The sequence below is a fragment of the Manihot esculenta genome, chromosome 12 (assembly GCF_001659605.2).
Source record: "Manihot esculenta cultivar AM560-2 chromosome 12, M.esculenta_v8, whole genome shotgun sequence".
Classification (NCBI taxonomy): Eukaryota; Viridiplantae; Streptophyta; class Magnoliopsida; order Malpighiales; family Euphorbiaceae; genus Manihot; species Manihot esculenta.
Window position 1 is genome coordinate 2,974,528 of NC_035172.2, and position 102,564 is coordinate 3,077,091.

The window sequence follows — 102,564 nt, forward strand, 5'->3', positions numbered from 1 at the left end:
GGTTTTGAATTTAATTTTTCTATTTACCTTCTTTTATATATAAAAAAACAAATTTAAAAATATTGAATATATAATTTATTTTTAAAAGGTGAGAAATCTAAATTATTTAGATGTTATGTAAAAAAATTTTAAAAATAACTTAATTTAACTATTTTTCATTTAATTACAAACTATTTTTCATTAGTCCATATTATTAAATGTCTGAAATACTATAAAATGCATTTTTTTTTAAGCAAAAGGAGGCCTAAATTTAACAAATAAGAAAAATTTCATATAAAAACAAACTGAAATTTGATTTATTCAATTTAAATTTATTTTTTTTTAATTTACGTTGGACTTTTTTTACTTTAATTTCAATTATATTTCATCTTATAATTAATTAAAGATAAATTATTCAATCTGATTTAATTGATTTTTCACTTAAAATATTAACTCAAACTGATTTTTTTTATTTAATCAAATTATATACATTGAATTGAACGACGAAAGCAGCCGCCCAACGAATCTTATCGGATCATTCTTTTAGGCGCGAGATCCAGTGCAGCCAACACATCACTTAAATCTTAATTTTAAAAAATTATTTTTTGAATGAATTTTAAAATAATATAAAAAAAAGGAAAAAAATCACAAGAACATGGGAAAACTATATATAAAATGGAAGGTCCTGCTCCATTTCTTCCCCATTTCAGAGAATCGCGCGGACATCAACAGAAATTCTCTTTTTTATTATTCTCAACAAATTTTCTCTGCATCAATTCATTCCATTTTTCTTATTCCTTTCATCCATAGCATCACATTCATAAATAGCCATACCGCTCTTTGATCATTCACTCAACACAATTTCCGCGTTGATTCCGATTTATCTGTTTCTCTTCGTCTTCTTCCTTAGGGATTTCATTTCATTTTTTCGCTTTTCTTTCATTTCCTGCTAACTCTACAAGGTTATAGTATAGCCATTTATTGGATTTCTGCCGGATTATGATTTTGTTCGCCTTCTTTTTTTTCGATTGTGATAGGATTTTGTGCATTGTTTGTGCAGGAGTTTGTGGTAAAAGATAGGAACGGAGGTGATGATAGATGATAGTGGCTGAGGAGGGTTAGTTTTTGAGGTTTCACATGGATTCAGCGAGGAGTTGGCTTCAGAAGCTTCAGCCGCGGGACAAGCTGAGGGCTTCTTCTAGGAAGAAGAATACGTTTGATGAAAGTAAGGATGAGGAGATGTCGCCAGAAGATGAGGAAGCTCTTTCCAACATCACCAAGCAGAAAGTTGCTGCCGCCAAGCAGTATATTGAGAACCATTACAAGGAGCAAATGAAGAATCTGCAGGAGAGGAAGGAGCGGTATGCCTCCATTTATTCTTAAAAGATAACATTCTTTAGTTTTCTGGTAAGGATAATGGTGAACTTTTGATGTGAAATCGTCCAAATGTAGGTTACATAGTTGGCTTTTGAATGGTCCTGGAATGTAGAATTTTATAGGATTGATGGTAGGGTTGAATCTATGATAGCTATTATAACCAAAAAAGCTTTTTTTTGTGTGTGTATTTTTAATTGTGATTTTGTTATGATAGACGAACTACACTGGAAAAGAAGTTGGCTGATGCTGATGTGTCGGAGGAAGATCAGAACAACCTACTTAAGTTTTTGGAGAAGAAAGAAACTGAATACATGCGCCTGCAGAGGCATAAAATGGGTGTCGATGACTTTGAATTACTAACAATGATTGGCAAGGGTGCATTTGGGGAGGTATGCATCTTTCTCCCTTCTTTAGTGATACAGTGTAGTTTTACAATCTTGTTGTAGATTTTGTTTATTTCTTTGAGGGTGTCTAATCATTCTCTTTATTAAGTATGTATTTGCCCTTCTATCCCCTTTATGTTATATGACTGGCTATTACATCAATCCTGCTGAATTATTATAGATTTTAATTTCTTCCTGATAGTCAATATCTGTCTTTTTTTTCATATTTATATCATTATATGCTATTAATTCCTTACATGGGTTTGACGATATGTTTTGAGAGTGGATTATTTTCTGACTAAGATCCAGGTTCAAAAATCTTGCCAAGAATTTTAATCACTGCTGCTTTTTGGCAATAAGTTTATAATTAATTTAAATTATGGTTCCTACGCAGGTTAGAGTTTGTAGGGAAAAGACAACAGATCATGTGTATGCCATGAAGAAACTAAAGAAATCAGAGATGCTTCGTAGAGGCCAAGTGTGCATTTATCTTCCCGACATGATGATAACGTTCAAGTTTTCATAGTATATTTATTATTAGTTGACTTTGATCTTTTCTAGGTTGAGCATGTGAGAGCTGAGAGGAATTTGCTTGCAGAGGTTGACAGCAATTGCATTGTAAAACTTTATTGCTCTTTTCAAGATGAAGAGTTTCTGTACCTTATCATGGAATACCTGCCTGGTGGGGATATGATGACTTTACTTATGAGAAAAGATACCTTGACAGAAGATGAAGCTAGATTTTATGTTGGAGAAACAGTTTTAGCTATCGAATCTATCCATAAGCACAATTACATCCACAGGTTTGTGGTTAAAGATAACAATTTGACAATGCTCTTTTACGTGTGCTTAAGAAAAATGATTTTATTGGACTCTAAATTACTGTTCTTTAACATAACTTGTCGTTATCATGTTTTATAGGGATATCAAGCCTGATAACTTGCTACTTGATAGATATGGACACTTGAGGCTGTCTGATTTTGGACTATGTAAACCATTAGACTGCAGTACCATCCAAGAAGGGGATTTTTCAGTAGTGAACAACAGTGCTAATGGGACTGGACCGAATGAAGAAAGGCCAGAAGCTCCAAAGCGCACGCAACAGGAGCAACTACAACATTGGCAGAAGAACAGAAGGATGCTTGTAAGTTATAGGCTGCTATTCGTCTAAATTCTGTGTTTGTTCGAATGTGCACTTACGCATTGTCCCAAGTTCGCCAGAGTTTTTTTTAGTTTATATATTGGCATGATCAAGTTTATGTGGATGGTTTATCTTTTCAGTTGTGATATCTGTTTCTTGGTTATTTGAGAGACATGTAATCTTCAAATGACAATGTGTATTATGCTATTACTCAACAAAAAAATATGCTACAATAAAGTTGATGATGGAAAATTTTAAATGAAAATCGCTGTTTTTCCCATTGTTTAAAATGAGATTGGATTTATTCAGATTGATTCCTCTCTCCTCTTATCTTTCTCTGATAATTATTGATATGTGGCCATTGCAGGCTTATTCCACTGTTGGTACACCTGACTATATCGCTCCAGAAGTTCTCCTGAAGAAAGGTTATGGAATGGAGTGTGATTGGTGAGCACTCATGCAAGTTCTGTTCATGGGACATTTAGATGTGATGCATTTGCTTTCTGTTCCATTTATAAAATTAGGTTCAATTGGATCTGCTGGCATTTGGCAACTTAGCAAATTTACATACAGGACCAATAATGCCTTTTACTGTTATTGGCAACGGAGAGATTCATTTAGTTGCCAATGTCTATCAGATTTGCACAGTCAGACACCCCCCCCCCCCAATTTTGTTTAAAATTTATGCTTGTGGCACTAATTGTTATTTAATATGAAATGACAGGTGGTCACTTGGTGCTATTATGTACGAAATGCTTGTGGGCTACCCACCTTTTTATTCAGATGATCCTATGTCAACCTGTAGGAAGGTAGAGCAAGGCATTGCTAAATTTCCTCTTGCTAATCTTGTGCCATTTTATATAATTTGTGCAAGTTTGCAGCTCAATTTGAATGATAGTGAGGCTTCATGCAGCATCTTGCTGTTGATTCATACACATGAAATCACACATACTTCCATATTGAAATAGCTTTCTTTTATTTCCTTTCTTTAGTGATTGATTGCTATGATCAGGTAGAATCTGAAAACAAATGCCCCACAATAGACGACCACTTTGGAGTCAACTTTGCTCTTATTTTGGCTCCTAATTTGTTGTAGATTCCTCATCTGTATAACATTTAAGATCATGCTTTACTATTTCTTGTCTGCATCATTGCTTAAAAGTAATTAGAATTTACTGCTGCAGTTGCAGGAGGCTAATTTGTCTATTTAATTATGTGGTTTGTGAAGCTTCTGCATCATTTATAACTTTTATAATGTAAGGATCCATATCTTTGCAAAATGCATCTTACTGGATGATCTCCAGACCACCAGTTAATTAATGCATGTTCATCCGCATTTATCCTGAAAGGCACGCCCCTGCTTATTGGTTCTGTTCTCAACAATGTTGATTTGATTTGTTTCTAAATTATTTCATGCTAGATCCCTCCCCTTTCAACACTATGTACTTGACTATATTTCATACATTATTATTGCCCTTCTGTCTTTTTCTAAATTCAACTTCTGATGTGGATAGATGCATTTATCTTTCCTAGTGCTGCTGGTTATTTGTGAACTCTGAGACCACCACTGCCCTTTCCCTTTTTCTTCATAAATTAAGGTTAAAAGAACCTTTAAAGAAGGGGATAATAGAAGAAAATTAATTTTATAATTTTATTGGTTTTTATGCAGATAGTAAATTGGAGAACTCATTTGAAATTTCCAGAAGAAGCAAAGTTATCTCCAGAGGCAAAGGATCTTATTAGCAAACTCTTGTGTAATGTCAGCGAGAGGTTGGGAACAAAAGGCGCAGCTGAAATAAAGGTGTTGTATGGTGTGTCCTTTTCTGGATACTTGTATTTGTCAGATAAACTATAGCAAACACAAGGAATTCATTCTGCTTGTACTTTTGCAGGCTCATCCTTTTTTTAATGGTATCGAATGGGATAAGCTTTATCTGATGGAAGCTGCATTTATCCCGGAGGTCAAGGATGAGCTAGATACTCAAAATTTTGAGAAGTTTGAAGAAGTATTGATATGTTTCTTTTTCTTATTGAGTTTATGAATAATGTTTCAGGGCCCATGTGCTCATTATAACTGTCTTCTTTCTGCTTTCTGTTGTTGGCAGTCTGAGAACCAGACTCAAGCTACTACAAAAAGCGGTCCATGGAGAAAGGTCAGTTAAATGTGCCTATGCTACTTGCTATTTTTCTTCACCTTGCACATGGTATTGTTGTCTGTATTATATGAGATTCTATTGTTTTCTTCAGCTATGAAGTTTTGTTGATTTCCTTCAAAATATTATTTAGCTTTGAAGCGTAATCAAGATTTATTATTTTGATGCTAAAGCAATAAAATTTAAGCTACTATAGTAGTTTCTCTTCCAAATTTATGTGAGTTCTGTTCATGGGCTAGCTGGTGTGATGAGGATTTTAGTTAATGCCTTACAATCTTTGCAAATGATCCTAGGGTTTTAAAGATTCCTTGTTCATTTGTGTTCGAATGTGTGGGTAGGATTATAACGTAAGAAGGATGACCAAGGATTTTAGCTGTACTGTGAAATAATTGTTCCTCATTAAAGCAGGGTTGCTACTCTTTTTTCCATCCTATTCCATGTTTTTTCATGAACCAAATGAATCCTCTATGTATGTTTCTTCTCTACTAAATGATACATCCTCTATCCTAAAAGTTTGTTAGTTTCATTGTCTCTCACAGTTTAAGAAAACATAATTACTACTTTGCAATCTCACATTTTTCATTTTATTCTTCCTTTTATACCCCTCATTATTTTCTGAAAAAAAAATTCCATTTTTCTCTTCCATATAATTGTTTGCTTTGTAGCATATAGTTACAACTTACAATTAATGTCACAATTTACTGTGGAGTTAATGAGGAGTAGATTAGGAAAACCACTACTTTTTTTTGCTATATGAAACTGGCTTACATTTTGGGACATCCTATAAAGGAATAGTGGATAACCCTTGTAGGAGAATATATAATAGAAACTGCATCGAAATTGGTATATGTATTGTTTGTAAGCACCATGAAATGCTAGTTTTTTTTTCTCAAAGATAAAAGGGATTTCATTGGAAGAGAAGAAACACTACAACCCATTGAAAAGTATATCAAAGCCATGGGCTTACAATAGAAAACATGATCAAAATAAACATACAAGCCCATGCTAAGAGAATTAATACAAGGGATACTAAGGCTCATAAAAACAAAGCACAAAAAGACAAAACCCTAGCACCCTAGATCTATCATGACCCAAACAGACTTGGTTGAAGGAAGAAAAACCACCTCCTAATAACTCTAGAGGAAAACCAATCACCTCTACTGAACGAGATTTCGGTTAGCATGATGACAGAAACCTTTAAAGTTGCCGTGAAGGCCATACGAATCTCACTGAGGCATAGGGGAGGAAAGAACTCAACCCACCAGCTCTAACTTTCAGATTGAGCAGAGGGTGGAGGCAGAGGTCCAAATGCATGCATGCAGCCAAATCGCGAATACAGAGAGAGGCCGGTTCTAAATAGAGGATCTCATCCTCAGTCACACCACCTCCTCTCCGTCTGGGTCACGGAAAAAGAACCCTTGAAGAAAACGAGCAGACGAAAAGTCAGGTGTACTCATCTGTGATGTTGACGAGCAACCACCGTCTCGCCTGCAAGAAGGGCAACTCAAAAGCCAATGGGAAAATACTCCCGATTTGAACAGCCAAAGCATACAACCCAAATAACAACAACAAAGAACAAGATGCCAACCAAAAGAAAAAACGATATCTACATCGCCGCCCGGTGGGGAGAGGCGAACCCACAAATAGGCGGGAGGAGGTTCCCTCAGCCTGAAGGGGCAGACAACCTCCAACTGAGGCACAAACATTAGCTAGACCAGAAGAAAAGAGGCTGAAACCTCCCGAGAAGAAAACTCTCTCCTCGGACGAGAGAGTTAACTCAATGTACAGTAGAGTTATAAAGAAGGAATAAGGAGGTCCATGAAATGCCAGTTGAGGTGTGAGGATTGCATAAGGACGAGAGAGAGTTAACTCAATGTACAGTAGAGTTCAAAAGAAGGAATAAGGAGGTCCATGAAATGCTAGTTGAGGTGTGAGGATTGCATAAAGTGTATTACCAAGCTTAACACCTGTTTATCTGAATACTTTGAATTGAGGAGCTTATTTTTATTGATTTATCCTGATTTTTCTTTTTTCTTTTTTTTGGCTGAGAAACTGATTTATCCTGAATTAAGTATTCATGAATCCATTTTGAAGAATTGTTTATAGCCTGCCTGGTTCCTGGTTATGTGAGCATCTCATGAGCTAATGCATAAGAAGCATCCACAGTTGTTCCTTAGCTTTTTTAGTGCTCATGATTATCTTGTTACTTCTTGGTTCCTTAGGAGTCAGATTGGTGCTTTAAAGTTTAAACCCTTCTTTCTCTTGTTATTTTATTTTTTTCTCACATTCTGGACTTATCTATTCTGCAGATGCTGTCATCTAAAGATCTCAATTTTGTGGGCTACACATATAAGAACTTTGAAATTGTGAATGATTATCAAGTGCCTGGAATGGGTAATCTTGCTCTTTCATATTCATATAAGCAGTGCGAAACCAGCAAATTTTTATTTAGGGGCCAGCTATAATATTCATAAAATTGATATTTATCTTTTCTATTCATAATTAAAATTTTATTTTATATATTAAATTTTTTTTAAAAAAATATTTGGAGGGGCCAATAAAAATTTGAAGAGGATAAATTAACAAAAACTAAGATTTCATTACACTTACTAAAAATTTCATAAATTTTGGCCTCCTCTTGCATCCCCTGGTTGTGCCCATTCATATGAGAAGTAAGAACATCTTTACTTGAATCATGTGGGTTTTGTTATGTATTCAGTTTCAATAAGTATGTGTGTTCAGTATTTTTTAATAATTAAAATTCTTTGTGTGGTCTTCTCATGAAACCAATATATAAGAGCATATGGGGAATTCCCATATGTGCTTAGAGCCTGAGCATATTAATTGGAAAAAGAAAATTGGGGGTGAAGAAAAGGGGATTTACTGATCTTTTCATGAATAGAAGCTTAGCCATGTATACCTATATTTAATTGATTCTTTGTTTCAATACGTTACATGCATAATGTATAACAAATATTACTCAGCTTATTTCGACATTGGCCCTGTATTTTACTGGAACTTGAACTTAACAGATTTTATTTGATGGATATGGCAAAAATCTTATTTCAATTCATTGAATTAATTTGGTTGTACTGTAGCCTAACTTTTTTCATTTCAAATTCCTGACAAATTTTTCGTTACTCATAGGGTGTGGGTTCTCACCACTCGGTGAAAACCTTTAAACAAGAAAGAGAGCATGAGTCATAAAAAAAGAACACTTCATAAAAGGATTTCAAACTGGAATGATTTTCTGAACTGTCCTTCCTCTTGCTTCTCTTCATAGAACTGCCAAAATATTTCAATAGATTATTGTTCATGCATTGTGTTCCAAGTGATACAAGATTTATATAAGATACTTGAAAAATGTGAAGGGCTATAAATAGGCTTGTATTCTTTTGCCTCCTGCATTTTTTTTTTTGCTATATTATGCGTAGGTACTTCAGTTTAGGATTATATTTTATTGTGATCAATATGTTTATTTCCTTTTTTTTCCTCGTAGCTGACTTGAAGAAGAAAAACAACAAACCAAAGAGGCCATCAGTCAAGACGCTCTTTGGTAGGCTGAGTTCCCCATTGATATTTCTTGAGATCTTTTGTCGTGGTCTTTATTCACATCATATCTTGTTTCTCAAATCTTTTTGTGGCTTACTTGAACAGATGCAGAATCAGAGACATCGGAATCATCAGATACTACTAGTGAACAATCTGTTCAAGGGAGTTTTCTGAACCTCTTGCCTCCCAAACTAGAAGCATCTGAAAAGAAGAAGGATTCCTTGTAACCTTGCCAATCTCTTTATTACTGTCTGATGAGGAGTCGCATCATGTTACCCAAACTCCAATTTGACCTCCAATGATTAGGTTTGAATTCTAATGTTTCCATATTTGGATACGTTTCTCTACTAACAGTTGCAAGTTTGAGAGGCTCAATCTCTTAAGGCTATATGCAAGTGCTGGATCTTGAAGCAAACTATTTAGCTTTCACCCAGCTTGAGGAATGGTTCCGCAAGTCTTCTAGTTCATGAAGATGAAAACAAAACGGGACAAAACGAATATACAATATACTTAATTCATTTACTGTCGAAATGTAATTTATTTATTTATTTATTATTTACCGCAGGGTACAAAATGTTGTACAAAATAAACTACTTTTACCATGTATACGTGTACGTGTGCTCTTTTAAATGGAGATTCAATAGACCTCTGATTGAAATTGTATTGTCTAAGGAATTAATATGATGCTTATGATCGATGAGGATTTTGTAAATCAATGCTTTTCGTAAATGAGGTAACGACGCTAATTTTAATTTCAAATAAAAATCGAAGACAGCCAAATCATTCCAAATGATTATTCCACAGATCAAGGAACAATAGTTCCTAAAATAAATAATTATAATGGCTATATTAATTAAACTAAGGAGGCATGATTAGGTTTCTTTTGTAATGGATACTGATACATGTATTTGGAATCTTGTTGATAGCCAAATTATGATGGGGGATCATTCCCAGATATTCTGATTAGGGTTGCCCAGGTCACGATTGCTGGGTCTATGGCTGGCCATGAACCTCCATCTGTCGACAGATTATGGGCATGTGGAGTCAACGTCATTGCAGGAATTAAAAATCAATTGTTGAACCAACATTGACGTTTTGACTGGTCTGCTCATCTGGAGAATCCTTCAAAATGCAAATGAGCAAAGTTGAAGCATATACAGTTGACACCGACTCTCATACATCTCTCCACTATTCCTTTTTTATAATGCAGCTTCTGAAGACTGCATTTCTTGTGAATCTTCAATCAATAATGGTTGCTGAATTTCCACGCTTCCGATCCATTTCAATTACTAAAATACACTCAATTTTATATCTTAAATATTAATGAATTATATATAGAGAGAGAGGGTATATTGAATGAAAATTTTGAAATTAACATTTATTGTTTTAATGCAGTATTTAATGATTGAGAGAGTATATTACAAAAAAATTTTATTTTTTATAATATTTGATTAATTATTAATTAAATAATTATTCACAATTAAAACAATAATTAATTATTACAATAATTAGTATCGTCGAATAGATATAATCAACGAATTTTGAGATAAGTGACAAATGAGATTGGAAGTTCTATCATGAGCATTTTATTTTTTATTTTTTAGGTTGTGATAGAAAGTTTTAGTTGATAAATATTTATTTCGTTTTAATTAAATTAATAGAAGTATATATAAAATTATTATTATTATTATTTTAATGAATCAAAAGCAAGGTTTTGGCAAGTATAGAAGAATAACAGAGGAATCAAATCCAGCAGGCCAAGTCTTGTTGACCAGTCATTGGACTTCTTCATCAAGTTTGTAAGGTTTGACCCTCTTGGGAAAGATTCTATCTTAGCTAGGCATTTTTTGTTTTACAATTTTGATGCCGATGGAAGTCGAGATTCAATTTTATTACATATATAAGTTATTTTTGCTTTTTTTTTCATTAATAAGCTGATTTAATAACTTTTAAATTTATTTTCAATTAATTCTAAATTGTTAACTTATTTAATAATTCTGAATTATTTATTTATAAATAAAAAAATGTCTGTAAAAATTTTAATTTATGTATTTTTTTATAATTGTACTCTTAATTTTTTCTTATAAATTCACTAATTCCTCATAATTTTTTTAATTCAGAATAAACTCTATAATTATTATAACAATTTAATTAAATTTAAATTAAATAATTTTTTAAACTAATTTTTATTTAATCCAAAATAATCAAAGTAATTTGGAGCTAGCAATGTGTAAAATCAATTAACTTTCCTTTGTGGGCTGATGTGAGATTCTCACAACTTCATTTATTAAATAATATTAATCATTACTACAAATATTACTATATTTTAATTCTATTTTTCCATTTAATATTACAATTTTATCATAATATTGCTCAATCTATATAATGATAATTTATGATGCAAAATTAATACTAAGTAATCATATTTAATAAATTTTATTAATTATAATATTACACTTATTAAAAATTATATAGTTTTAATTTAGGGTTTGCAACTGGGATTTACGTATTCCGCTTTTGGCATATTTTGCTAAAGCAATCTTCTAAGCAAGAAAGTACCAAAATCTGATATTTATAATCAATTATGATTAATTATTGATAATTCTTTAATTAGATTTATTTAAATTTATGAGTATATTAATCAAGTCATGACCCATTTAATTACCAGAACCATTGGAGCTTTCTCATAATTAATTAATTAAACTTAGGAAAATTAAGCAAGCATCATGCTCTGCGTCACCCACTCACATTTGCAACATTAAAATTTTCATACAATAATACAAATTAGAATGTTCAAAATTGAAATCTTTGATTTCAAAAAATAAAAATGATATATCATCGTCAGACCTTTTTATCCGAGTGAGATCGGATCCTGAAAAGGAATATAAGTCCAAAACTCATTAGGCCGTTCTCAAGGACCAATTTAATATTGCGCGCTCCAGTTTGGTGACATAAAAAGGACTGGACTGACCACACGTGCGGATCCACTAGAAAATAGTCTAGTCTGATCAAGTGATAAGAGGTAGTCCAGTCATCCTGCAGTCTTATAACATACACACTGAATAATTAAATGTCTGTCCGACATGTACGCCGAATAATTAAATGGCTGTCCGACAGAGAAAGTTACGCTAGTACATACGTGTATACGGACTTAATAACAGGTGGTACAATAACCCGAACAGTTATGCATTGTTAGAGAACAAAAAGAAAAGAAATAAAGGAGGAAAACGTAATCTCTCATTCTAAATCTAGGCGTAGTGTTCCAAATATTAATATTATTCTATTAAATATTTTTTAAATTTAATTCATTTGAATTCAAGGCGAATATATTTATTAAAAAAATAAAATATTTGCTCCATATTTAAAATTTTAAACTAGAATTACCACTATCATTTTATCTATTTTTTGGGTTGTTTTGATTTTTTTTTTTTTTAAAATTGAAGAGCATTTAATATTATAAGTGTCGTTATTAGATTAACAAAGTGGCTTAATGGTGTTCCAACTTGAATAGCACCAATGCAAAAATGTGTCAGTTTCACATAGACAAGCCTGTCCAACGACTGAATTTTTTAAATAATTAATTTTATATGCAAAAATTATCTTTATAGAGATCAGAGATCATCTGGTGAAGAACCTTTCTAAATCAATCTACAAATTAAATTATGCAGGCTAGCTAGATTTTTTCTTTTTTAAAAAAAGACTAATTAGTACTTAATAATGTAATTGATGAAGATATGAACACTTGCAGATCAGTGTATTATATTATAGGGTTTTAGTTTTGCAGTTAGATGCTATTAATAATTATTATTAAAGTATAAAAATATTATATTTTTAATTATTTTACTGCATAATAAATTAATGCTTTTAGATCAATTTCATTAATATAATACATATATTTTTATTAATTATTTTTCATATCTATAATAATGATTAGATATAAATTATTAAATACTTAAAATATAACCGTTATTACTCATAAAAAAATAAATATAACTATAACTTTTTATTAATAAATAATCAATAATTTTATTATCGATATTTTAAATGATCAATAAACTATCGATAATTTATTTTAATAATCACTTTTTTATAATTTAGTTAATAAATTTTATCAATTTTTTTTTATTTTTTATATTAACAATAATTATTTTTATCTAACAATTAAATTAAATAGATGCAGTATATTTTCAAATTACATTAAATGATAATTAATAATTTTTAAATAAATAATATTATATCATATTACAGATAATTATGTGTATTTTTAATATATTGAAATAAGTGATTCAACATTTCCGTAATTTAAGTTTAATAGAAATAATACATGAGATCAATTATTACTTTATAATGAGTCATTATGTTACAAATTAAATTTAGATTTAGTTTGTTTGCAAAAAAATATATTTTTTAAAAAATATTTTTATTTTTTATAGAAATAATTTATTTTTTATTATTTAATTTTAATTTTAAAATAAAATTTATTAATAAATTTATATATAAATATCTTAATAAGAATTTTTCTTAAATTAATTTGTTTTTTTATTGATTAAATTTTTAAATATTATATATACTAAAAACATGAAAAATATTTTTATAAAAAATATTTTTAGAAAAATAAATGGAGTGATATTCAATATGTGGGTAGTTGTTATTTCTCTATCTTTCTAATTCTAATCTTTTTTTTGAAATAGTTTTCTAATTCTAATCTTATCACAAAGTAATGATCAAATCCCCGGCTGCATGTATTACTTATTATTTCACTTTTCTAGAAAAAATAAAGTATTGAAATCTAAGGGTTTCTATTAGATACTTTTTTTTAATTAATAACATAATTAATTAACACTCCTTAATGTTTAAAAAAAAAAAAAAGAGAAAATCACTACCAAACTGACGTGTGTTTGGCTCTTTGCCACTTATCTTTATCCATATGTCTGGCTATGCCGGCCATGCTCTTCCATTAAATTACTCCTAAAATAGACCATTCCTTTGGTCTTCTAGCTGAGAATTTGCCCTTTAAAAATCATTATGGACTACCTTTAACACCCTCCCACCTCCTCCATTCTCTCTCTCTCTTTCTCTATCAAGATTTCATATACATTTGATCTGATGAAGGGAGGATATGAAGTGGTTCATGGGTCTCTTGATATGATGCCACCACATGAACCATGGGATTATTCCTCTGTTGGGTTTCCTTCAGCTCCATTAATTTCCAGTTCCTTTCCTAATAAGCCAGTAATGAACTTGGAGAGGAATGAGCTCTCTGAGTGGGTTGAAAATGTCACCAAACAGCTTATTGATGACATGCCTGATACGGCAAGCTGTGAGAATCTGCATACAGACGCAACAATGGTCTATTCGGATGATAATAATAACATCTTTCCTTCATCACTCTTAATGGGTGGTGGTGATTTTAGACCAAGAAAATCTATGAGGAGAAGTTACTTTGATGGTGTATATAATGGAGAAGATTGCCATTGGAGCAATGAGCAAAATTTGGCAGCGAGCAGTAGCAACAGCAGTAGTAGCAGTGCTGCTGCTGCTAGAGGCTTGAGTAGAATAGATGAGCAAGGCTTGAGCTTGATAACTCTTCTGTTGGAGTGTGCGGTTGCTATATCAGTTGATAATCTCGGTGAAGCTCATAGAATGTTGCTTGAGCTTACCCAAATGGCTTCTCCTTATGGTCCTTCTTGTGCTGAAAGAGTTGTGGCTTATTTTGCTAAGGCCATGGCTAGTAGGGTTATAAACTCATGGCTAGGTATTTGCTCTCCTTTGATTAACCACAAGAGTGTTCACACAGCTTTTCAAGTCTTCAACAATGTCTCTCCTTTTATCAAATTTGCACACTTCACCTCTAACCAAGCAATCCTCGAAGCCTTCCACCGCAGAGACAGAGTTCACATAATCGATCTAGACATCATGCAAGGCTTGCAATGGCCTGCTTTGTTTCACATCCTCGCAACGAGAATTGAAGGTCCTCCACACGTTAGAATGACAGGCATGGGAACTTCCATGGAGCTGCTCGTAGAGACAGGGAAACAACTCTCAAATTTCGCTAAGCGGCTTGGAATGTCATTTGAATTCCACCCAGTTGCGAAGAAATTCGGAGAAATTGATGCGTCGATGGTTCCACTGAGGAGAGGCGAAACACTGGCCGTACATTGGCTGCAACACTCACTGTATGATGCCACAGGACCTGACTGGAAAACGATGAGACTACTCGAAGAACTGGCTCCAAGAGTTATCACATTGGTCGAGCAAGACATCTCCCATGGAGGATCATTCTTGGACCGTTTCGTAGGTTCTCTTCACTACTACTCAACCTTGTTCGATTCCCTCGGTGCATTTCTGCCATGTGAAGACTCAAGCAGGCACAGAGTAGAGCATTGTCTTCTACACAGAGAAATCAACAACATCTTAGCCATTGGAGGACCAGCAAGAAGTGGAGAAGACAAGTTCCGGCATTGGAGAAGTGAGCTAGCAACAAGAAGTTCATTTATGCAAGTACCCATGAGCGCAAACTCCATGGCTCAAGCACAGCTGATACTGAACATGTTTCCTCCTGCTCATGGATATAGCCTTGTGCAAGGAGATGGAACTTTGAAGCTTGGGTGGAAGGAGACAAGCTTGTTCACTGCTTCCGCTTGGACTTCACATTCTTCTAGATAGCTGTAATTATAGTTCATCTGAATGCTTTATTTTTAATTTGTCCGTCTCTGTTTCAGTGAATTGCATTTGATACTGTAAAGGTTATGTTAATCGATATGTATATTGACCTTATAGCTAGGCTTGTATTGTAGTCAATATATAGAGGATATTAATTAGGGTTAATTTGTAATCCAATTAAGTCCCAATTTGTCTATACCCTCTTGTGTCTCAGCTCATTCCGAGTTTGATCATCTCTCATATTCCTAATAATATTTAGAATATCCAAAACAATTGTTAGCGAAACTAATTCACTGTGAATTAAAAAATATTAAAATAATTTAAAATTTTAAATTTAAACACTTAAATATCTATATAATCAATTTATTTAAATTAAAAATCTTTTTATTCATTTTTACTTCTAACGTATAAATATTTTTATTATTATTTTTAAATGAATAAATCATATTTAAGTCTTCAAATTTAAACATAATTAATAAATTGATATATATATTTTTAAAATCGTACACTTAAATTTTTTTATATTCATTCCATTCTCATTTATTACAATTTAAATATTTTAATTTTTTATTTTTTATTTAAAAAAATACTTAAATTCACATTAATTTTTATTTATAATATCTCATTTAATTAATTTTTAAAATTTTTTGTTTTTCAATTTCTATTCATTAAAATATTTCAATATTTATAACTTTAAAATTTTTAAAAAATATTGACAATTTTAGTTATTTTTAAGTGGTACGAAATAACTTTTAAATAAACCGTAAACTTTTATAAATAATATTTTAGGAAGAAATTATATTTTCAGAATTTAGCTATCTATTAGGTTTAAACAATTATTTACGATGGATGGAAAAACCACAATTTTAAATAAATTAAATATCGAGAGATTTAATGATTTATTTTAAAAATATAAAAATTGATTCGTTAATTATGCTAAAATATAGGGATCAAAATATAATTTACACAATATAAAATATTTACCTATATTAAAAAAAGATTTAAATGTTCATGAGAGTAATTTAGATATTTAAAATGTTTATTCTCCGTTTGATTAATTGATTAATGAAATTATAAATGAAAATAGACGAATTGATTATATAAAGATTTAATTTTTTATTTTTAAAAATATAGAAATTGATTCGTAAATTACATTAAAATTAATCAATAATTAAAATATAATTTACCTTTTATTTTTTATAAAAATATTTATTTGTATTTTGAAGATATATAATCCTTAATGAAAAGGATCCAAACAAATATTTTTATTTATATCAAATATATATGATTTAAGGTAATTTTTATTTAAAATAAATTTATTAAAATCGATAATATAAATAAATAAAATTTTATCTGAACTTATTATTATTTTATATTATAAGCCATATATGTCTGATATAATGAAAAAAAATTTATATTAAATAAATTTATGTAATTTAAAAAAATCAAGAGCTTCCGCGTGGAAAAAAAAAACATTATGTCATTATTAACACTAGGATTTGAATATATATGATTTTAAAAAGTATTTTTGGGTAAATTTTATTCATTATCTATTAACTTAAACTCTTATAATAGGATTACCTTCAAACTTTAATTAATAATTTTTCCAACTCAATTTATCTGTTTGACTTTGATATAGCGTCATTTGAATTCACATGCGAATAATTTTTGATGAATCTGATTTTCCTCTTACTCTATAATAGATATAGTTTTCTTTTGGGTTCATTATATGGGTCTCTCAATATTCGATTTGATTAAAGAACCTACAAAATAATAAAAGATGGTCAGGGGTCTACTGGGGATACTCCCGATAGAGACCCTCCGACGTTCAAGTCAGGTTCATGACTAGTGTAATATGGATAGGCCAGAGTTGCAGATAAAAATAAAGTAAAAGAATATGGAGCCAAGGAAGAAGCCGGAAGAAGAAGGAATACCCCTCTCCTTTTTTTACCTGCCCCTGACACCTCCCGCCTTCCTGCTATTGTGCTACCTGTCTATATCACTCAGGCCCGTACGTATGGACGTGTCAGACCCCTCTCCATGTCAGACGGCCATTTAATTCCCCCGGCACGCGTGCGGGCTGGGTTGTGAAGTGACTGGACCAGCTCCTCTCCCTCACATCACATCACCAGACTGGGCTTCTTCCTGCTGGGTATGGGTTCACGGGTAATCCATCCGGCCTGGCGTGTCTGGGTCGAGGCCTGAGATGCTGAGTTGGTCAGCCTAAGGAGGGCTTGATGGGCTTTGGGCCATTGTTCTCCTCTTGGGCCCGGCCTCGCCCAGGGTAGAGGAAGCTCGACGGTCATCAATTGCCCCTTTACCTCCTCGGCAGTTATTACATGAGTGGCGAGGGGGTAAATCCCTAGACTCCATTTATGACCGCGCGGCCCGAGAACTGGTCTTGTCAAGAATGTCCTTTCCTTGCCTTTTTATTTCTTTGTCTCTTTACTTGGATGTTTGAATGTATGGCAATCTGGAGATGTGTATTTGATGATGAATGATATTTCACCTCGGCCTGTACCTCATTATTATTTTTTACTCAGACTGTCTTCTGGCTTTGTCAATTTTACTTAATTGATGGACTAGGCTATCTCTACTGGGACTTTACTAGTCGAACTGACCCGGGCTAAGAGCTCGACGTCTGGCTAAGCTTCTGACTTGCGAGTTTTTCTTATTTTCATAAGGGCATTTCTGTTTTTGGCTCATGACCTCGTCAATACTGCGAGCTCGGATATATAATACCTAGAGGAATGTCTTATTTGCATGAGTGCCCCACATTAGACGATTTTAAATCTTGTTCTTGTTACAAGCTCGGATATCTTGTCCCTCTGGATGTAACCTTCTGGCGATCAGTGCGGTCTGAGCTGTGTGCTCCACTGGGATAGAGAGCTTGGCCTTTTATCGTTTTCCTCTTCCTGGGTCATCTTTGCTAAGTGTTTGTTTACTGTGAGTTAATCCGAGCTGTGAGCACGACCCCTCGCTTTCGTTTATCCTTTTGTGCGTTCCTGCATATGCAGGCCTTTTCATATAGGGAGCTCGGCTCTCTGGTATACCTTCTATACTTAGCTTTATTCAGTTTGATTGTTACTTGTTGTGAGTCCGTCCGTACTGCGAGTTCGGGAGCTTGGATTTGTGTTCTTTGCTTAGGCTTTTACGCCTATAGCCCGTGATGCTGCTTGTGCTCTGAGCTCAAGAGTTCGTTTTCTTTACTTTGGTGCCTCGAGCTCTTTTGTGAAGTCGAACTTAATTTCTTACTTTCTTGTCTAGCCTTACACAGGCTTTGTTTCAGCCTGACTGCTTGTTTGTTCAGCTTTTAACCTTTCTTTTATAGGTTTATAGCCTCGCCAGCACAGACATAAGGCTCGGCAGGGAGGTATGTCTGGCCCCTCTGAGCTTTTGGGAAGATCGACCCCGGGTCGAAGAGGTTGGACTATCTGTTTTAGGTTTGACCATACTGGGGTTCGATTCTTTTGTATCTAATGAGTCAATACTTTCCACTGCCCCGTCCAATCATTCAGAATAGTTCATTTGGCCTTTTACATTGCTCTTGTCCCCTTGATTCTTTATCTAAGTATTTGGTCCTAGAGTATGTCTCGGTGGTTTGGGTTTTTTGCTCCCGAGTGCTTTCCGAGCTATCTTCCCTCAAGCGTTTTGCGAGCTCTTTGCTGCTTAGACCTTTCTCTAGGCTAGCCGAGCTGGTTTAGTGCTAGCGGTCAATTCTCAAGGTCAGTTCCTCCTATGATTGCCCCTGGTCCTTTGTTTGGTTCTCTATCTTGGTATGCATTTTGCTTAGGATTCGTCTTGCCTTAATTTGGTCTGCCTATTGGATTTACCAGTACCGAGCTCATTTTCTTGAGATCGGCATGGTGCTTTGGCGCTTTGGCGCCGTGAGCCTTGTATTGGCCTTTAGTAGGTCGCTGTAACGACCCGAAAATCAGACCGCTACCGGCGTTAGGATCCAGGTCGGCATAAGGCCGCCGGGACCCGTAGCAAGCCTAACATACATCCTGTGAACCTGTTTAATCCCATACATAATCAACAACATACATAAAAATTTAAAACTTTTCTTTCATTCATACACCAAACTCAACCTGTGCATGCACTGAGCATAGTCATAATCATAAACTTGACCCCTCTGTGGGATCTCATCAATGCCCCCAATGGGTGGCCTAACATGTTTTGAGTTGGTTTACATCTACATCATAAAATATCTAAGATCATGTAATAAAAGGGATAACAACATCCATAGGGTCAAGCACAACTTCTAATCCTCAATATCATCATACATAACATGACTATTCAAACTTTACATCATCTTACAATTTATCATGTCCACTATCTATCTATTACAAACGTATGACTTTACTCTTCTTGACTTCTCTGTCTAGCCCGTACCTGCAATCCTGGGGGATTAGGAAAAAGGGGTGAGCTACTAGAGCCCAGTGAGCAGAATAATAGAAAACAACATTTAAAATCTCATGCCATCATGTAATGCAACACATCACAACAAATCACATCTCGGATGGTATTGTCACCAATAGTCCTCTACATTCCAAAGTGCCGGGACATAGAATGGGTACAACCGGTCTTTCTCTTAACATAACATATCATAACATACCAATGTGCCAGGGACGTAGAATGGGTACAACCTGGACTTCCATACCATATCATGCCGTAACATTATCATACCATATGAGGACTAGAGGATCATCCAATAACCAATCCACATCAACATCATAAATGCAATGCAACATATTCGTGAATTCTAATGCAAGCAACCTAATTCATCACATGGCATTCATGATGCATGAACATGCTAAAAAACTTTATAATTTATTTGCTTTAAATCGTAAAGGTTTATTCTACTCACCTCTTGGCTAGCTCTGACAAATACTGATGCAGCTAACTCACTGCTGGGGTCCTCGGTTCCTCGGGTCCGAACCTACACAGGTGGACTCAAATGAGGGACCAAACAATTAGAATGTAATACCCGGCTAGACTCCGGTATCGGAATTCCTACCGTCTGGTGGAATCTCGGATGTCGGAAGCCTCTAGTAGGGTAGAAACATGTTTTCATAAAATATTTTAATGTATTCCATGGTTTTAAGTAAAAAGGAAATGAGTTTTTGCATGAAATAGCATTGGAGGAAAACTCAGGTTCGGCCGCCGAACCCCAAGTTCGGCCGCCGAACATGCAGGCATTTCGGGTGTGCCTTAGGCCCCCGAAGGCATAAGTGAGGGAAGCCCAGGTTCGGCCGCCGAACCTCAAGTTCAGCCGCCGAACATGGCATGCATGCGGAGGCACATTCGCCCCCGAACGTGGCCTGGCCAGCCACTATAAAAGGGTCCCTTAGCCGAAAACGGGTGAGCTTTTTCCCCATTTTCGGCCAAGGTGAGCTCTCCGCCGTCCCTCACCAATCTTTGATGTTCTTCCTCTAGATCTTTCAAGATTTTCATTTGTTTTAACTTTATTTTGAAGATTTGAGCTTTTGAGCAAAGTTTTGGAGCTTGGAGGTTCAAGAACCCAATCTCTCCCACCTCCGAGTTTTTGGTCGTCTCTCTCTCGATCTTCAAGAGGTAAGAGCCGATCTTAAGCTCATTGCATGTTTTAAGTAGGTTTTAAGTAGATCTATGGGTTAGAAATGCATGATAGGTTATGGATATATTTTTGGAGTTTATGGGTTTAATGTGTGTTCATGAACAATGTGAGTTGCTTGATGTGTTGTAGATGGGGTTTATGATGGTTTGAGGCCCCTAGGAACATGTATGCTTGTGTATGTGTGTTGTAGAATAGGTTTGATGCATGTTTGGAAGGTTTGGAGGCGAAATGTGCAAAGGGAGCCAAGTTTCTGCCCTTTGGCAGAAACCAGGTTCGGAAGCCGAAGGACTTTCGGCCGCCGAACATGGCTGGGGAGGCAGCCTTTCGGCTGCCGAAGCATGCCCCCGAAAGGAGACTTTCGTCTCTGTCTGGTAGTTTCGGCCGCCGAAAGTACCGCCGAACATGCATGAGTTTCGTCTCTGTCTGGGAGTTTCAGCCGCCGAAGGTGCCGCCGAACCTGCCTGACTTTCGGCTCTGGAGGGACTTTCGGCCGCCGAACCTGCCGCCGAAAGTGCCCTGTCCAGGCCTCCTTTGCATGTTTTTCTATGGTTGTTTCATGATGTTTTAGGGGGTTTTTGGGGAGTAGTTTATAGTTATATTCAGGTATGTTTGGTCTCTCATTTGAGTCCACCTGTGTAGGTTCGGACCCGAGGAACCGAGGACCCCAGCAGTGAGTTCAGCTGCTTCGGTGTTGTCAGAGTCAGCCAGAGGTGAGTGGAACTAAACTAAATCTTTTAAATTGAGAAATTAAATGTTTTATCATGTTTCATGCATCATGATTATGCAATAGGATGATTGCATTAGTTCTCACGAATATGCCGCATTGCATCGATTGTTGTTGATGTGGGTGAATATTGGATGACCCAATTAGTCCATGACAGGAAGACCAGGACCCCATTCTACGGCCTGGCACAGAGTAAGGAAAGACCAGGACCCCATTCTACGGCCTGGCACGGTTATGGGACTCGAAGACCAGGAGCCCAGAGGAGGCCCTGGGACAATGGTAAGTAATATATGTTATGACAGGAAGACCAGGACCCCATGCTACGGCCTGGCACAGAGTTAGCTTGGACTAATTGGTGACAAGTTCACCCAACGCTTATGTGAATTGTCTGTGTTATGATGCATTTCATAGAGCATAGTGTTAATATGTTTTATAGTTCTGCTCACTGGGCTTTTAGCTCACCCCTCTCCCTTTACCCCCAGGCTTACAGGTACAGTATAGAGCAGGAGTCCGGATAGAGTAAAGAAGTCATGTTTATGTAATAGCTAGCAATGGACATGATCAAATTGTAATGTAATGTCTTAATCAGTATAGATATGTAATAAGATGATGTTTATGGATGTTAGAGGTGTGCTTGACCATAGATTGTTGCTATCCCTTTTAATACATGATCTTAGAGATTTTTATGATGTTTATGTAAACCAACTCAACATATGTTATGTCACCCATTGGGGGCACTGATGAGATCCCATAGAGGGATCAATGTTTATGATTTATGTTATATGCAGTGCATGCACATGTTGAGTTTGGTGTATGAATGGAAAGAAAAGTTTTAATTTTTATGTATGATTGTTGATCATGTATGGGATTATACAGGTTTACAGGCTATATGTCAGGCTTGCTACGGGTCCCGGCGGCCTTAAGCCGATCTGGATCCTAGCGCCGGTAGCGGTCCGATTTTCGGGTCGTTACATAGAACATAACTCTAAAAACATCCCCCAAAAACCCTCTAAAACTCCTCAAAACATTCATGCAAAAACATGCAAAGGAAGGCTGGACAGGGCACTTTCGGCGGCAGGTTCGGCGGCCGAAAGTCCCTCCAGAGCCGAAAGTCAGGCAGGTTCGGCGGCACCTTCGGCGGCCGAAACTCCCAGACAGAGGCGAAACTCATGCATGTTCGGCGGCACTTTCGGCGGCCGAAACTCCCAGACAGAGACGAAAGTCTCCTTTCGGGGGCAAGCTTCGGCAGCCGAAGGCTGCTTCCACAAGAGGGTTCGGCGGCCGAAAGTACTTTCGGCTGCCGAACCTGGTTTCTCCCAAAGGGCAGAAACTTGGTTCAAACATGCACAAATGCCTCCAACTCATACCATCATGCATTTAGCTCAACCAAAACATGCATACAAGCTCCTAGGGGGTCTCAAACTACCTTAAACCCCAACTACAACACATCAAACAACGCAAATCCAACATACATTGTCCATAAACCAACATAAACCCAAAAACTCATAAAACCCTACACATGCATTTCTACTTCAAGAATCAACTTAAAACTTGTTAAAAACATGTAGTGAGCTCAAGATCGGCCCTTACCTCTTGTAGATCGAGAGGAAGACGACCCTAGCTCGAAGATGGGAGAGATTTGAGTTCTTGAACCTCAAAGCTCCAAAACTCACTTTAAACTCGAAAATCTTCAAAACAAGATGAAAACTTGTGAAAATCGTGAAAGACTTGAAGGAAAGAACTCAAGATCGGTGAGGGGCGGCGGAGAGCTCACCTTGGCCGAAAATGGGGAAAAAGCTCGCCCGTTTTTGGCTAAGGGACCCTTTTATAGTGGCTGGCCAGGCCACGTTCGGGGGCCGAACGTGCCTCCGCATGCATGCCATGTTCGGCGGCCGAACTTGAGGTTCGGCGGCCGAACCTGGTCTTCCCTCACTTATGCCTTCGGGGGCCTAAGGCACACCCGAAATGCCTGCATGTTCGGCGGCCGAACTTGAGTTTCAGCGGCCGAACCTGAGTTTCCTCCAAGGGTGTTTTTATTCAAAAACTCATTTCCTCTTTACTTAAAATCATCAAAATATTAAAACATTTCATGAAAACAAGGTTTTACCCTTCTAGAGGTCTCCGACACTCGAGATTCCACCGGACGGTAGGAATTCCGATACCGGAGTCTAGCCGGGTATTACATTCTCCCCCCTTAAGAACATTCGTCCCCGAATGTTCCTCAACTAGCACATGCAAGGTACACAACATAACTGTAACGACCCGGAAATCCGACCCGTTACCGGCGCTAGGATCCAGATCGGCTTAAGGCCGCCGGGACCCGTAGTAAGCCTACATACATCCTGTAAACCTGTGGAATCCCATATCTCATACAACATATACATGATCTGTAAAAAATTTTCTTTTCTCTTATCCAAGCAAAACCTGTGCATGCACAAAATCATACATAAACCCCACACTGGAGTCCTCATCAAATACTCCAATGGGGTATCATCATCATACATAACAGCTTGGATAATCATGGTCATTAACATCATTACTCATTAAACACTCTGTACATAATGGGGATTCACACACCTCTAGGTCAAGCACTACTATAATCCTCAATACATCATCAAATCATTCATTACATTACATGGTCATACATATTCATTACATCATGTTCATGTCCACTACTATCTATTACAACATACATGACTTGACTTCACTCTAGCCGACTTCTTGTTCTGTCCTGTACCTGCAACTCTGGGGATAAAGGGAGTGGGGTGAGCTACTAGAGCCCAGTGAGCAGAAACTAAAAACATTTGTTTTAATTCCTCCATTTTTAGGTATATTATTATTCATTTTATTATTATTATTATCATTTAACTTTTTCTTTCTTTTTTTTTTTTTCATGCTTTCATGAATGCGCCATAACACAAACATTTCATATCAAGGATGAACTTGTCACCATTTAGCCCCTATCTTTCTTACTTATACATGCCGGGGGCGTAGAGCCGTAGCAGGCACACCCGGACTTTCATAATCAGTCATAGTGCCAGGGGCGTAGAGCCGTAGCAGGCACACCTGGACTCACGTAGGCTATCATGGCATACAAGGGCTAATGGATCATTCAACATTCATCCACATCAACAACAAAGTATGCAATGCAACATATTCGTGAATTCTAATGCAAACAACCTAATATTGCATGGCATAATGATGCATGGGCAATGCTTTATGATTCATTCATTTATTCATTTACTTTAAAACTTAAGGGGTTGTTCCACTCATATGGTAACTGAAGCTTTAACAACGAACTCTGAACGACTATCTCACAACCGGGGGTCTCGGTTCCTCGGGTCCGAACCTACACAGGTGGACTCAAATGAGGCACCAAACATATATGAACATGACTCTAAAATACTCCTCAAAAACCCCCCTAAAACATCCTGAAAACATCACATGAAACATGCAAGAAATGGCTGAACAGGGCACTTTCGGCGGCACCTTCGGCGGCCGAAAGTCCTGGACAGAGACGAAACTCAGGTAGGTTCGGCGGCACCTTCGGCGGCCGAAAGTGCCAGTCAGAGACGAAAGTCTCTTTTCGGGGGCAACTTCGGCAGCCGAAAGGCCTGCCTCCCCAGCCATGTTCGGCGGCCGAACCTGGTTTCTGCCAAAGGGCAGAAACTTGGCTCCCTTAGCACATTTCGCCTCCAAACCTTCCAAACATGCATATTGTTCAACCAAGGCATGCATACAAGTTCCTAGGGGCCTCAAACATGCATATACCCCATCTACAACACTTCAATCACACACAATCAAGCTACATTGTTCAAAAAGTCATCAAAAACCCATAGGTTTAACATATACCCTAACATGCATTCTACCCTTTAAAACTTCATAAAACTTGTTTAAATCATACATTGAGCTTAAGATCGGCTCTTACCTCTTGAAGATCGAGGGTTGAGGAGATCTAAACTTGGAGATGGGAGAAGTTCCAACTTTTGGTCTCCAAGCTCCAAAACTAGTTCTAAGCTCAAAGATCTTCAAAACCAAAGTTATAAACTTGTAAAGATCATGGAAAAAGGAAGGAAAAACTCAAGATTGGGGAAGGATGGCGGAATGCTCACCTTGGCCGAAATAGGGAGAAAAAGCTCGCCCATTTTCGGCTAAGGGACCCTTTTATAGTGGCTGGCCAGACCACGTTCGGGGGCCGAATGTGCCTCCGCATCCATGCAAATGTTCGGCGGCCGAACATGAGGTTCGGCGGCCGAACCTTGACTTCCCTCACTCATGCTTTCGGGGGCCTAACGTGCCTCCAAAACGCATGCATGTTCGGCGGCCGAACTTGACTTTCGGCGGCCGAACCTGGGTTTTCCTCCAAAGATTTTTTTATGCAAAAACTCATTTAATTTCTTACTTAAAAACATGAAATACATGAAAACATTTCATAAAATCATAGTTTTACCCTTCTAGAGGTTTCCGACATCCGAGGTCCCACCGGACGGTAGGGATTCCGATACCGGAGTCTAGCCGGGTATTACATTCTCCCCCCCTTAAGAACATTCGTCCCCGAATGTTCCTCAACTAACATACAAAGCATGGCATCAATCATAACATACAACATATCATACATGCAACACATAAAACAACTAACACTCACCTCAAAACAGATGGGGGTACTGCTGGAGCATGGACTCCCGTGTCTCCCAGGTGCATTCTTCAATATTGTGGTGGTTCCAAAGGACTTTCACCATCGGGATTTCCTTGTTCCTCAGCTTTCTGATCTGAGTGTCTAGGATCCGCACTGGCTGTTCTACATAGGTGAGATCCTCATGGATCTCCATATCAGGCTCACTAAGAACCTTTCCAGGATCCGACACATACTTCCGTAACAGAGAAACATGGAAAACCGGATGGATTCTCTCCATCGAAGCAGGCAAGTCTAGCTTGTACGACACATTACCGACCCTCTGAAGCACCTCGAAAGGACCGATGTACCGTGGAGCTAACTTACCCTTCTTCCCGAACCGAACCACTCCTTTCATAGGAGACACCTTGAGCAAAACCAAATCCCCCTCCTGAAACTCTAGCTGTCTTCTGCGAATATCTGCATAACTCTTCTGCCGACTAGCAGCAGTCTTGATCCTCTCCCTGATTATGGGTACCACCCTGCTGGTAAGCTCTACTAACTCCGGACCCGCAAGAGTCCTCTCTCCTACTTCCTCCCAGCAGATAGGTGATCTGCACTTCCTCCCATACAAAGCTTCATATGGAGCCATCCCTATGCTAGCATGATAGCTGTTATTGTAGGCAAACTCCACCAAAGGTAGATGCTGCCTCCAAGAACCGCCAAAATCTAGCACACACATTCTGAGCATATCCTCTATTGTCTGGATGGTCCTCTCTGACTGTCCGTCCGTCTGTGGGTGGAAGGCAGTACTGAAGTCTAATCTGGTACCCATAGCGTTCTGCAGACTCCGCCAAAACCTGGAGGTGAACTGGGGCCCTCTATCTGACACTATAGATACCGGGACCCCATGCAGTCTGACAATCTCATCTACGTACACCTGCGCCAACTTGTCCACAGAGTAACCACTCCTGACAGGGATGAAGTGAGCAGATTTGGTGAGTCTGTCCACAATCACCCATATGGAGTCCAATCTGTTGGACGTCACCGGTAATCCCACTACGAAGTCCATAGCTATATTCTCCCATTTCCACTCTGGAATCGGTAGTGGATTCAACATTCCAGCCGGCTTCTGATGCTCTAGTTTCACCCTCTGACACACATCGCAGGCTGACACGAACAGTGCCACGTCCTTCTTCATAGCTGGCCACCAATACACTCTCTTCAGATCCTGATACATCTTGGTGGCTCCAGGGTGAACACTATACCTGGTATTATGGGCTTCCCCCATAATATCTCCCTTCAGACCAATGTCATCTGGCACACATAATCTGTTCCCGTAGCGGAGGATCCCCTTATCATCAAACCTGAACTCTTCATTCTTGCCTGACTGAACAGTCCTGGCAATCTTCACTAACTCTGGGTCCTCATGCTGTTTCTGAGCTACCTGCTCCAGAAACACGGGTGTCACTCTCATCTGAGCCACTAAGGCACCTGTGCCAGACAACTCCAACTGTAATCCCTCACTCATAAGTCTGTGGAACTCCTTCACCACCGGCCTCCTCTCTGCTGAAATGTGGGATAGACTGCCGAGTGATTTCCGGCTTAGGGCGTCTGCCACAACATTCGCCTTACCCGGATGGTACTGAATCTTGCAATCATAGTCACTCAACAGCTCTACCCATCTTCTCTGCCTCATGTTCAGTTCTCTCTGACTCAAGATGTACTGCAGGCTCTTATGATCTGTGAAGATCTCACACTTTACCCCATAAAGGTAATGCCTCCACATCTTGAGTGCAAAGATCACTGCTGCCATCTCTAGGTCATGTGTGGGGTAATTCAGCTCATGCTTCTTCAGCTGCCTAGAAGCATAAGCGATCACCCTCTCATTTTGCATTAGCACACAACCCAGTCCCACACGGGACGCATCACAATATACTGAGAAGTCATCATCACTTTTTGGCAGAGCTAACACCGGTGCTGAAGTCAACCTCCTCTTAAGCTCCTCAAAGCTTTCCTCACACTGATCGGTCCATATGAACTTCTGATTCTTCTTTGTCAATTTGGTCATAGGAGCAGCAATCTTTGAGAAGTCCTGAACGAACCTCCTGTAGTAACCTGCTAAACCCAGAAAACTTTTGATCTCGGTCACTGTGGTGGGTCTAGGTCAGTTAGCTACAGCCTCTACCTTCTTGGGGTCTACTTCAATACCCTGTTCTGACACGATGTGCCCCAAGAATGAAATGCTCCTAAGCCAAAACTCACACTTGGAGAACTTGGCATACAAGCCATGCTCTCTCAAGGTCTGCAAAACTGTCCTCAGGTGATGGGCATGCTCCTCTGCATTTCTGGAATACACTAAGATATCATCTATGAAGACAATAACGAAGTGATCCAGATACTGACTGAATACTCTGTTCATGAGGTCCATGAATGCTGCAGGGGCGTTGGTCAACCCAAACGGCATCACAAGGAACTCATAGTGCCCATACCTGGTCCTGAAAGCTGTCTTCGGTACATCATCATTCCTTATCCTCAACTGATGGTACCCTGATCTCAGATCTATTTTGGAGAAACAACCTGCTCCTGCTAGCTGGTCGAATAGATCGTCGATCCTCGGTAAAGCGTACTTGTTCTTGGTAGTGACCTTGTTCAACTGTCTGTAGTCGATACAAAGTCTGAGGGATCCATCCTTCTTCCTCACAAACAAAACCGGAGCACCCCAAGGTGAAGTACTCGGTCGGATGAAACCCTTATCTACCAGCTCTTGCAACTGTTCCTTCAGTTCCTTCAATTCAGCTGGTGCCATCCTGTAGGGAGGGATAGAGATCGGTCTGGTACCGGGCATTAACTCAATCTCGAACTCTATCTCCCTAGTAGGTGGTAACCCTGGCAGCTCGTCTGGGAAAACATCTAAGAACTCACTCACCACAGGCACTGAGGCGGGCTCTCTGACATGACTATCTAACTCCCTCACATGAGCTAGAAACCCTTGACATCCCCTCCTAAGCAACCTACGAGCCTGAAGAGCTGAGATCAGACCTCTAGGTGTACCCCTCTTGTCTCCTCTGAAGACGACCTCTGACCCATCCTGATCTCTGAATCTGACTACCTTGTCTCTACAGTCCAAGGTAGCACCATGGGTCGATAACCAATCCATCCCTAGAATGACGTCAAAATCTGTCAAATCTAGAACCACGAGGTCGGCGGAAAGGCATCTTCCCTCTATGAAAACTGGACTACATTGGCAGACTGCCTCTGCCACTGACGGGTCACACTTGGGTCCACTGACCCATAGGGGACACTCTAACCCAGAGACCATCAATCCTACCCTCTCCACGACTCTTGGAGCAATAAAAGAATGAGATGCACCCGGGTCCATTAAGGCATACACATCAGAACAACCAATGATGAGATTACCTGCCACCACGGTGTTGGATGTGCTGGCCTCCTGCTGAGTCATAGTGAAGATCCGTGCCGGAGCTGATGGACCTTCACCTCTGTATCCTGCTGATGAAGAGGCTGACCCTCTCCCTCTGCCTCTGCCACTGGCCTGTGTTGCGGCTGGAGCTACTGGCTGCACCACACTGCCGGAGGTTGTCTGCTGAGACGGTGCTGCAAAGGCTGCTCTAGGACAATCTCGAGCCAAATGACCCGCTTGTCCGCACCTGAAACATGTGTTTGTCCCTGCCAGACATACTCCCTTGTGTGGTCTCCCACATCTCATGCATGCTGTAACCTCTGCGCCAGAGCTTGAGCCACTGCCTAAACCCAGACCTGACTTGATCTTGTTCCAGAACTTATTCTTCTTAGATTTTCTGTGGCCTCTGTCCCACTTCTTACTGCCTGCAACTGCTGCACTTAGAGAAGAAGAGTCTACCCTTTCCCCACCTGGGGTCTTGGAACCAGAAGACTGTGCCACTGTCTGTTTTACCTTCCCCTCAACGATAGCACTAGCCTCCATTCTCCTAGCCATATCCACTATGGCATGGAAACTCTCTCTCTCTGCTGACTGTACCAAAGAGGAATACCTGGAGTGCAGCCTCATAATATATCTCCTTGACTTCTTTTGATCTGTGTCCAAATTCAGCCCAGCATATGGCAACAACTCCAGGAACCTGTCTGTGTACTCGTCTACACTCATGTCATCAGTTTGCCTCAACTGCTCGAATTCTATCATCTTCAATTCCCTTGAACTATCAGGAAAAGCCCATCCTGCAAACTCGTTTGAAAACTCTTCCCAATTCATGCTGTCCACTCTCGGGTTCACGTAATTCTTGAACCACTCCCGTGCCTTCTTGCACTTAAGCGTGAACCCGGCCATCTGAATGGCTCTACTGTCATCAGCCCCTATCTCATCTGTAATTGCCTTGACCCGCTCCAAATACACGAACGGATCATCACCGGTTTCAAACTGGGGAGCACCCAGCTTCATATAATCGGTCATCTTGACCTTGCTCCCTCCAGATGAGGTAGGTTTGGGTACTTGTGTTTCCGGGACAGTAGGTACTGGTGGTGGTGGAGGTACAACATCCCCTGGGGTAGGGTTTGCTGTACTGGTATAGGGAGGTGGAGGTGGGTACATGGGGTACTGAGAGTATGGTGGGTAGTAAGGTGGGTATGGCATATGTGGAGGATAAGGGCTAAAACTGGGGTAATCCGATGTACCTCCCATCGAATACCCTGGATGGTGTGAATAGGGTGGGTAGTGATGTGGCTGGACATAGCTCGAGGCCTGAGTGCCTCCTTCTGATTCTCCCATGCCCTCTTCCGGCATGCTCACACCGAGACTGCCATCCCTCCTCTGATCTACTTCCATATCCTCAGACATTCCTCCCTGCACGGTTCCCCGTACTGATCTGCTTCTACCCAGATCCAAAGACCTTCTAGGGTCTCTAGCTACTCTGTCTCTGTTGGACCTACTGGACATTGCCCTAGGCAATGCTGAAGGACGGGCATCAGCGCCCTCGTCCTGAGGTGGCACTCCAGTCAATCGTGCAGATCGACGAGTTCCTCTCATTCTATTTTCTGAAAAACAGCACATAGTATAAGCAATCATTAGCATCATATGGTTCATGTGGAAACACATGAACCCTCATCACATACATAGCATCACACCATAGCATTTATGCACACGCATATCATCATGGCATATCATATCATCATATAGACAGGACTCTACATCCTATCCTAGTGGACATGATTTTCCTAGTGTGCTTGACCTTCTAGAACATCTATGAGCCCGACACTCTAGGTCCGATCATATGAACCTAGGGCTCTGATACCACTCTGTAACGACCCGGAAATCCGACCCGTTACCGGCGCTAGGATCCAGATCGGCTTAAGGCCGCCGGGACCCGTAGCAAGCCTACATACATCCTGTAAACCTGTGGAATCCCATATCTCATACAACATATACATGATCTGTAAAAAATTTTCTTTTCTCTTATCCAAGCAAAACCTGTGCATGCACAAAATCATACATAAACCCCACACTGGAGTCCTCATCAAATACTCCAATGGGGTATCATCATCATACATAACAGCTTGGATAATCATGGTCATTAACATCATTACTCATTAAACACTCTGTACATAATGGGGATTCACACACCTCTAGGTCAAGCACTACTATAATCCTCAATACATCATCAAATCATTCATTACATTACATGGTCATACATATTCATTACATCATGTTCATGTCCACTACTATCTATTACAACATACATGACTTGACTTCACTCTAGCCGACTTCTTGTTCTGTCCTGTACCTGCAACTCTGGGGATAAAGGGAGTGGGGTGAGCTACTAGAGCCCAGTGAGCAGAAACTAAAAACATTTGTTTTAATTCCTCCATTTTTAGGTATATTATTATTCATTTTATTATTATTATTATCATTTAACTTTTTCTTTCTTTTTTTTTTTCATGCTTTCATGAATGCGCCATAACACAAACATTTCATATCAAGGATGAACTTGTCACCATTTAGCCCCTATCTTTCTTACTTATACATGCCGGGGGCGTAGAGCCGTAGCAGGCACACCCGGACTTTCATAATCAGTCATAGTGCCAGGGGCGTAGAGCCGTAGCAGGCACACCTGGACTCACGTAGGCTATCATGGCATACAAGGGCTAATGGATCATTCAACATTCATCCACATCAACAACAAAGTATGCAATGCAACATATTCGTGAATTCTAATGCAAACAACCTAATATTGCATGGCATAATAATGCATGGGCAATGCTTTATGATTCATTCATTTATTCATTTACTTTAAAACTTAAGGGGTTGTTCCACTCACATGGTAACTGAAGCTTTAACAACGAACTCTGAACGACTATCTCACAACCGGGGGTCTCGGTTTCTCGGGTCCGAACCTACACAGGTGGACTCAAATGAGGCACCAAACATATATGAACATGACTCTAAAATACTCCCCAAAAACCCCCCTAAAACATCCTGAAAACATCACATGAAACATGCAAGAAATGGCTGAACAGGGCACTTTCAGCGGCACCTTCGGCGGCCGAAAGTCCTGGACAGAGACGAAACTCAGGTAGGTTCGGCGGCACCTTCGGCGGCCGAAAGTGCCAGTCAGAGACGAAAGTCTCTTTTCGGGGGCAACTTCGGCAGCCGAAAGGCCTGCCTCCCCAGCCATGTTCGGCGGCCGAAAGTACCTTCGGCTGCCGAACCTGGTTTCTGCCAAAGGGCAGAAACTTGGCTCCCTTAGCACATTTCGCCTCTAAACCTTCCAAACATGCATATTGTTCAACCAAGGCATGCATACAAGTTCCTAGGGGCCTCAAACATGCATATACCCCATCTACAACACTTCAATCACACACAATCAAGCTACATTGTTCAAAAAGTCATCAAAAACCCATAGGTTTAACATATACCCTAACATGCATTCTACCCTTTAAAACTTCATAAAACTTGTTTAAATCATACATTGAGCTTAAGATCGGCTCTTACCTCTTGAAGATCGAGGGTTGAGGAGATCTAAACTTGGAGATGGGAGAAGTTCCAACTTTTGGTCTCCAAGCTCCAAAACTCGTTCTAAGCTCAAAGATCTTCAAAACCAAAGTTATAAACTTGTAAAGATCATGGAAAAAGGAAGGAAAAACTCAAGATTGGGGAAGGATGGCGGAATGCTCACCTTGGCCGAAATAGGGAGAAAAAGCTCGCCCATTTTCGGCTAAGGGACCCTTTTATAGTGGCTGGCCAGACCACGTTCGGGGGCCGAATGTGCCTCCGCATCCATGCAAATGTTCGGCGGCCGAACCTTGACTTCCCTCACTCATGCTTTCGGGGGCCTAACGTGCCTCCAAAACGCATGCATGTTCGGCGGCCGAACCTGGGTTTTCCTCCAAAGATTTTTTTATGCAAAAACTCATTTAATTTCTTACTTAAAAACATGAAATACATGAAAACATTTCATAAAATCATAGTTTTACCCTTCTAGAGGTTTCCGACATCCGAGGTCCCACCGGACGGTAGGGATTCCGATACCGGAGTCTAGCCGGGTATTACAATAACATACACATAAAACACATGAAACATATAAGAAACTAACCTTAGAAAAGATAAGGGTATTGCTGGAGCATGGACTCCCGTGTCTCCCAAGTGCACTCTTCTATAATGTGGTGGTTCCACAGGACTTTCACCATCGGGATTTCCTTGTTTCTCAGCTTCCTGATCTGGGTGTCTAGGATCCGTACTGGCTGCTCAATATAGGTGAGATCCTCTTGGATCTCCACATCAGGCTCACTAAGAACCTTATCCGGATCTGACACAAACTTTCTCAACATTGAAACATGGAAAACCGGATGGATTCTTTCCATTGAAGCAGGCAAATCTAGCTTGTACGACACATTCCCAATCTTCTGCAAGACTTCAAAGGGTCCGATGTATCGTGGGTCTAGTTTACCTTTCTTCCCAAAGCGAACCACTCCTTTCATTGGAGACACTTTGAGCAATACCAGATCCCCTTCTTGAAACTCTACCTGTCTTCTGCGGATGTCTGCATAACTCTTCTGTCTGCTTGCAGCAGTCTTGATTCTTTCTCTGATTATGGGTACCACTCTGCTGGTAATCTCTACTAGCTCAGGCCCTGCCAAGGCCTTCTCTCCAACTTCTTCCCAGCAAACAGGTGATCTGCACTTCCTCTCATACAAAGCTTCATATGGAGCCATCCCGATGCTAGCATGATGGCTGTTATTGTAGGCAAACTCCACCAAGGGTAGATGCTGCCTCCAAGAACCGCCAAAGTCCAGCACACACATTCTAAGCATATCCTTGATAGTTTGGATGGTCCTTTCTGACTGTCCATCAGTCTGGGGTGGAAGGCAGTACTGAAATCCAACCTAGTACCCATGGCATTCTGCAGACTCCACCAAAACCTGGAGGTGAACTGGGGCCCTCTATCCGACACTATTGAAACAGAAACCCCATGCAGCCTGACGATCTCATCAACATACACCTGCGCCAACTTGTCCACAAAATAGCCACTCCTGACAGGGATGAAGTGAGCAGATTTGGTGAGTATGTCCACAATCACCCATATGGAGTCCAATCTGTTGGATGTCGCCGGTAACCCCACTACGAAGTCCATAGCTATATTCTCTCATTTCCACTCTGGAATAGGTAGCGGGTTAAGCATTCCAGCCGGCTTCTGATGTTCCAGCTTCACCCTCTGACACACTTCGCAGGCTGACACAAACTGTGCCACTTCTTTCTTCATAGCTGGCCACCAATAAACTTTCTTTAGATCTTGGTACATCTTGGTGGCCCCGGGGTGAACGCTGTATCTTGCATTATGAGCCTCTCTCATAATGTCTCCTTTTAGCCCTATGTCATCTGGTACACATAGTCTACTCCCATAGCGGAGGATCCCCTTGCTGTCGAATTTGAACTCACTATCTTTGCCTGACTGAACAGTCCTAGCAATCTTTACTAACTCTGGGTCCTCATGTTGTTTCTGAGCCACTTGCTCCAGAAACACGGGTGCCACTCTCATCTGGGCCACTAAAGCACCTGTACCAGATAACTCCAACTGTAGACCTTCATCAATAAGCTTGTAAAACTCCTTCACCACTGGTCTCCTCTCTGCCGCGATGTGGGATAGACTGCCTAGTGACTTCCGGCTTAGGGCGTCTGCCACAACATTCGCCTTACCCGGATGATACTGAATCTTGCAATCATAGTCACTCAGCAGTTCTACCCATCTCCTCTGTCTCAAATTCAAATCTCTTTGACTCAGGATGTACTGCAGGCTCTTATGATCTGTAAAGATCTCACATTTTACCCCATAGAGGTAGTGCCTCCACATCTTGAGTGCAAAGATTACTGCTGCCATCTCAAGGTCATGTGTGGGGTAATTCAACTCATGCTTCTTTAGCTGTCTAGAAGCATAAGCAATCACCCTCTCATTCTGCATTAGTACACAACCCAGTCCCACACGGGACGCATCACAAAAGACTGTAAAATCCTCATCACTAGATGGCAGAGCTAACACTGGTGCTGAAGTCAACATCTTCTTAAGCTCTTCAAAACTCTCTTCGCACTGGTCGGTCCACACAAACTTTTGATTCTTCCTGGTCAACCTGGTTAGAGGAGCTGCAATCTTTGAGAAGTCCTGAACGAACCTCTTGTAGTAACCTACCAAACCCAAGAAACTTCTAATCTCTGTCACTGAAGTGGGTCTAGGCCAGTTAGCCACAGTTTCTGTCTTCTTGGGGTCCACCTCTATTCCATTTTCTGACACTACATGCCCCAAGAATGAAATGCTCCTCAGCCAGAACTCACACTTAGAGAACTTGGCATACAAGCCATGTTCCCTCAAGGTCTGCAGAACCAACCTCAGATGATGGGCATGCTCCTCTGCATTCCTGGAATACACTAAGATATCATCTATGAAGACAATAATAAAGTGATCCAGGTATTGACTAAACACTCTGTTCATGAGATCCATGAATGCTGCAGGGGCGTTGGTTAACCCGAACGGCATTACAAGGAACTCAAAATGCCCATATCTGGTTCTGAAAGCTGTCTTTGGCACATCCTCATCTCTGATCCTCAGCTGATGGTACCCAGATCTCAGATCTATTTTGGAGAAACAACCCGCTCCTGCTAGCTGGTCGAATAGATCGTCGATCCTTGGCAAAGGGTACTTATTCTTGGTAGTGACTTTGTTCAACTGCCTGTAGTCGATACAAAGTCTAAGGGATCCATCCTTCTTTCTGACAAACAAGACTGGTGCACCCCATGGTGAGGTGCTCGGTCGGATGAAGCCCTTTTCTACCAGCTCTTGCAACTGTTCCTTCAATTCCTTCAACTCAGCTGGAGCCATCCTGTAGGGAGGGATAGAGATCGGTCGGGTTCCATGCATTAATTCTATCTCGAACTCTATCTCCCTAGCAGGTGGTAAACCTGGCAGCTCGTCTGGGAAGACGTCTGGAAACTCTCTAACCACTGGCACCGAGGCGGGCTCTCTAACCTGACTGCTAAGCTCTCTCACATGAGCCAAATACCCCTGACATCCCTTCCTAAGCAACCTACGAGCCTGAAGAGCTGATATCAGACCTCTAGGTGTACCCCTCCTGTCTCCTCTGAAGACAACCTCTGACCCATCCTGACCTCTGAACCTGACTACCTTGTCCCTGCAGTCCAAGGTAGCACCATGGGTAGATAACCAGTCCATCCCTAGAATGACGTCAAAATCTGTCAAGTCTAGAACCACAAGGTCGGCGGAAAGGCATCTCCCCTCAACAAAGACTGAACTGCACTGGCAGACTGACTCTGCCACTGATGGATCACACTTGGGTCCACTGACCCAGAGAGGACACTCTAACTCAGAGATCATCAACCCTAACCTCTGGACGGCTCTCGGAGCAATAAAAGAATGAGATGCACCAGGGTCCATCAAGGCATACACATCTGAACAACCAATGACTAAGTTACCTGCCACCACGGTGTTAGATGCATCTGCCTCCTGTTGAGTCATCGTGAAGATCCGTGCTGGAGCTGATGGACCTTCACCTCTGAAACCCGCTGAAGAAGAGGCTGCCCCTCTCCCTCTGCCTCTGCCACTGGCCTGAGTCACGGCTGGAGCTGCTGGCTGAGCCACACTACCAGAAGCTGTCTACTGAGACTGTGCTCCAAAAGCTGCCCTAGGACACTCCCGAGCCATGTGTCCTTCTTGCCCGCATCTGAAATAGGCTACTGTCCCAGCTCGGCAAACTCCCCTGTGTGGCCTACTACACTTTGCACAAACTGCATTATCCGCACCAGAGCTTGAGCCACTCCCTAGTCCCAGACTAGACTTGACCTTGTTCCAAAACTTGTTCTTCTTGGGCTTCCTATTGGTATTACTCCACTTTTTGCTGCCTGAAGCTGCTGCACTAAAAGAAGAAGAGCCTGGGGTCTTAGAACCAGAAGGCTGTGCCACTGACTGCTTAACTGCTCCCTGAACGATGGCACTGGCCTCCATTTTCCGGGCCATATCCACTATGGCGTGGAAGCTCTCCCTATCTGCTGACTGGATCAAGGAGGAATATCTAGAGTGGAGTTTCATGATATACCTCCTTGACCTTTTCTGATCCGTGTCAAGGTTTTGCCCTGTAAATGGCAACAGCTCCAAGAATCTGTCTGTGAACTCCTCTACACCCATCTCATCGGTCTACCTCAACTGCTCAAACTCTATCATCTTTAGCTCTCTTGAACTATCTGGGAAAGCCCATCCTGCAAACTCGTTTGCAAACTCCTCCCAAGACATGCTGTCTATTTTGGGGTTCACATAATTCTTGAACCACTCCCGTGCCTTCTTGCACTTCAGCGTGAACCCAGCCATCTGAATGGCTCTACTGTCATCAGCCCCAATCTCATCTGTGATCACCTTAACCCTTTCAAGATACACAAATAGATCATCCCCTTTTTCGTACTGAGGAGCACCCAATTTCATGTAGTCGGTCATCTTGACCTTGCTTCCACTGGCTGAGCTAGGTCTAGGAGGTTGAGTAACTGGGGCTGCTGGTTCTGTAGGTGGTGGAGGTGGTGCAACATTTTCTGAGGTAGGGTTTGCTGGATTTGGATAGTAAGGTGGGGGTGGATACATTGGGTATTGTGAATATGGTGGGTAGTAGGGTGGGTATGGCATCTGTGTGGGATAAGGGGTGAAGCTAAGGTAATCCGATGTACCTCCCATCGAATACCCGAGATTTTGTGAGAAGTGTGGATAGTAGGGTGGCTGAACAAATCCTGAGGCCTGAGTGCCTCCTTGGGATTCTCCCATTCCTTCTTCTGACATACTAACTCCCAGACTGCCATCCCTCCTCTGCTCTACATCCATATCATCCCCCATGTCCTCTGACATTCCTCCCTGAACTGTTCCCCTCACTGATCTGCTCCTACCCAGATCTAGAGACCTTCTAGGGTCTCTTACTGCTCTTTCTCTGTTAGACCTACTAGACATTGCCCTAGGCAATGTAGGAGGACGGGCGCTCATGCCCTCATTCTCAGGTGGCACTCCAGTCAATCGTGCAGATCGACGAGTTCCTCTCATCCTGTTTTCTGAAAGGCAGCACATAACAAGCAAACATTAGCATCATATGGTTCATGTGGGCACACATAAACCCTCATCACATACATCACATATCATTAATGCACATGCATATAATCATGGCATTTCACATCATCATGCAAGACAGGACTCCACATCCTATCCTAGTGGACATGATCTTCCTATTGTGCTTGACCTTCTATAACATCTATGAGCCCAACACTCTAGGTCCGACCATATGAACCTAGGGCTCTGATACCATTCTGTAACGACCCGAAAATCGGACCGCTACCGGCGCTAGGATCCAGGTCGGCATAAGGCCGCCGGGACCCGTAGCAAGCCTAACATACATCCTGTGAACCTGTTTAATCCCATACATGATCAACAACATACATAAAAATTTAAAACTTTTCTTTCATTCATACACCAAACTCAACCTGTGCATGCACTGAGCATAGTCATAATCATAAACTTGACCCCTCTGTGGGATCTCATCAATGCCCCCAATGGGTGGCCTAACATGTTTTGAGTTGGTTTACATCTACATCATAAAACATCTAAGATCATGTAATAAAAGGGATAACAACATCCATAGGGTCAAGCACAACTTCTAATCCTCAATATCATCATACATAACATGGCTATTCAAACTTTACATCATCTTACAATTTATCATGTCCACTATCTATCTATTACAAACGTATGACTTTACTCTTCTTGACTTCTCTATCTAGCCCGTACCTGCAATCCTGGGGGATTAGGGAAAAGGGGTGAGCTACTAGAGCCCAGTGAGCAGAATAATAGAAAACAACATTTAAAATCTCATGCCATCATGTAATGCAACACATCACAACAAATCACATCTCGGATGGTATTGTCACCAATAGTCCTCTACATTCCAAAGTGCCGGGACATAGAATGGGTACAACCGGTCTTTCTCTTAACATAACATATCATAACATACCAATGTGCCAGGGACGTAGAATGGGTACAACCTGGACTTCCATACCATATCATGCCGTAACATTATCATACCATATGAGGACTAGAGGATCATCCAATAACCAATCCACATCAACATCATAAATGCAATGCAACATATTCGTGAATTCTAATGCAAGCAACCTAATTCATCACATGTCATTCATGATGCATGAACATGCTAAAAAACTTTATAATTTATTTGCTTTAAATCATAAAGGTTTATTCTACTCACCTCTTGGCTAGCTCTGACAAATACTGATGTAGCTAACTCACTGCTGGGGTCCTCGGTTCCTCGGGTCTGAACCTACACAGGTGGACTCAAATGAGGGACCAAACAACTAGAACATAACTCTAAAAACATCCCCCAAAAACCCTCTAAAACTCCTCAAAATATTCATGCAAAAACATGCAAAGGAAGGCTGGACAGGGCACTTTCGGCGGCAGGTTCGGCGGCCGAAAGTCCCTCCAGAGCCGAAAGTCAGGCAGGTTCGGCGGCACCTTCGGCGGCCGAAACTCCCAGACAGAGGCGAAACTCATGCATGTTCGGCGGCACTTTCGGCGACCGAAACTCCCAGATAGAGACGAAAGTCTCCTTTCGGGGGCAAGCTTCGGCAGCCGAAGGCTGCTTCCACAAGAGGGTTCGGCGGCCGAAAGTCCTTTCGGCTGCCGAACCTGGTTTCTCCCAAAGGGCAGAAACTTGGTTCAAACATGCACAAATGCCTCCAACTCATACCATCATGCATTTAGCTCAACCAAAACATGCATACAAGCTCCTAGGGGTCTCAAACTACCTTAAACCCCAACTACAACACATCAAACAACGCAAATCCAACATACATTGTCCATAAACCAACATAAACCCAAAAACTCATAAAACCCTACACATGCATTTCTACTTCAAGAATCAACTTAAAACTTGTTAAAAACATGTAGTGAGCTCAAGATCGGCCCTTACCTCTTGTAGATCGAGAGGAAGACGACCCTAGCTCGGAGATGGGAGAGATTTGAGTTCTTGAACCTCAAAGCTCCAAAACTCGCTTTAAACTCGAAAATCTTCAAAACAAGATGAAAACTTGTGAAAATCGTGAAAGACTTGAAGGAAAGAACTCAAGATCGGTGAGGGGCGGCGGAGAGCTCACCTTGGCTGAAAATGGGGAAAAAGCTCGCCCGTTTTTTGCTAAGGGACCCTTTTATAGTGGCTGGCCAGGCCACGTTCGGGGGCCGAACGTGCCTCCGCATGCATGCCATGTTCGGCGGCCGAACTTGAGGTTCGGCGGCCGAACCTGGTCTTCCCTCACTTATGCCTTCGGGGGCCTAAGGCGCACCCGAAATGCCTGCATGTTCGGCGGCCGAACTTGAGTTTCGGCGGCCGAACCTGAGTTTCCTCCAAGGGTGTTTTTATTCAAAAACTCATTTCCTCTTTACTTAAAATCATCAAAACATTAAAACATTTCATGAAAACAAGGTTTTACCCTTCTAGAGCTCTCCGACACTCGAGATTCCACCGGACGGTAGGAATTCTGATACCGGAGTCTAGCCGGGTATTACAGTCGCATTGCTACATGATACAGGCGTTGGGGCGCCTTAGTTTAATTTTGATATATGCTGGCTATTTTGCGAGATCGAGGTCTTATTAGCCTGTAATCCGAGCTCTTTCGAGAGGTCGGATTCAGACTTTTTATTTCTGTTTCAGCACCCTCTTGAGGTTAGCATGGCGCTTTGGTGCTTTTGGCTGTTGTGTGAGATCAAAGTCTCTTTACCTTATGACCCGAGCTAGCTCCTTTGGGAGGTCGGAGTTTAACTTTTCATTTATGGCCCAGTGCCTCAATCTTTTATGTGAGGTCGAAACTATGTTCTTATGTGTTGTTTTTGTGTGCTGTCACCGTATGCCGCTGTCTGCTGTGAGCATACGGTATTTTTTAATAAAAGACAAAAGAATAGTTCCTTTCGTCCTCTCAACTCGGTTTTGTGGTGCTGAAGGTCTTTTTCCGAGGCCAATCACCTACCTTACTGAGGGATTGCGCAAGATTCAAGATCTTTGGCCTTACTGTCGCTTCATCATCTCAGCTGGTTTTGTGGTGCCGGGGGTCATTTTCCGAGCCCGGTCACCTACCTCACTGAGGTCTTGCACAAGATTCAGGCTCTTTAGCCTTACTGTCGCTTCATCATCTCAGCCGGTTTTGTGGTGCCGGGGGTCATTTTTCGAGGCCGGTCACCTACCTCACTGAGGTTTTGCGCAAGATTCAGACTCTTTGGCCTTACTGTCGCTTCATCATCTCAGTCGGTTTTGTGGTGCTGGGGGTCATTTTCCGAGGCCGGTCACCTACCTCACTAAGGTCTTGCGCAAGATTTAGGCTCTTAGGCCTTACTGTCGTTTACAGGCTCTTTAGCCTTGCATGGGATTCAGGCTCATCGACCTTACTGTCGCTTCGTCATCTCAGCCGGTTTTATGGTGTCGGGGGTCATTTTCTGAGGCCGGTCACCTACCTCACTGAGGTCTTGTGCAAGATTCAGGCTCTTAGGCCTTACTGTCGCTTCTAGGCTCTTTAGCCTTGCATGGGATTCAAACTCATTGGCCTTACTGTCGCTTCATCATCTCAGCCGGTTTTGTGGTGCCAGAGGTCATTTTCCGAGGCCGGTCACCTACCTCACTGAGGTCTTGCGCAAGATTCAGGCTCTTAGGCCTTACTGTCGCTTCCAGGCTCTTTAGCCTTGCATGGGATTTAGGCTCATTGGCCTTACTGTCGCTTCATCATCTCAGCCAGTTTTGTGGTGCCGGGGGTCATTTTCCGAGGCCGGTCACCTACTTCACTGAGGTCTTGCACAAAATTCAGACTCTTTGGCCTTACACTTTCTTCTAAATTTTTTCTGCAAAATAAGAGTTTGCACAGAGCGTATATAACGAGAATGCTCGTTGTTAATTTAATAATATTCATCAATAAATAATATGTCGCACATGGCACTTAGCTTCATATTTAAGATGAATGTAAATATCAGTTTTGACCAACAATATTAACTCATGTAATTCAGAGACTCAATAAATAATATTTTGCATGTGTAGATTTCTCCAAGATTTTTCAATTTATAAAATACATGATCTTTTTCTTAGGAATGTCTGTGCTAACATTAATTAATAATAAAATTTTCATAACAATACTTGAATTTTGATGTTATGTAAACAATTATCAAGATATCTAAACTCAGGTAAGTATACTTTAATTAAATTTAGCGTTATCATTTACATACAAAACATATCTTTTAATAATCTATGAAATCCTTTATATTCAACAATAATTAATCAAAAACAATTGCGATAATCAAAGGCAGTCTCGAAATTTTAAGGCAAGATAAGAGCTGGAGCATAATTTATGCTAATGACAAGTGACAAACAGGTGGCAATTTTATGTGTACCTTACTTTAATGTCAATTGGCAATGAATTGTGTCCTATCCGACCTCGCCTATTTGTTGTCCAGTCAGAGAACTGTCCAATCTACCCAACTTGCTTTACTTTTCCTCGCGGGTCTCCCCCCTCTTTTTCTTTTTTTTTTTTATTAATTTTCTCTCTAACTTGCTAATCTGGGACTTTGTAGCTGACCTGTCCATCTCATATTTACAACATATATACGGCCGACCTCACAATTTCAATAAGTATATACATCGCTCATTCACCATATTCTTTTTCTTTTTATAGAGAAGATTAACATTTTATACTTATAGATAAGTATTTCAATCTGAAGTTTCACTTCACCGGATTTCCAAAAAAAAGTTAGTAGTAATAAAATCAAATAAGCATTAAAACAAACTTCTTGAAAGACTATCAAAATATTCTCGAACATAATGAATTTTTCTTTTTAGTTGGGTTATTGTAAACCTCTAGCTTCCTTTTTCGCACAAACTTTCATACCTTATGTGGATCTCAATAGGTGAATTTAGGAACTTTAGAGATAGTAAAATCTCTTTCGTTCCTATAGACGGTGCCAATTGATGAATCTGATTTTCCTCTTACTCCATGATAGATCTGGTTTTCTTTTGGGTCCATCATATGGGTCTCTCAATGTTCGATTTGATGAAAGAACCTGCAAAATAAGGAAAGATGGTTAGGGGTCTACCGGGAATGCTCCCGATGGAGACCCTCCGACGTTCAAGTCAAGTTCATGACTAGTGTAATATGGATAGGCCAGAGTTGCAGAAAAAAATAAAGTAAAAGAATATGGAGCCGAGAAAGAAGCCGGAAGAAGAAGGAAGACCCCCTCCTCTTTTTACTTGCCCCTGACGCCTCCCGCCTTCCTGCTATTGTGCTACTTGTCTATGTCACTCAGGCCCGTACGTACGGACGTGTCAGACCCCTTTCCATGTCAGGCGGCCATTTAATTCCCCCGGCACGCGTGCGGGCTGGGCTGTGAAGTGACTGGACCAGCTCTTCTCACTCACATCACATTACCGGACTGGACTTCTTCCTGCTGGGTCTGGGTTCGCGGATAATCCATCCGACCCGGCGTGTCTGGGTCGAGGCCTGAGATGCTGAGCTGGTCAGCCTAAGAAGGGCTTGATGGGCTTTGGGCCATTGTTTTCCTTTTGGGCCCGACCTCGCCCAGGATAGAGAAAGCCCAACAGTCATCAATTTTTATTATTTTTTCTCATATTTTTATTTAGTTGCTGTAAAAAAAAAAAAAAAAAACATTTATAGTTTGTACCAACCTTAGCTCACAACAAACAGAGCACAATAAAAGCAGAATATAGTATAGCTTAGGATTCCATTGATATGTATATGCATGGATGGGGATGAAATCTGAACTATAGCCTAAGGATAGGGCCAGCTTCCATGAATAAACCAGATGAAAGATAGCTACAACACAGACTACTGTCAACTGGAAAGATTTTCTTGTTTATTCACTGATAAAAGAAACTGTCATATTATGTTTATGACAAATCAATCCTCGTCATCTTACACTACGTATATATATTTATTATTCAATTCATTTTATAATTTTTATTTTTTATATTATAATAATATATAAAATTGATTATTATAATTTTATTTATATATTATTATAATATATAAAAAATAAATGATAATTTTAAAATTATTAAAAAAATAAAAATTATAGAATGAAAAAAATTTAATAACCCATTTAACAATCATTACTAAATTTTAAAACATTAAATTTGTTTATAAATTTAATAAATGATTTTCAATTTTTTTCTCAAAAAATATATTTTAAGAATCCTCAGTAATAAATAAGAAACTGTTTCTAATTATTTAGTTTATTCCGGCTTTATTTTTATAAGCTTGCCTTAAAAAAAAGCAACGGATTGATTTTCATATTATATTCGTTACTATTTTACTAATAGATTTTACAATTCATTATTAAATTTTAAAAAATATCATTTTTAAAAAAAAGTTAGCTACAAATCCAGATTTATTATTAAATCAGTTGCTAATTTACATATTTCCATTATTATTTTTCATTTCATCATTTAATTTATTCAATTATTTTCCTTTTTCCATCTCCTATTTTTTCTCTTATTTTTTTCCTATAATTTCTCATCTTTTTAATTATTTCATCTTTAACTGATATTAAATATTTTTAATAATTATAAAGAGTGAAAATTGTAATAACCCATTTTACTTTTACAAGATGGTATTTTTAATTAAAAAATGTTAAGGGTGGAGAGGAGAGTAGAGGTGGGGGAAGACACGTTTTGCAAAGAAGTGGTGGGCTGCCAAGCCGAACGTGTTAGGTTAGAACCTAAATGGAGCAGGTGTCGCTTCACCCCTCAATTATATTCTTATTTATTTTGAAAAATTAAATAACTCATCATTTAAAAAATATAAATTATTTTTTTTAAATTTTTGTTAAAATAAATATATACATTTTTTATTTTTAAATTTCAACAATTTAATATCTGTATTTTAATTCAATTAAATTGAAGTGTCACTCTATTCATATTTATTAACAACCTTTTTTTTAATTTGATAAAATTAATATATATATATATAAATTAAAAGATATCAATATTAATTTTAATATAATATAAAAATATTTTAATAAGTTTATTTATATAAATAACATAAAATTAAAGATTAAAATAGTAAATTTTATTTTTTAATTTAAATTGATCTCCAAATTCTGATTAAAAGAGTAAAGAAGTGATTTAAAAATTTAAGCTACCTCTATTCAATTTATTTAACTTTATTTGAATATATTTAATTTTTTAAATAATAATTTAAAGATATTTTTAAATAAATAAAATTATTTTTTTAATATAAGTGAAAAAATAAAATAAATAAAAATTTATAGAGCAAAGAGAATAGTATTTTTTGAAATATATTGTATAGTTTAAGATAAACTTATTTTTTTAAAAAAAATTAAATAAAAAAATGTTTAATTTTATTGAGTTAAAAATATAAATATTAAAGACTAAATTATTGAATTTAAAAAATAAAAATATGGGTGTAAATTTCAACCTAATTCAGGGACAAAAAGGTAATATATTATTAAAAAATAACAATAAAAATTTTTTCTCTCACCGGCTTTCTTTCTTTCTTTCTTTCTTTCCTTTTTCCTCCTCCTTCTCTTATCTGTCTGTTCCTCATTTCCCACGTTACTTTTTCCCTATCATCAAACACCATTTCATCTGATCTCTCCCCCTTCTTCTCCTCTTACTGTTTTTCTTCTTTATTTTTTCTCTTTTTAATCCTCTTTTTCTGATAAAAGATATTTAATCTTAATCCCAAAGCTGGTTTTCGATCTATCAATTTTGTTGCCATTTTTGGTTGACGGTTTCTATTTGTATTTGAATTTTCTGGTCAATGTAGCTTTATTTTCGTTCTGATTAGGGTTTTTATTCCTAATCTGTGACTGTAGATTTTTGGGAATCACTTTTGATATCAATTTTAAGGCATGTGATGCGAAAGATCTCCGTTTTCGTTTCTTAATCCTTTTTTTTTTTTTCTAATTGAAAAGGAGGAAGAATCCCAGTCCCCCCCCCCCTCCCCCTTCTGAAATTGGAGTTTGGGTTACTTTGATTCTTAGTATCAGTTTGGTTTCCAGTTGGTTTTCCTATTTCAACGCTAATTAATGCGTATGCTGTAAAAAGCTCAGCTCTTATTTGTGGAGGAAAAAAAAAGAATCTGTGGACCGGACAATTTCGGGAATCTGTTGGTTTTTTGGGTGGAGGGTTATGCATGAGGAAAAGCTAATTGGTTGCAAATCTAAGTGAATATGGCGTTTTCTGCTTCTATGGAGAAATCGAAGATTGACCATATTGTTGGAGGCAAATTTAAGCTAGGAAGGAAAATTGGGAGTGGATCTTTTGGAGAGCTCTATCTGGGTATGCTTGATTTTCAACTTCCACCCCGGCCAGCCCCCTCATTTTTTTAATTTGACTTAATCCGTTATTTTTCCTTCTAGCATTTCAGAAACAGCATTATACTATTGTCATTATTCTCTGTTGTCTAAACGGCTTCTTTGATGGTTATTTAACTTGAATTTTCAGGTGTAAATGTGCAAACCGGCGAAGAGGTTGCTGTTAAGCTGGTACGTGATGTATTCCCAAATGAAATGATACATGGATGTTGATTTGGATTTATGGGAATGACTTATTTCATGAATTTTCTTTTTCTTCGTGCGTCTCTGTGTGTCTCTCATGACGAGTAGTGTTGGAAGGTTCAATTGCATGTGTTTTTAATCACATATCTATGGCAATAAATCTTATTCATCTTTCTACCTCTTTGGCTGATGACCCTTTGGACGTGGAACTGGGTTGGGTATTTTTTGTTAATTTTATTTTTTTAGTACGATGACAACTTAGTTCTGGTAGGTTTGGATATTTCTCTTTGAAAACCGGAACCAGTGTAGACACTAGATGCTGCCTGTCCCTTGTAAGTACAAAAGAAAACTTAAGCTTTTTTTCCCCCTCTATATAAGGTCTGGATGCTATTAAGATCTTCGATGAGATCCATATGAATAATTATCTAAACCCTTATGCTAAGCTGTCTTCATTGAGTTACATTTTCTTAATATGGTTTTATGAATATGATTCCAACTTTTCTTTTTTCCTTTTTTTTCCCCATGGAACATTTTATGTCTAATAATTTCATAAAGTATATGCTGTATATCTGGTACTCTTTCTTCTTTTTTGTTCATCAGCTTTTCCTTTCTGTGTAAAGGACTAGCATGTCAACCGATGATCTTCTTTCCCTATTATTGACGTTTTTCTCTTCCAAATTTCAGGAACCCGTGAAGACCAAGCATCCTCAGCTTCATTACGAGTCAAAGTTATATATGCTTCTTCAAGGAGGCAGTAAGTGCCATCTCTCTCCCTCTTCATCTATCCCCTCTCTCTTTTTCACATACGCATGATAGAAAACTCTCAAAATGTTCTGGAGCTGCAGGATGGAAATTTAGAACATTATTTTTTATTTAGGTTCCTTTTCTGATTTTAAATTGGTAAGTTTGTGCTAATGCACTTGTGCCTCAAATATTTTTTAGAAGTTCCATTTAAACACTCAACTATCTTTTCTTGTTAGTAATTTTATCTGATTTTCCCTTGGTGAAGCTGGAATTCCACATCTAAAATGGTTTGGAGTTGAGGCCGACTACAATGTCATGGTTATTGACCTTCTTGGACCAAGTTTAGAAGATTTATTCAACTATTGCAACAGAAAATTTACATTAAAAACAGTACTGATGCTTGCGGATCAACTTGTAAGTGCACGTGATTACTCTTTGTTGTAGAACATTCTTATTTGTTGTAGAATATTCTTAATTCTTGGGCTGTGAAAGTAATGCTTTTCCTTATTTTTGTCTTTTAAGATTAACAGAGTTGAATACATGCATTCAAGAGGTTTTCTTCACCGTGATATAAAGCCCGACAACTTTTTAATGGGCCTAGGCCGCAAAGCAAATCAGGTACTTGTTCCTGTGCGATTTCTGGTCATTATCTCGGAAAATTAAGAAATATGTGCATGCTTTGAGTGATATGGAGAGTTTTAGTAAGTCCATTTACAGATGAAATTCCTTGGCTGAGGTTTTTAGTGCATACCATATTAAGAGGACCAACTTATAAGCTCTAAAAATAAGCTGATCTGTTTGTCTATGTTGTCGTTTAGGTGCTTATAAGCATTGAGCTTATAAGCTAATTTGATTAAATGCTTTACTATGTTGCCCTTATTTAATTTTAAAACTTTACTACATGCTTTAGTTTAATATCTTTTTTAGTAATTTTAATAATAAATCTGCGTATAAGTTACTTTTTACTAAACATATCTACTACTTATCACTATCAGCCGCTTATAGCATTTCACCTAAACATGTAATTGTTTAAAATTTTAATACTTACAAGCTTTAGTGCTTATAAGGCAAATTTAGTTCTTGTAAGTCATTTTCATAGATAAGCTAAGCGCCCTCAAAATTCATTATCTAACAGCATAATAGTGTTTATTTGGCACTTTGTCCTCCCCGGAAAACTGTTTGATTACACTTTGTATATGACAAATCTCTCCTCATTCGGAGAGTTTGATTGGTTATGATATATTTATCATGAAGGAGACTATTTTTTTAATAGCTCCAACTTGTTCCTGCTTTTTAATTTGTTTGAATCATTCTGTCGTAGGTGTATGTCATTGATTATGGCCTTGCAAAGAAGTATAGGGATCTTCAGACTCACAAACACATCCCATACAGGTAAATAACCATTTTTACATGTTACAGTAAATCATTTTTATTTGGTTTTTGTTTTTCATCTTATGACCTGAGTATTGCCCTATCCATGATATTTGTCCACATTGAGGAAGGGGGAGAAAATTCTGTAGGGCATCCTAAGCATTTCTCTTTCCTTTCTGATTAGGAAAAAAATAATTAACTCAATAAGTGCACCATAACATAATTATAAACTTTCCTATCGTTTAATATGCATTAAATTCTGAGTTTGACTTGGATTTGATTGAAGCTAATTTGGGAAAGGCAGTTATCTAACTTAGAGATTAGATATAAAGACTTGGAATTTGAGTTTTGGTTTTATGACTCTACTTACCGTGATCTAATTTCTTAATTTGGTTTATTTTGTTGCCTCGAAAATATGCTCAAGTGTGCGTAATGTTTATATACAAGTTAAGTACAGCGTAATGTTTATATACAAGTTAAGGACCACTTGTCCTGATTTGTTTAATATACAAGTTAAGAATCTGTTTCCTATGTGTATTTTTTTTTTTCCAATTTTGTCTTTCCTGCATCTCTATTTCTTTTCCCCTTTTTTTTTTAAAGAAAACATATTGTTGGTTGTAACATCAATGCCATGTTTTTCTGCTTTCTTCTCCTCTTTGATGATGGTCATCCTACTTTATCACTCATTTGATCCTCTCTCTTTCTCTCTCTCTCTCTCTCTCTCACACACACACACACACACAAAAAGTTACACATGCAATCATGCTTATACATTTCTACTGGCCTCTAATTTCTTCTTTTCTTTCTTCTCCAAGTTCACTACCAACATGATGATGTGATTTATCATTGTGGCAACTCATAACATTTTTGGTTGCAGAGAAAATAAGAACCTCACAGGCACAGCTCGCTATGCAAGTGTCAACACTCACCTTGGAGTTGGTGAGTGATGTTCTGTTTGATGATGACTTTACAACTATTAACAGGATATTAGCTATCATAATCTTGGATTTGTTATTTGCCTATTTTGCTGGCAGAACAAAGTAGACGGGATGATTTGGAGTCTCTTGGTTATGTGCTCATGTATTTTCTAAGAGGAAGGTATGATACATAGTAGCTATGCATTTGTTTAATTCGCTTCTCTTCTTGTCTTTTCCTTTTCTGGCTGGGGATTTCCTATGCAATGTCAAATGGTTCATGTAGTGTTTTCCCTAATTCTTTTTGCATCAGTCTTCCCTGGCAGGGATTAAGGGCTGGCACAAAAAAGCAAAAATATGACAAGATCAGCGAAAAGAAAGTTTCAACTCCCATAGAGGTAATGATAGCTTGCTATAGTTAACACAATATTATCAATAAGAGGCCTTGTGTTTTGATTGTATGCTAGATCCAAAGTTTGATGCCCTTGTATGTGCGCCTGTTATCTAGATGGGCAGCACTAATGGCACGTAATGAGGTAAAGACAGGCTTGAACTCCTCAGCTTGTCTTAGATCCAGATGGGATGGATGTTTGTGATTCAGTTGTAGAGTAGCATAGACTGAATTCTTACTTAAGCAATTTAGTTTTGAATATAGGTATAGATGTGTGCAACTTGATTGTGTTGATGTGTATTTTGTAAGTGCAGACAATGTGTATGTTTTTCTTCTCATTCAATGGTCCATCTATTTTATTCCATGAATTAGTATGGCAAATCTTGGCCTAACATTGTGCAAAGTTCAGCTTCAGCTCAGTGCAGCATTAACCTTTCCTGGGTCAGCGTAGTTTGTACTTAGTTGTTATGTTCTGATTTAGTAATAGATGCACAAATATGACAGGTGCTTTGTAAATCATACCCATCCGAGTTTGTATCATATTTCCACTACTGCCGAGCATTGCGGTTTGAAGACAAACCAGACTATTCATATTTGAAGAGGCTTTTTCGAGAGTTATTTATTCGAGAAGGTAAACTACCAGGACTATCATATTTCAGTTTTAAAAAGTATTTTCATGTTTAACATTTCTGACATTCGGTAATTTATTTATTTTCCCTTTCTCTGATTCACATAAATAGTTAGCTGCATAGATGTTTTAGTACTGAGGATTTTTGCATGAATGCTGGTGCAGGTTATCAGTTTGACTATGTTTTTGACTGGACGGTTTTGAAATACCCTCAGATTAGTTCCAGCTCTAGAGGACGAGTAAGTGTTGTAAAATGTGAAATGGTTGTGTAGATTTCTATTCCCCTCTATGTTTATTACATACCTAACTACTTGATTTGTCTCAGCTTTCCACTGGAAAACCAGGCCATGCAGGACCATCTGTAGAAAGACCCACAGAAAAGGTCTCAGGTATTTATTGAAACAAAAATGAATTTCAAATTTGGTGTCAATTTTATGCAACTACCATAATACGTTTTTCAGTATGTGTGAAGCCTCAGATTGGTAATGGTTTAAGAATATGGTCTTTTTTTACTCTATTTTAAACCCAGACTTGCACATCACTCATATGGCTAGTAACTTTTTGTCTTTTGCATCAATATATCATGCACAAATACTCAGATTTCTTTTCCCGACTTGTTTTTCCTCAATGGTTAATATCTATCATATTTTTATCCAGTTGGGAAAGAGATTCGGGATAGATGGTCAGGTGCAGTTGAAGCCTTTTCTACGAGGAAGATCTCAGTCTCTAGTCCCCATGACAATTCCAGAAACAGGTCTTCAGAGAATGTAAGATCATCCTGTGATTAATTGCTGAAGGAACTTTATGATTTATTTTCCAATCTTCTATGTATCTGAAATACTGATGAGAAGATGATATCTTGTGAATTTCAGTCAATAAGGCTCTTTGAAATTTGGTCACTGGTTAGTACCTGAGTTTTCTACCATTTGGAGTCTAAATGGATCATATTGCTTTCTCTATGAAAGCAAACTTTTAGAATAGGGGGTCTAGGGGAGTAAGTAGCCTACTTGTCCTTCTTGCTTGCTTTAGTTCAGGCCTGAAACCTAATCTTTTAAAATGTTTGATTTTAAACTCAATCTTGCCCAGTAAGATTGCAGACTTTTTGCGTGTACATTATTTTATTTGTTACTGATTAAGGCTTCGTTGAGTTAGAGTTGAGTTGTACATAGTTTTATTAGTTTTATTGTATTTCAGTAACAACCAGGGCTTGATTCTGAAAGTTAGATTTGAGCCCAAGCTATCAGAATCCCACTTATTTTTTGCTGCTGAATAGTGCAAAAGTGGACATCAGGTAAAAAATGGGGAAATGTAAGTGAAGGGGCTTTGCAATGATAACCCAGTTTAGTGGGTGCTTGAAATTGAAACTGAGCTTAAAACCTGCTGTGACTTTTCATCTTCTTTGCTTATTCCATGGTAGCATGGTATGATGGTTATATTTTTGTATTTAAAGTAATAGATTGAATAGCGGCAATAGTACTACATTTGAACTGTTTTATTTCTGTTACCAAAGCCTCATTAAAGGCCTCTTTTGGTTAGCATTTGCAGCAACTTGAGCCAGAGAAAGGGCGCAGTTCTTCTCGTTATGGCAGCAACACAAGAAAAGCTGTCATCTCAAATAGTAGGCCAAGTTCCTCAGGCGAACCCAGTGAAAGTCGTTCAAACAGATTACTTTCAAGTAGTGGCCGCCTGACTTCTTCACAGAGACTCCAACCTGGGTATGATCCAAAATCATCTACTCGGGCAGTAGCTCCTTCTAAAGGCACCCGTGAGGACACTTTTAGGAGCTTTGAGCTCCTTGCAATCAGGAAGTGACGAGAGTTTGATATAAGAAGGTACTTGCTTAAGCGTGCATGGATTGATTATTTACTCTTCCATGTCGAGTAATCTTGGAATTTATAAACTTGCCATTGTATATGGATATCACTTGATCACTGTCGCCACTGACGATTTCACGTCTTTTAAGAACGTTACCTGTCTTGTTCCTGCTCGCTTTATTTTTTGCCTCCTTTTTTGGCTCTTGTAACGTGTTTTAGAAACAACCAAGAGTTATGTAAGGTACTTTTTTTCTTATATATGGAACTCCATTTGTCATTATTTTGTTGCATATTTATATATCTGAGCATTGTGTCCTATTCCTATCATATTTTGCCTTGTAAAACCAGGTTACAATGATTGGGGAGAGAAAAATAACTAATGGATTAATGTCCCAAAATAGATAAAAAAAAAAAATATTATTTCAGAATCTGCAATTAGTAATGGCGACAACGGGTTGGGTTGGACAGGGAACCGTAGATTTTGCTGCTTTCATCCTCACCTGTAAGAACAGAAGAAAATGTGTTGGTTGATTTCCTGTTTTATATTTGTACTTTTTATAAATTAAGGAGTTAAAACTTATCATTTTAAAATTTTTATGATTCCATTTTATACTAGTTTTATTAGTATTATTATGTCGGCTTGCTGCGTTAAATCTGTCATGTCACCAATTAGTTTAGGATAAATTAGCAATTTATAATTTTTTTTGTAAGTTCATATTATTACTATTATTTATTAAAATTATATTTCACATTATTTTTTTTCATGATATACATATGAGACCAAGTTGGATTTTATTAGTAGTTTAAAAATTAATCTTATGTCAATGTGATAATTTTTTTTTAATTTTATCAATAAATTGAGAAGGGTAGTTGTCTCGACTTTATTATGTTTTCGTTGATTAATTTTCCTAAAATTAATCGGAATGGATTGGGCCGGGTAAGAATAGGACAAATGTCGTCTCTATATTATTAGTAAAATATAAAAAGTTTGTAATATTGACATAAAGTTAATTATAAATGGTGTTAAGACCTTGATGAACTTTACACAAGAAAACAATTGATATTAATATTTTCGTGTCATGTGTAAAGTGCCACATTTTAACTTGTATAATTTTTAATTATGTAATGAAAATAAGTGTATAATTTACCTCCATACAAAAGGATTGCACAAAGACACTTCATCAAAAAGTACATTTATCTACTGTTCGCATTATTAGTTTTGACTCTGATCCTTGACTAGAGAGGATATAATGACAACACACTAATCCAGCTAAATAGTTTTCCAGCAAGGGAAAAAAATTACCACAAGCTAAACATCTTCAGCGAAACATAAACATAGATGGAGAACAGAATTATCTACAGCGTCAATTTGAAGAATTGACTTGAGGATCGGAGTTGTGATCAGTAGGATAAAACCTTGGACTTTTTGGTCATCATTTTCAGGGATTTCGCAAAGCTTCCAACCTCTTCTCAAGCTCATCAATGCCCGAACTGCAATAAGAGTACTGAATGTGCTAAGCAACAAGCACAGGATTAGAATTCTCATTTTTCATGTGACTATTTTCTTTCTGTAAGACTTAGTCCCACTTGGAAATGGAGCAAAGTTATGATAAAACTCCTCATTGCCATGACCAAGGAACCATCAACTGGCCCTTGATTAGGGTTAAAAGGATTGACACTTGGCTTGTAGGCTAGTGGTGAAATTGTTATGTACAGTTTGAAACTGGTCTAGATCAGCTGGTTAGACTGATAAAACTGGAAACTAGTCTGATGACAGGTATATTCTTTATAATTAAAACTACTTATTTACTTCTTAAACTCATCTGACCAGCTTTTGACCAAGTCAACGTGGCTGAACAGGTTAGCATTTATGTTCACTGATTAGTGTATTCTACAAACATTGTATTATATTGTAATGGTGTTTAGATTAGAAAATACAAAAAAGAACAATACCTGCCGACATCCTCTTTATTCTTCCCGGCAATTTTACCTTTTGGTGCTGCTGATAACTGCAAAATCTCAAGCCAAGTCAGCATAAGCTAAAAAGAAATTAACTGAAACAAAGTTATGATTACTACTGGCACAAACCTGGGAAACAACATCAACACCAATTTCATCTAGCACCTGCCATAAGAGTTTATAAAGTAAAAAAGAAAAATGATCAACAATTTCCTTTCTCTTAAGTACATGAAAATGGATGCGCAGGAAATAATTTGTATAACTAAGCCCGCAAATCAATTAACTTTCCAGTTTTACCACTAGAGCAAAAAACATTTGATAACATCAAGTTATTGCTTCTGTAAAGTCATTGGGAACTAGCACAGACTTTCAAACTTTAAAAAAATTAACTAGCTGAAAGAACTTTATATTGTGTCCTTGATTACTATGCAGATTAAGATTCATCTCTCATAGAAAAGACTGGTATTTCATTTTACAGAAAAACTTCACTTGAATACTAAAATAAATTATGATATTTCATTTTATGACAAAATATTCACTTCACATCTTAATAATGATAATGATAAAAGTAAAGCAAAGGAAAAGAAGAGAACTCAAATATAGTAGCTTACTTGATTCGTCAACTCATCAGTCTCCTCTTCAGCCTCATCATCATCCAAGGCATCATCTATGGCTTCTGACATCATTTCTGTCTGCATGCACAAGTAAACAACAATCCATTACCACCACTATAATATAAACAAGAGAACAAGTACAAACCTTGTGCCATCTTAATTATTTTAAAGTAGAACCACGATCTTACTGTCATATCCATCTGTGCTGACTGTTTCTGAAATTCCCTTATAACTTTTGCTTGCTTTGCAGGAGCCATTTGCTGCAAATAAAACATACCAGATATTGAAAGATGATGATGATAATAATATATAATTTTAAGGTTAACTTCATATGGACGGGAAATAGAACAAATATTAAGAACATTGAAGCACTGAAGTCATGAAGCTCCTTTAGAGTAAAGGTCAATATGTCCAGTAAAGTTAAGCAAATATTCTTCTACTGCACCATCTAGGATAGTCAGATACCTTATTCATGGATGTCATCGCCTTTGTGGCACCTTTCAAGCCAACAGCAACTGAAGAATGGGCATGCATTGCCTGCATAAGGGAATAAACATTGTGAGCAGCAGATTCCGATTGCACTGAGCAATAAGAAGAGGCAGGAAGAGGAGATTGTGTCTCTCTAATACATGCATGCTTAGATACCTGTGTATGAGTTGCTATGCCTCTCATTTGAGCACGACTTCCTTGTAAGTTAGCTATTTGTTGCCTAAGCCTGACTAGTTGCCGAGCTAGAATTTTAGTTGCTGCCTGCAGAATGCATAAAAAGAGAAGTTATAAAGAAAAACAAATATATTCAAAAAGTATCATAGCAAGTGATGCAGACCCTATACCTATAGAATGAGAAACTTTGTGGTTTATGGTTTTATTGTGATTATTGTGGAAGTAGAAACTAATGAATTAGCATTTGCAGATGAAATTTTAATGGTTAGCTTAGAAGGCTGAGCAATCATTACACTCTGCAAAATCCTATCGAGATTTCTGATCTGAATGTAAAAGAGAAAAAAGGGCAAAATGAAGCTAAAACAATTGCAAAAAGGGTTCCATGGATAAAAGAAGCAATCAAATGATACTGCAAGCTCCAAAGCTTCCGAAAAATTAAAGCAAAATAGGCTGTACTGAATTAAATGTATTACACTAGTCTACAAAGATTGCTAGTCCTATTCTTTAACTGGACTTCGACCTCGAAAGAGGATTAAGGAGAAAAGAAGAAAAAGTTCCCTTATTGGATATGAAAAAAAGAAAAAAAGAAAAGTGGAAAGCACCATATTAATGAACAATAAAACAACTAAACCATAAACAAGAAAAGCTAGGCACTTGCCAAGTCATATTACTAATTGGTACAAAATTACATATTAAACCCAATTCAAGAAGTTGGAAAGCACTAAGCATACAACCTCCTTACACTCTATTAGGACTAGAAATACTTTTACAATATCAAATAATCTGCAATTTTCAGATTCACTAGAAGTGGTTCGTTTGAACCTAAGGAAGAAAAAATTATCAAGATATGAACAGTTATATGCCAAAGCAAGTAAAGTTTCCAGAGCTGACAAGAATCCAACTCAAATCAAAGCATATGGCATACCTCATTGCCTGTCTTAGCTGTTCTTTTTATCTCAGCAACAAGCTTCTTTTCCTGATGATATCATTAATCAGTTAGATTTAACAGCAAAAGAATTAGGAAAAAAAAAAAAAGAACTATCACATACCTCTGATTGGAGAGCTGCAATTTCCTTCTCTATACCTGAATCAAGAGGAAAGCCAGCTAAGAACATTTTCTTTTAGTTTAACATAAACAATGAAAAAGGATCCTAATGTAACCCATAGCATTAAGTGGTTCTGGAAGAGCCCAGAATCAAGAGGAGAGCTTGTCACTCAAGCTACAAGGAGAATCAACAGCTGCAAATCCTAAATTACACCAATATAAAGGTGGAAAGCTGAATGTAGAAGTGAAATTCTCGCCATTTGTGTGTAAAGTTTGACAAGCCTGACTTAACCCTACCTTTGATGCTTTACTGAAGTCTAAGTTTCTTAGATGGAAACAGAAAAAGAATGCCTGTTCAAGCATACTAACATAGTAGCTGAATTATCAGAAGCTATATCTGCATCTGCCCCTGAAAATATAAAATTTATCCTCAGTATATAGCTCCATTTTGAAGCACTATTAATCACATTCTTGCCCTTACAGAGGCTTCTTGGGGTCAGATCCATGAAACATCATCTCAACTTTACTCGCTTTCAGTGAGTAACTTTCAAGGAAACAGTTTTATCATGTGATCCAGCTCTTAATTCCATTGTTTTAAGTTCAGTGACAAACCCATTTTGCACGTTTCACAATCACAGTAAATGTAATTTCATAGTCCTCAAATCTAGCCACTCTAGGTGATCCTTTTGTCATTGGAAACGCGTTTGATTTTCCTCAGATCAAGGAAGAATCATGTCATTAAGTGCTACATCAATATAAACCCTGCGATCATCCTAAAACTTGAATAGAAGTTCAAATCTTGAGGTTCCTGGATGTTAATGTTAACTACAACATAGGAAGGGAAAAAAAAAACGAATAACATAACTTATGACGGCAATCATCATCAGATGATCTCAATGTAAGCATGTAAACCCTACAGAAAAAGAGAGTGACCAACGGTTTTGCTTTTGCAATTCCAAATTTCCAATTACAATGCTAAAAATTAAATAAGTTAAAAATAGACAATACCTCTAGTAGCATGTTGCATTTCTCTCTTGCTCTGTCGAAGAGCCTCTGCAATCAAAATTACCAATTAGATTTCACGGAAAAAACAAAAAATCTCTCTTTTCATGGTTCAGCAATTTTTAGCAAAATCACGCAAATTTAAATAGAACAGTGGAAGCACGCAAAATTCAACAGCTCAAAAATAGGCGAAAATCATAATTTTTCGATAAGCCAATCAGAGTGGAAGAAATAATAAAAAATAAATAAATAAAAAGAAACGATCAAGCAATCATATAGTCGGATAAAATTCGGATTTCGTAGAGATAATTGAACCTCTAGGATTAGGCTTTTTGCTGAAAATGTTCATTTTCTTTTAGCTCGAAGTAGGTTGTTTGCAATATAGTTGCTTGAGGTTTCTTAATGGAGATGAGAAGAGGGAAGGTGAGGCGGAGGTACAGTCCACAGAGATGACTCTTGTTTTTTTTGGCTCGAAAATGGGAAGAAAGCTCCTGGACATTTTACGGCTTTTTCCTCTTTTTTATAGTGTAATTAATTAATTAATAATCAGGGAGTTGATCGTAAATATGTATTTGGCGTCATGAGATTTTTTACTTTTGCATATGAAGAACTTGGGTTCTGATTTCTATTGGTAGAGTTAGTAAATGAAAATTTTTGAACCTACAGGTTGATTTATATGTTCAATTAATTAAAAATTAAAATCGTATATTAATATATAGATTTTTATATTTTTGATAACTTTTTTAATTTTAAATTAAATATTTCTTCAAATATATTAAAGTAAATAATTTTGATATAAATTAATAAATTATTTTAAAAATTTATTAAAATTTTATATAATTCTTTTATTAAATATATTACAATCAGTAGACATATTAAAGAAAAATACAAACATTTAAATTTAATTATTTCTCTTAACATGATAGTAAAAATATGTAGTAGAATATTGCTATAAAATATGAAATAATTTAGTTTAAAAAGTTTTATTTTATAAATAAAATAATTATTCTATAAAATTCATTATTTAATTATAAGACTGTAGTACAACAATAAATGTAAGAACCAACTTAGTTTAGTTTCCTCTGTAATTTCTTTGTGGTATTTTTTTTTCTTTTTAATTTTTTTTTATAGAAAATAATATGCGTCAATTGATTATCAATGAATAATAATATGTTATTGTCCTATTAAAAACTTTAGAGATATTCCAATCGTTATTTATGATTTCTTTATGGTGAAAATGTTTCTCACCTATCATCTAATCAATTTTCAGAATATATAAATTTTTTTGGTAGATTTATGACATTATTTAGAGGGATATCTATTATGAAATTAGAGGCAAAAATATATTTATTTTGATTTTTTAATAATGTTGACTTTAAAAATATAAGAAATGGGGGCTCTTGGTTATACAATCGATTTCTCCTTATTTGAAAGGAGATACAAGGTAACAAAAATTCTCTCCATATTCCTCTAACTCATTTTGATTTTTAGGTTTTAATTAAATATTTTCCTTCTGGTTATTATAACGAGACGTTGGTTAAATTGGTCAGGGATTTTATTGATTACTATAAAGAATATGATATGAAAAATGCTTTAATTATGTCGCCGAAAACCTTTAATGATTTATACTCAAGAGATGAGAAAGAATGAGGAGCATATTTGCTAAATTATTTTATGTAGGGATTTAGACAGACACTTAGGAGTATTTTTGCCAAATTATTTTATGTAGGGTTTGATTTTAAATTATTGTAAATTTTTGTCAAACTTATCTTTATGTTAGATGAGTTCATTGTAATGCTACTCTAATTGCTCATATTTGGCTAGAAAATCTATTAAATATAATCGTCTCTCTATATGAGATTATTAATACAATCATTAGTTTTGCTTAAAAAAAACACAATGTAGTACAACAATAAATTTTAACAAAATAAATATCTTGGTACCGGTATAATATTTTAGATACTAATTTTTTTATATAATTTTGTTAAGTATTTTCTCTATTATGTTAAAAGAAATAATTTATTGTAAGTGATTTTCGTACACAATCTAAATATTTGATCGATTTAGTTTAAAGTTGAATTGAAATGAATGAATTAAAAATTAAAATTTTGGTATTCAAATTGAATTGATTTTGATTAGAAATCAAATTAAATCGATATGATTTGATTCGATTCAATTCGGTTTGATTGATTTAAATTTTAATAATTTTTTTTATTTTTTACACCTTATTTTTAATATTTTAAAATTTAATTAAAATATTTTAATTTTGATTATAATTTAATTTCTCTATATTATTAAAAATAATATATTATTATCAGATTCAATATTATTTTTTTAATTTTTTGTTAAAATTAAATCAAATCGAAATAATAAAAAATTTTAAATTTAAAAACTGATCAAAACTAAAATGAATAAAAAAATCAAACTCAATTTCTAAATTAATTTATTTTAATTAACTTTTTCGATTTGAATCAAATAGGATGCATCCCTATCAATTAATATTAATATATTTAATAAAAAAATATAATTTTTTTTTAAATAATTTATTAACTTACATCAAAATTACTTACTTTAATATAATTAAGAAAATATTTAATATAAAACTTATAAAATTTTTTAATATAAATTATGAATTAAAAAATTTAAAAGTTAAGGATTTAAAATTTATATAATGGAGAAAATATTAATATAATTTATTATAAAATATATTAATATAATTTAATATTAAAAAATTAAAAAATTAAAAATTAAAAATTAATTAAAATCTATAAATCAATTAATAAGTTTTTCACATAAATATATAATTTTTACGAACTATATACTCTTGCCACACCTTTAAGGTGTCGTAAGGTATATACATTAGTATTATATATTATATTATATCATATATACATAGTTTTGTTTTTGGGGTGATTATCGCCTGCGCTCGAGCATAGTGTACTGACTAGAGGCTTTTTTAAAAAAATAAAAGAACGAAAAATTGGAGTTATAATATTGCTATTAATAAAATATTGATATGCCTTTGAAAAATTCATAAAAGTACTTTTAAATTTAATTTTATTAGATACGTTGCTTCTTTTATATTTATAAGCATATTGCTCTAAAATTCTATTAGTTAAATTTTAAATAAATGGCTATTTAATTTTTAAATTTATAATTATAGACACTTTCAACCATTCTTTTTTATAAAATAAATTAAAACATCCATTTTCTATAAATTTGATTATTGAATATCTTGTTAAGCATTAATAGTTAAATTGATAAAGAGATAAAATATTTAACATAATAAAAAGTTATTACAATATAGAGTTTAATATGCTAATAATAGTCTTACTCATCGTCCCTTTTTTATTCGCCTTTATAAAATAAAAAAATATTATATAATTTTTTATTTTAGAGTATATGAATTAATTTATATCAAAATAATATTTATTGTATTATATCATTAATAAATAGCGATAATTTTTTGATGTAATCTGATATTAAAATCATATTATGAAATACTAATTTAATATAAATTAAATTTTAAATTTTAAAATAAAAAAGAGTCACACCATAAAATAATTTTTTATATTTTTTCTTTTTAATTAATAATATTATTTTTATATATCAAATTCATTACTTGACTAATTTAAATTTACGCGAAATAAATTTATGAGGTTGTTTATAAAAAATAACTGGTATAATTAGCATGTAAAACTTTATAAAATGTTAATATAAAATTGCGCTTTGGTGAATTTCTTTTTACAAATTATTCATTACAATTGAATTAATTACGATTGGGAGGAAATTTTATAAATAAAAATTAATAGAGATATTATTTAAAAGAAAAGGTGGCCATGATGGATGTGTTCATAAGGGAAAGAAGGAAGAATTCAAACTCGTCCAAAAAAAAGATACCGTTGTAGTAATAATAATAATATAATTTAAGCTCTAATGCGTTTCATTCGCTCTTCCTTTTTCTCTGTATCTCTGTCATCCATCTCCTCATTTTCAACAAATCTCCATGAAAGAACGTTTATAGTATCGACTGAAGCTTTGTCTACAATCACAAAGCTCATCTCTTGAAGACGCAATTTTTATTTTTATTTTTTCCAACCTCCAATATTTGTACATTTCTTCTTCTTCAATAAGGTAAACACAGAGCAAATGTAATTCTTTTTTCTTCTTCTTTTCATTTGATGAGCAATTGAATTTTGTAGAAAATCAAATCTTTTAATCCCATTGGTTTTGTTTCATCATTAAGAGGGTGGATTGTTTTGAAAATGTTTTTGGGTTTTTTGTAATTTGATGAGATATTTGATTAACATTGCCAATGTTATGCGTCTATTCCTACAATTGGATGCCAGGATGTATAAGAATCTGCTCTCCCCATTATATTTTTCACAAAAATTTTATCTATAATTTCCATTTGAGCTAATGAAATTCTTTTGTTTTTTGATTTGCTTTGCTGTGGCAGTGAGTAAGTAATCAATTTGGATGGTTGGTTGTGAGGGATTTAGAGCAATGCTTCTGGGGAAGTCAGGAGGAGGGGAGGAACTAGGGGCTTTCTATCCAATCAGACCCGAATGTCAAGAAGATGCTCCGAGAACCCGTTTCAAGCCTAGGGTACGCTTATATGCTTCATGCTTCCTTCTTGACACTCTTGCATCAATTAGTTCCATTCCCTTTGAATTCCCGTTGTTAATGGTCACTCATGGTGTGATTTTTTTCACTCATTGCTCATGTGATATTTTTGTTGTAATTAATTGATTGATCATAGATTCTAGTTGTATTCTTTGTTATTTCCTTTGTTGAAAATTTTGGTTCGTGAACCTGAGAAAAGAATGAAGAGAGGGCCGTTTTTATCCTTTGGTTCAAACATGAAAGTCTCTGTTCTTTGCTTCATAACAGAAACCCAATTGATGGAGGTTAGGTTCAACGCTATAGGCTATACGGGTGTTGTTTTACTATTTTTGTGGTTGAATGACTAGGTTCTAGTTAATATGCACCAATGATACTTTTTAGTAGTTTAGTTATCATACATTCTTTGATAGGATAGCAGGTTTTGTTAGCTGCATTATTTCCTATATTCAAGTAATCTATTCTCACAGGCTGGAAAAACCTTAAGTCCAAGAAGGTGGCATGCTGCATTCTCTGAGGATGGTCATTTGGATTTTGCAAAAGTTCTTAGACGGATTCAAAGAGGGGTATGCCCTTTGTTTTCTGTTATTCATTGTTTGCATGCTGGTCCTAAATCTACAAATGAACTTGATTTTTTGCAAATGGCACACAGTGTCAGTCACAGTTTTCACGACTAGGCTCCACTTCCTTTTCTATTTTTCAGGTTGCTACTTTTTGGTCTACTTTCTTTTCTTTTCTTGCTGCCACGGGCTTGTGTGCTATAGTGATTGTTGACAATGATGCAAATTTAAGCCATTCATTTTCTGAATAATTGTTCCTCCTTTATGTGTTTTAGGTTATAGCATAAAGGAAGGTGGAATGATTATTTTTTTATTGGTTTTCATGTTAGGGTATTCATCCTGCAATTAAAGGGTTAGTTTGGGAGTTCTTGTTAGGATGTTATGATCCTAATAGCACATTTGAAGACAGGAATCAGATTAGGCAACGCAGGAGGTACGCTTTCTTTTATAATGTGGTCCATAGATTTATCTTGAGAAATTTTTTATTCTCCTATGCTGTCGTGTGCTTTTAGTTATTTTCTAAGTTCCTTTCTGCCAAAGCAAATGGACTTTTCCAAGTTTCTTTTCACACTCATATAAAATTCAGTCCCGTTAGCACCCAGTCACCCATTATTGATATTGCCATTCTTCCAATTATGAACATTTTTAGTTCCTATTTTTTCTTAATTCAAATAAGTGATTTAGTTTGTCATATTGGTATCTTAGGGATCAGTATACCATATGGAAAGCTGAATGTACAAATTTGGTTCCAGTCATTGGTAGTGGCAAGTTTGTTACAACATCTATTATCACTGAGGATGGCCAACCGATTATTGATCCTTCAACAAGCAATGCTCAAGAATGGCATGTAAATAATGCTGTTTCAGACAAGAAAGCAATTCAGTGGATGCTTGTCTTGCATCAAATAGGTATGTGTATGGAGAAAAATCTCCCAGTCTTTTTGCTGAGTGTATTTTCTCTTTCTTTGCATTGGTTTTTAGGAAAAAAAAACTTACCCTTATTCTGGACAAACTCCTACTCTTAGTTTTGAAGCAAGCAATCTACTTGCAAAACTGTACTTCCTAATGACTTACTGTTTGCAGGACGATCAATTCGACAGATGCTTTGTAATTTGTAAATATAACGTTTCTTATGCAAACAAACTTTGTCAAGTGTGCCAAACATAAAGATTTGTTGCCTGACACATGATGGTCTGTCATGGAAAACCTGCTAAACTAAAAGTTTGCTTGTTGCTAAACCATGATATCTTTGTTCTTCTGGCAGAGCTTGATTTAGCTAGTGAAATTTCTTTCTTGTAGGTCTGGATGTTGTACGTACAGATCGAACACTTGTCTTCTATGAAAGTGAGACTAACCAGGCAAAACTTTGGGATATTCTTGCAGTTTATGCGTGGGTGGATAATGACATTGGTTATGTCCAAGGTGAATGACAGTGAATTGCATAAATTTACTGTCAAGCTGAAGTCATTTTGATGATGTTTGAAATATGTATTTCCTGGCAGGAATGAATGATATTTGTTCTCCAATGGTAATTCTTCTTGAAAATGAAGCAGATGCCTTTTGGTGTTTCGATCGCGCAATGCAGAGACTGGTATATTTTTTTCATAACATAATTAAAGTTTCTAGATATGAAATATAGAAGTAATTCAATGGCTTTTATTTGCATATGGAATTATTTCATTCAGTGATGGATAGTTATTTCAATAAAATCAATTTAAATTATTAGGTTAGTTCTAATATTTGAATTAGTTATTGTCCTGCATAATCAAGAAATCATATGCATAGCATCTGTAACAATTATGATGTGAGGCTGTAATTTCAATGTCTAATATTTCCTCAAAGATCACTCTATTCACGGTGAGATTGGCTCAGTGAGCATATAGTTGAGTTGGGACATATATGGGAGACGTCAATAGTATAGGAAAAGATACTGGAGTTTTCTTCCTTGGTTCAAGGGAGGAGGAGAGGGAAGCAACAGTTCCAATCCATGATAGCTTGCAGGCAAGTACTTGCCCATGGGCTACTGTCGATGGTAGTTGTGGTGCATTTGCTTCTATTTTGTAACTGAAAGTTGTTTGTGGGACTTTAGACTTCCAAGACATCTGCACTTTCTGTGCCTGTGCTCGAACTTGGGCATGTTGATGACTATTTAATTGCTTTTTGATTATGGATCATACTGAGATATGGATCATCTTCAATCTATAATTGTGTGAAAGTTTTGTGCTCATGCTCATACAATTAGCACCCAAAGTCCAGTTGTAATGTTACATTTTCTTCTTCCCATCTTTGACAATTCTTTTGACCTAAAAAGTTTGTTACATGATTAATCGTTGTGATTGTCTGTTAAATGTTTTAGTTATCCTCTCGCCTTTGTGTTTCATAACAGAGAGAAAACTTCAGGTGCAGCGCAACTTCAATAGGGGTGCAAGCTCAACTGAGTACGCTTTCACAAGTAATTAAAACTGTTGATCCAAAGCTTCATCAACACCTTGGTATTTGTTTTAGTTCCCAAACTTTAGTTGGTTTAATTGGTTAAGTGTATGTTTACTGTTTAATCCATGGCACTATGTACCTGGCTGTTTTTGTACCGACCCGACAATTGGACCGCTACCGGCGCTAGGGTTCAGATCGACTTAAGTTCGCTAGAGCCCGTAACAAGCCTACTATACATTCTATTACATCTGATATAATTCACACAAACGTAACAAAAATATTTTCATCTTATAAACCAAAACTTGACTTGTGCATGCATCATAACTAAAAACATAAAAACTCATTCTAGAACCCTCATCAAATGCTACTATGGTCAACATTACATGCTGACTTATACTTAAAAATTTTTACCTAAAAAGATTGTAAATAGGGGATTATAAAAAGAAATTCGAGCAAAATACAATTCTAATCCACAATTTAATATATGTTCACAGCTATACTATTACAACGAACTATACCAACAACTCTGCTGACCTCCCGAGCTAACTCTGGTCCTGCAAACTTGGGGTTAGGGAAAAGAGATAAATTACAAGAATCTAGTTAGCAGAAATATAATTAAAAGTAGTTTAAGAAAACATATGATCGTATGAATGCGTCACAACACAAATAATTCACATCAAAATAGACTTATCACCAGTAACCCTCTATATATTCCAATAGTGCTCGACCCACGACAATGCGTTCTCAAGACTTCCTCTTAAATATAACATAACATATCCATAATGTCAAGGCGTAGAATGGGCAACCTTAGTCTTTGCCTAATATAGTGTCAGGTACATAGAATGGGCATCTCCTGGTCTCTCCGTATCAGTCATAACATATCATAACATACTCGAGGGCTAGTAGGTCGTCCAACATCCATCCACAATAACAACAAATTATGCAATTCATCGTATTCGTGAATTCTAATACAAAGTATCCTAATTATATATATACATGTTATTTGTGATGCATGAGCATACTTAAAACATTTGCTTTCTTTTAAATAATAATTCAGTTTAGTTCTACTCACCTCTAACTGACGCACGCCTATCTCTGAAGCAGTTATCTCATTGCAAGTCTCTACAGTCTTCCAAGTCTGATCCAACACAGATAAACTTAAATGAGAGACCAAATATAACTTTTATAGCTCTAAAAACTATTCCAAGAAACTCCTATAAACATACAAGAACACACTAAGAAAACAAGCTGAAAAAGGCTGGACAGAGGACTTTCAGCGACAGATTCAGCGGCCCAAAGTCCCTTCAGAGATCCAAAGTTCAAACATTCGGAGGTAGGTTAGGCGGCCAAAAGGTTGCCTCCACAGGTAGGTTCAGCGGCCGAATATGGATTCTCCAGTAAGGCAGAACCCGATTCTGCCTTAAACCACAACCACTAAAATAATTCCAACCTCACATGCAATAGCCTATTTAACAACCGTACACACTCAACACACATAAGGGGCATTTAAAGCTAACCTAATCTTCATCATACATCAACAACACAAGAAGAATCATCCATGAACCAAAAACCAGAAATTTAAACTCAAAAACACATAAAAGGTCTTGCATGCAATATCAAGCCATAGAAAATAACTATTGCTTCCTTTAAGAATTCTGACAGAAGAAGAGAGGTAAGGATTAAGCTTACCTCTGGTTGTACAAGCAACAAAAAGAGAAATTTGGAGGAGAAGAAGGGACGAGCTCCGAAGATTTCAAAAGCTAAAACTTGAAATTCAATGTGATTCTTCAAAACAACATATAAAATTCATGAGAAAAACTGTTTTAAGGAGGATTTGAGAAGAAGAGGGTAGAAGACTCACCTCTGCTCAATTGGAGAAAAAGTTTTCTTTTCAGGCAGAGCCCCTTTTATAGGTGGCTAGAGAAGTCACCTTCAGTGGCCGATCTTGAAGTTTCAGAAGCCGAACCTTAAAACTTTTACAAAACTCCTGTTTTTTTAACACATTTTAAAATATTTCAAATTCATTTTATAAAAGCTCATTTTACTCTTCTAAATATTTCAGTTTCGATATTCCAAATTTCAATGGAGATTCCATCAAAAAATTAAAATTTCGATATCAGAGTTTAGCCGGGTATTACAGTTTTATTTGATACCAGTTTGATAATTTATATTATCTGAGTGAGCTAGCAAAAACTATCTACTGGATAAAAAAGGAAGCTCAAATTAAAGAACGTATGCTGAGTTTTAGAATGTTGCAAGCCTAAGTGGTGGCTGCAACAGTGCCCACAGAGATAACAGATAATATCAGCCAGCAACATTTGCTCTCTGCATACATGCATGTCCATCAATAAGGGGATTTATTGACATATTAAGAACTCATTTTTTTACATTTGGCAGAGGAGCTTGATGGTGGTGAATATTTGTTTGCATTTCGCATGTTGATGGTACTTTTTCGAAGAGAGTTCACTTTTGTGGATGCATTGTATCTTTGGGAGGTAAGGAAGTATTAATTAATGTGCTCGTTTAAAATTCTCTCAGAAATTCATTAAGGGCCTGTTATTTTGCTTGGGATTTAGAGGATTGAATTAAGTGTCTTGAGGCTTCGAGTTGAGATTTAAAATTCCACAAAAATTTGGGAATCGATTGTTCATTTGGGTGGTCCAGGTAATGGATCTCAAATCCGAATATCCAGATCTAAAATGTTTGATGTAGCATCTCTAAGACATAAAAAGCTTAAGATTTATCAATATTGAAATCTCAAAAGCCTAAGATTTATTAGGACTGAAGTTTGCAAGTACAAAGGTTTTAAATTCTCAACAAAGGATAACACCCAGTTCAAAGCCACTGATTGGCTGAAGTTTTTAACAGCAATATAGTTGATTTGTTGAAGTCTTATTACTTTGGCATATTTTATAGCAGAGATTTTTTTAAGACAGTAATATGGATGGTTTCAGCTGATGTGGGCCATGGAGTACAACCCAAATGCGTTCTCCTTGTATGAGGAGTCTAGTGCTGCCACAGAAAAGGGTGTTTTAACTGTGTCAAGTGATGAGCTGCTGAAGCAGTGTGGCAAATTTGAGAAAAAAAATGTGAAGACTGGAAGTTCCACTCAACAAAGTGCACTTGCGGTTTTTCTTGTCGCAAGTGTTCTTGAGACCAAGAACAAGAGAATTTTGAAGGAAGCTAAGGGTCTTGATGATGTTGTCCAGGTCATCTCTCTCTTTCTCTCTCTCTCTCTCTCTCTTTCTCTTTGTGCATGCATGCATTTTTATTACTTCTAAAGAAAATAGGAGAGAAAAAGGAAGTGCAAACTTAAAAAAAGTATCTTGTAATTTCGTTCATTAACACTAAAGGGACAAGTTATGCATTTCCTTTTTTTTTTTCAATCAAAATGATACCATGAGGCTTACTTTATTATAATGTCTCGTCTCCATTAACAGCATGGTGGCATGGCAGGAGACATTGTAACAAATTAGACTTTGCCATGACAGCTTACCCTTAACAGAGTAAGGGAACAGTATAATGGAGCAAACCTAGCTCAGGGTAATGCTTTGATGTAAACAAAACTTATACCTCAAGTGTCAATGCACGAAACCTCGTGGTATATTTAAGTTATCACAAAAAGATAAAAGGGTGTTCATATACGCAGCGAATTTTATTTGCGTTCATCTTATAATGAACTTTTTCTCTTAGATATTGGCTGAGATTACTGGAGATTTGGATGCAAGAAAGGTTTGTAACGAGGCATTGAAGATTCATAGCAAGTACCTGAGCAAGGTAGGCTTTATTATCATGTCTTTATCTCTATCAGAAGACATGTAATTGTAAAAAAATGAAAAAGAAAGGTGAAAGCAATGTTATATTAATCTAAATATAGAGATAATAAATGGGTGATGCTGCATGCAGGCCAAAACGCAATAGAAATATTGCTGGAGAACACCCAAGGCAGCAAGTGAAATTGGCTGGCTGAGCCTCCAATTTTTCCCTTTTTTTTTTCCTACATTGTTTCTCTTGTTGACACAACCCGCCCCTCTCCCCCCCTTCTCTCTCTCTTCTCATTTATCCTCTTCTATTCATTTATTCATTTTTTTTACCCAATTTTTTTTTATTGCAAATGAAAATTGTTACAATGTTTATAAGATTTAGATATGAAACGGCTGTGCAGTTGTGGGAGCTTTAGCAACTTTGTATGGTGAATGTTCTAGTGCTTTCTCTTAATTTCCTCCATATTTTATTGGACGTGGCCGCAGACCGGTTTGAATCGGCCAGGCGAGTTAAACTCAGGCTCAAGATTGTTGGCCTTGATGAGAACAAATCATGCAGTTTGTGTGTGAATTATACATACTGGTTTAATAAAATTGTCATGATTTTATTAAGTGTAGTTTACAGTATAGTCTTGAGGTTTAACAAAATTCATAATTTAATCCCTACTTATTTAATAATAAACAGTTTAATTTATAATTTTTTATTTTATCAATAAAATAGTTTATATTATTAATTTTATTATTAATCAACTATTAATTGAAAAAATTAACTCCAAAATTATAAGGATATAAATATTTACAAATATTAAAAGGACTAAATTTTTATAAAAAGATAATTTTGAATAATTAAATTATATTTAACAATAAATTTTTAGAGAAAAATTATTTCATTAAAATAAAAGTTTAAGAACAAAGTTATTTATTAGTAAAATAATAGAGATTAAATTGTGGATTTTCGCTAAATTATGTTATAAATTACGTTCTATTCTCTCGTATCCCAGTTTTGCTTTTGAACAAAATAATTCAACTAATTAACAGAAACCAAACGGTCTCATCTCAACTCAGCCCTATGTGGTTTTATCTTTTTTTCTACAATTTGAATTTATTGGAAATGAATACAATAATAAAATTTTAGTCTTACGGGGTATGCGCTATGAAGTTAATAAATAGGGGAAAAACAAAACACTTAATCAAACAAAATAATCTATTTAAACTTCTTCAACTTTTGAAAATAGTCATTTTAATCTTTAAATTTCTTTTATCTAAATTCTAACTTTTAATAAACTGACAAATAAATATTTAAACTCTTAAAAAATTATGTCAGGGTCTATTAGGAATGTCTCTAGTGAAGACTATCTCTAAAATTCATTAGTACAAGAGAAAACATAAAAAAATAATAATAATAAAATCTTTAAAAAGAATTTTTCAGAGGACCTTCATTTTGAAGGTTTTTTTTGAGAGATTAGCTTCTTTTTCTTTTTTGCCTTAGTTCTTAGGTGAGTGAGCCCGTAAGAACTTGAGGGAGGGGAGAGATGGAGAGATGAATTCCATGTGAGGTTGGTTTTTTTAAATATTTATATTCTGATTTTCTGTTTTATGTTCCATCGAATTGGATGGTGGTGTAGTACGGCAGAGTTCGCAGATGATTGATCAATGTTAAATTGTTGAGCTCATACCTTCTGGCAACTGTGTTAAGTGGTTGGACAGTCTTTCTGCACGCACATTCAGTATTTCAGAATGGGCTAAAGGATATAGATTATCGCCCGAAGATCAATCGACTTACTCTGTTTTTATCAGATCGTACTCGATTTATACGATTTACATTGAGATCGATAATTTTCATATTTATTTATAGAAAGTAATATAAATGTCGCTCTATTCGTTCTGGGTATTAGAGAGATCAGAGAGGTCAATGACTTTATATTTGATCCTTTATAAATTATTTTCTTATTATGTATATACATATTACGATATACAATTTCAACGGTAGTTACTTTTTATATGTTATTATCTATTAAATTAATAGATAATAATTAATTTAAATTTATAATAAATAAATAAAATAAATTTATAAAATTTATAAATTAATAAAATGTTATTGAACAGTAGGCAAAACGTATATTTATTAAACTGTAAACATGGGTATAAATAACCTTTACAAGATAAGGTTTGTTACAGTACAGCTATACTAACAACCTTTAACATTTATCTCTACAAAGATACATCTCTATCTAATACACCCCCTCAAGTTGAACTATCGATGTGGAAATATAGTCAACTTGGCACGTAATTGCTGAAATCGCAGCTTAGATAATGGCTTAGTTAAAACATCAGCAATTTGATCCTTCGTAGAAATATAGCGTACCTGAATCTCATTAGCCTGAACTTTATCACGCACAAAATGTACATCTATTTGGACATGTTTCATCCTGCTGTGATATACTGGATTTACTGTAAGAGCTGTAGCCCCCAAGTTATCACTCCAAAGAATAGGTATACGTGTTTGAACACCCAACTCTTGCAGCAAGTTTCTAATCCAAAGTACTTCAGAGGTTGTGTTTGCAATAGCGCGATATTCTGCTTCCGTGGAAGAACGCGAAACACTGCGCTGCTTCTTAGACGCCCAAGAGACTAGATTCCGACCAAGATAAATAGCAAAACCAGTAGTAGACTTCCGATCCTCGATGCTGCCCGCCCAATCTGAATCACTATATGCATTAATTTCACAAACAGTCGATGGCCGAAGAAGCAATCCATATTCAGTCGTGCCTTGTAAATAACGAAGGACACGCTTCACCCCTTGCCAATGCTCATTAGTTGGCCGATGCATATATTGAGCTAATCTATTCACTGTAAATGAAATCTCAGGTCGTGTGAATAGAAGATACAATAAGCTGCCAATGGTACTGCGGTACAACGTGGGATCATCAAATTCAAAAGAACAGCTGTGGACTGCAGAACCTGTTGCTTGTGGTGTAGCCAGAGATTTAGAGTTGTCCATTTTAACTCGCTTTAATAAATCCAAAACATACTTCTGCTGAGTTAAGAGTAACGAATCATTATGCCAATGTGCCTGTATACCCAAAAAATAGTGTAACCGTCCCAAGTCTTTAAGTAAAAATTTCAGTTTCAAGTGACGCTGCAACTCTCGCTCCAAAACTTCACTAGTTCCTGTTATGAGCAAATCATCAACATACGTCAAGCAATAAAGCACTTCACTATCTCGCCGAAAAATAAATAGAGAAGTATCAAGTTTGGACTGCAGAAAACCAAACTGAAGAAGAGCTTCCTTTAGACAGTTGTTCCATTGACGCGGAGCCTGTTTTAAACCATACAATGACCTTCGAAGTCTGCAAACATGGTTTGGCTTTGTATCATCTACAAATCCCGGAGGCTGCTGCATATAGACTGGTTCGTTTAACTGACCATGTAAAAAAGCATTAGACACATCATATTGTTTTACTAACCATTTTTGTGAAACAGCCAGACTTAAGACCAACCGAACTGTCACTGGTTTCACAACTGGCGAAAACGTTTCTCCAAAATCTACCCCCGGGCGTTGGTGAAATCCTTTTGCAACAAGCCGTGCCTTGTAACGATCTAAAGAACCATCTGAATTTTCCTTGATTTTAAACACCCATTTGCAGCCGATTACATTAGCGTTTGGTGGTTTTTCCACAAGCTCCCAAGTCCCAAGCTGAATTAATGAATTAATCTCATTGGCAAGCGCTTCACGCCATTCTTTATAACGTTTTGCTTCTGTGACCGTGGCAGGTTGTAGAGGTGGCGTAACTACCAAAAAAACTTTAGGCTTGGAATGCCCTGTCTTCGACCTTGTTAACATCGGATGAGTATTGCCTTGTGGTGCTGGGAGAGGAAGAACCACACCAGACCGATCTGATGGAACAATTGGAGATACTTGTGTCTCAGACAAAACTGATACAGGGGGAGGCAGTAGCTCTACGTCGGAACCCGATGCAGTAGGAACAATCTCAGTAGTAGAAGGAACATTCTGTGCACTTTGAGAAGAAATGGTTGGAATTAAATGAATTGGTGGCGGCCCAAGAATACCTTGGCTTGACTGCACAGACTTAGGAATATTATTAACCTGCACCGTAAGAGATTCAAAAGGAAATCTGGTTTCATCAAATATCACATGTCTTGATATATACAAACGTTTTGCCAAAATATCATAGCACTTGTACCCTTTGTGCACCAGACTATATCCAAGAAAAATACACGGTGAAGACCGATTTTCTAGCTTATGTTTATTATACGGTCGTAAATAAGGATAGCAAAGACATCCAAAAATACGAAGACTAGACAAATCAGGCAAAGCTCCAAATAACTTTTCATAAGGTGATTTGTGTATCAAAGGAGTGACTATCCTATTAATCACATAAGCTGCAGTTTCAAAAGCAAAATCCCAGTAAACCAACGGTAAAGTAGCAAAATCCAACATAGCCAAACCAGTCTCCACAACATGCCTATGCTTACGCTCAGCACAACCATTTTGCTGAGGCGTATATGGACAAGATAAACGTAATGAAATCCCATTAGCAGCCAAGTATGTAGCAAGAGATCTAAATTCTCCTCCCCAATCACATTGAAACATTTTAATCTGTCGCCCAAAGAAAGTCTCAACAAATTTTCGAAACTTAATAAATGTAGACAACACATCAGATTTTCGTTTGAGACAATATAACCATGTATATTTGCTGAAATGATCATAAAAAAGAACATAATAACGATTGCCATTAATCGAAGGAACAGGGGAAGGACCCCATACATCTGAACAAATGAGTTCAAGCGGAGCAGAAGCATTAAAACTAGACAAAGAAAATGGTAAACGCTGTGATTTACTAACACAGCAAGATGAACATAATTCTTTTTTACTGGAAGAAAAAACAATATTATTATGTTTCAAGGTTGACAAGACAGCTCCATCATGAGCATGACCCAAACGAGAATGCCAAGACCGAAAAGAAATATGATGCACAACAGCCGTCGGACGACTCAATGCTGTGAGTTTATAAAGACCTTGCTCAACCGGACTTTTGTGAAGGACCCTCCTCGTGGGGATATCCTTGATAAGAAAGCAATCAGGAAAGAACTCAAGTGAGACTTGATTATCATTTGTAAAATTAAGAACGGACAACAAACTAAATGGAGAATGAGGGGAAAACAGAATATTGCTCAAACGAAAATCATGATTACTGTGCAACATTGTACTGCCTACATGAGTGATGGGAATTGTATTACCGTTGCTTATTGTTACTTCATCCGGTCCTGTGTATTCAGAATCAATTGTCAAGTTTCCAAGAGAACCTGTAAGATGATGCGTAGCACCAGTATCAACTATCCAAGGCTGCTGCTGTGGACGAAACCCTTGTGAACCTTGTGAACTTGAAACAGAATTCCAAGGCGGAGTTGAACTAACAGGAGCTGAAATTGTATGATAAGCTTGTGGTGATGGCAAAACTGTTCGGCGTTGACTCGGACACAATCTAGCAACATGACCCGAACCATTACAGTTATAACAAGTAGCAGAACTCAAAAACGGACCTGACGAATACTGTGATTGAACAGCAGACATCTGATAATTCTGAAAACGACCACCATTCCTTCCACCTCGACCACCGCGACCACCACGCCGTCCTCGGCTATTTGAATTGTAGGAGCCCATCGTAGGCTGTTGTGTACGTGTGGTAAACAACGCAGTCATCGGAGAACCAGTATTCTCATACTTTTTCTGTTGTAATTCTTCGGTCAACAGTAACCCCAACAACTCATCATAAGAGGGCATCTGCAATTTTGCTTCAATAGAACGCACAAAAGGACGATAGTCTGGTCCTAGCCCATCAAGAATAGCTCCAACAAGATCATCGTTTGAAACCGGACTATTAAGAGCAAGCAATTGATTACTGAGATTTTTTGCTCGCTGCATATAGATTTCAATTGAATCGGTATTCCGTTCCAAGTGATGGATTGCATGCTTTAAATGACGCACCTGTGCAGCATTCCCAGCCGCAAAACTCTGCTCTAACCGTGTCCAAATCTCCAAAGCAGACAGAGCACCAACAGAATTAGACAACAAGGCTTCAGAAAGAGAAGAATTAAGCCAACTCATGACGATCTGATCCTCACGAAACCAGACAACATACGCTGGATTGGGTTCAGAATTCGCCAGGGTAGGTGTCGGCGGAACATAACTCTTGTTGATATGTCGATCAAGATTATAGCCACGCAGTAAAGGCAGCATCTGTGTCTTCCAAAGAACATAATTGAGAGAAGTAAGCTTAACATGAATCTGATGAGAAACATTGGGTATAGTGTTCAAAGAATCGGAAATAATCGAAGAAGAGGAAGAGGAAATAATAGAAGGAGAAGAAGAAGACTCATCAAGAGCAGAGCCTGTGGACATATCGGGAAGAAAAAAGAAGAAAAAAAAAAATAGAAGGAGGTGTTTAAACCCTAGTTGGCTCTGATACCATGAACAGTAGGCAAAACGTATATTTATTAAACTGTAAACATGGGTATAAATAACCTTTACAAGATAAGGTTTGTTACAGTACAGCTATACTAACAACCTTTAACATTTATCTCTACAAAGATACATCTCTATCTAATAGTTATTATAAAATTTCTAACTACTGAATTTATTAAAAATGAAAACAAAAATCATTTAGTTGAATGATTTATAAGAAAAAAAAGTCATTTATAATTACATATTGGCTGCTCGAGGGCCATAGACTTCTCGGCAGAACTGTTACGAAACTTATTGGCTGATCCAGACCGGAGCATGACACAAGTTTGCAGCAACTCGTACTAAAAGACCCTGAAGAAACTTGCTAGCTTTTCTAATAATCTCCTCTCTTACTGAAATGCAAGCTAGACAAAATCTTACATGGTTTTATAAGAATTTATTTAAATTTTATTTTTATTTATACAAAAGCTAAATATTTATAGTCACAGAAATTACGTATCATTGTTTACAAATTAAAATCTTTCTCACATTTGTATGAAAAACAGATATTCTTGAAACTTGCTCTTTAGACAGGAAGAAATTAGTGGCAAATGTGATCAATTCTACCATGGAAAATTTCTGCGCTAACTTTCCTGGAAGAGAATCACAATTTCTTTGTAAGAGTAAATATGAGGTTCAGAGGCTTGATCTTGCCGTGCATGATGAAGAATTCTGTAGCTTCCACTCAATCAATCAAGTTCCTGAGAAATTCAGCAAACAGCAGAAAAACTTGCGCGTTTACGTTTCCTATGACTAGTGACTTTTCAACCTTCTTGCCGGCTAGTGAGGGACAAGACGATATGAGACCTCGATCAGCTGCTGATCCTTATATCATGGAGAAAAAAACCAAAGGAAATTGGAAGAAAAGAACCAAGTTTTACCAAATACAAACAAGTTTTATGGAGGATTGCTCTTTATTCTATAATCTAACCAAGAAATTGACAAAAGAAAGGTCACCATAGTATCTTATTATAGGATTTTATTTTCTGATCTGAGCCTTCTTATTCATTATTAGTGAGACTTATTAAACCTAAATTAGCTAAATTTAGCTATTGAACAATACCCTACATTCCCATCTTCATCCTAAATCCGAAAACTTCGATCCATTTTTGGTTTTTTCAATTAATGGCCATCAAATTAACGACAGTTTTGCTTTAAACAGCAATTTCTCTGCTAATTCATTCCTTTTCTCTTTACCACCCACCTCTTCACACATTTGTCAAAAACTCTTTCATGTTTTTGATCTTACACTTTGGAATTCATTTCGCCTTCAAAATTCAAAACCCAAAAAAAACATATTATTACAGAGATAGAACTTAATGGTTTATATCAAGAAATGTAGCTTGAATTTAAGGCTGCATTAGGAAAAACTCAGGTCTTCTTCTACATGTTAAAATTTATTTATTTATTTATTTATTTTTGCATTAATTTATTATGTTTGGTAACCCATCAAAGCATTTCTTCTTTTGTTTCAGAATTTGAAGTTCAATTTATCAGTTCCATCCTCATAGAAGATTACTAAAGCTACTGCTCAAAAGGAGGAGAAAACAGCTGTCTTAAAGCTAATCCTACAATGGCAGCAGCCGACAACAAAGCCGAAGCCAAAAAGATGAAGGGCCTTCTCAAAGGCCTCAGATACATTTCTCAAATCTTTGGTGTGAAATTAGAAACCCTGATTTCAATTGAAATTGCATTATTTCAGATGGATTGTTCATGTTCTTATTGCCTGGAATTTATTACAGAAAATGAAAAAGAGGCTGAAATGCAGATTGGGCTCCCTACAGATGTAAAGCATGTTGCCCATATAGGATGGGATGGCCCTGCTGTGAATTCTCCAAGCTGGGTAACTTTTAATGTTTTTTTCTTTTTAATAAATTATACTTTAATACCAGAATTTTAATATAATTAAGGAATCAACCACCGGAACATTTCCGTTCAGAGTCAGTTTCTTCCGTCCATGAGCTACAGTTATATACCTTAAAATATCTTTATTATCTACTTTAGATATTAAAGTGTTTTTTTTTTCCTTCGCTTGACCAAATTTTGAGAAGTGTACAGTCACAGAGAGTGAAAGAGATTCTTCTTTGGGTTTTGTGTAGATGACCGAGTTTAAAGCAACACCTGGGGTGTCATCAACTACTTCGAATGGCAATGGAGATGCTAAGGATGAAACCAAATGGGTTTCTGAAGGTATGATGTTTATCATTTCAATGATGAACAAAGAAGAATGAAAATTTCAAATTTCTCTGAATCATCATTTGATTGGTATGAGCAATCCATGGTAGATTCCGCATGTAGAAAAACTTCCAGAAGAGCATCAGATTTTTTATCGAGGGACTTACCGGAATTGCCAAAATCATCGAGAAGGCATTCATCAGCAGGAGGAGCAGGTGATTCTCCACCTAAGGAAAAAACAGAGAAGAAACATTCAAAGCGATCGTCCAAAAAGGAAAGCAAGGAGTTGACCGACGGGAAACCGAGCCGGAGCAAGGATTCAAGCGACTCATCGTCCAACCCTGATGCGCCCAAAAAAAGTAGGAGAAAGAAATCAAAAGACGCCGCCTCCGTCGGTGCCTCAACGTCGAAATCCTCCAGATCCAAAGCAAAAGCTACAGAGGATTTTGGATCTGAATCTGGACCGTTATCCCAATCTCTTAACATTGATAACTGTGGCTCTGCTGCAAATTTTGCTTTAAATGAAAATGCAGAAAATGGATTAAACGAAATATCTTGAGAAGATGGTGTGTACTAATCTTTTTTTTTTTCTTTTATCTTAATTCTTATACCAGTAGCTAGAAAATTTTTAGCTGAACCCAAAAGAGTTCACCATTTTTTTTTCCCCATCAATGGTATATACCACCACCTGGCTGCACCTGCCAGTACTGAATCATTTTTTTTGTTTCTGTAAAGATGAGTATTATATGATTAATCTTACCATGTTTCAGCTTAGAAAGTACTGAAAATGATTACCATCTCTATCATGATGTAAATTAGTTTTCAACTTTCCATTTGTCCTAATTTTGCAGTTTGGAATTTTTTTTTCTTTGAAAAATTTATTATTTGATTTTTGAAAAAAAATTGATTAGTTAATCAATTAATTTTTAAAAAATATATTAAAATATTTTTAAAATTTTAAAAAATTTATTAATTAATATTTTAATTATTAAATATTATTAAATGCAAGAAACTCTGGATACTTGGTTTTGATAATGGCCAAGTAATTGCATATGGGACCATAGCCTACCCTACAACAACAATGGTCTGTTCATTAAACTGCTTGTGTGGTTTTGTCCAAATCCAGTTCTAGAGGGATTCAATGATTTGTAGCAGTCTCAGTCACAGTCACAAACCAGACATGCCCAATTCCTTTATTTGAGATTGCAAACAACCCTTCAGATTCACCCTCCACTCTCAGTTGGCATCTATGTCCTACTTCAAATAATACAACAAAGCTTTACAATTTAAAGATAAACCATAAACACAACATATGCAATTTTAAATTTTCAACATAGGAGCTGTAATTACATATCTGCCTCAAACCACCACTTCTGATCTAAAACCCAAAAAATTCTTACATAAAAGAGAAAAAAAATGAGTATAAGATCTTTTTCTTTCTTCTGTTAGCCATTGCTAGACAAATTACCACAGCAGATACAAGAAACCTAAAATCAATAACCCAAATGGAGAAGATGACACCTGCACTGATGAAAATGAAGAAACGAAATTATTTTCTTTATAAAGGACTGGATTGGGAATATCTGTTTTGTTGCATAACTTCAAGTTCTGTAAGCTGCCCTTCTTACTTTTTTTACCTGAGCCAAAATCTTCACCAATGCATAGCTCTGAATTGCCCTTTAACTTCAACTTTTCACCAACTTTAGCTGTAAATTTTGAAGAAAATGGAATTCTACCGCTCAATTTGTTGTTTTCCAAGTTGATCTCATTCACAAATTCTAAAAGAGCAAACTCCTCTGGCACTTTCCCTTCAAGCTTGTTGTTATCAAGCCTTAAATAACACAGGTTTCTCAAGTAAACACCCATGGAAGCTGGAATCTTCCCAACCAGACCCATGTCTGAAAACCCAATTCCCGAAATACCCCCAAGATTTTCCCATATTTGTGGGATATGCCCTCCAAGTAAATTCCCACTCAAATAGACTTCTCTCAGTCTGGGCATTTGTCCCAAGAACAGTGGAACTCCAAAGTTACCAAAGCTGTTAAAACTCAGGTCTAAAAACTCCAAGCTCTGCAAGTTAACCATGCTGTATGGAATTTTACCAATAAACCCATTATAGCTCAAATCAAGCTTTAAAATCTCAGACAGATTACCTATAGACACGGGGAGATTTCCGTCAAAGTGGTTTTGACTGAAATCTAGAATTTTCAGCTTCTTCAACTTGGCTAGACTAGATGGAAGACTGCCAGTTAAATGGTTTCTTGATAGTGTCATCTCTTCCATGTTGACCAAGTTACCAATCTCATCAGGGATACTTCCATAAACCCCATTTCCAGTCAAAACCAGCCTTCTCATATTGGAGAAATTACCAACGATGTCACTGAGAGAGCCAACCAATGCTGGGTTTTCAACAAACACAAGCTCCTGAAGGCCAGCCCCGAAACTCGAAGAAGAAATGTTAGGCAACACAACAGGTGTTTCAGTGAAGCACTTGTAGAAAAAAAGCTTGCGAAGGTACTTAAAGGAAGTGAAGAGGAGAGAGTTGAGAGTGGAGTTCGGAGAACAAGGCGGGTTTGGCGTATAATCGGAGACATATCCGAAACTGAGCTCAGTAACGTGAACCGTTTGAGGGAGAGTAGTGGAAACGGAAAGGTTTCCCGAGTTGGCTTCTTCAAAGAAGTAGTCGCAAACGACGCCGTGAGGAGCAGAGAGGCAAAGGTCGTCAGGGAAGAGAGTACGCCAAGAAATAGCTGAGTTGATGGAGGAAAGGACCTCGTAGACAGATTCTTGCTCGGCGGAGTCCAGTAGGGGTTGCTGTTGCGAAACGTCAAGAGAAGATAAGAACGTTACAAGGAGAAGGAAGATGACAGGGAACCCTGAAGATGGGAATGCTGCCATTTGTGAGGGCTAGGTGGTTGCGAGAGCTATGGAGGATGAAAATTTAGAAGGTGAAACTAGGGCTTGTGAAAATGAGAGGACAGGACGGCTCTGTTAGAGCTTTTAGAATACAGCATTGGGTTTAGAGCTGTGGGTAGAATTGGTTGGGGGGGTCTTTGGACAATGGGCATCAGGACACTTTAGCTTTCTTGCTGGTTTTGTTGCAGTGAACTATCTAATTACCCAAATGGCCTTCTGTATATCCGTCGTTTGAATGTATAAGACCATAGACTTTTAGAAAATATGAGGGGTATTGTAGACTTTTAATCACATATATCATCCCTTCGCAAATCGCATGTTGAAACAGAAATGTCGGGTTCAGAACCAATGATCAGACGACGGCAGATACCAGTTTTAACTAATGTTAGAAAACGCTTCATAAACCTCGAACGTATCACCAGCATCTTTTAAAAATCGACGGTTAATAGCCGGCATCTCCTCACTGCCGATAGTACTGAAGAAAATTAATAAACAAATCGAACTTTAACTCCCAAAGCGAAAAGTTAAGTTTTGGTTTGGGTAACAGCAGAAAGAGAAACATAAAGAAGTAGCCGGTGTTAGCCGACATTAAAACCTACGGACAAAAAGAGCTGGGAGAGCCGACAGCGACGCGCCGCAGCCGCCGACTTAACAGTGAGCAGTGTCCCGAGAAAGCGACGTTTAACTGGTACAAAGGAGGCAATTGTTGAGGACACGTTTCGATGTCAGAGTGGCTGGGTGGATATTGACATGTGGCAAAAGTACGGGGAGATCGTTTCCGGAAATGACAGAGCATGCGAATGCCATTTCAAGCGATGTGGTTTCCATGAGAGACACTGTTTTATTTGAGAGCGAACAGAATGGGACCCGCTTCTCTCGAAGCAATTAAAACGGAGAGTTTTTCTAACACAAAAATGATCTCTTTTGCTCTTGGTTCTCTACCTTCTTGTTGCTTCTTGCAGAGGAAGCAATTTGCGAGGGATCTGAAAGTTTGGAGGTAGTATTGTCGCTTTAGCTCCGTTTCCGGGTTGAGTTCAGATCGAAAGCCGGGGGGGGGGGGGGGGGGGGGAACGGGCAATTTGAAAACAATATTACGGTTTGGAAAGTATCAATATTTTTTCCTCCACATATTTAAACCAAAGGACATTTCGAGAAAAAGAAAATAGAAAAGAAAATAATTAAATAAAAAGTATTATTTATTAAGTCTGGTCATTGTTGTTTTTGTTTTTCTAGCTTTACTGTGTAAAAATATAATCTATACAACAAAAACAACGTGGTATTTTTCACCATGTTTTTTCATTCATTCCTTTCCCAAACAAAAATAAATTTCTTTTCTTTTCCAGTTTCCTTATTTTTCACTAATTCAAACATCCCGCATACAATCTATCATTCAACCTAGAGAAGTTCTATTCGGTTCAAATTGAAAAAATTGATCGAATCGTATCGAATTAAAATTTTAGTTCGATTTTTTATATATTTTAATTCGATTCAATTTTTAATTTGAGAAATTTCGGTTATTTTGATTCGATTTAATTTTAATCAGAAAAAAATCAAAAAAATTGAATCGAACCGATTAGTAATAATAATATATTTTTTCAATAATATAGAGAAATTAAATTATATTAAAATTAAAATATTTTAATTAAATTTAAAAATATTAAAAATAAAGTATAAAAAATAAAAAAATTATTAAAAATCGAAACCGATCAAACTGAATCGAATCGAATCAGATCGGTTCGGTTCGATTTCTAATCAAAATCGATTTGATTCGATTTTCATAAACACTAAATTTCGATTTTCAATTTATTTAAATTCGATTCAATTTTAAACCGAACCGACCGAATGCTCACCCTTAATTCTAACTATTATTATCAAATTTAATTCTCAACTATCTTTAATTTTCCAGTATTGTCATTTATTTAGGAACCCTTGGAAAAATTTACAAGTGTTGTTCAAACAATCAGTCAAATTTCAATTCAATTTTAAGTTCTTATTAATTACAGTAGTTGTCAGTAAAGTTAGTATTCAATGAATTTAGTTCTAACTATAGTTTGATTTTCCAAGTTAGAATCATATTTTAATTGATATTCTCATATTTGACATGTTCCAAGTAAATAATAAAATATATATATTTTTAAAAAATTTACTATTTAATTTTTTACACACATAAAATCATTAATTTATTACTTAATTTTAAAATATATTAAAATATTTCTAGTGTATTAATTAATATATTTTTTAAATTTTTATCGTTAAATATTTTACTATTTAGTTTATATAATTTAAAAAATAATCTTATTTTTTTAATTTTAAAAGTATAATTAATAAATTTTTTAAAATATTAAAAATATTTTAATATATTTTTTAAAACTAAAAAATCAGTAAATAAATTTTTTTATACCATGAAAACTAACTAATAATTTAACCTATTTTCTAACGTAAATACCTTTTTAATACTATGATAGGGAGGAAATTACATAAAACAAGAGGCTTTAAAGTAATGGTTTGGGGGAAGTTTTTCTTTTGTTTTTATATTTTTTTTAAAGAAAGGTTTTAGAGGTTTTCAAATCTCAAAAAAATTCAAATTTTCAATCCTCTGAATTAAAGTCTAAGTTTTAATACTTAGATTTTCCACTACCGTGTTTATTATAAAAAAAATTTCACATCATCCATACAAGATGTAAAAGAAAAAAAAAAAACACATTCAAATGTGTTATTTTCTGATAAGTTATTTTTTGTGTTAACTAAGTTACTTCATTTTAATTAAGAGAAAAAAAAAATCTTTTAACTTCTCAAAAATTAAGAAAGAAATGCCAACTAAATAAAAGTAATTTTCACAATTCTTCGAAATTTTAAATTTCTTAATTGAGTTATCCCTGCCAAATAAGGTCCGAGTCTGAATGGCTGAATCACTGGGCAGCAATGGAGTAGAAAACAATATTAAATTAGTTGAAGGCTTTGACAAGTGAATTACGCTCTACTTAGTTCACAAATACTGTATTTCATACAAATTATATATTCTAAAAGAATTAACGTTCGACAATGTAAATATGCCTGGTATATGAAATTAGCTTCTTGATGGCTTTATCTAATGAAAAAAAAAAAAAAAAGCTTCTTTGTTAACCATGGCTGTTTAGAGAGGCTGGGTCAGAGATTCATGCATTTCTTTCGGTAATGGGCCTGAAACTCTTTTGTTGTTAATGAAATTTACTTGGGCGGATAACGACGTTCAGACTTCAGATCATTTCATAAGCTAGCTTCAAATTTATTATGCAGTAAATATTTGTCATCAACTCATTTGCTTATACAATAAGATGATCATATCTACACAACAAAATCCTACCTATCTATGCATGCATTGCCTCTACAAGCCCCTATTTTTTTCCAACAAAATAAATGAAGAAAAAGGTTATCCAATGACAGAGCTCCACGTACGTTCACATCTGCAAGAAGCGAGAGAGCTCACTTGGGTTCACAACTCCAGGCAAGTGGGCCCCATCTCCCTTCAACAAGCTTGATACTTCCACGTACCTTCTATAATCTCCTTTATTCGGCTCGCCTTCTTCTTCGCGATCCTCGCTCGGCTCAGCCTTCTTCCACTCCTCTTCGGCTCCGTCTGGGTCCCACTTTTCACCGTAGATTGTACCCTTGCTCAGGTATTCATATGCTAAATACCCGGCCATTAGCTGATTAAATGAAACCGGCTGAGTGTGTCTTGCGGAGCCGGCTTGAGGAGAAGTCGGCTTGGGTGATTTTGTTGGTGTGGGTGTTGGTGGTGATGGTGGAGACGACTCCAGGGAATCAAAACCCTCCATCTCCTTGCGCTTATTTGAAGTCAAAACGCGACGCGGAGGGGGACGCATCGTTTTGGTGCTCATTCTCGACAAATCGGCGTCCGAAAAAAAAAAAATTAAAAATATAAGTGTTTTTGGGAAGGAGAAGGAAGAACGTCCTGGAGGAAAAAAAAAAATAACAATCATCAAAAAGAGGAGACTTGCAGGGGAGAAATCTGAGACAAAAGGCAGAAAGGAGAGAGAGAGAGAGAGGGGAGAAGTTCCAGATAAGGTATTAAGGAAAGAAACAAAAAGTGATCGATTTGCGGAAGTTTGGTTATGTTTATGGGGTGTAATCTTCGTAATTGCCCTCATCTTCTACTTAAAATTACATTGATGCGACGGCGTTTTGAGCTCCCTTTTTTTATATCCTTCCATGTTAACCCAGTTTCAGCTTGGAAAAAAAAAAACAGTTTCAGCAATTTAACTTGAAGCATACTAATATTATATAAAAATTAATTATTAACAACTCCTATTATTATATTAATTAAAAATTTTAAATTCATATTATAAAACTCTAATTCATCATTATATATATAGAGAGAGAAAATAATAGATATTAAATTTAATAAAAAAAATAAGATAAAATATTTATAAATCTATTTTATAACTATGCTTAAGTTTTTAATTATTAATAAAATTTTTAGTTAAAATAAATATAAAATTATATTATTAAAATGGAAGAAATTTCAAGATATCTATATAAGTGTTGAAAGCATGTACAACGGGAAGATGTTGCTGTAAATATTAGATGGAAAGTGTTCGAAATGATAGAAAGTGCTCGAAAGGGTTTTTGTGTGTGGGATTATCAATCATGCATACACTGGTCGAGGGTCGAAGCCGCTCCTCTAATGAACTCAAGACAGAACGAAATCAATTAGCGTGTCAAGACTACTTGATAGATTAAATTTGATATGTTAAAACTAGGGATGGCATCAGATCGGGTATTTTCGGGTACCCGATCCGACCGAACCTTAATAGAATGGATTTGTATAGTTATAATCGGGTTTGGGACGGATTCAGATTTTAAAAATAATACCCGTTGCGGGTTCGGATCGGATTCGGGTTTTATGTATAGGGTACCCACTATCCGAACCCGTTTATATAAATAATTAATTTAATATAAAAAATATATTTTATAATAATATTTATAAATTTTTTTATATATTTTTATTTAAAAATTTAAATGTTCTTTAGAAATATTAAATTTTTTAAATAAAAAATATTAATGAAAAATATTTTTTATATAAATTATTAATTAAAATATATAAGATTAAACGGGTTCGGGTTTTATTCGGATAATAATAATCGGGTTTGGGACGGATTCGGATAATTTAAATTAATTTTTAATCGGGTTCGGAACGGGTTCGGATATTATTAATATAAATCGGGTTCGGAGTCGGATAGTTTAATTTTCGCGGGTACCCTACCCGTTTACATCCCTAATTAAAACCTCTTATGGGTCTGGTCATAAAAGTGTCTGTAACACGTGGTATTAGAGTGAAGGTAGGCTTCCGCATGGTACATATTGTCATCCAGCCTGACGATCCTGGAAGAATAGAGGAGTGGAGAAATTGTCTTTTCTAGTGTGGATGACCAAGTAAAGTGACTACGTGCATAATTGAATTGAACTTCTTTAATGGAGAGAAGCAAGGATTGATGTTGCGGGCACCGAAATTATATCGGACTCACTAAATGAAAGGAATGTCTAGAGCAAGTTGCATTTTAACGGGAATGAAACGTTCTCCTTGACTTGTTGCACTCGTAATTTGAGTGGAACACCGTCATTTTGGAGAAACAGTAATAGGGTCAAAGCGTTTAAATGCTAATGTACTCGAGGGTGAACATGGTTTTGATTTGAGTGGAGGGGGAGCTATCACATCCATAAATTCTATGAATGTGCAACACTGCATTCTATGAATGTGCAACACTGTATCGGAAAGATGTTGCTGTGAAAATTAATGGGAGTGTTCGAAATGCTAAGTGTTGCGTGGGCACAGTGAATTAAAAGCGCATGTGACACCAGAAAATTGATGTTGATACATTCAGGTTGTTTAGTTGGCATATTTTTCTAATTTATTGAGAACTTAGGAAAGCCACCTTCTTGAAATGAAGGGAAATAACTTGCTTATCCAGAAATAAGTAAGTTATTTCATGGGAAGTTACTTCTCAAGAAATTAAGGATTTGAACCAAATAAAGGTTCAACTGGTCAATAGTCTTCTCCTTGTTTTTAGAGAGACAATAATTAGTCACTCTTTTAATGAATTTAAGGAAGAAAATTCAGTTAATTCAGTTTTAAATCAAATTAAAATTAAAATTTTAAAAAATTAATTTAATAAAAAATAACAATTTAAATTTAATTTATATAAAAAAAATTAAATCAAATCAAATTAAATTAATTTAGTTCAGTTTGAAATCCATCAATTTTAGAGAATCTATCATTTTCAACCTTAGAATTACCATTTTCAACTTTACAATTCTAAATCTATAAAAGGAAAAATCACAATTTTCGATACCAAAAAATGAAAAAATCACAATTTTGAATACCAAGAAATGATCACTCCCCACAAATTATTGGAGTTTTAATAATAAATAATTTTAAATTAAATCAATAAATTTCAAATCAAATCAATAAATCTCAAAACTTAAATTAAATCAATAAATCTCAAATTAAACCAATCTAATCCTAATAATTCTCATCAATCTATAATTTCAAACTAACAATAAAAAATTTTACAAGAAGAAACTCTCAACTGCAGATTTCATATTAAAAAGAAGAAAAAAATATTTAACGCATTCGATATATAATAAGGAATATAAAATAATTTTTTCAATTTCATTAAAAAGTAATATGAATAAATATAAAATAGAAGAAGAAGAAAAAGGACAAGAGATGGATGAGAGGGTGAGAGATCATCGATATTCTTTCATCATTGCAATCTGTCGGCAGTGATCCCTTCGCCGACCAAATAGTGGGGAGGAATTGCTTGATTGAAGACAGACAGGGATGGGTTGAGAGTGAATGGGGCTTGAGAATGGTGAGGTAGTGAATAGTAAAAAAAAAGGAAAAAATGGGTAAAGGTGTAAAGTATACAAACAAAAACACTCAAATAATTTTAGAATTTCGATTTAGTTTCATTTAATTTTTTTCGTTTTATCATTAAAAATTAAAATCGAATTAAAAATTAAAAATTTATAAAGTTTTAAATCAATTTATATAATTTAAATAAAAAAATTAAATCAATAAAATTCAATCAATTCGATTTAAATCGAATCAATCCACATACTGGCTTAGCGTCTCAGGCTCGTGGTTTTTCTCTTGAGCTTCATTTTTCTTCAAGATCCACTAGAAGGCATTTTGTCGTGGTTATTACATGACGTTGTCGGGTGTTAGTTATTTAAGAATTTTTTTTGGTGTGTTGTTATTTTCCTCATCTGTCCTAAAAAAAAATTATTAATAAATAATATAAGCAACATGTATAGGTAAAAATCGTACTGATTTAAAAACTGGTAAAGGTCTTCAAAGATTTAAGGTTCAATTTGGGGTGAACCAATATATTATTAAATGAATAATGAAAAAATTAATAATATTTTTATTATAATTAATGTATTTATATATTTCTATAAATAATTAATAAAAAAATTATATTAAAATCAATTGGTTACAAAAGACTATTTAGCATGTAGTCAAGAGATGAATTCCATTTTGAAAGCAAGAACAAATTTTTCTTCAATTTCAATTAAATTGAATTGACCAGTAATAATTAAAATATAATTTTATTCACATTCCATAAAATTTGATAGGAAAATATAGGTGGGGAGAGTTTGTTGGCAGTACCCATCAAATTTGAGGTCCCAATATGAGAAAAAACTAGAACTGGCAACAGCTGGTATTATATGCGTATGAGATCTTTTTCAAAAAATTTCATATAATTTTCAAGGAAAAATAGCTTTCACTAAAATAAATGCATCCTTTTAAATTTAAGATAAATTTTTAATAACCTAATTATTGAATTGTACGTTTTTTTTTTAATTTAAACTTCATAAAATATAATTATTTAATCTTTAAAAATTTAAAATATGAATAGAATGTATATCCATATAGAAATTAAAAAATAATAGTGTCAATTAATTTTTTTTTAAGACAGAGGGCAAAATTAAATTATATGTGCAATATATTATAAACTAAAAGGTAATGAGATTGTAAACACAAATTAATGTAATAATAAGTGTAACTAAATAAATTTAAAAAATTTTAAATTTTACTCTTTTCATTTTTAATTTTCATTTAAAAAAAATAATAGAATTAAATTGCTGGAATTTGAAAATTGAAGTTATAAGTGTGCAAAAAAAAGTGTCCCTAAAATTAAGGGACCATATTGTAATTTACATGAAAGATATGATCCATTGGCAAGCAAAAGCTTAGAACGCTGACGCAAATCCAAAGTGCATATCATACTTGGAACTTCTATAAAAGGACAAAATAAGCAGATAGAGACCAGAGACGATTGCTGCAATAATGGAGCAAAGAGAGAGCTGCCATCCATTGCTGAAAGGAGGCAAGAGAATGAGCTCGTACAGCCACGGCCTCTCTTCAGGGCAGATTCAGACGCTGGCTGCTATGTGTGAAGCTTTCGTTCCTCCATTGCCGGCGGACGATCTCAGCAAGGAAATCCCAGTTGATAAGCTGCAAGCTGTTCGTTCCTTCTACAGAGCTTCTGGGTCTGAGCCGCCAATCCCTGACGAGGTCAATCTTGCATTTAATCTGGCACTCTTTTTCAATTACAATATAAAAGGCTTGTGTTCTTAATTTTTATGGTTAAATTTTCTTCTCTCTCTTTTTCTCCCCATTTGATTGGCGCTTCTTCATTCACAGTATGCAAAAATTTCTGTGTTTTTCTTTTAGGATGTAGTTGTTATCATTATTTATTTTCTTCTCACAATGGAAATTAATGGAAAACAGGTAGCAGAGTTACTGGTCACTACAGGTCTAAAAGAAGCGGTGCTGATAGTGAAATTGATTTTGAAGGTTCTTTCATTCCGATTGGGTACTTTGTTGCTTTGTGGGTTCATGTGTTTTGATTGGAACTGGCCCTTCATGCACAAATTCTCTGAAATTTCACCGGAGAAGAGGGAGGAAATTCTCAAGAAATGGTCAAGGGAAACTTTCTTCATGCCTCTCAGAATAGTGTTTTTAGCTGTCAAAATCTTCTCCTTGTACGTCTTCTTCTCCAGGGTAATGATTATTTTATTTGTGGATTGTGGTTTTAGATCTCAAATAATCATTACTCATAAGTTGAAAAAGTAAGGTACCGTTCGGCCACATAGTATTTATAGGTCAAGGAAGATTACCGAATTAGCTTAGAATAGCATGTTACTGTTTTTGTTTTCTACTTTTTAAAATTGCCAGAGTCTCAAAATCAGACTCAAATTTTGATAATAGAATATCAGATATAGGAATTTAAAGAGTAGAGATTTCTGACACTTTCAACTACCACGTATTTATTTCTTCTGTGTAAATGCCATCTACACAATTCTTTTGGGAAAGATGCTTTCTCCTAAAAAATAAGGCTTTAGTGGAAATTTGACCACATCTCTTTAGTGCATTGACAGAGAAGCCATACATGCCATGTGGGTAAAATCATTTACTTGATTTTTATGTTTCTTTTAAGTATAGAAGTTTCTTTCGTACTGAGTAAGGTTGGCTTCTCAATTTCATTCTTAAAATCCATAAAAAGAAGTATATATATATAGAAACTACCAGTAGAGAAAAATTCTAATTCAAGGATACATGAAAGATAGTGAGATTTACCATTTTTTTTTTCAACTCTCCATCTGTCACAGACTGATGAAAATTTACAAAATCCAGCATGGGAAGCTATTGGATACAATAAAGACACTAGGGAAAAGTTGAGAAAATCCAAAGAGGAGAGACCTCTTCAGAAGGGGATCATAGAACTTGCAAATGAAGATGACTCGACTCTTACCCCATCTCTTATCCAAAAAGGGCTCCAAGTCTCTGAGGATCCAGAGCACAACACCTGCAAGATCAAATGTGATGTTGTAATTATAGGTTCTGGTTGCGGTGGAGGGGTTGCAGCTGCAGTGCTTGCAAACTCAGGTCAGAAAGTACTCGTCCTAGAGAAAGGGAACTACTACGTACCAGCAGATTATTCTTCATTAGAATGGCCTTCCATGGCTGAACTTTATGAGTCTAGTGGTTTTCTATCAACTCTAAATGGGAGAATCATGATATTGGCTGGATCCACAGTAGGTGGAGGCTCTGCTATAAACTGGTCTGCCTGCATAAGGACTCCAGATTCTGTTCTCAGAGACTGGCGTGTTGATCATAAGATTCCTCTTTTTGGAAGCTCTGACTATCAAAATGCAATGGATGCTGTGTGTAACAGGATTGGTGTTACAGATAATTGCTCCAAAGAAGGGTTTCAGAATCAAGTTCTTCGGAAAGGGTGTGAGAACATTGGCTTACAAGTTGGTTCAGTTCCAAGGAATTCCTCTGAAGATCATTATTGTGGTTCTTGCAACTTCGGCTGTAGAACAGGAGAAAAGAAAGGGACTGATTCCACCTGGCTGGTTGACGCTGTTAGCCGTGGTGCTGTGATCCTATCAGGATGCGAAGCTGAGAAGTTCATGTTGGAGGATAGCAACAATGGAAGTAGGAAAAATTGCCTGGGAGTGATTGCAAGAGCTTCAAATACAAATATCACGTACATTTTACAAGTTGAGGCTAGAGTAACAATTTCGGCATGTGGTTCTCTCTTGACACCTCCTTTAATGATCTCCAGTGGTTTGGTGAATCCAAATATTGGCAGGAACCTTCATCTTCATCCAGTTATAATGGCATGGGGATACTTTCCAGAGCATGAATCAGATTTCAAAGGCAAAATGTACGAGGGAGGAATCATCACATCCATTCACAAAGTGGTCTCAGAGGGCTCCAAGGTCTGTGCCATTATAGAAACTCCAGCACTTGGGCCAGCCTCATTTGCTGCATTATCTCCATGGATTTCAGGGCAGGACCTCAAGGACAAGATGGTGAAGTATCCTAGAACTGCCCACTTGATTGCGTTGATCAGAGATCGAGGTTCAGGAGAAGTAAAAGTGAAGGGTCGAATTACGCACCGCCTAGACCAGCTGGATAAGGACAATCTTAGAATTGGATTGAGGCAAGCTTTAAGGATTCTGGTTGGTGCTGGCGCTGTAGAAGTGGGCACTTACAGGAGTGACGGCCAGAAGATTGCATGTAAAGGAATTAAGGAGAAAGATTTGGAGGAGTTTTTGGATACAATTACAGTACCTGGCGGACCAAAATCGAAGGAGCAGAACTGGACGACGCTCTTTTCTGCGCATCAAATGAGCAGTTGTAGGATGGGAGCCACAGAGGAAGAAGGTGCCGTTGATGAAAATGGAGAAAGCTGGGAGGCCAAAAATTTGTATGTATGCGATGGAAGTGTCTTGCCAACTGCAATTGGGGTCAACCCCATGATCACAATTCAATCCACAGCATACTGCATTTCCAAGAAAATAGCTGAATCCTTAATAGGCAGATAATTTCTTGCATGTAATAATTATTGTACTTGGATAATCGTATTTAAGGAATAATCCATAATCAGAGGGGATTTAACGAAATCTTACAGGTACATTTTATTGGATGGGGAATCCAGCAGAGTACCATATAGCGTGTGCAAGAACAAGCAGAGACCATAAAAATATGCAAATCACTGCAAAAAGCAAGGCAAAATCGCCCGTCCTCTAAAAAATTTCCATCTTTTTTCATTAGCATCTTCCCACAAAATTTATGAAAGGACTGTGTCTAGGCTTGGGGTTCTCTCATCGCCTAGAACATCCAAAGAGATTGGCCACAAATTTCCTCAAAAAAACAAACCTAGTGATGGTGAAAAGGAAAAGAATTCCAAGGATAATAACCCTCGTAGATGCTATATCATTGTCAAATATTAAACACATTTGATTCATCAAAAACCATCACCAGAGGTTTAAAAATGGTGAGGACAACAAATCAGGTGTGTTCTTGACTTCTCAACTAGCTGCTGCTTTTACTGCTTTCTCTGCAGCATCGTCCAAGTCTTCCGCTGTAATTAGTTCCATGCCACTTTCCTGCACACAGATTGCACAACCTCACAATTGAATATTCATAATTATTGATGTAACAAAATTTTGTAGATGATAATTAAATATCATTCCCAAATTTCATATTTACCTTAAGAATTCTCTTTCCTAGGTCAACATTTGTGCCTTCTAGACGAACCACCACAGGTACTTTTAGTGCAACCTTATATACATAAACAAGGACGAGCAAAATGAATGCTTTCATAAAATAACTCGTAAAAACAGAGTTGAAAAAAACACAATTTTTTTATTCTCTTAACGTGAAAAACAATTCGACAAGGATCTCACCTGTTTGGCTGCATTAACAATTCCACTTGCTATCACATCGCATCTCATTATTCCTCCAAATATATTCACTAAAATTGATTTAACTTTATCATCAGAGGTCAATATTTTAAATGCTTCAACCACCTGCCACATAAAACTAAGAAATAAATTAGACAAAGTTGATACTTTATTGGGGTAATTGTGATGCACAAATGATTTCACCATTGCAGATCTACAGAGGGAAACAGCACCGGGCAGTAAAGGCCCATGAATAATGAAAGCATTTGCAAATCGCTTCAATTAAACAATTACCTGGCCTTCGGATGCATTCCCACCAACATCCAGAAAATTGGCAGGAGTTCCACCATGCAATTTAATTATATCCATCGTAGCCATTGCTAATCCAGCACCATTCACCATGCAACCAATTTCTCCATCCAGGCCAATATAATTCAAATCTGCCTTGGCAGCAGCCACCTATCAAAAGATAAAAAGCACAAGAACAGAGAGATTAATACGGCATTTCATCATCATTTAGCTGATGCACAATAATTTGCATTGGTGCATAAGTGAGAGGTGCATGCACCCTACCAGTCGATCTTCAAAGGCACTCACATTATTAAAGAAGGGCAAACAAACAACCACCAGTTCCTTGAGATGTCAATGCCATTCATTTCCCTCCCCTTGATGAAGGAAAAATTGATTCACTTACAGATTATAGGATGCTTTAGTCACAACAATATTTTGCTTTCGTTACATTATGTAAACAGCTTTCCTTCATATGAAGGCACCTCTTTTGGTGCCTAATATTAACATGGTCTTCAATTTACTGATAATTAAAATCTCAACTCAATTTCATATGTGAATTAAATAGTTACGTACTTTTATTCCCGTAACATTTTAATCCTCACCTTTTAACATTTTAGGAATTAAAAAGTTGTTCGATTTGAACACGAGAACTAAAATGATGCTCAATGTAAACTTTAGGAACTTTAGTATATAAATATTTTTAGTGGAAGTGTACTAGAATTAGAAAGTTGAATACCAATTAATTCATTTATAACACATGAAAAACTTGAAAGTGTAAATTTGTCAAAATGTTAAAACACTTTTGTGTAATTTATACAAACTAAAAAAGCACTCCTAAAAACACTTCTTTGTAAATCATTTAATTGGTCTTAGAACTTTTTCCTAATGTTTTATGTACAAACCTCTCGAGCATCCTCCTGTGTTGGATCTCGGAGATTAAATATCTCTTTCTGACGAAATGCTGCATTATCATCAAAGTTCAGCTTGGCATCAGCAGCTACCAACAGGTTATCAGATGTTTCTGCAATGGGATTGATCTGCACAGGGAACCAATATTGTTTGAAGCAAGATATCCATACAAGAAAGAAAATGCAAAAGCAGCAATTAAGGGCTGGGGGGTGATAATCGATTAGTCATGGAAATTTATATTTATACTCACTTCCAACAATGTGCAATCACACTCACAAAAAAGCTTATATAATTTCTTCACTTGCTCAATTGAATCTTTTCTATCAGCCACCTTTGGAGCTAAACCATCTACAACTTTTTCAGCATCTTCATCAGTAATCCCTTTAAATACATCAATTGGGACCTATTAGAAACAAGCAATGGATCAATTACAGGAGTCAAACAATGAGTGAAAGTCTAGAAGACTGCCTAGTTAACCATGCTAAGACACAAAAAGAAATCTGGATGGCCACCTTAATAATCAAGTCAGGGAATTTCTCTGCAAGGTCTTCAATGCTGGTTCCTCCCTTTTTACAGGCAATCATGAGCTGAAAAAGAGGATACAATTACAAGCAACTTGATTCAGAACAATAATTTCCCATGGAGTTACCTGAATGGAGGAATATACTGATAGTGATAGAGTCTAGAAAGTGTGAATCACTAATCCAAAGCAATAACAAAAATAGCAATCTCAGAACACTGAAACATACTGGGCCTGCAGTTTGACGATCCAACATGATAGCAAAGTACATCTCATTGACGAGCGATAACTTTTCACACAGGTAAACCTGCCAAAGGAAAAAAGATATTCAAGCAATCAATTTTTAGACAGCCATAACCTTTTCAAAGGAGAAGTTTGAGAAGTATTCATGTGAGAAATACTGATGCAGAACCTGGAGGGAAGTTATATAAAAAAATTTACAAGTTTTGAATATTGACGTGGAACTAGTCCCAAATATAGTTTGAATGGTGAACAAAATATCTATATAGCCTACTCAAACTAGCTTGAGATTAAGGCTTAATTGTTGTTATTGTATTGCCATTACCTCATGAATTTTCCATAACAACATATTTAACTATTTATGTGAGCATAGATAATAATAATAATAATAACAATGCTGATGGTAATATGCTTTGAATCAACAAGCATTTTAAAAGATGGTTAGAAATGGCTGATAGATGAGTTTTCTAATTGAGAGATTTTTCTAACTTAAACACCATCTAGCAATGAAATTCTCCATAATAAACCTACACCTTGAGGAATCCAGCAAGTTAAATTTTCAAAAGAATTTGTGAATAGAGGAAGAATAGTGTAAACTTTCATATAATACTAACCTTATAAATTAAAGACAATAAATTTCAGATCTCAGTAACTTGGTCAAATTCTCATTGCAAATGAGTAATGCAATTTATTATTTCCCTAGCAAAAGCAAATTTTAACTAAACAATTTTTTAAGTTAAAAGTTGCATGAGTCCCCAACAAAATCTTTTCCAGTCCCGTAGGTCAAAGAAATTTTCTTCAATGTACACAGCCCTGCTCTGATGTTACATTCAAGCTGTTACAACACATGCAAGGATAGGTTTACAAATTATTCAAGATTATTGTAACCACAAGGTCTACTTCAAAGGATAAACGATCCAAACCTTACTGACAACTTTTCCTTGAGGACCAGATTGCTTGGTAACAAGTATTTGACCAAGCATCTTTCCTACATGCAAGAAAAATATGAGAAAAAGATTAGACTTATCAACTACAGTAAAAACATGAAAAATAATCTAATGCAATCTTATGAGATGTAAATTTTCTAGCTACATGAAACAAATAATTCATCTTTCAAAATTCTCAGAGATCCAAAGCTTGACATAAGATACTCGTGGATCACAGCAAAGCTACCACAAACAGCATTCAGAAACCACCGCTCGAGTAGCATCCATCAATCAGCAAACCATATCAACCATTCCAGTTGTCCAAGTTGGATGCCAAAATCAAATGCCCAAGAGATATAAAACAATATACCAAAGCAACAAAAGGATAATCATATGTGAAATACTTTATCGTGAACCTGAACAGCCACATCTTCTTAGACAGGGAAAATTTCTTTTCGTCATTTTCAAGAAATAAGATATATCTAAAAATTTATATTGCCTAGGTTATATATCATAGTTATGGAAAATCAGTTCTGCAATTAGTTTGAGAAAAAAAGTAGAAACCCCAAACAAGCACAAGTTATTTCAACTTTGATTTCATAAAAAATTCAATTGTCATTGATTGGCATAACTTGAATGCAAAAACCTCAAGCACTAGAGCAACCTAAAGCAAACAAATTAATTCAATCACCATAATTGAAAACAAATAAGCAAACAGCCAAACACATTAAAACACCAACAGTCAATCCATGTAATAACCATGATTGATTTAGACCAGCACATCCTCTCACATCTAAACATAATCTATTAACTGCAGCAACAGGAATAAAGCACTAGAGCCTATCTTTCAACAATAAGGGAAATCACAAACAGGAGCAGCCACTAGAAAAAGAAAACATTTGAATCAAGTTCTTATGGAAATGAGAGAGAGATAGAGAGAGAAAGAAGATGAAATTCCAATCTTCGTTACCAGCTGTCTCTTCAACCTTATCAACCTTAACAATGTGAACTCCACCCTGGAAGCCATCCTTAAATTTTCCTAAGCCTCGTCCACCAGCCAAAATTTGGCTCTTAACCACCAACTGCACCACAGTCAAAGATACCAGCATTTAGTTTCATGCTACCACTAAGAACTGACTCAGGGCAACAACTACCCAGTTCAATTGTGCCTTCGATTTTCTCCTTCCAATTTCATTGTACATAAACCAACGGACAAATGCTACAGAATCCGCAGCTCAAATTTGCTTTCTTTTCCCCCCATTTCTTAACAAATAAACAAAGCGTTCACAATTTTGATCGCGAGCCGTAATATTTAAGTATTACCTCACTCTCATTAGGGAACACCTCTTGAATTGCCTTTCTGACCTCATCAACAGACGAAACAGCCACTCCTTTTGGGACGTTGATCCCGTACTTGCTCATCAAATCAGCTCCCTGTGAAAAAAAAAAAAGAGAAATTGCCGGGACAATACGTGTAATCCAAGCAAATGCAGAGATTAGCAACAACATTAACACTTGCATACTTCACTAAAATCAGCATGTCCTTCGGGCAAATGAAAATAATAATAAAACAGCAAAATATGATTCGAGATATACATTATAATTTTTTTAAAAGTTCTGTTGGGGTGAAAATATATTGCGTCTATGCTCCTGTTTCTCGGTAAACAAACAGAAAATACAGATAGAAGTATCAATGTACAAGGAGGACAAGAAAAAAGGGAAAGACCTGATACTCGTGGATGTTGAGACGGCGGAGTTGCTGCTGCTGCCATTTTCCGGCGACACAGAGAGAGCGAGAAAACAGCTTGTTTAGCAGTCCTCTCATTATGCTTCTTTACAGTAATCAGCTTCCAGCCCTAACTACGAAAATGTCAGAGAGAGAGTGAGAGAGAGCGAGGGAGAGGTGAGAGGCGAGGACCACCTGAATCAGAAGAGATCGGGTCAAAGAAAACAAGTCAAACGGACCCTAGAATTTTCAGATTTCCTAATTCCTTTTCACCCCAACTTTTTATGAATTTATGCGAACAAGCCCTTCCCTTTCTCCTAATTATTCTTTATCACGCACATATACCATTTAAAAATACCCAACGCATATTTTTACTTATTTGTAAATTATTAAGTACCTGTATTCACTTTATTTAATACACTTAAATTTTAAAAAATAATAATTAATTTCTATGAAAAAATTTAATTAATTGGTGCTTTTTTTAAAAAATATTAAAATATTCATATAATTTTAAAAAGTTTATTAAAATTTTTTTATTAATTGTACTCTTAAAAATAATAAAAGATTAATAGTTTAACATAAAAATGTGCCGTTAATAATATATTCATAAATTTAATCTGATAGTATGCGTATTTAAATAAATTTAAAAAATTTTAAATTTTATTTTTTTAATTTTCATTGAAAAAAAATTGTGATTCATAATCAACTTGACTCAAAATTAATGGAGAAAATGAATAATTTTATATATTTTTAAAAAATTAATGAATTATTTGATTAATTTTTTTATTTTACTGAGATAAAATAATATTTTTTCTTAAATTACCTCAGTCATGGAAGGTTGTTGTTAGAGTTTTATAAATTGTTGTTGCAAATTACATGTCATAGCATCAGCTTCTTGGGATTATTGAAAGCTTCTTCGAGTTGTTTCATTTTCGCTCTGCAACAAGATGATTGAGAAGGATTTCCTCTGTCTTTGGGAGAAATTCCCAATTTGTAGAACATGATAACCCTAATCCTATTACAATGCACGTGATTATAGCAACCAGTTGGATCTTTATTTCTCACATCTTATCCCTATCTTCGTTCGATGAAGAAGATAAAAGCAATTAAAGGAGATTGTGCCTCGTTGTGACAATATTTATCTTCTTGATTTGATTTTTCTCTTTTTCTATTTATTTTATATTAGGGATTGATTATTTCACAAAAAATATTTTTTATTTTTTTTATAAGGAAAACTCTTAGTAAACATAAAGTATTTTTTATCAAAAGAAAAAATAAATTATTTTCTAAGGCATGAACAAAACCCAGAACCCACCACATACATGAATGGAACCAGAACCCATAACCCACGTTTTATACCTACAATTCTAAGGCAGTTTGATTTTTTTTTATTTTAGAAAATTGAAATGCTTAAAAAGTTATAATTGATCTCTTAAACTGAATGCATTGAATTTAGTTCAAATTTTTTATTCAAACATAAAATTGGTCACCATTGAGTTGTTGAAATTTACAACTATGACTAAAAAATAAAATAAAAAATTTTAATTTTTTTTATGGGTAATGTTGATATTCATAAAATCTTGAATGTAAATTGGTGCTTTAATATTTATTTTTATACTGCTTATCAAATTTATTTATAATATAATATTTTGAAATTTAGAAAAATAATTTATAGTGATTATATAAATTTGATTGGAGATGAAGGTATTCTTCATGTAGGTACGTACATTAGATTCCTTCTCCATATTAAGCGGTCATTTAATTATCCCGACGCGTATCGAATAAAATTATAAAATGATTGGACTTTGCTAACTCTCCTTACGTCAGATTATCATTTCTCATTAGACTTGAGCTCACCGATTATCTAGTTTAACTCACTTATTTAAATCAGGTCTCGCGATACTAAATAAATCAGTCTAAGAGATTTCTTGAATTTTGAACCAATTTTTTCTTCTTTAACCTTGACTTTGTTCAGAGTGAAACAGGTATAGCGGTTGTCATAGTGCATAGAAATATTTGTTTCTCTCTTTTATATTAGTCAACATAATGTTTCTCTCATATTAGACATTTAAATTTAAACTTTAATGTCTTCAGATTTTATTTCGTTCATTTTAATTTTTTAAATTAATATTTTTTAAAATATAAAGTTTTAACCAATTAAAAATAAAATAAAATTCCAATGCAGCGTAAAAAATAACTTATATATAAAAATTTATAAAAAAATAATTTAAAAAAACTTATTTTTATTATTTAATTTTAATTTTAAAATAAAATTATTTTTCCTCAAAAATAATTTTTTAACTAAAAATATTTTTTATTAATTAATGTTCATTCACGACGTAACCGTTTTGAGTTAATGATAATGTTCTAAATACAGATCTGAGCCTAAACTTTCATCTAAACAACTTTTTTTATTTTTTTAGTTTAAAAAATAAACTATAAAAAAAAGCAGAATGCAAGAATTATAATTATGAAATTTAATTTTATGATATTAAAGCATGATATTTAATACGTCATAATATTGACTAATTATAATTAAGAAGATTTGATTTGGGCATGATTTTAAAATCAAATCTATATTGAAACAGAACATCAGATCTACAAACAAGCATTTCTAAACATCAACAACACAAAATCCCTAACTATTATTTCTTTACCATTTCTATACATCCACCTCCTCCACAACCTCAAGCTCTAATTTCTCTCTCTCTCTTTTTTTCCTTAATTTAAATAAATATCCCAAAATGGTTCGTGGAGTAGATGAACACCCAATGAATTGACCACACGTGTCAAGAGATAAAACCCCACTTGTAGGCCCTAACACATGAAATCACATCTGCAAGAAGCGAGCGAGCTGGCTTGGGTTGACAACTCCAGAAATGTGGGCCCCTTCCGCCTTCAACAAACTTGATACCTCCACGTACCTTTTGTAATTTTCCTTATTCGGCTCGGCTTCTTCTTCCTTCCCAATTTGGCTCGGCTTAATCTTCTTCGACTCCACGGCTACTTCTTCGGCTCGAGCCGGGTCCCACGGTTGACCAAGTAATGTTCCCTTAGTGAGGTATTCGTGCGCTAAATACCCGGCTAAGAGCTTATTAGATGGAACCGGGTCAGATGGTTTACCCGCGCCGACTTGAGCTATGCTGGGCTTGGCTAATTTTGTTGGTGTTGTTGGTGGCGGTGGTGGTGGAAACGGTTTCAGGGAATCAAAACCTTCCCTCTCCTTGCGCTTACTTGACGTCGAAACACGACGAGGAGGGAGACGCATCGTTTTGGTATTCATTTTTGACGTATCGATGCATGCCACGTCAACAAGAAAGCACTCAAATCTAATCCAGAAATTTTGTGAAAGAAAAACAAACCTTAAAAATCAGGGAATGGCTACCCAGTAAAAATAAAAATGACAGTACTAAAAAAGTAAAAAAATTTTAAAAAAAAGTGAAAAAGTAAAAAAAAATTAACCAATAAAAGGTAAAAAAATCGAGAATTTTTTTCTCAAATAAAAAGGAAAATAAAAAAAGAAATCAGATTTGCAGCAGCAAAAATCTGAATTGAGAGAGAGAAGACAATGAAGATGGAAAAAGTTTTTGTAGGAGATGGAGAGAGAAACGGAGAGAATGAATGAGAGGAAGGAGTGCTCTTTATTTATAGAGCTTGTGTTTAACAGTCGCCCCTGTATTCGTATCAAATTACTGTAATGCCATGATGGGTTAAATCACGAAAATACCCTTATTTATTAATCAGGTTTTGCTACTCATTTCCATTTTAAGGTTTTGGAGATGGAATAGATTCCTGTTTGGACACAATGCAGATAACACATGAATTATACCTAACTCACTTTCCTTTATCCCAATAAATTTATGTATTATTATTTGACAAATTTATAAATTATCTCCATCCAATTCCTAATATATTTCATTTGATTGTAATACTCGAAATTTCATTTTATTTTATAAATTTTGACAATGAAATATAAATTCAATTTTTAATAAAAATTATAGCGTGTGTGCATATTCATTCTAGAAAAAAAAGAATCGCATGGATCACCTTTTATAATTAATATATATATATATTGTTAATTGTGCATTTATGAAATGTCATGGTTCTCAGGCCTAACTCCCCATCTCTCTCTATATATAAATTTAGATTAATATTCTTCAACTAGGTTTTATTTAGATTAGAGGTGCTAATATGCTTATTTTTTTAATTAATCAAGTTGAATGAAAAATATATTAATTATATGCCAATAAAATTCTC

General features: G+C 36.1%; 11 protein-coding genes across 20 annotated transcripts; 6 read left to right on the forward strand and 5 right to left on the reverse strand.

Annotated features, from left to right (window-relative positions):
* The first annotated feature begins 657 nt into the window (after nt 1-657).
* LOC110628573 (serine/threonine-protein kinase 38-like) lies at nt 658-9,238 on the forward strand. 3 transcript variants are annotated; one of them, XM_021775318.2, is made up of 14 exons: nt 660-941; nt 1,040-1,340; nt 1,571-1,745; nt 2,134-2,217; nt 2,301-2,542; nt 2,661-2,883; nt 3,248-3,327; nt 3,605-3,689; nt 4,550-4,681; nt 4,773-4,886; nt 4,986-5,033; nt 7,343-7,427; nt 8,533-8,589; nt 8,691-9,238. In XM_021775318.2, exons 2-14 carry the CDS (start codon nt 1,117-1,119, stop codon nt 8,810-8,812), a joined length of 1,671 nt encoding a protein of 556 aa, XP_021631010.1. In that variant the 5' UTR covers nt 660-941; nt 1,040-1,116; the 3' UTR covers nt 8,813-9,238. The 3 variants fall into 3 exon arrangements, with proteins under 3 accessions (XP_043805005.1, XP_021631010.1, XP_043805006.1); XM_043949070.1 differs by lacking the exon at nt 7,343-7,427 and having other exon boundaries at nt 658-941; nt 8,691-8,783; XM_043949071.1 differs by lacking the exon at nt 660-941 and having other exon boundaries at nt 1,245-1,386.
* A 4,397-nt stretch (nt 9,239-13,635) lies between these two features.
* LOC110627921 (protein SCARECROW) lies at nt 13,636-15,461 on the forward strand. The gene has a single exon (XM_021774321.2). It carries the CDS (start codon nt 13,692-13,694, stop codon nt 15,249-15,251), a length of 1,560 nt encoding a protein of 519 aa, XP_021630013.1. The 5' UTR covers nt 13,636-13,691; the 3' UTR covers nt 15,252-15,461.
* Nucleotides 15,462-46,291: 30,830 nt separating this feature from the next.
* On the forward strand, nt 46,292-53,429 carry LOC110628242 (casein kinase 1-like protein 10). 2 transcript variants are annotated; one of them, XM_021774808.2, is made up of 14 exons: nt 46,292-47,069; nt 47,235-47,275; nt 47,972-48,041; nt 48,297-48,445; nt 48,554-48,649; nt 49,353-49,423; nt 50,280-50,341; nt 50,437-50,500; nt 50,630-50,714; nt 51,212-51,338; nt 51,501-51,574; nt 51,661-51,724; nt 51,993-52,102; nt 52,872-53,429. In XM_021774808.2, exons 1-14 carry the CDS (start codon nt 46,961-46,963, stop codon nt 53,145-53,147), a joined length of 1,398 nt encoding a protein of 465 aa, XP_021630500.1. In that variant the 5' UTR covers nt 46,292-46,960; the 3' UTR covers nt 53,148-53,429. The 2 variants fall into 2 exon arrangements, with proteins under 2 accessions (XP_021630500.1, XP_021630501.1); XM_021774809.2 differs by having other exon boundaries at nt 46,293-47,069; nt 52,881-53,429.
* An 897-nt stretch (nt 53,430-54,326) lies between these two features.
* Nucleotides 54,327-58,931, reverse strand: LOC110627435 (vacuolar protein sorting-associated protein 2 homolog 3). The gene is made up of 11 exons (XM_021773736.2): nt 58,748-58,931; nt 58,439-58,483; nt 57,435-57,469; nt 57,311-57,361; nt 56,368-56,472; nt 56,188-56,259; nt 55,911-55,982; nt 55,720-55,800; nt 55,238-55,273; nt 55,103-55,158; nt 54,327-54,640 (listed from the first exon to the last, which is right to left on the reverse strand). The coding sequence occupies exons 1-11, from the start codon at nt 58,779-58,781 to the stop codon at nt 54,589-54,591; spliced, it is 639 nt and encodes a 212-aa protein (XP_021629428.1). The 5' UTR covers nt 58,782-58,931; the 3' UTR covers nt 54,327-54,588.
* Nucleotides 58,932-62,324: 3,393 nt separating this feature from the next.
* Nucleotides 62,325-70,222, forward strand: LOC110627929 (rab GTPase-activating protein 22). 5 transcript variants are annotated; one of them, XM_021774333.2, is made up of 12 exons: nt 62,327-62,566; nt 62,892-63,040; nt 63,526-63,621; nt 63,945-64,048; nt 64,321-64,523; nt 64,914-65,036; nt 65,117-65,205; nt 66,015-66,066; nt 68,445-68,542; nt 69,002-69,256; nt 69,741-69,824; nt 69,954-70,222. In XM_021774333.2, the coding sequence occupies exons 2-12, from the start codon at nt 62,912-62,914 to the stop codon at nt 69,966-69,968; spliced, it is 1,248 nt and encodes a 415-aa protein (XP_021630025.1). In that variant the 5' UTR covers nt 62,327-62,566; nt 62,892-62,911; the 3' UTR covers nt 69,969-70,222. The 5 variants fall into 5 exon arrangements, with proteins under 5 accessions (XP_043804512.1, XP_021630025.1, XP_043804513.1 ...); XM_021774332.2 differs by having other exon boundaries at nt 62,329-62,566; nt 66,001-66,106; XM_043948577.1 differs by lacking the exons at nt 69,741-69,824; nt 69,954-70,222 and adding an exon at nt 69,488-69,728 and having other exon boundaries at nt 62,325-62,566; nt 66,001-66,106.
* A 7,585-nt stretch (nt 70,223-77,807) lies between these two features.
* Nucleotides 77,808-79,288, forward strand: LOC110628386 (CRIB domain-containing protein RIC6). The gene is made up of 3 exons (XM_043948952.1): nt 77,808-77,992; nt 78,080-78,233; nt 78,528-79,288. Exons 1-3 carry the CDS (start codon nt 77,911-77,913, stop codon nt 79,069-79,071), a joined length of 780 nt encoding a protein of 259 aa, XP_043804887.1. The 5' UTR covers nt 77,808-77,910; the 3' UTR covers nt 79,072-79,288.
* A 523-nt stretch (nt 79,289-79,811) lies between these two features.
* LOC110628797 (piriformospora indica-insensitive protein 2) lies at nt 79,812-81,921 on the reverse strand. The gene has a single exon (XM_021775602.2). It carries the CDS (start codon nt 81,408-81,410, stop codon nt 79,977-79,979), a length of 1,434 nt encoding a protein of 477 aa, XP_021631294.1. The 5' UTR covers nt 81,411-81,921; the 3' UTR covers nt 79,812-79,976.
* A 2,944-nt stretch (nt 81,922-84,865) lies between these two features.
* Nucleotides 84,866-85,306, reverse strand: LOC110628387. Its single transcript, XM_021775031.1, has one exon. The coding sequence runs from the start codon at nt 85,304-85,306 to the stop codon at nt 84,866-84,868; it is 441 nt and encodes a 146-aa protein (XP_021630723.1).
* Nucleotides 85,307-89,699: 4,393 nt separating this feature from the next.
* Nucleotides 89,700-92,912, forward strand: LOC110627496 (long-chain-alcohol oxidase FAO2). 3 transcript variants are annotated; one of them, XM_021773834.2, is made up of 3 exons: nt 89,700-90,009; nt 90,226-90,498; nt 91,107-92,912. In XM_021773834.2, exons 1-3 carry the CDS (start codon nt 89,782-89,784, stop codon nt 92,832-92,834), a joined length of 2,229 nt encoding a protein of 742 aa, XP_021629526.2. In that variant the 5' UTR covers nt 89,700-89,781; the 3' UTR covers nt 92,835-92,912. The 3 variants fall into 3 exon arrangements, with proteins under 3 accessions (XP_021629526.2, XP_021629528.2, XP_021629527.2); XM_021773836.2 differs by having other exon boundaries at nt 89,721-90,009; nt 91,132-92,912; XM_021773835.2 differs by having other exon boundaries at nt 89,721-90,009; nt 90,226-90,479.
* An 81-nt stretch (nt 92,913-92,993) lies between these two features.
* On the reverse strand, nt 92,994-98,591 carry LOC110627497 (succinate--CoA ligase [ADP-forming] subunit beta, mitochondrial). Its single transcript, XM_021773837.2, has 12 exons — nt 98,308-98,591; nt 97,905-98,015; nt 97,552-97,663; nt 96,579-96,643; nt 95,645-95,722; nt 95,408-95,482; nt 95,146-95,298; nt 94,889-95,023; nt 93,990-94,154; nt 93,699-93,821; nt 93,502-93,573; nt 92,994-93,398 (listed from the first exon to the last, which is right to left on the reverse strand). The coding sequence occupies exons 1-12, from the start codon at nt 98,404-98,406 to the stop codon at nt 93,321-93,323; spliced, it is 1,266 nt and encodes a 421-aa protein (XP_021629529.2). The 5' UTR covers nt 98,407-98,591; the 3' UTR covers nt 92,994-93,320.
* Nucleotides 98,592-101,137: 2,546 nt separating this feature from the next.
* On the reverse strand, nt 101,138-101,575 carry LOC110628390. The gene has a single exon (XM_021775034.1). The coding sequence runs from the start codon at nt 101,573-101,575 to the stop codon at nt 101,138-101,140; it is 438 nt and encodes a 145-aa protein (XP_021630726.1).
* Nucleotides 101,576-102,564: the final 989 nt, after the last annotated feature.

What these genes read in the sequence shown, in the direction of transcription:
- LOC110628573 (XM_021775318.2), top strand. Translation starts at nt 1,117, where the DNA reads ATGGATTCAGCGAGGAGTTGGCTTCAGAAGCTTCAGCCGCGGGACAAG. An exon ending in GCAAGGGTGCATTTGGGGAG is followed by an intron (nt 1,746 to 2,133) that starts GTATGCATCTTT and finishes GTTCCTACGCAG; the next exon opens with GTTAGAGTTTGTAGGGAAAA. An exon ending in CTATGTCAACCTGTAGGAAG is followed by an intron (nt 3,690 to 4,549) that starts GTAGAGCAAGGC and finishes GTTTTTATGCAG; the next exon opens with ATAGTAAATTGGAGAACTCA.
- LOC110627921 (XM_021774321.2), top strand. Translation starts at nt 13,692, where the DNA reads ATGAAGGGAGGATATGAAGTGGTTCATGGGTCTCTTGATATGATGCCA.
- LOC110628242 (XM_021774808.2), top strand. Translation starts at nt 46,961, where the DNA reads ATGGCGTTTTCTGCTTCTATGGAGAAATCGAAGATTGACCATATTGTT. An exon ending in TGATGCTTGCGGATCAACTT is followed by an intron (nt 48,446 to 48,553) that starts GTAAGTGCACGT and finishes TTGTCTTTTAAG; the next exon opens with ATTAACAGAGTTGAATACAT. An exon ending in CACAAACACATCCCATACAG is followed by an intron (nt 49,424 to 50,279) that starts GTAAATAACCAT and finishes TTTTGGTTGCAG; the next exon opens with AGAAAATAAGAACCTCACAG.
- LOC110627435 (XM_021773736.2), bottom strand. Translation starts at nt 58,781, where the DNA reads ATGAACATTTTCAGCAAAAAGCCTAATCCTAGAG. An exon ending in CAGCTAAGACAGGCAATGAG is followed by an intron (nt 56,473 to 57,310) that starts GTATGCCATATG and finishes TGCATTCTGCAG; the next exon opens with GCAGCAACTAAAATTCTAGC. An exon ending in GTGTTGATGTTGTTTCCCAG is followed by an intron (nt 55,159 to 55,237) that starts GTTTGTGCCAGT and finishes GAGATTTTGCAG; the next exon opens with TTATCAGCAGCACCAAAAGG.
- LOC110627929 (XM_021774332.2), top strand. Translation starts at nt 62,912, where the DNA reads ATGGTTGGTTGTGAGGGATTTAGAGCAATGCTTCTGGGGAAGTCAGGA. An exon ending in ATCGCGCAATGCAGAGACTG is followed by an intron (nt 65,206 to 66,000) that starts GTATATTTTTTT and finishes GTTTCATAACAG; the next exon opens with AGAGAAAACTTCAGGTGCAG. An exon ending in ATGCATTGTATCTTTGGGAG is followed by an intron (nt 68,543 to 69,001) that starts GTAAGGAAGTAT and finishes GGATGGTTTCAG; the next exon opens with CTGATGTGGGCCATGGAGTA.
- LOC110628386 (XM_043948952.1), top strand. Translation starts at nt 77,911, where the DNA reads ATGGCAGCAGCCGACAACAAAGCCGAAGCCAAAAAGATGAAGGGCCTT. An exon ending in ATACATTTCTCAAATCTTTG is followed by an intron (nt 77,993 to 78,079) that starts GTGTGAAATTAG and finishes AATTTATTACAG; the next exon opens with AAAATGAAAAAGAGGCTGAA. An exon ending in TATACTTTAATACCAGAATT is followed by an intron (nt 78,234 to 78,527) that starts TTAATATAATTA and finishes GGGTTTCTGAAG; the next exon opens with GTATGATGTTTATCATTTCA.
- LOC110628797 (XM_021775602.2), bottom strand. Translation starts at nt 81,410, where the DNA reads ATGGCAGCATTCCCATCTTCAGGGTTCCCTGTCATCTTCCTTCTCCTT.
- LOC110628387 (XM_021775031.1), bottom strand. Translation starts at nt 85,306, where the DNA reads ATGAGCACCAAAACGATGCGTCCCCCTCCGCGTCGCGTTTTGACTTCA.
- LOC110627496 (XM_021773834.2), top strand. Translation starts at nt 89,782, where the DNA reads ATGGAGCAAAGAGAGAGCTGCCATCCATTGCTGAAAGGAGGCAAGAGA. An exon ending in AGCCGCCAATCCCTGACGAG is followed by an intron (nt 90,010 to 90,225) that starts GTCAATCTTGCA and finishes AATGGAAAACAG; the next exon opens with GTAGCAGAGTTACTGGTCAC. An exon ending in TGTACGTCTTCTTCTCCAGG is followed by an intron (nt 90,499 to 91,106) that starts GTAATGATTATT and finishes CATCTGTCACAG; the next exon opens with ACTGATGAAAATTTACAAAA.
- LOC110627497 (XM_021773837.2), bottom strand. Translation starts at nt 98,406, where the DNA reads ATGAGAGGACTGCTAAACAAGCTGTTTTCTCGCTCTCTCTGTGTCGCC. An exon ending in TAAGGTTGAAGAGACAGCTG is followed by an intron (nt 96,644 to 97,551) that starts GTAACGAAGATT and finishes TCTTGCATGTAG; the next exon opens with GAAAGATGCTTGGTCAAATA. An exon ending in TCCCTGACTTGATTATTAAG is followed by an intron (nt 95,299 to 95,407) that starts GTGGCCATCCAG and finishes TGTTTCTAATAG; the next exon opens with GTCCCAATTGATGTATTTAA.
- LOC110628390 (XM_021775034.1), bottom strand. Translation starts at nt 101,575, where the DNA reads ATGCGTCTCCCTCCTCGTCGTGTTTCGACGTCAAGTAAGCGCAAGGAG.